The sequence below is a fragment of the Pristiophorus japonicus genome, chromosome X, assembly GCF_044704955.1.
Source record: "Pristiophorus japonicus isolate sPriJap1 chromosome X, sPriJap1.hap1, whole genome shotgun sequence".
Taxonomy (NCBI): Eukaryota; Metazoa; Chordata; class Chondrichthyes; family Pristiophoridae; genus Pristiophorus; species Pristiophorus japonicus.
The window spans coordinates 31,429,081-31,573,259 of NC_092010.1; the positions used below are offsets into that span (position 1 = coordinate 31,429,081).

Here is a 144,179-nt window from a genome sequence, read left to right on the forward strand (position 1 = left end):
CAACAAGAGCAGTCAGAAGCTGGGTATTCTGTGGCGAGTGTCTCACCTCCTGACTCCCCAAAGCCTTTCCACCATCTACAAGGCACAAGTCAGGAGTGTGATGGAACACTCTCCACTTGCCTGGATGAGTGCAGCTCCAAAAACACTCAAGAAGCTCGACACCATCCAGGACACAGCAGCCCACTTGATCGGCACCCCATCCACCACCTTCAACATTCACTCCCTCCACCACCGGCGTACCGTGGCTGCAGTGTGCACCATCTACAAGATGCACTGCAGCAACTCGCCAAGGCTTCTTCGGCAACACCTCCCAAACCCACGACCTCTACCGCCTAGAAGGACAAGGGCAGCAGGCGCATGGGAACACCACCACCTCCACGTTCCCCTCCCAGTCACACACCATCCTGACTTGGAAATATATCGGCCGTTCCTTCATCGTCGCTGGGTCACAATCCTGGAACTCCCTCCCTAACAGCACTGTGGGAGCACCTTCACCACACGGACTGCAGCGGTTCAAGAAGGCGGCTCACCACCACCTTCTCAAGGGCAATTAGGGATGGGCAATAAATGCCGGCCTTGTCAGCGATGTCCACATTCCAGGAACGAATAAAAATGAAAGTCTATTTTCAAAATAGAAATTCCATTATTTTCCCAAGGGTTGCCAACTTTCCAACAATATCCTGGATTCTCCTGGAATTAGAAATTAATCTCCTGGAAACTGCTGCAAATAACTTGGGAGCCAAATGACAGGAGCATTAAAACAAATTGTGCGGTTCTCCTTTTCTTTCTTTGAACGTTTATGTTTATTCGTTATTTAAAAAGTTGGAGGTCATGTGAGGAAAGCTCCTGGAATGCGTCCATTCATTCTGTGTCCCATGACCTGCAGGCACCAATTATTAAAGTCGTCAATGAACGTTCTCATTCGCAGCAATTGAAACAACCGTGAACTTGAGCTCTACCCTGCCTCAAGTCTGCTGTCCCACCCTCCCCACTCCCCCAGCTCGTTTCAGAAGTTCCTTAAACCCAGCCTAATTGGTTCAGATTCTCTGGCAAGCCACAAATATAACGCACGTAGACTCTTTTTCATGTAAAAAAAAAAAAAATCTTTATAAGTCACAAAGAAACATTACAGGAAGAATCTCCACACTCAATAAATGGAACGGTCATTCAGACAAAGGATACAAACAAAATTAACTGCTATGACTAGAGCGGAAGGAGTAATAGTTCGTTATCAGCTTCATCACTGGTACAATATTAAAATGGAACCACAGACAGCAAGGAGTTGTTCATGATATTCAACGTCTGATAGGCAGACAGGCAGGTGCGGTTTGCTCATGGCTCACTGCAGTACTGATCCACACAGAGACGGAGGCTCCCTGGAGGAGCGCTCTGATTCGCCTCAATGTCTCTGCACCAGGGAGGGGAGAGCAAAGATCAACGAGGGTGGCTGCTCCCCAACACAGCCCAGTGTCCCCTGCGTGGGTGTGTGTACATCAGGCGAGGACAGGACTGGGCTCAGATGAGACACGCCCACAGTTTGCTCGTCGTGGGGGCCTCTCGGGCAAGGCACCAGAGGGCAGCCAGCGCCCATCGAACCGTCCTCCAACAAGAGTTAGCACCTTCGGGAGAAAGCCCCCGGCTGGACAGGAGGAGGGGAATGCACATCAATCAACAGTGGACAATTTAAAGCTGGGCCTCTCACTAGGTTTGACGGCACCAGATACTGAATCAGCCTTGCCTATTAAATCCTGGTGTAAAATTACAACGCTACAACAGCTGACCAACCGACTTGAAGCAACCTTTGAGGGTGAAGATCTGGCCAAGTGCCAAGTAACCCTATTCACCTACGTTCGGAGGCTTCGTTCGGTCCCCAGATGCTTGTTCGAAATTTTAAAAAGCTCAAATGCTTTTAAATTCTGCCCCTTCTTGTGGAAGTTGACAGATTCAAAGCCTGAGGAATGTTTCGCCCTCCCGGACAGGGCTGGTTACATGGGCTGAACACGCACGATCTTCAGGGGCAGCGATTGGTGATTGACACTGAAGACTTGAACCCCACCATCACAAGAAGTCGTCAGAGGGCTCTGCAATATGCTCTGCACTGAGTTCCTACACTTCCTTGTTGCCAGCAAGTTATGGTGATACTCAAGAGCTACCCGGAGGCAGAAACAGGGCACAATATTGCACTGCACAGTACTTTCCACCAACGCAGCACCATTTCATGCTGCTCTTTCAATAGCTTTAACCAAGATGGACCTAAGGAATCATTGAACGTTCCCCCACAGAAGCCCCCTGAGGCCAGGGCAGGAGTATTTCTGCACATGGGCCACCAAGTCTGATCCCACTCTCCTGCCCAACCCTCTTGCACAGACCTCTTTTCTTTCGAGCAACTACTGAATTGTTTCCGGAGGCTTTGCTAACCGTACCTTTCATTTAACATATCTTTATTGCATTGAATTTTAAAAAGAACAAAAACAGAACATGCTGGAAACACTCAGCGGGTCAGGCAGCATCTGGGGAGAGAGGAGCAGAGTTAACGTTTCAGGTCGATGACCCTTCATCAGAATGAAAGGTCCAACGAAAGGTCACTGACCTCAAACGCTAACCCTGTTTCTCTCTTCACAGATGCTGCCTGACCTGCTGAGTGTTTTCAGCATTCTCTGTTTCTATTTCAGATTTCCAGCATCCGCGGTATTTTGCTTTAAAAAGAACATCGTAATTCATGTTCCTGTACTTGCAGTCTACGGATGGAGACCCACTATAGTGTACATCATGGACAGTGTACACGCAGCCTACGGATAGAGCTGTGCTATAATGTACATCATGGACAGGGTACATGGAGTCTACGGGTGGAGTCCCGCTATAGCGTACATCATGGACAGTGTACATGGAGTCTACGGATGGAGTCCCGCTATAGTGTACATCATGGACAGTGTACATGGAGTCTACGGATGGAGTCCCGCTATAGTGTACATCATGGACAGGGTACATGGAGTCTACGGATGGAGTCCCGCTATAGTGTACATCATGGACAGTGTACATGGAGTCTACGGATGGAGTCCCGCTATAGTGTACATCATGGACAGTGTACACGCAGTCTACGGATAGAGCTGTGCTATAGTGTACATCATGGACAGGGTACATGCAATCTACGGATGGAGTCCCGCTATAGTGTACATCATGGACAGTGTACATGCAGTCTACAGATGGAGTCCCGCTATAGTGTACATCATGGACAGTGTACACGCAGTCTACGGATAGAGCTGTGCTATAGTGTACATCATGGACAGGGTACATGCAATCTACGGATGGAGTCCTGCTATAGTGTACATCATGGACAGTGTACATGGAGTCTACGGATGGAGTCCCACTATAGTGTACACCATAGACAGTGTACATGGAGTCTACAGATAGAGCTGTGCTATAGTGTACATCATGGACAGTGTACATGGAGTCTACGGATGGAGTCCCGCTATAGTGTACATCATGGACAGGGTACATGCAATCTACGGATGGAGTCCCGCTATAGTGTACATCATGGAAGGGGTACATGCAGTCTACGGATGGAGCTGTGCTACAGTGTACATCATGGACGGGGTACATGCAGTCTAAGGATGCAGATCCGCTATAGCGTACATCATGGACAGTGTACATGGAGTCTACGGATGGAGTCCCGCTATAGTGTACATCATGGACAGTGTACATGGAGTCTACGGATGGAGTCCCGCTATAGTGTACACCATGGATAGTGTACATGGAGTCTATGGATGGAGCTGTGCTATAGCATACATCATGGACAGTATACACGTAGTCTACGGATGGAGTCCCGCTATAGTGTACATCATGGACAGTGTACATGCAGTCTATGGATGGAGCTGTGTTATAGTGTACATCATGGACAGGAATAAACGGGTCATTTTCGGGTTGGCAGGCTGTAACTAGTGGGATACCGCAAGGATCTGTGCTTGGAACTCAGCTATTCACAATCTATATCAATGATTTGGATGAGGGGACCAAATGTAATATATCTAAGATTGCTGATGCTACAAAGCTAGGTGGGAATGTAAGTTGTGAGGAGGATGCAAAGAGACTTCAAGAGGATGGGAGGAGGACACAAACAATCTGCAAAGAGATATAGACAGGCTAAGTGAGTGGGCAAACATTTGGCAGATGGAGTATAATGTGGGAAAATGTGAGGTTATCCACTTTGGCAGAAATAATAGAAAAGCAAAGTATAATTTAAATGGAGAAAAATTGCAAAGTGTTGCAGTACAGAGGGACCTGGGGGTCCTTGTGCATGAAACACAAAAAGTTAGTATGCAGGTACAGCAAGTGATCAGGAAGGCAAATGGAATGTTGGCCTTTATTGCAAGGGGGATAGAGTATAAAAGCAGAGAAGTCCTGCTACAACTGTACAGGGTATTGGTGAGGCCACACCTGGAGTACTGGGTACAGTTTGGTCTCTGTATTTAAGGAAGGATATACTTGCATTGGAGGCTGTTCAGAGAAGATTCACTAGGTTGATTCCGGAGATGAGGGGGTTGACTTAGGTTGTGTAGGTTGGGCTTATACACATTGGAGTTCTGAAGAATGCTTATTGAAACATATAAGATAATGAGGGGGCTCGATAAGGTAGATGCAGAGAGGATATTTCCACTCATGGGGGAAACTAAAACTAGGGGACATAGTCTGAGAATAAGGGGCCGCCCATTTAAAAACTGAGATGAGGAGGAATTTCTTCTCTCAGAGGGTTGTAAATCTGTGGAATTCTCCGCCCCAGAGAGCTGTGGAGGCTGGGACACTGAATATATTTAAGGCGGAGGTAGACAGATTTTTGAGCGATAAGGGAGTAAAGGGTTATGGGGAGCAGGCGGGGAAGTGGAGCTGAGTCCATGATCAGATCAGCCATGATCTCATTGAATAGCGGAGCAGGCTCGAGGGGCCAAATGGCCTACTCCTGCTCCTATTTCTTATGTTCTTATATAGTCAGGCTAAGTGAGTGAGCAAAAATATGGCAAATGGAATACAATGTGAAGTTATCCACTTTGGTAGGAAAAATAGAAAAGCAGAGTATTTTTTTTAAATGGTGAGAGATTGGGAAATGTTGGTGTTCAGAGAGACCTGGGTGTCCTTGTACATGAATCACTGAAAGTTAACATGCAGGTATAGCAAGCAATTAAGAAAGCAAATGGTATGTTGGTCTTTATTACAAGAGGATTTAAGTACAAGAGTAAAGATGTCTTACTGAAATTATATAGGGCCCAGGTGAGACCACACCTGGAGTATTGTGTGCAGTTTTGGTCTCCTTACCGAAGGAAGGATATACTTGCCATAGGGGAGTGCAACAAAGGTTCACCAGACTGATTCCTGGGATGGGGGGATTGTCCTATGAGAGATTGAGCAGACTAGGCCGATATTCTCTAGTGTTTAGAAGAATGAGAGGTGATCTCATTGAAACATACAAAATTCTTACAGGGCTTGACAGGGTAGATGCAGGGAGGATGTTTCCCCAGGCTGGGGAGTCTAGAACCAGGGGTCACAGTCTCAGAATCAGGGGTCAGCCATTTAGGCCTGAGATGAGAAGAAACTTCTTCACTCAGTGGGTGGTGAATCTTTGTAATTCTCTACCCCAGAGGGATGTGGAGGCTCAGTCGTTGGGTATATTCAAGACAGAGAGCAATAGATTTTTTAGAGTCTAGGGGAATCAAGGGATATGGGGACAGTGCGGGAAAGTGGAGTTGAGGTTGAAGATCAGCCATGATCTTATTGAATGGCGGAGCAGGCTCAATGGCCTACTCCTGCTCCTAATTCTTATGTTCTTATGATACATGCAGTCAAAGGATGGAGCCCCATCAATGTGTACAGAACATGGACAGTGTACATGCAGTCTACGGATGGAGACCCACTATAGTGTACATCATGGAGAGTGTACATGCAGTCTACGGATGGAGCTGTGCTATAGTGTACATCATGGACAGTGTACATGCAGTCTACGGATGGAGCTGTGCTCTAGTATACATCATGGACAGGGTACATGCAGTCTAAGGATGGAGACCCACTATAGTGTACATCATGGACAGTGTACTTGCAGTCTACGGATGGAGCTGTGCTATAGTATACATCATGGACAGTGTACTTGCAGTCTACGGATGGAGCTGTGCTATAGTGTACATCATGGACAGTGTACATGCAGTCTACGGATGGAGCTGTGCTCTAGTATACATCATGGACAGGGTACATGCAGTCTAAGGATGGAGACCCACTATAGTGTACATCATGGACAGTGTACATGCAGTCTACGGATGGAGCTGTGCTATAGTATACATCTTGGACAGTGTACATGCAGTCTAAGGATGGAGACCCACTATAGTGTACATCATGGACAGTGTACATGCAGTCTAAGGATGGAGACCCACTATAGTGTATATCATGGACAGTGTACATGCAGTCTAAGGATGGAGACCCACTATAGTGTACATCATGGACAGTGTACATGCAGTCTACGGATAGAGCACTGCTGTGATCTCTATAGTGTACAGAACATGGACAGGTCTTCAGTTACTCTGGACGACCAATGTCTCTCAGCCAGCTCCAAGGTGACTTAAAACTGATCCACTTGTGAATTGTTTCACGACGTCATAAAAAGGTGGGTGGACTCGAACATACTTTTCTGTATATGTATGTGTGCCTCGGTATCTAGTCCTTCCCCGTGAGACTTTTATGTAAAACGTTGAAAATCATTGACAACCTCTAAAAGAGGTGGATTCAAACAACCTTACATTTAACCCTCTGAAGAGTTCACTGATATTTCTTCATGGTCAAAGATATTTCCTCCACTTTCCTGACTATAACCATCTCCTGTGCACTCTCCAAAGTAGATCCCAAAGTTGACAGTGTGCCTTTAAGAATCAGACGACTGACAGATTGTCTCCCTGATCCCGCCCCCGACCCCCATTAAAACCTCCATGTTCCCTAAATGAAAGGCTTCATTCGTTTTGCCAAATTATTATTGCTATCCTTTTGTCAAATGAGTGGTTGTACTAAACAAAGTCACTGGGAGATCATGGCTGCCTGTCTATCGGAGGACAGTGTGCAGAGAGCAAGGAACATGGTGAAATTTGGCAATAAAAGTTAGACAGTAGGATTTGTAAACACTCAATCTGTCAAAAAAAAGGTTGGCAGTTGGGTTTGGTGTTTTTTCCATCTGGGCAGTGGGCCATACCTGGGCACCGGACAAACTGAACCCTTCTCCTTACCCCATGATACATACAGGTCCCATTTGCACATCATAGACAGGAGAGGTGTATTCATGTGCTGGAACACACTGTCCCCTCACTCTCTGAGCAGGTTAGCTGCCGTTCAAAGGTCAACTTAAACTACCCACTTAATTTTCTCACCTACATTGTGCTGTCAAATAGAAATGAGAGCTTATTTCCTAAAATACCGGTTATCTTTTCACTATGGAGACCTACATTTTCCGCCTTCATCTACATTATGTCTGGCACATCTTTTGTGTATTGATTTGCGTACGCATAAACAACATCAGTCCATCACCGACAGATTCCTGGACAGAGTTCATCCTAGTGCAGAAAGAATGCCCGTGTCCTTTGCCCTAAGCCATCACTGACTGTGAGGTGGTGGAAGCTGGGGTCCGGGGTGTGAGATCCACTGGGGGTGGGGGGGGGGACTATCTGCTGCATATATTTACACTGGTCAAAGAATCGAGGGTAGGACCTGCCCCTTCCACTGATACTTGAATCCCATGATTACTGATTCTCACAGATCTGGAATTCGTGCAGCTTTTGAAAAAATGAGGAAGGGGGAAATGGAAAATACTCATCACAAACAACAAGAGGTCCGCCACCACTCCGATCGCCATTAGGAGGAGCACAGGTAAAGAAAGCCACAGTACAGAATCAAAGGAGCAATTATGGAAACGGTAGCATAGTGGTAATGTTACAGGATTAGTAATCCAGAGACCTGGACTAATGATCCAGAGACACGAGTTCAAATCCCACCACGGCAGCTGGGGAATTTAAATTCAGTTAATTAAATAAATCTGGAATAAAAAGCTAGTGTCAGTAATGGTGACCATGAAACTACCGGATTGTCATAAAAACCCGTCTGGTTCACTAATGTCCTTTAGGGAAGGAAATCTGCCGTCCTTACCCGGTCTGGCCTACATGTGACTCCAGACCCACAGCAATGTGGTTGACTCTTAATTGCCTTCTGAAATGGCCCAGCAAGCCACTCAGTTGTACCTTCACCACACGGACTGCAGCGGTTCAAGAAGGGGGTTCACCACCACCTTCTCGAGGGCAATTAGGGATGGGCAATAAATGTGGGCAATAAGGCCTTGCCAGCGACGCCCACATCCCAGGAATAAAAAAAATTGTGTTTGATGTTTAACATTTTGCCATTTACTCTGTTGGATTATATTTAAAGGGACACATTTCGTTGAACAGTATTAAAGTGAGACAAAAGACCTGTTGGACTGAACAACGACACATTAAACTACTAAAGGCTTCAAAGAGAATTAAGTCATTCTGGCTTTAAAAGCAAACAGTTGAATACGTTATACAGGAAATGGCACATTCAAAAGAAATAGTTAAAGATGAGTTTCGGCTGCGTAAAAAGCCACGCTGGTGGCCCAAAGACAACAACTATAGGTCCTGCTGTGAACGTGGCAAGCTAATTGGAGAACACGCTGCTAACACGCACCCTGAAGCAGGGACAGAATCCAAGAGGTGAAGTCCATCATTTCATGAACGAGCTGTACACATGTCCTGATTATTCTTCCTGTACATGGGGCACATGGCTTTATCTGCTGGATCACCATGGCACACATTTCCCTGGCTGGCAATGTGCCATGTTGGTCCACCTCCCATGACAGGCCCCTTCCATTACCGGAGGATGAAGTGGAGCGGTTTGCATTGTGTTCGATGCCTGTTCACGGAGCAGAGACGTCATTTCTTCTGGCCAGCAAGCCCCTTCAGTCAGGCTGCTGAAGAACTATTCAAGCAGGTAACAAACCAGGAGACTCGAGAGATTTATTCATAGTTGCATTGCAGGAACTGTGATTCCGAGAGAGAGACACAAACAGACCATGGTGTGCAGAGACTTCAGACGAGAGCGCAACATGTTATCTACTAGTCACCTGCTAGGATCTATATAAACTGATTGTTCACTAATACCCTTGACCAGTACTCGCTGTGCGATGGTGACTAGCTCACGCTGTGACAACTGGGGTTGTGGCTGTGAGTGGGACGGTGGAACCGCAGTCATAATCCAGATCCACGATGGTGTGAATGTTTGTGTTCAGACTACTCATGGATGTTCCTGTCTGCCGATCTCGGATACTCTGGATGTAGCTCTGGAGGGAAAAAGAAGAAAAATTCATTATTATAGAATGATACAGCACAGAAGGAGGCCATTTGGCCCATCGTGCCTGTGCCGGCTCTTTGAAAGAACGATCCCATTAGTCCCACTCCCCCGCTCTTTCCCCACAGCCATACAAATCATCGCTTCTGGAGTTCCTCAGGTAAGTGTCCTAGGCCCATTCATATTTAGCTGCTTCATCAATGACCTTCCCTCCATCATAAGTTCAGAAGTGGGGATGTTCGCTGATGACTGCACAGTGTTCAGTTCCATTCGCAACTCCTTAGATAATGGAGCAGTCCGTGCCCGCATGCAGCAAGACCTGGACAACATTCAGGCTGATAAGTGGCAAGTAACATTCGCGCCACACAAGTGCCAGGCAATGACCATCTCCAACAAGCGAGAGTCGAACCACCGACCCTTAACATTCAATGGCATTACCATCGCCGAATCCTCCATCATCAACATCCTGGGGGTCACCATTGCCCAGAAACGTAACTGGACCAGCCACATAAATACTGTGGCTGTAAGAGTAGGTCAGAGGCTGGGTATTCTGCGGTAAGTGTCTCACGTCCTGAACTCCCCAAAGCCTTTCCAAGGCACAAGTCAGGAGTGTGATGGAATACTCTCCACTTGCCTGGATGAGTGCAGCTCTAACAACACTCGAAGCTCGGACACTCCAGGACAAAGCAGGCCGCTTGATTGGCACCCCATCCACCACCTTCAACATTCACTCCCTCCACCACCGGCGCACTGTGGCTGCAGTGTGCACCATCTACAAGATGCACTGCAGCAACTCGCCAAGGCTTCTTCTGCAGCACCTCCCAAACCCGTGACCTCTACCGCCTAGAAGGACAAGGGCAGCAGGCGCATGGGAACACCACCACCTCCACGTCTCCCTCCAAGTCACACACCACCCCGACTTGGAAATATATCAGCCGTTCCTTCATCGTTGCTGGGTCACAATCCTGGAACTCCCTCCCGAACAGCACTGTGGGAGCACCTTCACCACACGGACTGCAGCGGTTCAAGAAGGCGGCTCACCACCACCTTCTCAAGGGGCAATTAGGGATGGGCAATAAATACCAGCCTTGCCAGCGACGCCCACATCCCAGGAACGAATAAAAAAAATAACTCGCTGTGTAACATTTTTGTTTCGCAGGTCGCCTCTGGTTCTTTCGTGTGGAAATTGGGACAGTAACAACTTCGCAGAATAAACCTGAAAGATTTCTTTCTTTGCTGGGATTTTCAACTGTGAAGTTACTGTGGCTTCCCAGCTTAACGCAAGCAGATGTGGGTGGGAAATTGGGTAAGGAACCATTCCCTCCCCCCTCATCCATCCTCCAGACCCATCCTCCCTCATATCCCATCCCCTACACCATTTCTGGGATTTTCCATTGGGAATGATGGGAAATCCAGGGCTGCCATGGTGGAAGTGGAGTGAGATTTAAAGTTTAACGGGCTGCCTCAGCCTATGCAAACCAATCACATAGTGAGGCCTGCAGCAGACATTTCAACCCCCCCTCCCCCCGACCCACCTCCTCCCCTCCAGCCCAAATAGGCTTACTGATAGAGGTGACAATGCCATCGGGAAATTATCCCCAATTGCAGAAAATCAGTTGGGGTCAGAGCGGGCCAGAACTCCCGCCCCACTGACGCTGCCACTGGGATTCCACCAAAGTGGGAAATCCCAGCCTCATTGCCTAGGCTCACACAGGGCAGAGGACAGTCAGTGTCCATTAGAATTAGGAGCAGGAGTAGACCATTTGGCCCCTCGAGCCTGCTCCGCTATTCAGTAAGATCATGGCCGATCTGATCATGGACTCAGCTCCACTTCCCCGCCCGTTCTCCATATCCCTTGATTCCCCCAAAAAGTCCAAAAATCTATCGATCTCAGCCTTGAATATATTCAGAGATTCAGCATCCACAGCCCTTTGGGGTCTAGAATTCCAAAGATTCACTACCCTCGGAGAAGAAATTCCTGCTCATCTCAACCCTAAATGGCCGACCCCTTATCCTGAGACTGTGAACCCTAGTTCTAAACTCCCCAGCCCGGGGGAAACATCCTCTCAGCATCTACCCTGTCAATCCCTCTCAGAATCTTACATGTTTCAATGAGATCACTTCTCATTCTTCTAAACTCCAGAGAGTATCGGCTCAATCTCTCCTCATAGGACAACCCTCTCTTCCCAGGAATCAATCCAGTGAACCTTTGTTGCACCGCCTGCCTCTAAGGCAAGTATTTCCATGGAACCGCACCCCAGCAAGCTGCCAGCACCTTCCGAAGAGCAGAGGAGCAAACACTGGGTAAGAGAGGGCAGATGAGTAGCAGGCATTCTGGTGGTCTATTGTGTCACTCGATCAAATTCCTTTCCTATAACTCACTCCTATGTACTCACAGCACCTCCATTTTTAATCATATAACTGCCGCTTTTTTGGATTAGTTATCTGACACTATTCCGGTATTGATATTGGTTATATATAACCACAGGGAGTGGTTGAGGTGAATAGCATAGATGCCTTTAAGGGTAAGCTAGATAAGTACATGATGGATAAGGGAATATTAGGATATGTTGATAGTGTTAGATGAAGAGGGATGGGAGGAGACTCAAGTGGAGCATAAACATCGACATGGATCAGTCAGGCTGAATGGCCTGTTTCTGTGCTGTAAATACTCAGTAATTCTATGTAACCATGTACCTTCATGGCAAATGAGTCAAAGGTGGGCAGCGGAAACGTTATAAGGACACCCTCAAAGCCTCCCGGGTAAAGTGCGACATCACCACTGACACCTGGGAGACCCTGGCCACAGACCGCCCAAGGTGGAGAAAGTGCATCCGGGAGGGTGCTGAGCTCTTCGAGTCTCAACGCAAAGAGTGTGAAGAGGTCAAGCGCAGGCAGCGGAAGGAGCACGCGGCAAACCAGCCCCACCCACCCCTTCCCTCGACGAATGTCTGTCCCAACTGCAACAGGGTCTGTGGCTCTCGTATCGGACTGTTCAGCCACCTAAGGACTCACTTTTAGAGTGAAAGCAAGTCTTCCTCGATTCCGAGGGACTGCCTATGATGATGATGATGGGTAACCATGTAGCATAACATGGTGCAAAAGAATGGAAAGGTAGTTATAGAGATCAGAGGTTCTCAGCTCTCGCTGTTCCTCGTTCCCTGCAGGGGAGGAGAGTTTGGCTACAACAACAACAACAACTTGTATTTATATGGCACCTTTAATATAGTAAAATGTCCCAAGGTGCTTATAAAACAAAATTTGACACCGAGCCACATAAGGAGATAAATAGGCAAATGACCAAAAGCTTGGTTAAAGAGGTAGGTTTTAAGGAAATGTCTTAAAGGAGGAGAGAAAGGCGGAGAGGTTTAGGGAGGGAATTCCAGAGCTTGGGGCCTTGCCAGGTGAAGGCACGGCCACCGATGGTGCAGCGATTAAAATCAGAGATGCTCAAGAAGCTGAAACTGGAGTCGTCTAGATATCTCAGCCGGGGGGGGGGTGGTTGTAGGGTTGGGGGAGATTACAGAGATAGGGAGGGGAGAGGCCATGGACAGATTTGAAAACGGATTAAAAAAATGTAAACAGGGAGCCAATGTAGGTCAGCAAGCACAGGGGTGGGCCGTAGTAATACCCGCCCTCCTGTATGACTCAGAGACATGGACCATGTACAGTAGACACCACAAGTCGCTGGAGAAATACCACCAACGATGTCTCTGCAAGATCCTACAAATCCCCTGGGAGGACAGACGCACCAACATTAGCGTCCCCGACCAGGCCAACATCCCCAGCATTGAAGCACTGACCACACTTGATCAGCTCCGCTGGGCAGGCCACATTGTTCGCATGCCAGACACACGACTCCCAAAGCAAACGCTCTACTCGGAACTCCTACACGACAAACGAGTCCCAGGTGGGCAGAGGAAACATTACAAGGACACCCTCAAAGCCTCCCTGATAAAGTGCGACATCCCCAATGACACCTGGGAGTCCCTGGCCAAAGACCACCCTAAGTGGAGAAAGTGCATCCGGGAGGGCGCTGAGCACTTCGAGTCTCATCGCCGAGAGCATGCAGAAATCAAGCGCAGGCAGCGGAAGGAGCGTGCGGCAAACCTGTCCCACCCTCCCCTTCCCTCAACCACTGTCTGTCCCACCTGTGACAGAAACCTGTGGTTCTCGTATTGGACTGTTCAGTCAGCTAAGAACTCATGGTAAGAGTGGAAGCAAGTCTTCCTCGATTCTGAGGGACTGCCTATGATGATGATGATGGGTGATCGGGATTGCTGCAAGTTAGGACTCTGGGGCAGCCGAGTTTTGGATCATCTCTAATTTACGTAGAGTAGAATGTGGAAGGCCAGCCAGGAATGCTTTGGAATAGTCAAGTCTAGAGGTAACAAAGGAATGGATGAGGGTTTCAGCAGCGGATGAACCAAGGCAAACATAGAAAATAGGTGCAGGAGTAGGCCATTCGGCCCTTCGAGCCTGCACCGCCATTCAATAAGATCATGGCTGATCATTCCCTCAGTACCCCTTTCCTGCTTTCTCTCCATACCCCTTCATCCCCTTAACCGTAAGGGCCATATCTAACTCCCTCTTGACTATATCCAAAGAACTGACATCAACAACTCTCTGCGGCAGGGAATTCCACAGGTTAACAACTCTCTGAGTGAAGAAGTTTCTCCTCATCTCAGTCCTAAATGGCCTACCCCTTATCCTAAGACTATGTCCCCTGGTTCTGGACTTCCCCAACATCAGGAACATTCTTCCCGCATCTAACCTGTCCCGTCCCATCAGAATCTTATATGTTTCTATGAGATCCCCTCTCGTCCTTCTAAACTCCAATGTATAAAGGCCCAGTCGATCCAGTCTCTCCTCATATGTCAGTCTAGCCATCCCTGGAATCAGTCTGGAGAACCTTCGCTGCACTCCCTCAAAAGCAAGAACGTCCTTCCTCAGACTAGGAGACCAAAACTGAACACAATATTCCAGGTAAGGCCTCACTAAGGCCCTGTACAACTGCAGTAAGACCTCCCTGCTCCTATACTCAAATCCCCTAGCTATGAAGGCCAACATACCATTTGCCTTCTTCACCGCCTGCTGTACCTGCATGACAACTTTCAATGACTAATGAACCATGATACCTGGGTCTCGTTGCACCTCCCGTTTTCCTAATCTGCCGCCATTCAGATAATATTCTGCCTTCGTGTTTTTGCCCCCAAAATGGATAACCTCACATTTATCCACATTATACTGCATCTGCCATGCATTTGCCCACTCACCTAACCTGTCCAAGTCACCCTGCAGCCTCTTCGCATCCTCCTCACAGCTCACACCACCACCCAGTTTAGTGTCATCTGCAAACTTGGAGATATTACACTCAATTCCTTCATCTAAATCATTGATGTATTTTGTAAAGAGCTGGGGTCCCAGCACTGAGCCCTGCGGCACTCCACTAGTCACTGCCTGCCATTCTGAAAAGGACCCGTTTATCCCGACTCTCTGCTTCCTGCCTGCCAACCAGTTCTCTATCCACGTCAGTACATTACCCCCAATACCATGCGCTTTGATTTTGCACACCAATCTCTTGTGCGGGACCTTGTCAAAAGCCTTTTGAAAGTCCAAATACACCACATCCACTGGTTCGCCCTTGTCCACTTTACTAGTTACATTCTCAAAAAATTCCAGGTTTGTCAAGCATGATTTCCCTTTCATAAATCCATGCTGACTTGGACCGATCCTGTCACTGCTTTCCAAATGCGCTGCTATTTCATCCTTAATGATTGATTCCAACATTTTCCTCACTCCTGATGTCAGGCTAAGCGGTCTGTAATTACCCGTTTTCTCTCTCCCTCCCTTTTTAAAAAGTGGTGTTACATTAGCTACCCTCCAGTCCATCGAAACTGATCCAGAGTCGATAGACTGTTGGAAAATGATCACCAATGCATCCACTATTTCTAGGGCCTCTTCCTTAAGTACTCTGGGATGCAGACGATCAGCCCCCGGGGATTTATCCGCCTTCAATCCCATCAATTTCCCTAACACAATTTCCCGCCTAATAAGGATATCTTCAGTTCCTCCTTCTTACTAGACCTACTGTCCCCTAGTACATTTTGAAGGTTATTTGTGTCTTCCTTCGTGAAGGCAGAACCGAAGTAATTGTTCAATTAGTGAAGACTGCCGATGTTACGGAGGTGGAAATAGGCGGTTTTAGTGATGGCGCGGATATGCGGTCGAAAACTCACCTTGGGGTCAAATATAACACCAAGGTTACGAACAGTCTGATTCATCCTCAGACAGTTGCCAGGGAAGGGGTTGGAGTCGGTGGCTAGGGAATGGAGTTTGTGATGGGGACCGAAAACAATGGCTTCTGTCTTCCCAATCTTTAGTTGGAGGAAATTTCTGCTCATCCAGAACTGGATGTCGGACAAGCAGTTTGACAATTTAGAGACTGGAGGGGTCGAGAGAAGTGGTGGTGAGGTAGAGCTGGGTGTCGTCAGCGTACATGTGGAAACTGACGCTGTGTTTTTGGATGAAGTCGCCAAGGGGCAACATGTAGATGAGAAATAGGAGGGGGCCAAGGATAGATCCTTGGGGGACACCAGAGGTAACGATGCGGGGGCGGGAAGAGAAGCTGTTGCAGGTGATTCTCTGGCTATGATTAGATAGATAAGAATGGAACCAGGCGAGTGCAGTCCTTGTATCGCTCTCCATCCACATCCCCTTCCCCGCCACCCCCACCCCCCCCTCCCAACTCTACCTCCTTCTGTGTCCACCTCTGAAAAAAACTCCCAATTCACTTACAAAATCCCAACTGTCCATCCTTTGGACCTCCATTCACCAGGATATTTCTGCAGCTACCGATCTGCTCAATCACACCCTCACCACCACCTTTGATGCACTAGTCCCTCTTAAAACCATGACGGTCTCTCACCTTGGCCGTTCCCCCTGATACAGCCCTGATCTTCGCTCCCTTAAGTCCAAGAGACGCAGACTTGAAGGGTCATAGCGGACAACTGGTTGAGCCATTCACCGCCAGATCTGGCTGGACCATGTAAAGAACTATCAGGTCCTGCTCTCATCTGCCAAAACCGCTCACTATTTCTGGATAACCCCGTCTTCTTAAACCCCTCTCCCCAGTCACCTCCCTCACCTCTGATAACAAGTGTGAGGAGCTCAGGGACTTCTTTGTCTCTAAGATTGAGACCATCCGTTCGGCTGCCTCTGTCTCGTCCCTTCCTTCCTGTAGCCCACTGAGCCAAACTTCCTCTAAGGACCCCCTCTGCCCTAGCCCTGACCTCACATCTTTCTCCAGTTTCTCTCCGATCTCCCCTCATGACCTTTCCGAGCACATTCTGTCCATGAGACCCACTTCCTGCTCCCTTGACCCTATTCCCAGCAAACTGCTGACCACACAACTTCCTTTTCTGGCCCCCATGTTGACCAACATTGTTAACGGTTCTCTCTCCTCAGGTACTGTCCCCCCTCCCTCAAATCTGCCGTCATCACCCCTCTTCTCAAAAAAACAACCCTTGACCCCTCTGTCCTTGCAAACTACCGCCCCATCTCCAACCTCCCTTTCCTCTCTAAAGCCCTTGAACATGTTGTCACCTCTGAAATCCGTGCCCATCTTTCCCGGAATTCCATGTTTGAATCCCTCCAATCCGGTTTCCGCCTCTGCCACAGCACAGAAACGGTTTTCATCAAAGTCACAAATGACATCCTTTGTGACTGTGACAAAGGTAAACTATCCCTCCTCATCCTTCTAGATCTGTCTGCAGCCTTTGACACAGTTGACCACTCCATCCAATGACTGATACTTTACCGGTGAAAGAATGTCTCCCGCGTATCGCTTGACTGGGTACGGCTTCCTGCGGTATGTGCCCTCTGCCTGTGACGCCCGCTGTCGCTTCTTTGCTTCCTTCTGTCGTATCCTCATCAACTGCACTCGTTTTTGTCGTTTACTGATAATAACTACAGGAAGAAGGAAGTATTAGTGACGTTGGAATGTTTTTAATAGCAGGAATTCCTTCTCCTTACCCTCCACACCACCACCACCCCCCCCCCCCCCCCCCCCCGCCTTCGCCCTCACTTGCCACCTCCTCTTTACAGGTTATCTACATCATTACTCAAGAGTATAACAATTGGGCCAAAACATGCTTCTGTTATTCTCATTTCCTTATCCCACTGGAGTCAGTAGCAAACAATTGTGGCAACAAGAAGTTTGGACCTAGCGATGTTCCTAGGCGAGAAACTGGTCATCAAACAAACAGCGGAACAAATGAATCCAGGGCAGCACATCTCGGCTCTCTCTACCTGCTCCCAAAGTGATTCCCACCCGGATGATTACAGGAGATCAGCATCCATGCAGCAACTGGGCAGGACAATATAGTGAGTCCACCAAATCCTCAGATCGATCTACTCCACAGCACCGATTGTACAGTGCGAGAATCTTATCATTCAAATGGCTTATTGGGTCAAGCCATCATCCAGTGTGTTCCGAGCCACACAAAGTAGCAGTGTGTCAAGTTTGATGCTGGTCTGTGCTGAGTTAAGTGGGGGAGTGCTGGGGACACTAGAATTGGTCTCAGGCTAAAGGAAGCGGGGTGGGGGAAAATAACCATCAATGTTCCTCCTCCTGAGCACAATCCCAGTGACCTCTGCTGAAAAGTGCATGCATGCGGGCACTGGATGGTGGCAAGATCAGCCTCCGCTGGGTGGCAACCGTCCATGGACACTCATTGCCTGGGCTTATAAATGAAGAAAGGCAAGTCGAGTAAAGTTGTCAGCATCCCTGGAACAGTACCCCAGTGCAAGTCTGTTTGATTAGGTAAAGAGAAGGAGGAAATCCTTTCAACAACAGCAACAACCTGTATTCATATAGCATCTTTAACATAATAAAACATCCCAAGGTGCTTCACAGCAGTGTTAAAAGAACATAAGAAATAGGAGCAGGAGTCGGCCATACGACCCCTCGAGCCTGCTCTGCCATGTAATAAGATCATGGCTGATCTGATCATGGACTCAGCTCCACTTCCCTGCCCGCTCCCCATAACCCCTTATCGTTTAAGAAACTGTCTATTTCTGTCTTAAATTTATTCAATGTCCCAGCTTCCACAGCTCTCTGAGGCAGCGAATTCCACAGATTTACAACCATCATAGAAGAAATTTCTCCTCATCTCAGTTTTAAATGGGCGGCCCCTTATACTAAGATAATGCCCCCTAGTTCTAGTCTCCCCCATCAGTGGAAACATCCTCTCTGCATCCACCTTGTCAAGCCCCCTCATAATCTTATATGTTTCGATATGATCACCTGAATTCCAATGAGTAGAGGCCCAACCTACTCAACCTTTCCTCATAAGTCAACCCCCTCATCTCCGGAATCAACCTAGTGAACCTTCTCTGAACTGCCTCCAAAGCAAGTATATCCTTTCATAAATATGGAAACCAAAACTATGCGCAGTATTCCAGGTGTGGCCTCACCAATACACTGTATAACTGAAGCATGACTTCGCTGCTTTTATACTCCATCCCCTTTGCAATAAAGGCCAAAATACCATTGGCCTTCCTGATCACTTGCTGTACCTGCATACTAACCTTTTGTGTTTCATGTACAAGTACCCCCAGGTCCCGCTGTACTGCAGCACTTTGCAATCTTTCTCCATTTAAATAATAACTTGTTCTTTGATTTTTTTTCTGCCAAAGTGCATAACCTCACACTTTTCAACATTATACTCCATCTGCCAAATTTTTGCCCACTTACTTAGCCTGTCTATGTCCTTTTGCAGATTTTTGTGTGTCCTCCTCAATCATTGCTTTTCCTCCCATCTTTGTATCGTCAGCAAACTTGGCTACGTTACACTCGGTCCCTTCTTCCAAGTCGTTAATATAGATTGTAAATAGTTAGGGTCCCAGCACTGATCCCTGTGGCACCCCACTAGTTACTGATTGCCAACCCGAGAATGAACCATTTGTCCCGACTCTCTGTTTTCTGTTAGTTAGCCAATCCTCTATCCATGCTAATATATTACCCCAATCCTGTGAACTTTTAGCTTGTGCAATAATCTTTTATGTGGGGTACTGAGGTTGCATGATCAGCCATGATCATATTGAATGGTGGTGCAGGCTTGAAGGGCCGAATGGCCTGCTCCTGCACCTATTTTCTATGTGGCACCTTGTCAAATGCCTTCTGGAAATCCAAATACACCACATCCACTGGTTCCCCTTTATCCACCCTGTTCGTTACATCCTCAAAGAATTCCAGCAAATTTGTCAAACATGACTTCCCCTTCATAAATCCATGCTGACTCTGCCTGACTGAATTTTGCTTTTCCAAATGTCCTGTTACTGCTTCTTTAATAATGGACTCCAACATTTTCCCAACCACAGATGTTAGGCTAACTGGTCTATAGTTTCTTTTTGTCTGCCTCCTTTTTTAAATAGGGGCGTTACATTTGCAGTTTTCCAATCTGCTGGGACCTCCCCAGAATCCAGGGAATTTTGGTAAATTACAACCAATGCATCCACAATCCCTGCCGCTACTTCTCTTAAGACCCGAGGATGCAAACCATCAGGTCCAGGGAATTTATCTGCCTTTAGTCCCATTATCTTACTGAGTACCACCTCCTTAGTGATTGTGATTGTGTTAAGTTCCTCCCCGCCTATAGCCCCTAGACTATCCACTGTTGGAATATTGTTAGTGTCCTCTACCGTAAAGACTGATACAAAATATTTGTTCAGAGTTTCTGCCGTCTCTATGTTCCCCATTACTAATTCCCCGGTCTCGTCCTCTAAGAGACCAACATTTACTTTAACCACTCTTTTCCTTTTTATATACCTATAGAAACTCTTGCTTTCTGTTTTTATATTTTGCACTAGTTTACTTTCATAGTCTATCTTCCCTTTCTTAATCACTTTTTTTAGTCATTCTTTGCTGGCTTTTAAAAGCTTCCCAATCTTCTGTCCTCCCACTAGTTTTGGCCACTTTGTATGCCCTTGTTTTTAATTGGATACCGTCCTTTATTTCTTCACTTAGCCACGATGGCTATCTTTTCCCTTGCACCCTTTCCTCCTCACTGGAATATATTTTTCTTGAGAGTTATGAGAAACAAAATTTGACACCGAGCCACATAAGGAGATATTAGGACAGCTGACCAAAAGCTTGGTCAAAGAGACAGATTTTGAGGAGTATCTTAAAGGAGGAAAGAGAGGTTTAGGGAGGGAGTTCCAGAGCTTAGGGCTGAGGCAGCTGAAGGTACGGCCACCGATGGTGGAGCGATTATAATCAGGGATGGTCAAAAGGCCAAAATCGGCAGAGCACAGAGGTTGAGGGATTATGGATCTGGAGGATATTACAGAGATAAAGATTACAAAGAAAACTTTCATAGAAGTTTTCCAAATGTTATTAATGTCAAAAAAACCTCCCCATGCTCCCCCCACCCCCTTCACAGAGTTGATGCTCTCGGGACGAACACACAAACGTGGGTTTGAGGTGGCCTCACCTTCAGTGTGTGAGTAGCCTTCCGCTGTCAATTTCCATTGGACCAGGATTCCCAGAATGCTCAGCACCGGCCAGATGCCAAGGATCACCCAACTGTACCAACACACAGGCAGCGAGGGAGCGATCTTGAGCCTCTCGTAGACATACTGCGCCAACAGAAACAGCTCAATGAAGTAGTCCACAGTTAGTGTAATGATGGCGCCACCAAAGACCGCGGTGGAGATAATGGTGAAGAGTTTTTGCCACTGTAAAGTTAGGACAGCAAACAGCATCCCGATGCCAATAAGAAGCCCCACTGGAACCCAGATGGTGTGTGGGTGGTAGAACTGCTCCATCACGATGAGGGTGACGGTTGCTACCAGCAGGCCAAGCACCAGGCCAATCATGAAGAGGCCTACACTGCGGACAAGCATGGTAACCAGTCCGCACAGGATTCCAATGCCGAGACCAATGCCTGCACTGGCCTCCACGCTCAGCTGAATGTCCAGAACTCGTTCCTTGTAACACAGCAGGAAAATGATGATGGAGCCAAACATTAGCCCACAGAGGAACATGACAGCCTTGAAACAGCGATAACCTGCAACAAAGATTTGAAAAACTTACATTAATAACATTTATATTACAAACCAGGGACAGAAACGATAAAAGTCACGCGTCCCGATGCTTAATTATGGGTTAACACCTCCATTACAGTCGCAGACAGAGGAACGACTGCAACAAATTAAGTTGTTCATTTCTTAATTTTACCAACAGTAATTTTTATCCTTACACACACTAGCCGCAAATCAGTTTTCTTGTTTTAAAGCACAGGGTGCCAAAATTGGCCCTTTTTAAAGGCCCGTTACCAGCTCTTAAGTAAGGCCTTACCGACCGGGGGCAGGGGGCTGTGTGAAACGAGTTTCCGCCGCGCCCGACTTCCCACCCCACCCGGCGCTCTGACCCCTTACCGCCCAGCAGTGACCCCTTTGCTGGTGGCCCAGTGGGTGCCACGGAGGCCTCGCAGCGTCTCGCCCCTTTAACTGAAGGGGAGGGCAGTTGCTACGTGCCGACGTCATCACCGTAGACCCCGCTCCCGACCCAAACCCACCCCTGCACCGCATCAAACAGCACCCCAAAGCACTGGGAGGTGTCAGTTAAAGAGTTGTATTTCCTGCCTTCGCCTCCCTCCAGGCGGTAATAATTAAAATAATTCGAGTTATCCGCCCGAAACGGTGCGGAGGGCAATTCCCCCCCTCCCCCAGCTCTTTGATTTGCACAATGGTGGAGATTGGGTTCATTATTCTTTAATCATCACGTTGAGGTAAGTTTTTCAACAAATTCAAAAAGCTAGATGATAAACTGGTGACTTAAAGCTGCTACTCATGTCCAATCGTGATTCCGTCTGGGGCAGCCATTCCTCTCTGGTCTCGGCAAACCAGAATGTGCCAATATTCCAAGAGCCGTCAAAAACTTCTCAGCGTTCTTTCAACAGTTTGGAATCTTGTCAGATTTAAGGAGAACTAATCTACAGCAACCTCTAGAGGGCTTTTAACACAAAAAGCAACCTGAGGCACTTCAAATAGGAGTATGGAAATCAGACAGGAATGGAGAATTAGGAAGGATAACCTAAGCTTTGCCAGTGAGAGATGGGTTTTGAGGAGGTTTTTAAAGAAAGAACATGCATTTATATAGCGCCCTTCACAGTCTCGGAACTTCGCAAAGCGCTTCACAGTCAATGAGATACTTTTGAAGTGCAGTCACTGTTGTAATGTAGGAAAACGCAGCAGCCAATTTGTGCACAGCAAGCTCCCATAAACAGCAAAGAGATAAATGAGCAGATTATCGGGTTTTTTTTGGTGGTGTTGGTCGAGGGATAAATATTGGCCAGTAAATCAGGAGAACTCCCCTTGCTCTTTGAATAGTGCCACAGGATCTTTTACGTCCACCTGAGAGAGCAAATGGGGCTTCAGTTAACATCTCATCCAAAAGACAGCACCTCTGACAGTGCAGCACTCCCTCAGCACTGCACTGGAGTGTCAGCCTAGATTTAATGCACTCAAGTCCCTGGAATGGGACTTGAACCCACAACCTTCTGACTCAGAGGCGAGAATGCTTCTGAGCACTAAGTCACTGGCTGACACTAAAAACAGCAAAAAAAAACCATTAACTTCACACCAGTAAGATTGCTAAACAAAAATCAGTTCCAGGTTTTTTAAGTTGTCAGTTCAACAAAGCGTATTGGCAACTTTGGGGCCTAGTTAAAAAAGGACGACGAGTGTGAGTGTGGATCAATTCAGTGAAGGCCACAACATGCACGATGCAAATACAGACACAGATACAATGTGGGCTTGTCTGCCCAACATCCAGCTCCACGCTTCCCAAATTAAAACCACCTTCTGCCGGGTCTAAATGAACTTTGAAGCAGGAGATGTTCTAAGCCCAATCAGAATCTCAGTAACAATTTTAGCCTCTGGCCCCAGTTTCTGGCCATGATAGCAGATGCAATTTGAAGCCACACAAATCGTCCTAGCGTGGCTATTGCTGACTTTCTTCAAGTTTCAATGCCTGTTCTGGATAATAAATGAAAGCCAGACAATATGAACACAGGTAGCCATTCAACCTCCCACAGCGAAAGCACAGACACTTAAAGCATTTTTATAAAGTCATTCAGGCCATCCAGCTCCATTTTGACTCATTTCAATTTTGCCCCAACTTTAGTTTCCTAGTTTCTAGCAGCTGTTGGGTGTTTAATAGTTTGCCTGTGACTGTTATTTGCTTTCATTTTAGGAATATAAAATTGTAGCCTTGGAAACCAAATGTGAACAGGCTAATCTTTCAACACGTCAGCTAACCTACTGAGCTGTGTTTAAGAGAAAGAATAATATTTTATTGAAGGCATATTTGCAAAGCATTCTCAAATTTCACAATCACAGCATTCTTCTTTAAGAATAAAACTTTTGCCACAGGGGTGCGTAATAAATGGTCTGATGCAAATCGACTGTGGTACCAAGTTCTATCACCAGAGGGAGCCAGTGTACCCTGGCCAAAGCCAACTGACCCGCTCGACCACTAGATATCAGTGGCTGTCCGAAAAGAGGCATTAGAAAGATCGCACAACACAAAGAAAAACAATATTCTTGCAACTTGTAAATCATTTTATCTTTTTCTCTAAAGTGGCCACTCGCCTCCACTTGGTGGTGGGGGTATGATATTTGAAGCAGGAACACGATATTGGGTTGACAGCAATGGCGTCCTTATTGACTGCACTGCTATTGAATGCCTTTCGTGAAAAACCTCACCAAATAGCTTGGGTAGCAACCTTAAAAACTCGTGCTTGGCATCTTCACATCTGCACTGTTCAACCGTGGGGGATGTCACATAGTAGGCCCCGGCCTTTCACCGAGTTTTCCCAATTAAAAATTGACACAGTGCCATGAAATTCTCCAGTGAATGCTGTGTATTCACGTATCGCTGGCACTCCTAAACTAATCATTGGGGTTTCTAACGCCACGGCAGCCTGCAACACACAGTAACCACTCCGTGCAATAAGAGCGAGGCGCATTTAGGGAGAAGCGGTGTAAAGAGCCAAGAGCAGGATGAAGTGTACAACATCTGCTTTGAAAAAAAAACGTGTCCAATTTCTGCTTCCAGATAATTCTGGCACATCAGATTGCTCTGCAACTGTGAATGTTAGAGCAGTCCAACATTATCCACATTCATCCTCCACACTTTTTCTCTTCCCTTCTACTGCGCTGGTATTAATTGGCAGCAATGGCACCTGTTACTATCCCCAGTAGACTTGATCCAGATCTATATGCATCGGACACTGGGCACATAGGCCTTAAGCTTAGTTAGGAATCTGAGAAGATCATATGAATTGCCTCTATTTAGATGGGAAGGGTCAAATCAAGCTGGCTCACACTGGCTCATTTCTTGCTGGCTTCTTATTTCCATTAAGTAATTGGAACATTTAATCCTTCGCAGTCTCGGCCATTTCAATAAATTAGGGCATCAAACTTCTTGCAACAGGTTTAACTCGCATCCACCATTTTGTAAAGCTCTCACTGTCAAAATGGAGGCTGTGAACAGAGCCAATGATTTATTATCCATACCTATGTGTTGAAAGTTCCTAAAAAAAAATGGATCCGAAAACTCCCTCCGGGATGTTTAAATGCTTACTAGTCGGTGGTTAGCCCTCAGTTACAGGCACAAGGTGAGTACAGCCGATGATAAACCCTCACACACTCGTAAATGGCAACAACCCGCCCATCGCTATTGGAGCTGGTTTGGTGCGCCAGATGTCATGGTCAGATTGAGAAGGAGACCCATACTGGCATCATTCTGCCCTCTTGAGCATCCCTGATTATAATCGTTCCACCATCGGTGGCCGTGCCTTCTGTTGCCTGGGCCCCAAGCTCTGGAACTCCCTCCCTAAACCTCCGCCTCTCTTTCCTCCTTTAAGACGCTCCTTAAAACCTGCGTCTTCAACCAAGTTTTTGGTCATCTGCCCTAATACCTCCTTATGTGGCCCGGTGTCAAGCTTTGTCTGAAAGCGCTCCTGTGAAGCGCCTTGGGACTTTTCACTCCGTTGAAGGCGCTATATAAATACTAGTTGTTCCAGAGAGCATTTTTTATAATCTCCAGATTTTAGCGTTCGTAACCTTTTCTGCCAATGCCCAGCGCTTTTATAATCTGCTGCCACAGACTGTATATGTGTTATTCCAGCAGTTGCATATAACAGGCGATTTGCGTTCAAATGAACGCGCTCACTATAAGTGGTGGGGCTGGAGTGTCAGCTTGGATTCAGTGCTCAAGTCTCCGAAATAATAGAATGTGAAGCCCCTGAACTGGGAAAAGATCCAAAGCTAGTAACTGGATTGAATAAAAAGAGCAAAGGAGAAAACAGGTCTGCAATACTTAGTAATACTTTTTTGGCTCCATGGTGCTGCAAGTTAAATAGAAAGGCAAGGATTATAATGACCGGATAAAATTTTCAACATTCATTTTTTTTTGAAGTGACAAATGAGTGCAATATAATCCAATAAAACCCTCACATCGACTCCCTTTATATAGAGGAAGAGAGTTCCACATACTGGAACTGGGTGATGGCAGTGATGTATAGAGCTAGGGCAGAGTGCAGAGTTCAGATAATGTAAACGGGGAGTTTTGGAAAATCACCTCGAAGTTGACAGGCTGTGGATTATTGGTGGCTGAGTCTTGTGGGCACTGACAGTGATGGAAAGGTCACTGTGAGCTATGGCAATGATTTACATTGATCACAGGAAGAGGCTTTAAACTTCCTCCTACCCCAGTGTCACATGAAAGAAAGCAGCCAGTGAACTGGTTTTACAAGTACAGGAAGTAACACTCACGATTAGAGCACAATTTGATATTTGTGTGTGTGTGTGTGCCTCCCCGCCCCCCGCCCCCCCCCACTGCCTCAGTCCATCTGGCACTAAAACCCAAGTCTCACTCACCAATCACCCTTGTGCTTGCTGACTGCTCCACCAAATGCCTCAAATTTAAAATTCTTATCTTTGTGTCTAAATCACTTCATGGCCTCGCCCCACCCCCCACACCCCCAGCTCTCTAACCTCCTCCAGCTCTGCACCACCAGCCCACCCCCTGACTCCGGATTCTTGAGCTTATCCCCTCCCCTCTCTTTGTCCCACAACCTTGCCTTCAACTACCTAGGCTTCACTCTGAAATTTCCTCCCTGAGCCCTTCCTACTCTCTACCCCTCTCTCCTTTCAGACCCTCCTTAAAACCACCTCTTTGACCAAGCTTTTGGTCACCCATCCTAATATCTCCTTCAGTTCAGTGCCTAGTTCTTTCCTTCCACCCGTGTGAAGCGCCTTGGGACATTCATACGGAGCACAATGGTAGCCCGCAGTATTTATGTTTGCTCGGGAAAAATCACCGGTGAGTCATTTATATTACGACATGGTAGCCCACAGCTCCAGTGATATCAATTCAGCATCAGATTAGAGTCTTTAGGATCGAAATTCTGTATTGCCCTGTTTGGGGGTGGTAATCGAGGCGAGGTGGGACTTCCTGCGCCCAGCGCGGATGTCTATTCATGTAGCGCTGATGTGAGCACAGGGCCCTCCCCTTCTGTTAAAGGGGAGGGCACGCTGCGAGCTCGGCAGTGGGGCGAGGGGCCTCCACTAGGCCACTGGGGTGCCGTGGCCACAGCCCGATACAGAAGCGGAGTGCCGGGCTGCACCAACACGGACCCGGCGAAATATACAATGGAAGGCCGGGGGAGGGGGGGGGGGGGGGGAATGGAGGCACGCACCTCCCCTTTAGTTTCCGCCCCGCGAGCAGAGTGTGGCCCAGGTCGCAACCCGCGGGGCTGGCGCTGACATCGCCCGCGGCAGCCTCACGGGACGCTGCTCAATTTGCGCTACGGGGCGCTGCGCACGGCGATGGCGTCATCATCGCAGGGGCATGGCCGGTGTGCGCCTCCGCTAACTCCCGCGCAATTTCACGGGAGGTGGTAGTACCCCCCACCCCGGGAATGGGAGGCACAAACGATGCGAATTTCTCCCCTTTTACATTCTGGCTATTAAGTGAGTCTGCAAATTCAACTGGCTGCTGACTGTCACAGAACTCGAGGCCACTGCTTCTCCAAATGGAAACATGATCCGCGAGAACAATTGACCAGTTGCTGATAGAATGACACATCACGGCAAACAACCAGAAAAGGATTACACTGTACAGTATGTGCGGAATCCAGTTCACATCTGCTGGAGACAACATCTCAGTCTTAAAAACAAATAACTTCAGCCACTGAGATTAGACAAAATCTCACACAACTGACATGGAAAATAAGCATAATGGGCAAAATAAGTGCAGTTAAAAATGAGGGTGGGTCAGTGGGAGATGGCGGTGTCTTAGGACACTGTCTTTCCACCTCTGGGGATTGAATCCAGCCCTGGCTGATGGGACTACCTTTAGAATTACACTATGTGAGGTTTGTGTCTCCGTCTAAAACATGGTGCTATGTCTTACTGTTTATCCATTTACTGTTTAACTGCACTTTCCCCACAGGCATTGCCTCAATCCCTGTCTATCAAACCACGGCCTCCAAGCACAAAGGAAGATGGTTGTGGTTGTTGGAGGTCAATCATCACAGCCCCAGTTCCTCAGGGCAGTGTCTTCAGCTGCTTCATCAATGACCTTCCCTCCATCATAAGGTCAGAAGTGGGGATGTTCGCTGATGACTGCACAGTGTTCAGTGCCATTCACAACTCCTCAGATAATGAAGAAGCCCATGCCCAAATGCAGCAAGACCTGGACGACATTCAGGCTTGGGCTGATAAGTGGCAAGTAATATTCGTGCCACACAAGTGCCAGGCAATGACTATCTCCAACAAGCGAGAGTCTAACCACCTCCCCTTGACATTCAACCTGATTACTATCGCCGAATCCCCCACCAGCAACATCCTGGGGATCACCATTGACCAGACACTTAACTGGACCAACCACATAAATACTGTGTCAACAAGAGCAGGTCAGAGGCTGGGTATTGTGCGGCGAGTGTCTCACCTCCTGACTCCCCAAAGCCTTTCCACCACCTACAAGGCACAAGTCAGGAGTGTGATGGAACACTCCCCGCTTGCCTGGATGAGTGCAGTTCCCACAGCACTCAAGAAGCTCGACACCATCCAGGACAAAGCAGGCCGCTTGATCGGCACCCCATCCACCACCTTCAACATTCACTCCCTCCACCACCGGCGCCCCCTGGCTGCAGTGTGCACCATCTACAAGATGCACTGCAGCAACTCGCCAAGGCTTCTTCGGCAGCACCTCCCAAACCCGTGACCTAGAAGGACAAGGGCAGCAGGCGCATGGGAACACCACCACCTCCACGTTCCCCTCCAAGTCACACACCATCCTGACTTGGAAATATATCGGCCGTTCCTTCATTGTCGCTGGGTCACAATCCTGGAACTCCCTCCCTAACAGCACTGTGGGAGCACCTTCACCACACGGACTGCAGCGGTTCAAGAAGGCAGCTCACCACCACCTTCTCGAGGGGCAATTAAGGATGGGCAATAAATGCTGGCCTTGCCAACGACGCCCACATCTTATTAACAAATGTTTTTAAATCCACTGTAATCCCTAGGCCGCTCTACATTTCCCCACAAGGATGCAATTTCTATGATTTCCTTTCCCCTCCTTCAGGCCAAACACACATGATGCCCAAGCCAATTTACATCAGTTCAAACAATGCTCCCAACCTCTTCCTCTGTTTTCCCAGGAGGAAGGATGGTTCAGCCTAAAAAGATTTTTAATTCTAAAAAAAAAATTGTTCCTAAGAAACATTTACTTCAACCCAATGAGCTATAACAACAGGCAGGAGGGGCTTCAACATTTAAACAAACTTGTGGTGTTGAGTGGACCTGACAACACGCTTGGGACTTCCCTCATTATGCTCTGCCTGGACAAATCTACGTTAAAATGTGCTATTCCTCACAGTGCAGCATCCTCCATGTGTCTCGCACACATTTGTCAATACTTCACTCACCAAAGAAGCAGTAGATGACCCCAAAAAGGCAACACATGGCACAAATAATGGATGGAATGAGTTGATATTTCCTTTCCACCTCCAGGTCACAGCGGTTCACATCAACGTCCTCCTGGCCTGTGTCCATGAGGTCAAAGTCCAAGAGTGTAGAGGTCATGGTTGTGCAAAGTCCACAGGGAGTAGGAACAAGAAGGTTAGGTGGGTCTGTCCATCCAATCAGAGCACTGCAAATCCTGCAAGAGTAAGCCACAAAACAAACAGAATTAGATCAAGGGCAAAATACTGCGGATGCTGGAAAGCTGAAATGAAACAGTATCAAATGTTCAGTGGCTATTCCGTTTCACCCATGGAAAGTTAAGACGGAATCAAGTGAATTTCCCTCAGTGCATTTGTGATGATGCAGGTATAGGTATGGGGATCTGCAGCTTCTGGAGCGTATGAGGTGTGCCTAACCGCAGGGCAAATCCAAAGAGTCCCCAACTGAATGAGTTCAGGCTGATTACACACATTTGGTCCAGTTCGGGATTGGATCCATTGGCTCTTTATAAATGCACCAATATGGCACCAAAGTGTCCATCTACAAATGGATGGGCTGCGGCAAAAGTTTTCCCTCGTGTGTCTAAAGCCACACTTGCAATAATGTCCAAGCAAACCAGGAAATAAAAAGCACGGATTGTCTGCACTTTTGAAAAACTTACAGGGAGTGAAATAAAGATTGGGACACACGACTAATTTTTAATGTGGAAGCAAGTCATCCTCGACCCCGAGGGACTGCCTCTAATGACGATGATGGGACATACACATGGGGTTGAGGTAGAAGCTAAAATGCCATGAACAAGCTTTAAAATATAAACATATATATGTATATATTTTAAAAATAGTAATTTTTATCATAATGGAGAAATTTGACATTCCACAAATATAACAATTAGTTTTTCAGGGCCAGAACATTTGTTCAGCAGTCAATATGCTGTTAATACCTCAGTTGCACCTCTTTCAACAAGGCTTGACATTTAATGGAGTATTTAACGCGATATTACTGCAGAGAAGCACAAGTTTCCATCAGTTTCATTGATTTCAAGGATTGCTGGCTATTGTGGGGGTTGGAGGAGGGGAGGTCCACAGCGCAGCCAGTGTCGGAGCAGGGAATGACCGACCAACTTCAGGATTTCCGTCTTTAGCTGCGCACGTGCTAAATCCTCAAGTCACGGTCCGTTTCAGAGGGGTAATAATGGCAAACGCTGGCAGTTCGTTGTCATTAGGCACCGCGAAATTAGCCGTTAATCAAACTGAAATGTCTACCAAGTCGTACAAGGCTCATAGGCACAAATGTCTGCGCAAAACAGAAATGAATGTGCATAGGCAAATGTTTGGGACAATGGCCGCACCAGAGGCGGATGCTGTTGCTGCTGTAACCTCCCAGCCCACACACTGACACAATTTACTGTAGCAGGTCCAGAAACAGAAGGAGAATTTACGCATTGGAGGCAAAGTATGGGTCGTGGTACAATAAATAAATCTAACTAATTCTATGACGAACCGCCCAAGTTCAAAGCCTTTATTCCCGATACTGTAGATGGGATTAGGCGTTTTATTCGCTTGTTGAACAACACGCATATTGTTAGGGGTCAGATTCACCAGCTAAGTCTCAGAAACTGGCCAGCGTAGTGACCAACTAATATCTGTGCTACATAAATGAATCTTAGCCCTAGATACACTCACGCAATTAGTAGCTTTCCCTGCTCTGCTGCTAAACAATCATCTCATTCATCTGACTGATCTGCTTAGTACACTGCGTGCCATCTTTTAATCGCCAGAACTGTTACACTACACCTTACTGCTCATGGTCAAGTCAACAAGCGTGTTCCTCAATGGTCCAAATCGACTCTTTGATCCCTGCACCCAGTCTTCTACCAATGCTGAAGTGTCAGCCGTGGCTCAGTCACTAGCCCACTCGCCTCCGAGTCAGAAGTTTTTCAGTTCAAGCCCCACTCCAGAGAATTGCACACATAAGCTAGATCGCCACTAGAGTGCAGTACTGAGCGAGTGCTGCACTGTTGGAGGTGCCATCTTATGATGAGTTCATTTTAAAATGAAGCCTCATCTGGGAGTTAAAGATCCCAGGGCAATTTTTGAGGAAGAGCAGGGGAGTTCTCCCCCTGTGTCCTGGCCAACATGTCCTCCTCAACCAACATCAGTGCAAGAGTGGTCCCTCCTGTCTGGAATGATCTTATCCCCTCTCATTGTCCCACTTTGAGCTGGCAATACCTACAGACGTCAAATAAGTGTAGATTTTGTTCAGTGTTGGTACACCGGGATTTTGGCTTTTGTTCCGACGGGAGATTTGTGCTGGACAGGGATGGCACAGTTTTGACACAAAATTGAATAGACATTTATAATGCCAAAGCATCTCGCATTTTCATTCAGAATGCTGATAAATGCCCCAAACCATTTGTAATGTATTTGCTTCTTGGGTTCTTTGCTTAAGAATTCATAGCAACACATTGTTAGTAAACCAACTAGTTCTTAATAGCAAAGATTTAAAATCACACGACACATTACCAGTTCATCCACCAGGCTCACAACCACCTGCCTCATCGTGGATCCCCCGAACCCAACTGGCTGGGGTTTTATTGGGTCTTGTGAACATCACGTGACTGGCTAAGCCACTCACAACTCAACAAACCTGTGAGCGTACTCACCGGTGCATACATTACACCATTAATAATACACGAAAGACTATCGGCACAGCAGAAACAAGCAGTTTGACAACGTGGACTCCTCAAGAAAACAAATTGTGCTGGGAATGTTTTGACCTGAAGCAAAGATGATCCAAACATGCGGGTGGGTGGGTGGAGAGACACACGTGACAATGGGTAGCACTTCCCCAATGAATCCTTCAGGCTCTAGTAACCATGAACTCAATCTCGAGTAAAATCATTATTGAATGATCAATGGAGCACCCAAAAAATGTTACAATAGAATTACTGCAAGCGACTTCCCCCTCAGCTCAGTGAATTTGTCCAATGAGTACTCGAGACTAGGAAGGTTCCATTTCTGATCCCCAGTCCATGCTCAGTTCGCTGCCATCAGACAAGGCGGCAGTTGGGGGTGCTACAACTGGCCTCAGCACCCATGGGTGCTTTGAACATCTCTCCAGTGTGAGGCAGCACACACAATCCGAATGCTACGTTTGGCCACTGGGGGGCATCAGAGACATACCTAATCCTGTCTTCACCTGATGTGCACACATGCACTTTAATAGATGTGCAAGCTAGTTTTTACTGCCATCAAGCTACTATCTAAATGATCCAAGTTCAAAGGACAATTTGAAATGGGTCCAAATAGTTTTGGGTTGGACTGCTTAAGACTGTCAAATGTAGATAGAGGCATTGTTGATGTTGGATCGATAGTTAGGTGTGGGCAAATGTTACATAACACAAGAAATAGGAACAGGATTCGGCCCCTCGAGCCTGCTCCGCCATTTAATAAGATCATGGCTGAACTTCAACCTCAACTCAACTTTTCACACCCGATCCTCATATCCCTTGATTCCCCTAGAGTCTAAAAATCTAGCGATCTCAACCTTGCACATATTCAACAACTGAGCATCCACAGCCCTCTGGGGTAGAGAATTCCAAAGATTGTGTTTAAGCATTTGGGAGGCCACATTTAGTCAGGTTGTCCGTATGATGCTGGCCTTGTGAAGACTGCATACTCCACAATGACATGTCCATCTTAAAGTGGTGACACATATTTTAAAATACATAAACATTGAGACGAGTACCGAGGAGTACATTTAAGAAAATGTGTCTGTTCAAAAGGAATGAAACTCACAGGAACACAGAGAGTTTGGAGGTTGTGGTGCTGGAGGAGGTTACAGAGATAGGGAGGGGTGAGGCCATGGAGGGATTTGAAAACAAGGATGAGAATCTTAAAACCAGTCTGTTACAGATGGTTATCACAGTGGACAGTCCTTTCAACTCAGGGCTTAAGGAAAAAACAAATTTAAACTATATAAAGTGGCTCAGTGGGTAGCACTCTCACCTCGGAGTCAGAAGATTGTGGGTTCAAACACCACTCCAGAGACTTAAGCACATAAATCCAGGCTGACACTCCCAGTACAGTGCTGAGGGAGTGCTGCACTGTCGGAGGTGCCCTCTTTCAGATGAGACATTAAACCGAGGCCCCGTCTGCTCTCTCAAGTGGACGTAAAAGATCCCATGACACTATTTCAAAGAAGAGCAGGGGGAGTTATTACTGGTCTCCTGGGCCAATATTTATCCCTCAATCAACATCACTAAAACAGATTATTTGGTCATTATCACATTGCTGTTTGTGGGAGCTTGCTGTGCGCAAATTGGCTGCTGCGTTTCCCACAGTACAACAATGACTACACTCCAAAAGTACTTCATTGGCTGTAAAGCGCTTTGAGACGTCTGGTGGTTGTGAAAGGTGCTATATAAATCTTTAAACTGGAGGAGCTCTCTGTGCCAAACCTCTCCGTAAATATCAAGTGCAGATGGAGGGGTAAATATACATGTCGCACAATCCCACCCTCGCTCTGAATAGGGCAAAGCTGTTCAACCCCCATCGGTGAGAAGCCCCAGGGGATGTACTGAAACAGGCCGTCGTGTGTCAGGAGGGAGTGCCCTGTGTAGAGTGGATAATGAATTTAGTGCATCCAGTCCCTTGAACCCTACCCTGACCTTTATTACTTTGCCATATGTTGGGGTCAGTTTGTATCTCTTTCAGTGACAAGTGCCGTTACAAGACGTTTCTCCTAAACTCACAGACCACATCTTGGTCGGTTCACAGCAGGTTAAACAACGAACCTTGCCAATGGATTTTTTTTAATGTAACTTAAAAACAGCTCAGTAAATGGTGAGTGTGTGTGAAATGGCACATGAGTGACTGCATCCAAAATGTAAGCACTTCCTCCAGTTACTTTATGCGTAGTTTTACTATGTTAAAGGCGCTATATAAATAAAAGTTGTTGTTGTAGTAGTTACATATTCCGTTTACCTCAATCTGCAATGAAATGTATATTTTCAGTCAGCTCATTAGTGTCCATGTTGTTTGGTATTAAGGGACCAGTCTTTAGTTAACCAAATGCACATGCTTACTTTAGTGGGGCCCCAATTTTACCAGATTGACAGTTTTAAGGACTTTGGCAAGTTTAACATATTGTGACCCCCACTTGATTTCAGTCCCCTTCCACCTCCTGTCTCTGCTGCCCCTTCAGCCCCACACACACACAGTTTCCTTTCACTTGACGGCACTATGGGGGCAGGGGGGGGAAACCTTCAGTGCCCCCACTCCTGGAGCAGGGCGTGGGGGTTGGGGTCAGGGGAGTATCGCGAAACTTCCAGCCTGTCATTTTCCGTTCATTTACTTTTATGGATGCAAAATCACAGACAGGGAGTACGCAAACAGCCTCAAAGTAGAACTGCGTTGTTTTTTTAACCGTGTTTGGCTCGTTGTGCTATTTTCCGGATCCTGATTTCTATCCAGTGCCCCCTGCTGGAAGGTACAAGCATGTGCACACGGATGGTGGAAGATGCCAAGATCAGACTGCTATCGAGCCCATTGATATCCTGACTCGGCTCACAAATGAGGAATGATACGAAAGGACACCTGGCACCCATTCAACAGAACCCCAACACCAGACAAATGCCTTCAGGGGACACGATTTATCGTCAATCATCATACAATTTTCAGGGCACGACTGCTAGAAATTCAAAGCTTCAAACAGAGAGTGCTTAGAATCATAGAATAGAATCATAGAAGTTTACAGCACGGAAGGAGGCCATTCGGCCCATCGTGTCCGTGCCGGCCGACAAAGAGCTATCCAGCCTAATCCCGCTTTCCAGCTCTTGGTCCGTAGCCCTGCAGGTTACGGCACTTCAGGTGCAAATCCAAGTACTTTTTAAATGTGGTGAGTGTTTCTGCCTCTACCACCCTTTCAGGTAGTGAGTTCCAGACCCCCACCACCCTCTGAGTGAAGAAATTTCTCCTCAAATCCTCTCTAAACCTCCCCCCCAATTACTTTCAATCTTAGTGGAGTTTGAATTTATAAAAGGGACACATCAGTCAATTTAAAAGCAACACTAAACATTAACACCGCAAATAGGAACTCTCCTCCTTTACAGTTTGCCATGAAGACTTTGCCCCTTTAAATTGTCAGGTAACTTTTTAAATTGCTGTTTGAGACGGACAATCCAGAGACATCACAATGATCTGAGGTACAAGTGATGCAAAGGTGCGTTCTGACAGTACAGCATGCTGGACTGCGCCATATATTCATAAGTGATAAACCTCCAAACTCGTGGCCTCTGCCCCTTTAAGTAGACTGCTTTCAATGAGATGAATCTGGCAAAAATTGAGTCCCTATCCAAGGTGATGTCAATAATCATTGCTCAATTCAGAAACAATGTTGGCCTATTCCATCATCGTCCTGCGAGGGTTAAGGAGGGCTTTCCTGCCTCTCTGATAGGTCTGACGCCCCTCAAATTTCACAGCACATTCTCTATCGAGACAAACGCATCCATCTCTTTCTGCCAAGAAATAAAAGGAGGATTCCTTTGGTGGCTGGGCTGCCTTACCTCGGAGAGTCGGTGTGTGACCTTTCACATGACCTGCGAAATCCTCACAGCCGGCCGAGTGAGTCAGTGCAGAAAAATTCCCCCCTTTCACATCTGGTGAGTAGTCTCCAAACTGTGGCTGCAACAGACTGGGGATGAGGCTGGAAAGTCTGGCAGAGGTCCATGCACCATGTGAAAGACACGGAGTTTCCACAACTGCTTTCATGCAGACCTCACCATAAACAAAAGTCTGTTTTCCATTTCCCATTTGAGAGTCTGTCATGTCATGGAGGGAGTAGGGAAGAGGCAACCTACAGAATTGCTGAACTCTTGCCCAACATAATAGTGCCTACACAATGGCATCATCCCATAGAGTGCAGCTGACTGTCTTTTTCCTAATCCTTCGGCCAAAACACCGAGGTGACAATGCTGTTTCTCGGAAATCTCACCACAGTTTAACAGAGCAAGATACTTGTAGCCCTTTCAATGTTTTTTTTTTAAAGAACTTGCTGGCTTAAGAATTGACCACAACAAACAAATAGGACCAATGCCAATTCTACTCGATGAAACACAGGGAACGATCGTCAATGAGTCATGTCTCAATTGTATTTCCATTTGGTCCAATTCATGAGATAGCCAAATGAACACAGGGGACCGTGAATTTGCAACAATTCCTCAATATTTTTAAATGATAAAATAATGTTTCTTCTTCTGGAGAATGAAGAATTGCTCTGGTTACTGTGCTTCTCGTCTTAGGTGGCCCCTAGAATCGATGACGACTTGCTTCCACGCCAAAAAGGGATGAGTTCGACGAGTTCACAGATGTTTCAATGAAGGACCTAATATTCCAGATCCCGAACTACATAGTGAAGGGTGGAAGATGCCTGTGGGTGGATTTTTTTAATGTGGGGTGACCGTTGTACACCAGTCACCACACGGGCTTGACAAAGCTGGGTCTTGGTCCAGTGGCAAGGGTTACCCAAGACGACTGGAGACCTGCTCTGCTGCACGGACCTAGTGCGCCCACATATCGCACAGTGTGGGCTGGGCCCGTGCTGCTCCTGGGCCCTCGCCTCTTCTGGGTCCCAAACTCACGCCTCTCCCGGGCCCCAATCACGTCCCTCCACGATCACGCGCCGCTCCTTCGCCCCGACCTCACCGCTCCTGCTGTGCCTGCCCACAATCCAATCACCGACCTGGACCTTGGTGACGTCCAATCCAGTCGCCCTCTTCGCTGCGGTCGCTCTCCTGCACCAGTTGGCGCTGTACCTTGCCGTGGTATGGCCGCCACACTGCTCCCGGGGGCCGCTGGAGCAGTGTGGGGGCCCCTGGTTACTGTGCAGTGACACAGTGGCTGTGTTCAAAAAGGATATGTTTACAACAGTGACTGCACTTCAAAAAGTCCTTCATTGGTTGTAAAGCGCTTTGAGACGCCCGGTGGTCATGAAAGGTGCTATAGAAATGCAAATCTTTTCAGCGAATAGCTTGGAAGCTGAGAAGTGCCCATTTTATAGCAGCATACAACAAGGACTTGCATTAATATAGGTTAACGGGTAAGGAGCCAAGAACACAGACAGTCCTGACGAAGGGTCATTGCCCCGAAACGTTAACTCTGTTTCTCTCGCCACAGATGCTGCCCGACCCGCTGAATATTTCCAGCTTTCTCTGTTCTCATTTCACCTCAATGTGCATGAGCACCAGGGATACAATGGGGCCTGTGCACACACTCTCAGCAGGGCCTCGGAACAATTTTTAATATTTAGTGACTGCAGAATTGGGAGTGTGGCGTTGCTGGTAGCTGGGGGCATTTATTTCTTTTTTTTTTTAAAAGCCGAACCAATTCCCTGACGTGCACTTTACCCCTCGAAAGGCTTTCAGAATACACCCGCTGAGTTCCCCTTCTGTTTCGCAGCCGCCATTTTCTGTCACAACGTTTGGTAGAATCTCGTGAGGAGTGAATGAGCGGAAGGCATTTTCCCCAATTACCTTCAGGTCTATTTACTCAGTACAGTCTATGCCATTGTCATTGCCTCAACAATAGGGAGCTCGACACGGCTCAGTGCAGTAGACTGGATGAATTCAGCCAGCACAAAAGGAGACACTGTCTGACCAGACCTGCGAGAATGACCCATTTCGTGCGGCCAAGAATTCCTCTCGTGTCAAGCCAGGGCAATGCTCAGTATTAATTAGACACAATCGAAGAATGCTGACATTCTTGCAGGGCATGGCATTCTTCCACAACAAAACCTGGCATTACCATCAAGGCAGACATTCAAGCCCACGTATTTCACACAGGGCCATTAGGACATGTCAGAGCATCACCGGGTCCCATTAAGTCGTAGATTATACCCTCCGCATTGGGCTATGAATAAATTCAAACTTGCCTGCTGTTCATTCATGAGTCAGAAGGTTGTGGGTTTAAGTCCCACTCCAGGGGCTCGAGCACATAAATCTAGGCTGACATTCCCAGTGCTGTGCTGAGGGAGTGCTGCACTGTTGGATGAGACGTTAAACCGAGGCCCTGTCTGCTCTCTCAGGTGGATGTAAAAGATCCCATGGCACTATTTTAAAGAAGAGCAGGGGAGTTCTCCCCAGTGTCCTGGGACCAATATTTTTCCCTCAATCAACATCACTGAAACAGATGATCTGGTCATTATCACATTGCTGTTTGTGGGAGCTTGCTGTGTGCAAATTGGCTGCCGCCTTTCCCACATTACAACAGTGACTACACTCCAAAAGTACGTCAATGGCTGTAAAGCGCTTTGGGATGTCCCGTGGTCATGAAAGGTGCTATATAAATGCAAGTATTTTCTTTTAACCCCATTGCCATCATTGGATTAAACAATTTAGATTCATCAACTGACCATGGGCAATTTCCGAGTTTACGTTAAATGAAACAGTTTCAGGAACAGCCCCATGAAAATGGGCACTCCATAATGTTCAGACCTATTCTGCTGCAAATTCCAGACAACTAGAATGAAACACTAAGGATTAATATGAATTGGGCTCAGTCTATAATTAGTATGCCAGTTGCTACAGAACTATATATTGCATCAGCGATCTATAATAAACTCAATATCCATCATCATCATCGGCAGTCCCTCGAACGAGGATGACTTGCTTCCACTAGTTTACAGATGTTTCAATGAAGGACCCGATGTTCCAGTCCTGAACTCCAGTTGAAGGGTGGAAGATGCCTGTGCGTGGATTTTTTTAACGCACACCAGCCACCACACAGGCTTGACAGAGCTAGGTCTTGGTCCAGTGGCAAGGGTTAACCAAGACAACTGGAGACCTGCTCTGCTGCACGGACCTAGTGCGCACACATATCGCACAGTGTGGGGCTGGGCCCGTGCTGTCCCTGGGCCCTCGGCTCTTCCGGGCCCCGTACCTTCATCTGTCGCACCTCCGCCACAATCTCTCGCCACTCACCCGCCCCAACCTTCCCACTCCTCTGCACCTGGGTCCTGCCGATGTTCCTGCCCACGCTCCAAAACGGCGACCAGGGTGTTGATAACATCACCCAGTTGCCCATCTCAAAATCGGTGCATACTTGGAGCAACTCGCGCTGGAGGTTGAAGTGGTCCCGCTGCTCCAGCTCTTTTATAGCCCGACCTGCGGAGCTGTTCTCTCGCAGGTCGGGGGGGGGGCCACGATTGTGAGACCAGGAGCAGTGTATGTGTCTGCAGAACTGATGAGTTTTGTGTTCTACACTTGAATTAACTGTGCCATTGGAACTCCTGTATCTAAATCTAACTTCAGTGCTCATGAGCTATTTGCTAAGTGCCACCATAGCAGAGACAGGGCTGTTCAAAAAGGAACCATTAACAAATAGCTCACGAGCACTGAAGTTAGATTTCGGTACAGGAGTTCCATTAGCACAGTTAATTCAAGTGTAGACGACAAAACTCATCAGTTGTGCAGACACATACACTACTCCTGGTCTCACAATGGTCTGGCACTAGTCCATTCCAGCCAAAGGTTACAGGATTGGTGTATGAGTCTTGGAGTCAGAAGGTTGTGGGTTCAAGTCCCACTCCAGGGACTGGAGCACATAAATCTAGGCTGACACTCGCAGTGCAGTGCTGAGGGAGCACTGCACTGTCAGAGGTGCCATCTTTCGGATGAGACATTAAACCGAGGCCCCGTCTGCTCTCTCAGGTGGATGTAAAAGATCCCATAGCACTATTTTGAAGAAGAGCAGGGGAGTTCTCCCCGGTGTCCTGGAGCCAATATTTATCCCTCAATCAACATCACTAAAACAGATGATCTGGTCATTATCACATTGCTGTTTGTGGGAGCTTGCTGTGTGCAAATTGGCTGCTGCATTTCCCACATTACAGCAGTGACTACACTCCAAAAGTACTTAGTTGGCTGTAAAGCACTTTGGGACGTCCGGTGGTTGTGAAAGGCGCTATAGAAATGTAAGTCTTCTGCGCTGTAGATTTCTATGTTTCCATGTTCTACCTCCATTGTTTTAAGTATATTAAAACAGGACTAGTATTTTCTGAGGTAAATTCAGACATAGATTATCTCGACCATTACCACATGCAAGGTCCCTGTAAGGTGGATAGCAAGGCACTGCCCCATAAACATCTGGGATCAACCGAATAACAAGGCCATGGAGGAATAAAGTGGGACGGCCACCTTTTGACTGGTCTGAAATGCAGTGGGGGGTGGGACAGTATTAAAAAAGACTGTGCAGACGTGGGAGAAGAGTCCAATTGTGTCTGTACAATGTACGTGTGGGTATGTGAGCTCAGCGCCCTCACTCACACATCGCTCGACGGGGCCAGGGCATTTTTTAAAGAGAATGCAGCTGTCAGAAAATAGTTGGCCATTTACCGTACCCTTGAAAAGGAGACGGTCAGTTTCAAAACTGGAATAAATTCAGCATTTATTGTAACGGCTTTTTAAAAAAAATCGTTCCTGGCTTCGTTTTTTTTTAAAAACACATTTATGTTCTGATAGTTCACAATGTGGTGTGGTACTGAGCCAGTCGGAGAAGGTCCCAAGTTTGATCCTTGGTTTGTGCGGAGTTAACTCATACAGCACTGGGCAGTGATGAGGAATCGCCAATTGGCCTTTGCGTCCCCAAGCTAGGGAAGGGAAAGGTCAGCCAGGGTCACATCTCTCAGGATGCCCCAAAGCACATTTTATACAAATGAATTACTTGCAGCTGTGGCTCAGTGGGCAGCATCCTCGCCTCGGAGTCAGAAGGTTGTGGGTTCAAGTCCCACTCCAGGGACTGGGGCACATAAATCTCGGCTGACACTCCCAGTGCAGTGCTGAGGGAGTGCCGCACTGTCGGAGGTGCTGTCTTTCGGATCAGACGTTAAACCGAGGCCCCGTCTGCCCTCAGGTGGATGTAAAAAATCCCATGGCACTATTTCGAAGAAGAGCAGGGGAGTTCTCCCCGGTGTCCTGGGGCCAATATTTATCCCTCAATCAACATCACTAAAACAGATGATCTGGGTAATTATCACATTGCTGTTTGTGGGAGCTTGCTGTGTGCAAATCGGCTGCCACATTACAACAGTGACTACACTCCAAAAGTACTTCATTGGCTGTAAAGCGCTTTGAGACATCCGGTGGTTGTGAAAGGCGCTATAGAAATGCAAGTCTTTCTTTATGCCAGCTGGCTGGTCATGGCCGCAGGGGTCAGGTGGGTAAGCATCAAGTTGTGCTCCTGGTGCAATTGAGCAGTCCCTGGGACCGTAACCATAGCAACCCTCTGGAAAGTCCTTGCTCCAAGTAGGGAAGTGTGTGAAAAAGGATTGGATAAGGTTGGTGGTGCAGCTGGGGCAGAGAGAAACTGTTGCCACTAACTGAGGAAGGGCACAGAGTCAGAGAACACCACGTGCATGTGAAGCTGCACTTGCAACAAACTTGGACTCTACACGCTGTACAAGGAGGTCACATCCAGGACACGGACTGAATGAGTTTTGTCCTTCATTCTAGAATGAACTGTGGGATTGGAACTCTTGTACCTATATCTAGCTTCAGTCTGCATCGAAGACCAAGGGGGCCGAAATTGGTGAACTTACCGCCCACTGCTGCCGACATTTCTCTGCTCGAACCGCCCAGTGCCACTTTCGACGTGGCATGGAGCGGGCGGGAGGGGAGAACTGGCGGGAAGCGCCCGGCGACGTCAGCGGACAGCCAATGTGCGTAAGTAGATTCCTGCCCGCCGAGATGCGTGTAGGCTGCTCGGTCTCCGACGGCAAGTGTGAAGATCAGGGGGAAACAGGTTCGTGACATTTTTTTCATGTATTTTTTCCACAGCGACTTACCTGGTATGGGGGCCCCTGAAGGTCATCAAATGTTTTTTTTTTTATGTTTTTTATTTTTAGGTCTTCGACCCTCCGTGGGCCCGACTCCATCCTCGGTGGCACTTGGGCGGCAAGGCCCTCAGCCGCTGAGAATGAGAGCTCCCGCCCGCTGCCCGCCCAGATTGGCGGCGTATGTCGTGTTTTGCCGCTCGCCGATTTTCGAGGTACCTCGGTGATGAAAACCCCGCTCAAAGAACCGTTAGGGACCTCGGCCGGCCATCGGCGGTCCTTTGGGCAGCACTTGGGCAGGCGGGGGCCTTCATCAAATTCGGGCCCCAGGACCCCAAACCCAGCACCAAGCTCATGGTCTACAGAGCAGTGGTGACACCCGCCCTCCTGTATGCTTCAGAGACGTGGACTATGTACAGCAGGCAGCTCAAAGCACTGGAGAAGTACCACCAATGCTGCCTCCACAAGATCCTGCAAATCCATTGGCAGGACAGACGCACCAACGTCAGTGTTCTCGCTCAGGCCAACATCCCCAGCATCGAAGCACTGACCACACTCGATCAGCTCCGCTGGGCAGGCCACATTGTCCACATGCCTGACACGAGACTCCCAAAACAAGCGCTCTACTCAGAGCTCCGACGCGGCCAGCGAGCCCCAGGTGGCCAGAGAAAACGTTTCAAGGACGCCCTCAAAGCCTTCCCGGTAAAGTGCAACATCCCCACCGACTCTTGGGAGTTCCTGGCCCAAGACCGTCCTAAGTGGAGGAGAAGTATCCGGGAAGGCGGCGAACACCTCGAGTCTCTTCGCCGGGAGCACGAGGAAGCCAAGTACAAACAGCGGAAGGAGCGCACGGCAAACCAAGCTCCCCACCCACCCGTCCCTCCAACCACCGTCTGCCCCACCTGTGACAGAGACTGTAGGTACCGCATTGGTCTCATCAGTCACCTGAGAACTCAGTGTGGAAGCAAGTCATCCTCGACTCCGAGGCCCAAGAAGAAACATCGTAGATCAGAACAAGTACAAAATGCTCAGCAGAAGTCAAGGTTAGATGCCTAGGAGAACAAAAATGCAATGGATTGACCTTACAAGCATCAACATAGTCTTTAAAAAAAATGATGAGATGTTGAAAGAAAAGAAGAAAAAAAGGTCCACGTTTCATGAGTCTCTCAACATTAAATTCGAGCCATGGTCACTCCATTCCAATGCCCATTATCCTCAAAAATACCTTACAGTCCTGAGAAACATGCAGGCCGCAGTATCATCAGCCTCTCGCCTTGCACAGACCATCCACGATCGACCCAGTAATTGGTCTCCACCCACCGAGTGAATCTCCTGACGACAAGACCTGTGTAAATATTCCCTGATCCACAAAAGGTAAGCAAGACTCAACAATATACACCCCCTATTCCCCATTATTAATTCCTTGCCCCCAGGCTCGGCGATAATCTGGGCCACAATCGGGCGCTAGTTTCCATTACAAACAGTATTCTCGGCCTTGCACGAGGATGACGTCATATATATATATTTTTTTTTTTAAATAGGCCGGGCGATGCAGCTCATTCAGCAGCGCCGAAAGTTCTGCCGGCGATAAATGGGCGATAATCGGGCGCTAGTTTCCAATTTTCAGCAAATATGGGCGATAGCCTGAATCTCAGCCCTTATATGGGCACTAAATGGGCGATAATTTGCTGAAAGTCTAGCCCATAGTGTTTGACCCCAGCAGCCCATTGTGGCCCATTAACAACTGGAGGCAATATCTCATGCTAATGCCATGGCTTTGCTGCAGTTCTCCCCCACACCACCCCCCCTCAAAATGGAGACAACTTGGAACCATAAGTTTGTTAAAAAAAATAAGTAAAACTGAATCCTATCAGGAATTGGCAGGGACACAAGAAAGTCAGGAAAAAGTTTGACTCATTGCAACTCATCCTTCTCGAGCCTCTCTCTCCCCCAGCAGGACAGCCGGTTGTATCATCCCCAATGTTCTTGGCTCGAGTACCGAGCCTGACAGGTCCATCTCAACACCGGAAGAGCTGGCGAACTGTTGATGGTGTGAAGTGCCCGACCCAACACTGTGTAGGTCACTGCATTCGACCCAACAAAGTGTCAGGACTGCGGTGGCCCCAGCACTGCGAGAGGGTCGCGGTTTCACAAGTTGTGGTGGGGCTGTCGTGAGATGTTGGAGTCCATAAAAAGGGCTCAACAACCCACTGTTAAGAACATAAGAAATTAGGAGCGGCAGTAGGCCATTCGGCCCCTCGAGCCTCCTCCACCATTCAGTAAGATCACGGCTGATAGAAATATAGAAACATAGAAATTTACAGCGCAGAAGGAGCCACATGGCCCTCGGTCAGCAGCCCTGAAGGTTACATATAAACCTATGAACAATGGCGGACAGGTAAAGAGCACCCAGCCCAACCAGTCCGCCCCCCCACACAACTGCGACACCCCTTATACCTCAACTCCACTTTCCTGAACTATATTTTGTCGACATGCCACAGATAAGAGCTCATGACATATCAGTTCCTGAATCCCTGGAAAACCGTCTATTCACATAAACAATTGTAGTTGTTGACTCCAAAGTTACTTCCCTCAAACAAGACTTCTGGACTTAAATGTTTTCAAATCCTTTGACTAGTACGTTTATTAACCGTTATCTTTCTATACTATAGTTAAGACCATAAGAATTAGGAGCAGGAGTCGGCCATTTGGCCCCTCGGGCCTGCTCCGCCATTCAATAAGATCATGGCTGATCTTCGACCTCAACTCCACTTTCCTGCCCGCTCCCCATATCCCTGGATTCTCTGTCCATCTGTTGAAACCAGATGTCCCAAACGCTGCTTTGTAGTGGAGACACTACAGCCATGGTCACTGTTTCCAGGGACCGCAGTATTACTCAGATTAATTATGTCCACAAAGTCACTTTCCAAACTGACTTCAACAAAAGCTGGGTGGTTCTGGATTTCTGATTGATTGTATCCCGTGCTGAGAAATGATCTTCATTTACTGAGGCTCCCGGTATACCTCAAGTCTCTAAAGATACTCCTAGATCTTACATCGACACCTCAATCTCTTAGCGAACTCACTGAAGCAAGACAAGAAAGACTTGCATTTCTATAGCGCCTTTCACGACCACAGGATGTCCCAAAGCGCTTTTACAGCCAATGAAGAATTTTTTGGAGTGCAGTAACTGTTGTAATGTGGGAAACGCGGCAGCCAACTTGCGCACAGCAAGCTCCCATAAACAGCACTGTGATAACGACCAGATCATCTGGGGAAATCCAGGCTATTTGCTTACAGAGGGGAAGATGAGGAGAAATGTTTTTTTACGCAGTGAGTTGTGATCTGGAACGCGCTGCCTGAAAGGACGGTGGAAGTAGATTCAATCGTAACTTTCAAAAGGGAATTCAAAAAATTGCAGGGCTGTGAGGAAAGAGCGGGGGGAGTGGGACTAATCGGATCACTCTTTCACAGAGCCGGCACAGGCACGATGGACCGAATGGCCCCCTTCTGTGCTGCGTGAGAGCTTCCGACCACATATCCGCAGCATAACCAAGACCGCCTATTTCCACCTCCATAACATCGCCTGTCTCCGCCCTTGGCTCAGCTCATCCGTTGCTGAAACCCTCATCCGTGCCTTTGTTACCTCTAGACTTGACTATTCCAACACACTCCTGGCTGGCCTCCCACATTCTGCTCTACGTAAACTCGAGGTGATCCAAAACTCGGCTGCCGGTGTCCTAACTCACACCAAGTCCCACTCACCCATCACCCCTGTGCTCGCTGACCTACATTGGCTTCCGGTTAAGCAACACCTCAATTTCAAAATTCTCATCCTTGTTTACAAATCCCTCCATGGCCCTCGCCCCTCCCTATCTCTGTAATCGCCTCCAGCCCCACAACTCCCCGAGATGTCTGCGCTCCTCTAATTCTGCCTCCTTGAGCATCCCTGATTATAATCGCTCAACCATTGGTGGCCGTGCCTTCTGTTGCCTGGGCCCCAAGCTCTGGAACTCCCTCCCTAAACCTCTCTAACTCTCTTTCCTCCTTCAAGACGCTCCTTAAAACCTACCTCTTTGACCAAGCTTTTGGTCACCTGCCTTAATTTCTCCTTATGTGGCTCGGTGTCAAATTTTTATTGCATAATACTCCTGTGAAGCACCTTGGGACGGGAAAGGCGCTATATAAATACAAGATGTTGCTGTATCATTCCACGATTCGAAGGGTTACTTTCCGTCTTCAGCGTTTGTCTTGCACTCACACTATTCTGACCTCCATGTCTTACTAACCGGTGACATCATCTGATTTCGGAGTTGGAGAAGGAGGCTGTTGTTGGCTTCCCTACACGGGGCTGTCATCCCGACCTCTCACACTTCTGACTTCGGACACTGTAAGTGAAGCCTTTTGTTAAAAGGAACTGTATCCTTTTTGTGCGCGAATGCTGGCTCCGATCTAAAGCGATTGAGCTAACCACTCAGTTCTGAAGATCTTTACAAATTTCATTTTATTAATAGTCTTTGAAAGGGCTCCCTTCAATGAAGCAGTGTTTACTGAAAAGTCTCGCTGCAGCTTGTCACATTCTGTCTGAAATAAGGTTGCATTTGAAGTTTACCCATGAATATTTATTGAAAAATTAATATTTAAAAGCACATTCTTTCCTGAATGGGCTCGCAGATATTAAGATGATATTGTGTGAAATTTAGTATTCCCACAATAACATATTATCCTCGACAGTAAGCAAAAATGCTGCACTCCCTCGACACCCCCAGGCCTCTTGTTCCGAGCACCGCCTGACATCAAGGCCCGCTCGGTATTCAAGGATCCCACTTTAACAATGGTCACTTGCTGCTCGTGGCAGTGGCAGGACCTGGATATAAAATGAGGGGGTTTGAAGGCTGCACCATATTAAGTGGGCTTACATAACTTTCAAAAAATTCCCAAAGCAGGTTTTCATATAGGGCCCTTTTACCAAGCCTTGGGAATTGGGGAATCGATTACAGTGCGTTGGAGCGCTTTCACAGAGTAATCAGAAGAGGGTGGCTGGGGGCGAACTCGCTCAGTCTCCAGTGTCTACCATCAGCATCACGCGGAATCGAGGGCTCGGACACCTCAGCAACTCCTGAACATACCGAGACTGGCCCACACAAAAAGCTCGCAACGCCCTTGTCTGCTGTGATGCGGGATCATTAACTTTGCTTCCCGGTGACCTCAAAGCCTTCTCATTTGCATATACACAAGGGAACACTGTGAGAGAAACAAAAAATGCTGTAAATCAGGGATGAATTGATTGGGCCAGAAATCAGAGCCAATTCAAAGTGGGTCACTTGTATTGTGCCAAAGCAAAGCTTCACTTGGGGCTCGTTCTTCACTCTTTCAATTCTTTTTTTTCCCTTTTCTTTCCAATTTTCTTCTCCCCTCTCCTAAAAGGCATTGATTCCATGCTGAGCAGTGGTCCTAAAGTCACTGTTCACCCTCCAGCCCCTCTCCCTCATCAGAATCATAGAATAGTCTGGCACCGGAGGAGGCCATTCGCCTGAGTGTCTGTCCCGGCTCTTTCCACGAGCAATCCAGTTAGTCCCACTCCCCCGCTCTTTACCCAATTCCCTGCGTCTTTTCTCCTTTAAGTGTTTATCCGAAGGGAAGTGGAGTTGAGTCCATGATCGGATCAGCCACGATCTTATTGAATGGCGGAGCAGGCTCGAGGGACCATATGGACCACTCCTGCTCCTATTTCTTATGTTCGTATCCAATTCCCTTTGGAAGATTACTATTGAATCTGTATCCACCACCCTATCAGGCAGTGCATCCATGTCCACCGGGGCTCAGTGGGCAGCACACTCGCCTCGGAGTCAGAAGGTTGTGGGTTCAAGTCCCACTCCAGGGACTTGAGCACATAAATCTAGGCTGACACTCCCAGTGCAATGCTGAGGGAGCGCTGCACTGTCGGAGGTGCCGTCTTTCGGATGAGACGTTAAACCGAGGCCCCGTCTGCTCTCAGGAGGATGTAAAAGATCCTGCAGCACTATTTCGAAGAAGAGCAGAGGGAGTTCTCCCCAGTCCCCAGTGTCCTGGGGCCAATATTTATCCCTCAATCAACATAACAAAAACAGATTATCAGGTCATTATCACATTGCTGTTTGTGGGAGCTTGCTGTGCGCAAATTGGCTGCTGCGTTTCCCACATTACAACAGTGACTGCACTCCAAAACAAGTACTTCATTGGCTGTAAAGCACTTTACGACATACTGAAGTGGTGAAGGTGCTCTAGAAATGCAAGTATTACTGAGCCATTGGAGAGTGCACATAAATCATGCATCAGCTTACATTTTAACTCAAAAGGAGGTTGTCCTTCATGCTGATCATGAGTGAACAGTATTGGGAAGAAATCGAAACCGTAGTCCCGCCCCCAAGTCATTATTCTCAACTCGTGGAATTATCCATTGTACAAAAATACAGATCAGGAATTTACGATGGCTTCGAGGGAGTAAACGGAGCAAAGTCGACCCACCATCTTACTTCTGCCCAGTGTAAAACAAATTGCACCCCGCTAGCTGTGTGTCTTCATTCACAGAATTACAGAAGGTTCGGACTATGCCAAAACAGCCACCTGGAATCAAAATTAGATTCGCATTTGATTGTGGATAATCAGCGTCTCGCTGAGCAGAGCTGCCGATGTTAGCAACCTCCTCCAACTGCTTTTATTTGACATGTGGAAGCCATTTTGCCTCTCTGGTATCCTGGGGAAGAAGGGGGGGGGGTTATTTCACCAGTTCCTGCACCAAACTCCAGTTGCACCTTTTTCTTCCAGTTTTTTTTTCCCCCCAAAATAAATTCATAAAATGCTATTTGCTTAGTTAATGCTGAAGCCAGAAGTGACGTAATAGCCACTGTTGGGCACAGTCTGACAGACAGTCAAAATGGCTTCTCTGCAAACAGTCCCTGGAATGAGCACTTCAACATAGCATGATGCAGCATTGCAGAAGGAGGCCATTCGGCCCATCGTGCCTGTAGCCGGCTCTTTGACAGAGTGATCCCATTAGTCCCACTCCCCCCGCTCTTTCCCCATAGCCCTGCAATTTTTCCTTTTCAAGTATATATCCAATTCTCGTTTTGAAAGTCACGATTGATTCTGCTCCCGCCGCCCTTTCAGGCAGTGCGTTCCCGATCACAACTCGCTGCGTAAATACATTCTCCTCGTCTCCCCCTCTGGTTCTTTTGCCAATTATCTTTAGAAAAATCCTGAAACATTAAAGTTTTATTCGGTTCAATCCAGAAAAATATAACCTTCTCCCCCCCCCCCACCAACCATCCCCAACCTCTCCACTCCGAATGCAATTGAACAGGCAGCTCTTCCAATGCTGTCCTAAGACTTCTTGTTAAAACTGAACGCTATATAGGTGCATTGTATAACAATATAGTTCAAAGTGTTGGTGTCAAATGTTGTTTGATAATCACTCTGTTGTTATTTACCATGCCGATATTACAACACTGACTGCATTTCAAAAAGTTCTTAATAGGCTGTGCAGCGCTTTGGGAAGTCCTGCGTTCGTGAAAAGCGCGATCAAAATACAAGTTTTTTCTTTCTTGCTACCTGCTGCCCTGGATGCTGTGAGCGTAACTCCAGCCTCGCTGGGTCCTTCCAAGGGTTAACAATCCCTCACTGTTGTCACAGTAATCTCTAGTTCCCCACTGCAGTATTCATGCAGAAAGAGCAAGGTCAGCAGTTGGCATCCAGCTAAAGGCACCATCGAGTGTGGCTCTCAAATCAGCGCTCAACTTTGACCCCTAGCCTGCCCCGGGTTGACTGATCTTAGCCAGGGTCGCAGTTTGGAGGGCTCCAACTCGCTCTGCCAAGCACTTGCTTGGGAGACTGGGCAGCAGAACCGTACCCAAGCAAGAACCAGCGGCAAGAGAGAAGGGAACTTGTTAACTGAAGAATAATACTGGGGTAAATAACTTGTCAGCTGTGGCTCAGTGGGCAACCTTCTGACTCGCCTCTGAGTCAGAAGGTTGTGGGTTCAAGTCCCACTCCAGAGACTTGAGCACATGAATCTAGGCTGATCCACCAGTGCAGTACTGAGGGAGTGCTGCACTGTGGCAGAGGTGCTGTCTTTCGGGTGAGACGTTAAACCGAGGCCCCGTCTGCTCTCTCAGGTGGACGTAAAAGATCCCGTGGCACTATTTCGAAGAAGAGCAGGGGAGTTATCCCCGGTGTCCTGGGGCCAATATTTATCCCTCAATCAACATAACAAAAACAGATGATCTGGTCATTACGACATTGCTGTTTGTGGGAGCTTGCTGTGCACAAAATAGTTGCTGCGTTGCAACAGTGACTACACTTCAAAAGTATTTAATTGGCTGTAAAGCGCTTCGAGATGTCCAGGGGTCGTGAAAGATGCTTTAAAATGCAAGTCTTTCTTTCAGTGATTAAGTCGCAGGGAACATTCGATCAACTTGTTAAATGTGTGGTTGTGGCCTAATTAGGGATTTATAGGCCACATAGATCGTGCGAGAAGGGTTTCAAACAATGTAAAAATTAAATTAAAACCATGCACTATAAAAAAAACCTTCCAATTTTGTATTGCTGTGCTGAACTCTCGTCAAAAATTTGTCCAATTAATTGAACACAATAATTAAGACTGAGTCATAACATTTATAATATACGTCAAGTTGATCGTCAAGCCTGTTTCAATATATATACATTAGTCGATCTCCCGCAGTGACGCAGGGTTAGCGGGTGGGGTATAATGACCAGGGTGTGCAGATCGAACTATAAATTCTTACATTTGGTCCTTATTTTTATATATATTTAGGGACAGGAGGGGACCATTCTGCCCCATGGGCCTGCTCCACCATTCAGTGAGCTCACGGCTGATCTGTACTTCAACCCCATTTGTTGGCCTTTGCTCCGTATCCCTTGATACCCTTACCGAACAATAAACCTATCCATCGCAGCCTTGAAAGCTCTAATTATCCCCCCAGCATCCACAGCCTTTTGGGAGAGAGTGTTCCAGATTGCAACAACAACTTGTATTTATATAGCGCCTTTAACATCCCAAGGCGCTTCACAGGAGCATGAGGAGATGATAAAAATTTGACACCGAGCCGCACAAGTAGAAATTAGCGCAGGTGACCAAAAGCTTGGGCAAAGAGGTAGGTCTTAAGGAGCGTCTTAAAGGAGGAAAGAGAGGTAGAGAGGCGGAGAGGTTTAGGGAGAGAGTTCCAGAGCTTGGGGCCCAGGCAGCTGAAGGCACGGCCACCAATGGTTGAGCGATTATAATCAGGGATGCTCAGGAGGGCAGAATTAGAGGCGCGCAGACATCTCGGGGGGGTTATGGGGCTGGAGGGGATTCATCATCATCATAGGCAGTCCCTCGGAATCGAGGAAGATTTCTTTGGTGGCTGAACAGTCCAATATGAGAACCACAGACTCTGTCACAGGTGGGACAGATAGTCATTGAGGGAAGGGGTGGGTGGGACTGGTTTGCCGCACGCTCTTTCCGCTGCCTGCGCTTGATTTCTGCATGCTCTCGGCGATGAGACTCGAGGTGCTCAGTGCCCTCCCGGATGCACTTCCTCCACTTAGGGCGGTCTTTGGCCAGAGACTCCCAGGTGTCAGTGAGGATGTTGCACTTTATCAGGGAGGCTTTGAGGGTGTCCTTGTAACGTTTCCTCTGCCCACCTTTGGCTCGTTTGTCGTGCGAGGCCACAGAGGGATTGGAACAGGAGGATGAGAATTTTGAAATCGAGGCGTTGCTTAACCGGGAGCCAATGTAGGTCAATGACCAACAGGGGTGTTGGGTGAGCAGGACTTGGTGAGAGCTAGGACGTGGGCAGCCGAGTTTTGGATCACCTCCAGTTTGCGTATTTCCACTACTCTGTGCGTGAAAAAGCACTTCCTGGTTTCATCCCTGAAGGGCCCAGCTCTAATTTTAAGGGTATACTCCCTTGTTCTTGATCCCCGCTGCCCACCAGAAGGAGATAGTTTCTCCGTATCTACCCCATCAAATCCTTTAAACCCCTCGCTCAGATCGCCACTATAAATTCCTGTGTCCACGTGTAGAATGGGAACTGCATGCACTCAGGTGAAGGTGCTAAATCGCAAAGCCTATTGGGCCTCCAAAGCGAACTGGCGTCAGTAATAAAAGAAAGCTAGGCTACAGACCGAGAGGCTCCACTTCAGGGTTAATGTCTTGGCATCCCAGCATCAATGTAACCGCTCCGTGGGCTCAAATCTTAATTTGCTGTTAAATCTCAATTTTAGTTGATTTAGCATTGGTACCGCAAGTTTTTTTAAAAAATTTGTTCATGGGATGTGGGCATTTATCGCCCGTCCCTAATTGCCCCTCGAGAAGGTGGTGGTGAGCCGCCTTCTTGAACCGCTGCAGTCCGTGTGGTGAAGGTGCTCCCACAGTGCTGACCTTGTAGTAGCGATTCGGTACAACTGAGTGTCTCGCTGGGCCATTTCAGAGGGCAGTTTAAGAGTCAACCACATTGCTGTGGGTCTGGAGTCACATATAGGCCAGACCGGGTAAGGACGGCAGATTTCCTTCCCTAAAGGACATTAGTGAACCAGATGGGTTTTTATGACCATCAGTTCGTGGTCACCATTACTGATATAGCTTTTTAAAAACTGAATTCCAGATTTATTTAATCAACTGAATTGCATTGCCGTGGTGGCATTTGATCTCACACTTTGTCCAGGCCTCCGGATTCAACATTCCCTCCCTCCACCACCGGCGCACCGTGGCTGCAGTGTGCACCATCTACAAGATGCACTGCAGCAACTCGCCAAGGCTTCTTCAGCAGCACTTCCCAAACCCGCGACCTCTACTGCCTAGAAGGACAAGGGCAGCAGGCGCATGGGAACACCACCACCTCCACGTTCCCCTCCGAGCCACACACCATCCCGACTTGGAAATATATCGGCCGTTCCTTCATCGTCGCTGGGTCACAATCCTGGAACTCCCTCCCTAACAGCACTGTGGGAGCACCTTCACCACACGGACTGCAGCGGTTCAAGAAGGCGGCTCACCACCACCTTCTCAAGGGGCGATTAGGGATGGGCAATAAATGCCGGCCTTGCCAGCGATGCCCACATCCCAGGAACGAATACAAAAATAAATGACTCGTTCAGTAACATAACCACTACGCTCCCGGGCCCAGCAACTCAAACCTCATCAGCGAACTTTGAAACACGAGCATGTGACTTATCCAAATTGGATTCAACCCCACTTATTCCAGGCTATCGCACTGACGCGACGCACATCCTTTACGTGGCCCAGAAGACCTGTAGCAGCAATTGGGGTCGGCAGGCAACGCTGGGACTTGGAATCGCTCCAAGTGACCAGAATGAGGAGAAGGGAGATTTACCTCCTGTTCATTCTTTTATGACAGGATTTGTCAACAAGTCGTGCCAAAGTTCCAGGAGTTTACAACCACCGCTGCCTAGAGTGGCCCAGACCATACCCCTTGCGCCTCTTTATAAAATGGACGCCCCCCAATGGGAAAAGTCTGCTCCAGCTCATTTATTTTCTGCGATGTTAAAAAAAAACATATTTTTGGAGCCGTGTTTATTTTTTCCACGGGCCCCCTCGTTAAATAGTCACATCGAAGTTGCAGTAGCTCATTTCCTGAGTGGAGCAAAGTCCAAACGATCATTTATTGATCCCCTGCTCAGAGGCGCTGACAATAGGTCTTGCGGCCTTGCCCAAGGTACCCACAAAAAAAAAATCCTCATTTAAAACATAACCAATTACCAAGGCCCCTGGAGTTTTACGGCAGCAACGATTTCCCTGCCAAAGAGTTTAGAATTCTGTGGTGCAGATTTCGTGTGTATCTGTATGTACACCAATGGCATGTTTTTTTTCTCTACCTCAAGCGTTTACATTTGCTTCCGATACTTCAAGCTGTACTTCTCAGTGTCAGCCGGGGCTCAGTGGGCAGCACACTCGCCTCTGAGTCAGAAGGTTGCGGGTTCAAGTCCCGCTCCAGAGACTTGAGCACAAAAATGCAAGCTGACATTCCAGTGCAGTGCTGAGGGAGCGCCGCACTGTCGGAGGTGCTGCCTTTCAGATGAGGCGTTGAACTGAGGCCCCGTCTGCTCTCTCGGGTGGGCGTAAAAGATCCCACGGCACTATTTCGCAGGGGAGTTCTCCCCTGTGTCCTGGGGCCAATATTTATCCCTCAATCAACCTCACTAAAACAGATTACCTGGTCATTATCACATTGCTGTTTGTGGGAGCTTACCGAGTGCAATTTGGCTGCCATGTTTCCCACATTACAACAGTGACTACATTCCATAATTGTCTGTAAAGCGCTTTGAGGTGGTCGTGAAAGGTGCTATATAAATCCAAGTCTTTCTTTCTAAAAGTTATTCTGCAGACCTCTCTCACGGGGTAAATACGGCCGTCAGTAGCAGCGGAGCCACCCCACACCACGCATGTTCCAAAGTCAGGCTCTATTCTGTGCTGAGGTAACAGTAAAGGGTGTTATCGTTGGCCTCAGGACCTCTCGGCTAACTAGGTCGCGGTGGGGTGGGATAAATCAGCTCCCATTCCCGATCGTGACCCCGTACTGGAAGCATGTGCCTGTATGGACATCCGGGTGAGGACAGGATTTACAGGATTGGGCTCTGGTGCACCCCGTGGTCGAATAGCCTGCCAATGCTCACTGTCCAGTTGTGCGCGTGTAGAAAGGCCACGTGGCTGAGGTATCAGGCTGTCGCCAGTGCCTGTACTATAGTGCGAGAGCAAGAGTAAACTACATTCGGGACACGATAACCAAAAGGGGTGGAAAGGCCATTTGGAACAGAGGAGGCTAAGCAGAGACCATATTGAGGTGTATACAATTATGAGGGGCCTGGATACAGTGGATAGGAAGGACCTGGTTCCCTTAGCAGAGGGGTCAATAACCAGGGGGCAGAGATTTAAAGTAATTGGTGAGGGGATCTGAGGGGAAATATCTTCACCCAGAGGGTGGTGGGGGTCTGGAACTCGCTGCCTGAAAGGGTGGTAGAGGCAGAAACCCTCACCACTTTTAAAAAGTACTTGGATGTGCAGGGTTACGGACCAAGAGCTGGAAAGTGGGATTAGGCTGGGTAGCTCTTGGTCAGCTGGTGCGGACACGATGGGCCGAATGGCCTCCTTCCGTGCTGTAAATTTCTGTGATTCTAGGACAGCATGAGGCGGGAAACGAGTTTGGAATACACTTACAATGTCATTATACATAAAAACCAAAGCAATTCCTCAACACCCCAAGGTGGTGGTGTAAATGACAAAACCTACGCACCTTTCTAGTTTTGGACCACCAGTGATGGTTGTACACTCAATTTCTCCCATTCCCCCACCCCCAAAAATGCAGATCCTTTTCTCCCCAGTCAATCAAGCGACCTCCTCCTTGGCCAGCACTGATCCGCTGGTATGTCGCCTGGGGTTGATCTGCCTGCTCACTTTCCCCTCCTCCTCCTTGTGGCAACCTGTACCCTCCCACTCCATGGCACAGTGTGTTGGTGTGCCAACACGCATCCCTCTCCCATTCGTCCCGCCATTGGCCTGTCCCTAATCGGCCCCTTAAGGTGGTGGTGAGCCACCTTCTTGAACCGCTGCAGTCCGTGTGGTGAAGGTACTCCCACAGTGCTGGCTTTGTCACAGCGGTTTGGTACAACTGAATGCTGGGCCATTTCAGAGGGCAGTTAAGGGTCAGCCACACTGCTGTGGGTCTGGAGTCACATATAGGCCCAGACCGGGTAAGGACGGCAGATTTCCTTCCCTAAAGGACATTAGTGAACCAGATGGGTTTTTACAACAATCCGGTAGTTTCATGGTCACCATTACTGACACTAGCTTTCTTATTCCAGATTTATTTAATTAACTGAATTTCAATTCCCCAGCTGCCCTGGTGGGATTTGAACTTGTGTCTCCAGATCATTAGTCCAGGCCTGTGGATTGCTGGTCCAGTAATGTAACCACTGCGATACCGCACCCTCTCTCCCTAAACCCCTCCGCCTCTCCACCTCCTTTAAGGTTCTCCTTAAAACCCACCTCCCTGACCAAGGTTTTGGTCGCCGCTCCAAATATCTTCTTTAGCTTAACACCCAATGTTTTTTCATTGTGCCTTGGGCCTACTTTAAAAGTGCTATACAAATGCAAGTGGTTATTGTAGAAAATAATACCCCAAACCACAACACAAGAGGAGATTCGGCAATCACCTACATTACATTTTGTACCAAAATAGCCCTTTCTGGTTGGCCGGTAAACTGCTCAGTAAGTGTCACTTTGATTAACATTCTTGCTGTTCAACGTCATCTGGTCAATCCATTTTCTCAATTTCAGGACGAATAAAACAAATATCCAGTTGCGTGCCCCTCTGCTCGAGGTTGCCAGAGCTCCAACGTGGGAGACCAAACGCAAACCTGCAGGGGCCCACCATTCAATAACCCTTCCAAACAACGGCCAAAGCCAACATCACTAAAACAGACGATCTGCTCATCATCACATTGCTGTTTGTGGGAGCTTGCTGTGCTCAAATTAGCTGCCGCGTTTCCCACATCACAACAGTGACTGCACTTTTAAAAGTACTTCATTGGCTGTAAAGCGCTTTGGGATGGCCTGAGGCCATGACAGGCGCTATCGAAATGCAAGTTCTTTCTTTCTTCAAGACTTCATCCGTCGTCTCCAGCATCGCAACCTCACAGAGAATATTTCTTTCATTTGACGAGCGGAGGGAAACAGACCCCAATATTACTTTGACCTGTCCTCGCTAACATTCCTCCCTCAATCAACACTGATCAAAAACAGATTCATTAGTCATTTATCGCATTGCTGTTTGTGGCATCTTGCTGTGCACCAAACGGCTGCCACAACTGCTAGCATAACAACAACTTGCTCCCTTAACGTAGTAAAATGTCCCAAAGCGCTTCACAGGAGCAATCATCAAACAAGATTTGACACCAAGCCACATAAGGAGATATTAGGACAGGTCAAAGCTTGGTCAAAGAGGTAGGTTTTGAGGAGGATAGAGAGGCGGAGAGGTTTAGGGAGGGAGTTCCAGAGCTTGGGGCCCAGGCAACAGAAGGCACGGCCACCGATGGTGGAGCGATTATAATTCGGGATTGCGTAAGAGGCCAGAATTGGAGGAGCGCAGATATCTCGGGAGGGTTGTAGGGCTGGAGGAGGTTACAGAGATAGTGAGGGGGGAAGGATTTGATAACAAAGATGAGAATTTTTAAATTGAGATGTTGCTGGACCAGGAGCCAATGTAGGTCAGCGAGCACAGGGGGTGATGGGTGAGTGGGACTCGGTGCGAGTTGGGACACGGGTCAGTGAGCAGAGGGGGTGATGGGTGAGCGGGACTTGGTGCGAGTTAGGACACGGGGCAGCGAGCACAGGGGGTGATGGGTGAGCAGGACTTGGTGTGAGTTAGGACACGGGACTTGGTGTGAATTAGGACACGGGACAGCGAGCACAGGGGGTGATGGGTGAGCGGGACTCGGTACAGCGAGCACAGGGGGTGATGGGTGAGCGGGACTCAGTGCGAGTTAGGACACGGGGCAGCGAGCACAGGGGGTGATGGGTGAGCGGGACTCGGTGCGAGTTAGGACACGGGGCAGTGAGCACAGGGGGTGATGGGTATGCGGGACTCGGTGCGAGGTAGGACACGGGGCAGCGAGCACAGGGGGTGATGGGTGAGCGGGACTCAGTGCGAGTTAGGACACGGGGCAGCGAGCACAGGGGGTGATGGGTGAGCGGGACTTGGTGCGAGTTAGGACACGGGGCAGCGAGCACAGGGGGTGATGGGTGAGCAGGACTTGGTGTGAGTTAGGACACGGGGCAGCGAGCACAGGGGGTGATGGGTGAGCGGGACTCGGTACAGCGAGCACAGAGGGTGATGGGTGAGCGGGACTCGGTACAGCGAGCACAGGGGGTGATGGGTGAGCGGGACTCAGTGCGAGTTAGGACACGGGGCAGCGAGCACAGGGGGTGATGGGTGAGCGGGACTCGGTGCGAGTTAGGACACGGGGCAGCGAGCACAGGGGGTGATGGGTGAGCGGGACTCAGTGCGAGTTAGGACACGGGGCAGCGTGCACAGGGGGTGATGGGTGAACGGGACTCGGTGCGAGTTGGGACACAGGTCAGTGAGCACAGGGGGTGATGGGTGAGCGGGACTTGGTGCGAGTTAGGACACGGGGCAGCGAGCACAGGGGGTGATGGGTGAGCAGGACTTGGTGCGAGTTAGGACACGGGGCAGCGAGCACAGGGGGTGATGGGTGAGCGGGACTCGGTACAGCGAGCACAGAGGGTGATGGGTGAGCGGGACTCGGTACAGCGAGCACAGAGGGTGATGGGTGAGCGGGACTCGGTACAGCGAGCACAGAGGGTGATGGGTGAGCGGGACTCGGTACAGCGAGCACAGGGGGTGATGGGTGAGCGGGACTCGGTACAGCGAGCACAGAGGGTGATGGGTGAGCGGGACTCGGTGCGAGTTAGGACACGGGGCAGTGAGCACAGGGGGTGATGGGTGAGCGGGACTCGGTGCGAGTTAGGACACGGGGCAGCGAGCACAGGGGGTGATGGGTGAGCAGGACTCGGCGCGAGTTAGGACACGGGGCAGCGAGCACAGGGGGTGATGGGTGAGCAGGACTCGGCGCGAGTTAGGACACGGGGCAGCGAGCACAGGGGGTGATGGGTGAGCGGGACTCGGTGCGAGTTAGGACACGGGGCAGCGAGCACAGGGGGTGATGGGTGAGCGGGACTCGGTGCGAGTTAGGACACGGGGCAGCGAGCACAGGGGGTGATGGGTGAGCGGGACTCGGTGCGAGTTAGGACACGGGGCAGCGAGCACAGGGGGTGATGGGTGAGCGGGACTCGGTGCGAGTTAGGACACGGGGCAGTGAGCACAGGGGGTGATGGGTGAGCAGGACTCGGCGCGAGTTAGGACACGGGGCAGCGTGCACAGGGGGTGATGGGTGAACGGGACTCGGTGCGAGTTGGGACACAGGTCAGTGAGCACAGGGGGTGATGGGTGAGCGGGACTTGGTGCGAGTTAGGACACGGGGCAGCGAGCACAGGGGGTGATGGGTGAGCGGGACTCGGTACAGCGAGCACAGAGGGTGATGGGTGAGCGGGACTCGGTACAGCGAGCACAGAGGGTGATGGGTGAGCGGGACTCGGTACAGCGAGCACAGAGGGTGATGGGTGAGCGGGACTCGGTACAGCGAGCACAGGGGGTGATGGGTGAGCGGGACTCGGTACAGCGAGCACAGAGGGTGATGGGTGAGCGGGACTCGGTGCGAGTTAGGACACGGGGCAGCGAGCACAGGGGGTGATGGGTGAGCAGGACTCGGCGCGAGTTAGGACACGGGGCAGCGAGCACAGGGGGTGATGGGTGAGCAGGACTCGGCGCGAGTTAGGACACGGGGCAGCGAGCACAGGGGGTGATGGGTGAGCGGGACTCGGTGCGAGTTAGGACACGGGGCAGTGAGCACAGGGGGTGATGGGTGAGCGGGACTCGGTGCGAGTTAGGACACGGGGCAGTGAGCACAGGGGGTGATGGGTGAGTGGGACTTGGTGCGAGTTAGGACACGGGGCAGTGAGCACAGGGGGTGATGGGTGAGCGGGACTCGGTGCGAGTTAGGACACGGGGCAGCCGTGTAATTCACTGTATGCAAAGGACGCAAGGGATGTTTTTGAGTGGTGTGAAAGGCGTTGTACAAGTGCGAGTCTTTCTAACTTTCTCGGACACTAAGTAAACCCTGACGGCCTACATTTGCAAACCGCAGTCCGTCAGCTTTTAGAAGCAACAGTAACCCTTTGTAAACGTGCGTTTGTACTATGGCGATGTCCAGTTATGGGGCAGCATGTGTACACGGTACGGTACCTACAACTCCAGAAACCTTGAGCAACTCTCGCTGTTGAGTGAAGCAGAGGCCGGAATAAGTCGGAAACACAGCGATGCCCTGCTGTAGAGGTCCCGCACCGAGCGTGCGGTCAATAACAAGTCGCCCCCAAAAGAAATCCCTCGTGTCCTGCTGATGGAACAACTGGTCCACCTGCAAGTAAGCAGCTTCCGGTTTCATTGAGAGCTGCAGCTGGATTAGAGGGCCACCTGCGAACCACGGTCAGGCTCGCTGCAGGACTGGGCAGCGGACAATGGCCCGAACTCTGTAATGTGAGCCACTCTTCCACACACAGCGTGCTTTAGAATTACTCGTTGCCTTTTGTACCTGAGCCAACAGCCACCTGCCCAGCAGTAGCCCAGCAGTACATTGCCCTGCAGGTTGTTGAGCTCTCCCCCAGGTGCATGCTATACAACCTCTCCATTTCGTGATTCGAAAGGATTCTCATTCCCCTGAGCCTTCATTGTTTTACAGTGTGTCAGCAATAGAGCACTGAGCAGCTGTTATCCACAGTAACTTAAAGCTACTGGGCACCGATTTCAGAATACTCTGTAAATCTACAAGCCGAGAAAGTGGAATCCTGATGCTGGTCTTACATTCTTTCTCTGCCACGTCCTGGATGTATCGGGTTTAACGCTCCGATTCTTGCGTTTAAATCCCGCCGTGGCCTGCCCGGCCCCCATCTCCGTAACCTCCTCCAGCCCGGCAACGACCCCTCGCTCCCCCAACCTCCGCACTCCTCCCCCTTCTACACCACCCCTCGCTTCGCCCCCGGCATTGACGGCCGTGCCTTCAGCCGCCTCGGCCCCACACTCCGCCCCCCCCCCCCCATCCTCTGCGCCTCCTCCTCCTCCTTCAGCACCCTCCTTGAAAGCCACCTCGTGGACCAGGCTTTTGGTCACCCCGCCCGATAGCTCCCGCTTTGTCTCAGTGTCCATTTTCCTCACGCCTTTGCAAAGCGCCGTCAGGCGGTCATTGAAACGTCGAAGACGCGATATCGGAAGTGTAAGTTCTGGTGTCCCCGAATAAACAAGGAAATGTGATCGGAGAAAAAAAGGTTACAGGTGGGATTACAGCGGCAACAGACCTTTCCCCCCCTCACCTTTCTGCCCTATTTTCTGTCCACTGGTTGCCATTTCTCAATCACGACTGAAACCAGATGAACTGGACAGTCACCTCATGGTCACCGGTGGCAAAGGCCTCCTGATTACCATTTGGCCATTCAGTCTATAAAAACATAAGCACGAGGCCAGACTGGCCCTCGAGCCTGCTCCGCCATCCAGTATGGCTGATCTTTGACCACTTTCCCGCCCGATCCCCACATCCCTCGATTCCCCCGAGTGCCCAATATACTCAACAGGGCGGAAATTCTGCTCCCCGAGAAGGCCCGTTAGCGGCGGCCCTGTGGCAGAGTCCAGCGGCCCGCCACTGCTGATCGACCGTGCGTGCGTCATCAGATTTCTCTGTCGGTGCACCCTGTATGCTCTCTCTCTCTCTCTCTCTCTCTCTGCCCTGGCTGTGTGGCGGCTATTAAAAGGGGAGGGCCCACTGCCACGGCCGCCATTTTATTTTTTTTGTCGGCCAACTTCCATGCCGGCCAGACTATTGTGCACTCGGGTTCGCCCGGACCGCCAACAGGCAGCTCGACACCCCCGCTTGGGTGCCAGGCCGCTGGGCCCAGCCGAAACCCTCCCCCCCCCCCCCCCGGCGGTCCGGTGTCCGATTCCCTCCCCTCCAACGGACATCACCACCGCTCCGCCGCTGAGTGACGAGGGCGGAGACGGCCACTTCCGCCCCTCACCAGCACTAACCGCCGCACTTCCGCCCCCATTATGACCGACTTCCTGGCTGATTGGGGGGGAAAAAAAGACAAAGAGCTGAATTTCGCAAAAGAGGGGACCTCTTGGGAAACGGCGGTAAAAACCCTTCAAAAAAAGTAGGAGCATCAGCTTTCTGGCGGGCTACCTTTCAGCCCCAACGACTGAGCCTCCACAGCCCTCTGGGGCAGAGAATTCCAAAGGTTCACCACCCTCTGAGTGAAGAAATTTCTCCTCACCTCAGTCCTAAATGGCCGACCCCTTATCCTGAGACTGTGACCCCTGGTTCTAGACTCCCCAGCCCGGGGGGAAACATCCTCCCTGCATCTACCCTGTCAAGCCCTGTAAGAATTTTGTATGTTTCAATGAGATCACCTCTCATTCTTCTAAACTCGAGAGAATATAGGCCTAGTCTACTCAATCTTTCCTCATAGGACAATCCCCCCCATCCCAGGAATCAGTCTGGTGAACCTTTGTTGCACTCCCTCTATAGCAAGTATATCCTTCCTTAGGTAAGGAGACCCAAACTGTACACAGTGCTCCAGGTGTGGTCTTACCAGGGCCCTGTAGAGGGAGCAGCTTGCGGCGGCCCAGCCCGGAAATCAGCGCAGTCCTGGCCTGCAAGACCATCAGCAGGCCGGGACCATCGGAGGGAGCAGCTTGCGGTGGCATACCACTGCAGGAGGGCGACGGCTGTGAAGTCAGGTCGCTGATTGCAGAGCGAGCAGGCTCAGCAGGAGGGGGCGAAGGAGCGGCAAGAGCTTGTAGAAGGAAGTGACCGGGGCCCAGGAGAGGCGTGAGTTCAGGGCCCAGAAGAGACGAGGGCCCGGGGGCAGCACGGGCCCAGCCCACACTGCGATGTGTGTGCGCACTGGGTCCGTGCAGCAGAGCAGGTCTCCAGTCGTCTTGGTTAACCCTTGCCACTGGACCAAGACCTCGCTCTGTCAGGCCCGTGTGGTGGCTGGTGTGCAACGGTCACCCCACGTTAAAAAAATCCACCCACAGGCATCTTCCACCCTTCAGCATGTAGTTTGAGATCTGGAATATCAGGTCCTTCATTGTAACACCTGTGAACTCATCCCTTTTTGGCGTGGAAGCAAGTCCTCCTCGATACGAGGGACCGCCTATGATGTACAATTGTAGCAAGACTTCCTTACTCATACTCCAACCCCCTTGCAATAAAGGCCCACATACCATTTGCCTTCCTTATTGCTTGCTGACCCCTGTGAGGTCATGCACGAGGCCAGGCAGAGCATTGACGTGCTATGCAATGGTGAGGAGCCCAATCCCATCCACACGCACATCTTCCAGCAGAGGTCAACACACAATGATCAGGGTTGGGAACCCTGGGTGAATTTCCCCTTTCCGTCGCTCGCTAAGACGGCCTGTAGCATCCCACAGCCACCATGTCCAAGATCTACTCCACACAGCACAGGCTGGAAATTGACCCTTGCCATTTTGTGTGGCTCAGCCCTTTCTCTCCAGGGGTGAGACAATATTACATCGAGTCTACAGCACAGAAACAGGCCATTCGACCCAACTGATCCGTGGCGGTGTTTATGCTCCACACGGGCCCCTTCTCACCCCATCAACATATCCTTCTATTCCTTTCTCCCTCATGTGTTTATCCAGCTTCCCCTTAAATGCCCCCATACTATTCACCTCAACCCCTCCCTGTGGCAGCGAGTTCCACATTCTCACCCCTCTCCGAGTAAAGTGATCATCTTTTTATTTTTTATTTCATCCAAAACTCGGCTGCTGGTGTCCGAACTCGCACCAAGTCCCGCTCACCCATCACTCCCTGTGCTCGCTGACCTACATTGGCTCCCAGTTAAACAACGCCTCGATTTCAAAACCCTCATCCTTCTTTACAAATCCCTCCAGGGCCCTCGCCCCCTCCCTTTCTCTGTAATCTCCTCCAGCCCCACAACCGCCCCCCCGAGATGTCTGCGCTCCTCTAATTCTGCCCTCTTGACCATCCCGGATTATAATCGTTCAACCATCGGTGGCCGTGCCTTCTGTTGCCTGGGCCCCAAGCTCTGGAACTCCCTCCCTAAACCTCTCCGCCTCTCTACCTCGCCCTCCTCCTTCAAGACGCTCCTCAACACCTACCTCTTTGACCAAGCTTCTGGTCACCTGCGCTAATTTCTACTGCAGCTCGGTTTCAGCTTTATTTGTTTTGTCTTAAAACACTCCTGTGAAGCAGCTTGGGATGTTTTACTACATTAAAGGCGAGATATAAATACAAGCTATTATTATTAAAAAAGAAGCTGCTCCTGAATTCTTTATTGGATTTATTAGTGACCATCTTATATTTATTTATATATATCTATATACTTGGACTCCCCACAAGTGGAAATATATTCTCTATGTCTACCCTTTCGAACCCCTTCATAATTATAAAGACCTCAACCAGGTCTTCCCTCAGACTTGTCTTTTCTAGAGGAACGAGCCCCGGCCTGTTCAGTCTTTTCTGATCGTTGTACCCTTGCAATTCTGGTATCATCCGTGCAGAAGCTTTTTTCACATTCTCCACTGCTTCTATATGCTTTTTTTATAATATGGAGAGCAGCTGAACCCTGAGGGAGATGGGGAAATCCAGCAAATCTGTGTTGATCCACAGCCCACGATCCTCACCCCTCACACACAATCCGTGTTCCTCACAGCCTACCCTCCGCACCTGAGGAAGAAAGTGTTTGAAGACCAGACCCTCAAATCTGGTCTACAGAGCTGTAGTAATACCCTCCTGTATGGCTCAGAGACATGGACCATGTACAGTAGACACCTCAAGTCGCTGGAGAAATACCACCAACGATGTCTCCGCAAGATCCTACAAATCCCCTGGGAGCACAGACGCACCAACGTTAGCGTCCTCGACCAGGCCAACATCCCCAGCATCGAAGCACTGACCACACTCGATCAGCTCCGCTGGGCAGGCCACATTGTCCGCATGTCCCCGCCACCAGACTCCCAAAGCAAGCGCTCTACTCGGAACTCCTTCACGGCAAACGAGCCAAAGATGGGCAGAGAAAAGGTTACAAGGGCACCCTCAAAGCCTCCCTGATAAAGTGCGACATCCCCACCGACACCTGGGAGTCCCTGGCCAAAGACAGGTCCGCCCTAAGTGGAGGAAGTGCATCCGGGAGGGCGCTGAGCACCTCGAGTCTCGTCGCCGCGAGCGTGCAGAAATCAAGCGCAGACAGCGGAAAGAGCGTGCGGCAAACCTGTCCCACCCTCCCCCCTTCCCTCAACAACTATCTGTCCCACCTGTGACAGGGACTGTGGCTCTTGTATTGGACTGTTCAGCCACCTAAGGACTCACTTTAAGAGTGGAAGCAAGTCTTCCTCGACTCCGAGGGACTGCCTCTGATGATGATGATGACACCCCACACCCATCACACACACACACACACACACACAAGCTGTTGGGGAGTCTTTGTCCAACGCATATGAAAAACGGAATCTGTATGAAATCAGGGACCGCAGGGGAGCGAATAGAAACAGACCTCCCTCAAACACGCGCTGGTAAAACACCTACCTCCTCACACCGCCGCGATACCCATCGATGCCAATCTCAGCCCGTGGGCAACACCTCAGCCAGCTCCTTTGCAAAATGAGGCGGAAAGAAAGACAGCACTTGGCTGCTTCGCTATGGATACAGGACTGTGGAGAATCAGCCTGCAGATGCAGCTTTCCGCAACGTGCAAAACAAGGCCGTCGACATATGGTTCCCATTTTTTTTGTTTTACAAAGAGAGACAAGGGTTTAATTTAAAAAAGACCATGTATTCTTCCGTGAAAGATGCTGCAGTCTCTCAGACCAGACTTTGCACAGTGAAACAGTCTCGAGAATCGAATGGTGCCCCCCGCAATGCCCCAGCCTCACCCAGGCTTTAGCTGACAAATGCCCTGCCTGGCCTGGCACCACGAGGGTCGATTGCGATGGGGCCAACCAGTGTACCAGCTGAAAGCCCTGCTTTGGCCCGATCATCCCCGGGCTGGGGGTCGCGGGGGGGTGGGGAACATGGAAAAAGGAGCCAAGGTACCCCCCTCCTGATCACTAGCCAGCAACTCCTTCATGGCAAGTGTGTACACGGGGGCCTCAGGGAGGAACAGGATTGGCTCCCAGCTCTTGGCCAGCCTGCGAACACGCAACATCTCGGTATACACAACAACTTGTATTTATACCGGGCCTTTAAACGTAGGGAGCGTAAACCAACAGAACCTGCCACTGAGCCACATAGAAAACAGGTGCAGGAGCAGGCCATTCGGCCCTTCGAGCCTGCACCACCATTCAATAAGATCATGGCTGATCATTCCCTCAGTACCCCTTTCCTGCTTTCTCTCCATACCCCTTGATCCCTTTAGCCGCAAGGGCCACATCTAACTCCCTCTTGAATATATCTAAAACTGGCCTCAACAACTGTGTGGTAGAGAATTTGTGGTAGAAAGACTTGCATTTATATAGCGCCTTTCACGACCACCAGACGTCCCAAAGCACTTTACAGCCAATGAAGTACTTTTGGAGTGTAGTCACTGTTGTAATGTGGGAAACGTGGCAGCCAATTTGCACACAGCAAGCTCCCACACACATCAATGTTATAATGAGCAGATAATCTGTTTTAGTGATGTTGATTGAGGGATAAATATTAGCCCCAGGACACCGGGGAGAACTCTCCTGCTCTTCTTCGAAATAGTGCCGTGGGATCTTTTACGTCCACCTGAGAGAGCAGACGGGGCCTCGGTTTAATGTCTCAGCACTGCACTAGAGTGTCAGCCTAGATTTTTGTGCTCTCGTATCTGCCGTGGGACTTGAACACACAACCTTCTGCCTCAGAGGGCGCGCCAGCACTCTCGGTGAAGGACTCGCACAATGGCCGGCTGCCTGCTGCCTGTGCTGTGTGCACGTGTCGGTTCAGTCTGATTCACGTCGTCAGAGGTTCTCTGGCAAGGGCCCATCACCAAAACAGATTTTCTGGTCATTATCGCAGTGCTGTTTGTAGGAGCTTGCTGTGCACAAATTGACTGCCGTGTTTCCTGCATTACAAAAAGTACTGGATTGGTTGTAAAGCGCTTTGGGACATCCGATAATCGTGGAAGGCGCTATAGAAATGCAAATCTTTCTTTTACTATTTGACCACGAGAGCATCACAGTCAAGCCCAATCTTTCCCTCAGCCCCACACATGCAGGGTAGGGGGAGGCGAGGGTTCACTGGACAGCGATTGGGTGCAAGAGCCACCTTGGAGTTTGTGCCTCCCCTCCTTGGTTGCTTCTGACAGTTGCCACTGAAATGTTAAGAGTCCAAAGGGTTAAAGAACGTTGTGGGCAGGATGTTGACTGCAGATATTGTTATCTGCGACCTTCACACATCCTGTTCATCCCTCTCCACCAGCAGCAGAGCTGGTGCTGCAGTGATTTATGAACCGCACCGAGAATCAGTTGTAAGTATGAACTCTGACCCTTGACCCCCCCCCCCCCACTTCAATCAAAAAAAGCTACTTTGTGTAGAGATACAATGCGAACCCTGCAGAAAACAGGACGTTTCACCAGATTTCCTTTCTCCATTTTCCTTTCACCGTTTCAGGCAGGGACATTTTTTTTTTTAAAAAGATTCAAAAATTAAAAAAAAAAAAGAGTGGCTTGAGAAGTCTGAGAGAAATGCGTGCTTTGGCCTCCTCTTGTTTAAACGCCGGGGCAGATTCGAGTTGGGGAGGGGGGAGAATTTGCTTCAACCACAGCCAGCGTTTCACTTTATGCCGACTGGCTTTTATTCTCTTTCCAGCACATCTGAGCTTCATTTCAGGAATTCCGACAAAAAATGTAAACTTCTGAGATTACGTTTCCCAACCATCAGGCTACTTCGAAAGCAGCGATTCAGAGAGGTTTTAATTACACTCAGGATGTGCTTGATTAATAAAAGAAACATTTATATCGGAATGTTTTATTTATCCTCTCCCCCCCCCCCCCCTCTTCCTCTCCTCTCCTCCCCCCTCCCCCTTCCCCCTCCCTTCCCCTCTCCCTTCCCTTCCCTCTCTCGCCCCCTTCCCCATCTCTCTCCCTTTCCCCACAACTCCCTCTCCCTCCCTCCCTTTCCCCACAACTCCCTCCCTCCCTCCCCCCTTCCCTTCCCCTCCTTCCCCCTCTCGCCCCCTTCCCCATCTCTCTCCCTCCCTCCCTTTCCCCACAACTCCCTCTCCCTCCCTCCCCTTCCCCCTCTCGCCCCCTTCCCCATCTCTCTCCCTCCCTCCCTGTCCCTCTCTTTCCCCACAACTCCCTCTCCCTCCCTCCCCCTTTCCCTTCCCCTCCTTCCCCCTCTCGCCCCCTTCCCCATCTCTCTCCCTCCCTCCCTGTCCCTCTCTTTCCCCACAACTCCCTCTCCCTCCCTCCCTCCCCCTGCTCTGGAACACAGCCCGATAGGTGGCGAGATGTCGGGCAGCAGCTGGGGGGGGCGGGGGCTCCTTACCCCGTGCTGATCCCGCCGATTGTAACCTTAAGCTGCCTTTCTGAGCAGGCGAGGGGGACGACACCTTGTGGATTAACACCTTGTCCTGCCCGCTGGCAGGCAAACGGACTCCTCGTTACCCCATTGGAGGTCTCCTGACTGCATCAAATTGCCTGGTTTTTGAATCGCCAACATTTTTACAACTAATAAATGAAAAAAAGTGTTGAAAGAAAATTTGTTTCTAAAAGCCCCAACGATTTTACCCCTGGCTTACTCCGGATTGCAGTCCTGGGCTGCTCGCGGCGGGTTTTCTGGAGACGAATGTTTAATTCTTGGAGACTCCAGGGCAAATGCTGGCGGGTTGGGAACCCTATCTAGGTCGGGTACTGAAGACAAACCGTTGAAGTCATTCAGGAGGCAGTTCGACGTTCTGTCAAACAGAGGCCTCCCCTCTTCTCTACTTATCTTTGTGGTCACATTCCCTGTCCCACATGACAGCATCCTCATTACAGTACCATTTGTCAACATGGCCAGTGCAGCTGAAAACCACCATTTGCTGCGGTTCAGAAACATAGAAAATAGGAGCATTAGTCGGCCATTCTGCCCTTCGAGTCTGCACCGCCATTCAATATGATCATGGCCAATCCTCTATCTCAACACCATATTCCCGCTTTCTCTCCATACCCCTTGATGCCTTTTGTGTCTAGAAATCTATCTATCTCCTTCTTAAATATATTCAGTGACTTGGTCTCCACAGCCTTCAGTGGTAGAGAATTCCACAGGTTCACCACCCTCTGAGTGAAGACATTTCTCCTCATCTCGGTCCTAAATTTCCTCTCCCGTATCCTGAGACTGTGACCCCTTGTTCTAGACTTCCCAGCCAGGGCTCATTCTTCAGTATCCTTGCCAGGACCACGCACTGCACTTCAGAAAATGGACTGCTGGGGTTCACCCTGCAAACTCGTAACACCTTGTGACAGACAACAAACAAACATAGATCGACCGAGCTCACAGATCAGCCTTTTCTCTGCCAAACAAGAGTCCATCTCAGGTTGGCCTAAAGGAAACATAGAAAATAGGTGCAGGAGTAGGCCATTCGGCCCTTCGAGCCTGCACCACCATTCAATAAGATCATGGCTGATCATTCAACCTCAGTAACACTTTCCTGCTTTCTCTCCATACCCCTTGATCCCTTTAGCCGTAAGGGCCATATCTAACTCCCTCTTGAATATATCCAACGAACTGGCATCAGCAACTCTCTGCGGTAGGGAATTCCACAGGTTCACAACTCTGTGTGAAGAAGTTTCTCCTCATCTCGGTCCTAAATGGCTTACCCCTTATCCTTAGACTGTGTCCCCTGATTCTGGACTTCCCCAACATCGGGAACATTCTTCCTGCATCTAACCTGTCCAGTCCCGTCAGAATTTGATGTTTCTATGAGATCCCCTCTCATCCTTCTAAACTCCAGTGAATACAGGCCCAGTCGATCCAGTCTCTCCTCATATGTCAGTCCTGCCATCCCTGGAATCAGTCTGGTGAACCTTCGCTGCACTCCCTCAATAGCAAGATCGTCCTTCCTCAGATTAGGAGGCCAAAACTGAACACAATATTCCAGGTGAGGCCTCACCAAGGCCCTGTACAACTGCAGTAAGACCTCCCTGCTCCTATACTCAAATCCCCTAGCTGTGAAGGCCAACATGCCATTTGCCTTCTTCACCGCCTGCTGTACCTGCATGCCCACTTTCAATGACTGATGTACCATGATACCCAGGTCTCGTTGCACCTCCCCTTTTCCTAATCTGCCACCATTCAGATAACATTCTGCCTTCGTGTTTTTGCCACCAAAGTGGATAACCTCACATTTATCCACATTATACTGCATCTGCCATGCATTTGCCCACTCACCTAACCTGTCCAAGTCACCCTGCAGCCTCTTAGTGTCCCCCTCACAGCTCAGACCGCCGCCCAGTTTAGTGTCATCTGCAAACTTGGAGATATTACACACAATTCCTTCATCTAAATCATTAATGTATATTGTAAATAGCTGGGGTCCCAGCACTGAGCCCTGCGGCACCCCACTAGTCACTGCCTGCCATTCTGAAAAGGACCTGTTTATCCCGACTCTCTGCTTCCTGTCTGCCAACCAGTTCTCTATCCACGTCAGTTTGTTACCCCCAATACCATGTGCTTTGGAAGCTAAAGTTAGCTCAGCAATGCGCACCCTTCGTGTTTTAATGCAGACGGCTTCAACTTTCACTTCCAAAGGAGCCGACCTCCTCGCCACCTTGTGCGTGAGCGCCAGTAGACTATTCGGCCAAAGCAGGTATCACGCCTCAACATCCCCCCATGCACCTCCTCACGATCAGCAGTATGGGGGTGACTGATAATCCGGGGGGGGCGGGCGGAGGGTTTGAACACTATGCCGGCTGGGAACTTTCCAAAACTTTTAATTTGAAAACTAGGGATCCATCCTGCTTCCCACCCCCGGCCCCGCCCCTTTTGGCCGAGTCCCGTGATATGTTGATATTCATTACGGCTCAGGGGACCAAGGGGTATGGAGAGAAAGCAGGAAAGGGGTACTGAGGGAATGATCAGCCATGAACTCATTGAATGGCGGTACAGGCTCGACGGGCCGAATGGCCTGCTCCTGCACCCATTTTCTATGTTTCTATTAATATTTTCGAATTCAATTTAAATCGACAGCAAAAACACCACCAGAAGTCAAGGGGGGAGAAATTCGCGCGGGTGGGAACAGGGGCAGGAAAGGGTTCGGAGCTGGGCGACGGTCTTCGCGCCGCTTGGCAGATTCAGTGTGCCGGTACCGGCGGTGCCGAGGAGTATCGCCGGTGTACAACACCCCCGGTATCAACAGGGAAGCAAACGGTGTTTTGCGCTGAACCCGTCACGCCTCCTAGTAACCCCGCCAGAGGCCGCTGGCATGCAGAGCTGTGCTGACAGGGGGGGGGGGGGGGGGGGGGGTGGGGGAGGAATGGCTGTACGAGGTAACTGGGAGTGATATTTTATTTTGCAATTTACCTTTATTTGGGGTGAGTAATGTCTCGGGAATGTTGTTTGTTCCAATTCTTTTTTTTTTTTTGCAGGGAGGCCTCTCAGAGTACTACGGTTCTTTAGCCAGGGACTTTCAGTTGCTCACCCGGCCTAGCGCCCCGAGAGGGGTGTGGAACACCTCCCTTGGCGTTCCGCCCCACACTCGGGGCCCAGCCACCGAATTCGGCTGTTCCCGTCGCTAAAAAACTTCCGCCACTACATTTAGCGGCTGCCCGGCATGAGCACCTTCGGAACCCTCCAACCAAGTTACTAGCCCAAGGCCCTCTGTTCCGTCTCCGGTATTCCCAAAACATGGACACTAACCCTGGCTGATGTTTTGCCCCTCACACCATAGTCCAGGGGTGCTGAGGACAATTATAACAACCCTTGTGCCCCCTGTGTTTGGGATCAACGAACTCTGTGTAGGTCGGGGATTGAACCGGGGACCTCTGTGGCCTGTGTAGCCCCAAGAAACACATTCAGCATTTACCCAATGGATCTCGACTTAAAAAAGGGTCACAAAAAAAAAAAATATATATATATATATATATATATATATAATCGCAGGCCTATGGGGAAAAGAGCAGGGGGCGTAAGCTCACAGGTTGGTAGAGCTGTTGAGTTGTGAGTGGCTCGGCCAGTCACGTGATGTTCACAAGACTTAATAAAACCCCAGCCAGTTGGGTTCAGGGGATCCACGATGGGGCAGGTGGTTGTGAGCTGGGTGGATGAACTGGTAATGTGTTGTGATTGTTAAACCTTTGTTAATAAACCAACTAGTTCTTAATAGCAATGTGTTGCTATGGATTCTTAAGCAAAGAACCCATAATGCAAATACATTACAGGGGGGAATTGGGACTAATTGGACAGCTCTTTCAAAGAGCCAGCACAGGCACGATGGGCCGAATGGCCTCCTTCTGTGGTGCATCATTCTATGAGGCATTGGAGGCAACCAGTGTAATGTTTTCCCGCCCCCCACCCCCGTTCTACAGCAAGTAAAGACACGCTGGGACAGACAGTTTGGAGCCGGGATTCCAAAATGACAGCCTGGTCACGTCAGAGAGAAATTAAGCCATGGAAACTTAAAAGAGCTACTGTAAGTTTAAAAATAACTCGAAAAGGGTGTTCAAGGCAGAGTCCAGACATTAAGTCCTGAGGTTTAATGATGTTGGTGATTGATGAGTTGGGCTATTCCTCCCTCAAGACGTATTGGGGGAGCGATCGTCTAGCAGCAAGTACCAATCGGACTGGTTTTGAAGATGCCGCACTGAACTAATGCCTCTTCTTAAAAGAAAAAAATTCAAAAAGTTAAAACCCAGGCTTTGCAACTCGTGCCTGTAATAGCCACGTGTGAACGCAGAGTCTGGAGCTGGTCAGATGGGAACGCAACCCCAGTGCACAGAGACGGTTCATGCCTGAAAACCCTTGCACCCTGCCCCAGCCTCCGAATGCTACCATTCTGTCCTCAAGCCCACAACCGTGCACTTTAAAGCAGGGACCACCGAGTGGCCACCAGGAGCACGAACCCTGGCTGATGGTCCCCTCCCTCGGCCAGGGGTCCAGAGTCCCTACTGCTGGCCCAGGTGAAACCAGCTGATTCAGCACAACAAAAGACTTGCATTTATATAGCACCTTCCACCTCCAGATGTCCCAAAGCGCTTTACAGCCAATGAAGTACTTTTGGAGTGTAGTCACTGTTGTAATGTGGAAAACGCAGCAGCCAGTTTGCGCACAGCAAGCTCCCACAAACAGCAATGTGATAACGACCGGATAATCTGTTTTAGTGATGTTGGTTGAGGGATAAATATTGGCTCCAGGACACCGGGGAGAACTCCCCTGCTCTTCTTCGAAATAATGCCATGGGATCTTTTACATCCACCTGAGAGCGCAGACGGGGCCTCAGTTGAACGTCTTATCCGAAAGACAGCACCTCCGACAGTGTGGCGCTCCCTCAGTACTGCACTGGGAGTGCCAGCCTGGATTTTTGTGCTCATGTTCTTATAAGTCTCTGGAGTGGGACTCAAAGCCACAACTCTCTGACTCAGAGGCAAGAGAGCTGCCCACTGAGTCACTGGCTGACACACACCGAATTGCTGACGTGACCAGAATTAGAGGCCATCAATATAAGACAGTCACTGATAAAAACCAATAAGGAATTCAGGAGAAACCTCTTCACCCGGAGAGCGTGAGAATGTAGAACTCGCCATCACGGAGTGGTTGAGGCGAACAGCAATAGATGCATTTAAGGGGAGGCTGGTCAAGTACATGAGGGGAAAAGGAATAGAAGGATTAGTTGATTTGGGGGGGGGGGGGGGGGCGGGTGTAATGAAGCAGGGGCAGGAGGCCCGTGTGGAGCACAGACCAGTTGGGCCGAATGGCCTGTTTCTGTGCTGTAAATCACACGCCGATCTCCCTGGTCTGTGTGTCTCAGTAATAAAGCACACGGTGCATTTACTCGCCAGTGTTGCTGGAACTGCCATTATCCCAGGATTTCTCACCCCGAGCCTTCCGAATGCAGCTCTGACTTGAATGCCCGAAATGGCCACACACTCCATCCCCTGGGAGTCACATCGCTCAGCTCTGCGAGCGCAAATTCACCAACAAAAGTGCGTTTCCACTTGGCGCTTCCCTATTGGCGGGTATGTTTCCCACGTTACAACAGTGACTGCACTTCAAAAGTAATTCGTTGGCTGCAAAGCACTTTGGGACGTGAAAGGGGCTGTATAAATGCCAGTTCTCTCCGAGGGAAGCAAAAAGGCATTGGATTCACGCACGCACGATGCTGGAAATATTTGCCGAGCCTGAAGGACGACCAAAGCTGATTGAACAATATCCTGTGGCAGACAGCAGGTGAAGATCAGCCCGAGATTTCCATTAGGAAATGCCGGCCGCCTGCTTTGCAATGCAGTGGAATTCCTGCAGGATCAGTCTGGGATTGACTCCAGAAACAGCCGTGTCTCACTCGAATGAAATGCTGGCACAGAGAGTAGCCACACAATCCATCGAAATGTTACATTGCATCGGGTTGACGGCACGAGACCATTTGGCCCGACTGCTCTAGGCCAGCGTTGATGCTCCACACAAACCTCCTCCCACCTCTCCACGGTGCCAGCCGTGGCTCAGTGGGCAGCACCCTCGCCTCGGAGTCAGAAGGTCGTGGGTTCAAGTCCCGCTCCAGGAACTGGAGCACAAAAATCCAGGCTGACGCTCCAGCGCAGCGCTGAGGGAGTGCTGCACTGTCGGAGGTGCTGTCCTTCGGATGAGACGTTAAACAGAGGCCCCGTCTACTCTCGCGGATGGATGGAAAAGATCGCATGGCACTATTTCGAAGACGAGCAGGGGAGTTCTCCCCCGTGTCCTGGGGCCAATATTTATCCCTCAACCAACATCACAAACAGATGATCTGGTCATTATCACATTGCTGGTTGTGGGAGCTTGCTGTGCGCAAATTGGCTGCTGCGTTTCCCACATTACAACAGTGACCACACTCCAAAAAGTACTTGATCTGCTGTAAAGCATGTCCGGTGGTCATGAAAGGCGCTATATAAACACAAGTCAGTCTTTCTTTCTCCATCTCACCCACGGATTCGCTGGCAGTGACCCGGCGGGCATACAAAGCGACGAGGGCACAAATGGAGCAGCCACCCTCTTACACTTCGACCCATGCAAGGTTAACTTGGCATCATTGCTGCACAGAGACAGGCAATGCTGAAGGGTGGCTTGCTACCCGCTGGTCCCTGCGGGCGCAGAGTCTTGCTGGGGTTATGGTGCCACAGTCGGTCGGGTCGTCCACCAAAGTGCCCGTTCTTTTGTTGCAGGCGCTGTTTGACCATGGGGGCATCGCCGCCGTGCCCAACCCTGAACCTGGCCACACAGGCACTTCCTAGAACAGGCCATTGGATAGCGACCAGGAGGGGGAAGGAAACTCGGGGGCCGGGGGGGGAGGGTTATCTTTCTCCTCCAAAGTCCAGAGGCATTGATGCCAGTTGTGGTGGCCTCATCTATTGCCGAATTCAGCTGATTTAGCAGCAACCTCAGGCCTGCTGGCAAGCTTCAGTCCGATGGATTTGCCCACTGCGCTATTAAAGAATCAGCATGTTCAAGACATTCCTTTCCAATTTTGAAACTTTTTCCTGGAGTGTAGCCATTATTAGAAAATTGTTAGAAACATCGCGACAGGAGGCGGCCTTTCAGCCCCTCGAGCCTGTCACGCCATTCAATGAGGTCATGGCTGATCTGTATCTTACCTCTATCGGCCCACGTTCGTTTGGTATCCCTCAATACCCTTACCTCACAAAAATCCATCTCCGTTTTGGATTTTTCAATTGGCCCTCAGCCTCCAACAGCTTTTTGGGGGAGGGAGTTCCAGATTCCCACTGCCCTTTGTGTGACATCACCCCCGAACGACCTGGCTCTGATTTTAAGGTGACGCCCCTTGTTCTGGACTCCCCTCACCAGAGGAAAAAGTTTCTCTTGATCGAACGACTAAAGTCCAATGTTACTTCCCAGCATACAACAGAGAGCTGCCAGAACCACATGGACAATCGATCCTGGGGCAGGCGTGGATCGGAGTAGTTGAACGTGTGCTTAGAATTCAAAGAGATCACTGTAATATCCTCCTTCAACTCGCAGCTGAAAAGGTCTCAGGATTAAGAGAATGGGGATTCAATCATTCCCTTTTGCTGAAGATATGAGAAAGCAGGAGGTTAAAAAATATATCCTTCACTTATCCCGGGAATGCCAGACGCTTGGAAAGGGAAACTAAAATGGCGCAATATTAGTGGAAGGTGAGCTATAATCCCCAGTCAGTGCTGGGCCACAGGAGGGGAGACTACAACAGGCACACGGGCCAATGTCAGGGTCAGGCTGAGCTGCGATTCCCCATGTAGTCGAATTGCCTGTCAACATGCTTCAATACATAGACAGCAGCCGCTTGGCCCAATGACTGAAGCCCGTGAGTATACCTGAATGAGGAATCACCCACCACCTGTGGGAGGGGAGCAATTGGTGAGCCGAAAAGGTAATAGTTATACACGACTGGCGACAGCATTATTGCAAATGCAGATAAAGGCCATTGCATTTTTCGGGCGGTTTCAAACGTCAGCGTGGGTGAACAAAACACCAAAGCAGGTCAATATTTACCTATAAAGATATCAAGGAACCAATTTCAAACGTGTCACCAGACTGATTCCCAGGATGGCAGGACTGACATATGAGGAGAGACTGGATCGACTAGGCCTGTATCCACTGGAATTTAGATGAATGAGAGGGGATCTTATAGAAACATAAAATTCTGACGAGACTGGACAGGTTAGATGCAGGAAGAATGTTCCCGATGTTGGGGAAGTCCAGAACCAGGGGACACAGTCTAAGGATAGGGGGTAAGCCATTTAGGACCGAGATGAGGAGAAACTGCTTCACCCAGAGTGCTGAACCTGTGGAATTCCCTACCACAGAAAGTTGTTGATGCCAGTTCGTTAGACATATTCAAAAGGGAGTTAGATGTGGCCCTTACGGCTAAAGTGATCAAGGGGTATGGAGAGAAAGCAGGAATGGGGTACTGAGGTGAATGATCAGCCATGATCATATTGAATGGCGGTGCAGGCTCGAAGGGCCGAATGGCCTACTCCTGCATCTATTTTCTATGTCATTTAAAGGGGCACTTCCTTCACGATTAAGTGCTTGGCCAACATGTTATTTGGGGCAGGAGAACAGCCAGGAGAGCAGAGTGTCACATTAGCAATGTCATCACTTGCAAGAGACGCCATCTTGATTGAGCAGATACTGGGGGAACAGTACCAGATTTCCCCCCGGCCCCCATTTCAAAAGTGCCCCGAGACGTCTCGCTGTGTTTAAAGGGGCCCACTTTGGTGCTTTGTCGCCTTCATCGGCACTTGCGATAGTGCTGTAGCCAGCCATGTTAAACCATTATCGTTTTGCTCACCAGTTCCTCCCCTCCCTCAGGCGGGGATTACTTACCGAGGTATGCTCACGGGCTTCAGTCACCCATTCAGTACAGTATCAGCAGTCTTGCTTCAAGACGAATTCAGGCCTAGAGATGGAAATGTGATCCGGCCAAGCCCATCGGCGGGCTATTCGACGACAGGGGGAATCGCGGCGGTGTTGGCGGCGATGCACGCCACGGTAGAATAGCCCGCCACTGCTCGCCGGTCGAGGTTCAGGCGTGAAAAGCGGTCACTTGGGTGGCATACCAGAAGGCCATTGGCCCGCCAGTGGAAACATACCCAAATCAGCATCAAGTGGGGGGGGGGGGGGGGGGTCAGGGAGAAAACGCAAAAGCGTGCGATTGCTGCCGCAAACCGTCAGTATCCAGGAGTGATGGCCGGCCGCAGGGGCGTCTGGTCAGCACCGAGGGTCCTCCGCTCTGCTGCAAACCAAGCCATTCTGCGGTTGGGGCAAGACAGTGTTACTCGGGGCTAAAAAGGAGCACGGCTTTTATCACTACTGCCGGATACACTCAGCAGGCAGCTCACACCTGAAACATATCTGTCCGCTCTCTCCGCAAATTCTGATCCGTAATCTTTCCAGCAACCCCCTCTTTTGTCAGCTGTGGCTCAGTGGGTAGCACCCTTGCCTGAGTCAGAAGGTTGTGGGTTCAAGTCCCACTCCAGGGACTCGAGCACATAAATCTAGGCTGACACTCCAGTGCAGTGCTGAGGGAGCGCTGCACTGTTGGAGGTGCCATCTTTCGCATGAGACGTTAAACAGAGGCCCGGTCTGCTCTCTCAGGTGGATGTAAAAGATCCCGTGGCACTATTTTGAAGAAGAGCAGGGGAGTTCTCCCCGGTGTCCTGGGGCCAATATTTATCCCTCAATCAACATCACTAAAACAGATGATCGGGTCATTATCACATTGCTGTTTGTGGGAGCTTGCTGTGCGCAAATTGGCTGCCGCATTTCCCACATTACAGCAGTGACTACACTCCAAAAGTACTTCATTGGCTGTAAAGTGCTTTGGGACATCCTGAGGTTGTGAAAGGCGCTATATAAATGCAAGACTTTCTTTCAATTTTTTAATGTTACAGTATCTGCAGTTGCTTGCTGTGTATTACATTAAAAAGACTGATTTTAGTTAAATGATAAAAGGGTTGAGGTTTTTGGGCGGCGAAGAAAATACTGTACAAAAAAAAACTAACATTCTGAGACAGTCATATCTCTGCAGGCTATTTATTCTGAAGTACTGTGTCTCCCTCACTATTGCGTTGCTTCTGCTAGGCTCCAGACAAGCAGGGACATCGTTACCTTCGTCTGGCTCAATCTCCCAACAGAGTCTTTCCACAGTCAGTCAACCAAATCTCTCTTCACTGCTCGTGTATCCAGAGTTACTCGTGGGTCCCACTGTTTGGCACAGAACTCACGGGAGGTGGCTGAGGAGCATTAACAGCGGAGCATAATTTAGCTGGTGGGGACGGTAGCTGAGTGGTTATGGGACTGGGCGAGCGACCAGGGGTCCCAAGTTCCAGGCGTGTCAATAAATCTCGTAATTTGTTGGCAATTGTTGTGAATGCAGTGTCAACTGTGGCTCAGTGGGCAGCACCCTCGCCTCTGAGTCAGAAGGTTGTGGGATCAAGTCCCACTCCAGGAACTTGAGCACATAAATCCAGGCTGACACTCCAGTGCAGTGCTGAGGGAGCGCTGCACTGTCGAAGGGGCTGTCTTTCGGGTGAAACGTTAAACCGAGGCCCCGTCTGCTCTCAGGTCCCATGGCACTATTTCGAAGAAGAGCAGGGGAGTTCTCCCCGGTGTCCTGGGGCCAATATTTATCCCTCAATCAACATAGCAAAAACAGATTACCCGATCATTATCACATTGCTGTTTGTGGGAGCTTGCTGTGCACAAATTGGCTGCCGCGTTTCCCGCATTACAACAGTGACTACACTGCAAAAGTACCAAGGGTTATGGGGAGCGGGCGGGGAAGTGGAGCTGAGTCCATGATCGGATCAGCCATGACCTTACTGAATGGCGGAGCAGGCTCGAGGGGCCGAATGGCCTACTCCTGCTCCCATTTCATATGTTCAGGTGTACTGCATTGGCTGTAAAGCACTTTGGGATGGCCGATGGTTGTGAAAGGCGCTATGGAAATGCAAGTCTTTTTTTCCCCAATAACCTAAATGCTCGCTCAGTAGCATCCTTGAAGGAAGAGAGTCCGTCTCCCCAAACTGGTCTGGGCCTATATGCGAGGCCAATCCAACACTATGTGATTGACGATTAACCAGGGCAACTTGGGCTAGACAGTAAAATACTGGCTCACCGACATCCCAAGGACAGTTTTCTTTTTTTTAAAAAGCAGATCTCTGAGTAATGTGCACTCAGGGAGGCTGTCGAGGAGGACTGAGCAGTGGGAGAGAATTTATTGCTCTCTCTCTCTTTCCCCCCCCACCCCGCCCGATGGGCTTGGCATGATGAATGCTTTGCAGCTGCTGAGCACGGGGTAAACTCCTCCCTGTTTCGGCACGATCCTCCACCATAATTACACCAGATTTGCTCGAGTGCGATTCCAACAGCTCTTTCCATTCAAACCCGGCCGAGCTGGGACAACTTGCCCTCGTTTCGAATTGCTGCGTCAGAGAGCAATGCGATTGCCAGAAGGGGGGGGGGGGGGGGGGAAGAGAAAGGAGAGAGAGAAAAAAAAAGAGAGAGAGAGAGAGAAAGAGAAAAAGGAGAGAGAGAGAGAGAGAGAGAGAAAAAGAGAGAGAGAAAAAGGAGAGAGAGAGAAGAAAGTGAAAAGGAGAGAGAGAAAAGAAGGAGCGAGAGAGAGGAGAAAAGAAGGAGCGAGAGAGAGGAGAAAAGAAGGAGCGAGAAAAGAAGGAGCGAGAGAGAAAAGAAGGAGAGAGAGAAAGAAAAGAAGGAGAGAGAGAGAAAGAAAAGAAGGAGAGAGAGAGAAAGAAAAGAAGGAGAGAGAGAGGAGAGAGAGAGAAAGAAAAAGAGAAAGGAGAGGAGAGCGGAGAGAAAAGAGAGCGAGAGAGAAGAGCGCGAAAAGAGAGAGAAAAGAGAGAAAAAAAAGAAAGAAAGAAAAGAAAGAAAGAAAGAGAGAGAGAAAAGAAAGGAGAGAGAAAAGAAAGGAGAGAGAAAAGAAAGGAGAGAGAGAGAGAGAGAAAAGAAAGAGAGAGAGAGAAGAAAGAGAGAGAAAAGAAAGAGAGAGAGAAAAGAAAGAAAGAAAGAAAGAGAGAGAGAGAGAGAGAGCCGCCCCCAGCAACGGGCACCACAGGGCAGGCAGACTCCGAGGTGCTGCCAAGGCTGCACGCCTGGAGGTTTAGTCACATCTCCTGCCTTCCAACGGCCCTGCCCGATCCAACACCATTTCATTATCGCCCCCTCCCCACCTCCAATATTTCTGCAACTCCAGAAACAGAATTGTTTAAAGAAGGTTTGAAAAACGCACAGGGGGGGAGGGGGGGGACTCCGTTGTACCCCCCTCCACCTCCCCGTTTGGGGGCGGTAAATCCGGGAGGCGGGACATTCTGCGCCGGGCACCGAAGTCCCGCCCCCGCTCGCTAACTTCAGAAGGAGGAGGTGGAGCGCAAAATAACGCACTCCCCTTTCCTTTTCTGGGCAGTAGCGGGCGGACGGGTCGGGAGCGGGGCCCAGCGCTCGGCATTGGGCTGCGTACGAGGGGCTCGGCCCATCATTAAAGGGAATGGGGCCAAGCTGCAAACGCTGCAGTCCAAAACCTGGCCTCGCTGGGCCACCGGGGTTGCCGTGCCAACAGCCCGGCCGCGGCACGGAACGCGCGTTCAAAGCGCCGACGGGGCGCGCGGCAAATTTCTCAGTGGCCACCACCTCCCTTTTAAGCGTCGCCCCGGCTTCAGGGGGCTATACCCAAGTTAGGGTCCGGGCCGATCACGGGGCGCTACGCACGGCGCCAACGCCAGCGGAGCAGGGCGCTACGGATTACCACCGGCGCTAAACTCCCGCCGAATTTAGCGGGCGCCGTTCGTGGCGCCGCGCCCAGGAGGCGCAAACGACCCGAATTTCTGGGCCACAATTGTGTTATGGCCCCGATGCATTTTCCTCCTGGGTTTTTGCTCACTGCAAGTGCCCCTGCCGTCGATCTTTAATCCCCGGAGAGGGCCCACCCCACCCGCAATGCCGGCACCGATCGCACTCGAGCCAGGTCATCACGGGCCAATGCCCCCATTGAACTGTGCCACCCAGCCAAGGCTAGACCCAACTTTGGTGCCAGTGCAGGCGGTGCCACCGCCTCCAGCAATGCCAAGGCCTGCCCGGAGAGATGGGTCTCACCGGCACCAAATTGGAAGCGTTTTTCTTTTTGGAGTCTCCAGGAATTAAAGATTGATCTCCTAGTCACTGCTTGCAGCAACTCTGGAGGAAAATCAAAGAGGTGTCAAAAATAATGCGGGTCTTATTTCAATTAACTTTGAACACTTTTGTTGATTGGTTATCAAAATATTTTAGATGGGGGGGGGGGGGGGGGTTGTTGGGCAGGGGAAAGCCGTTTGATTGGTTGATTCTTGACTGCCAATCGGTTAACAAAGAATACGTTCACTTTCCGCTCGGCGTTGCGATAATGTACGTGTCGGGCGACCAATGGTGGGGAGGGTGGCGGGACGGTTCGCAGGCAGCAGCGTCATGTGACGATAGCTCCAGGAATATGGCCAATCGGAGTTGGCGACCCAGTTTGGTGGGATCGCCGTTCCTGGCAGCGATTGGACGTTGCCGGCGGCGACGGCTGCCCAGCCTGCCCGTAGAAAACCATCTGGTTCCCGAGTGCTGGCTCGAACACACTCTCCCTAAACCACCGGGGCAGGTAGAGAGTCCAGAAACTAATCTCACAAGCCACAACTTTAAACCAACCGCCCCTGCTTTCTTTCCTTGCTCCCTCAACAACGTGCATTTATATAGCGCCTTTAATGGAGCAAAACGTCGCAAGGCGCTTCACAGGAGGATAATCAAACAAAATTTGACACCGAGCCACATAAGGAGAAATTAGGGCAGGTGACTTGGTCAAAGAGGTAGGTGTTAAGGAGCGTATTGAAGGAGGAAAGAGAGGTAGAGAGGCGGAGAGGTTTAGGGAGGGAGTTCCAGAGCTTGGGGCCCAGGCAACAGAAGGCACGGTCACCGATGGTTGATCGATTATAATCAGGGATGGTCAAGAGAGTAGAATTGGAAGGTTGTAGAGCTGGAGGAGGTTACAGAGATAGGGAGGGGTGTAGGAGGTTACAGAGATAGGGAGGGGTGTAGGGGCTGGAGGAGGTTACAGAGATAGGGAGGGGTGTATGTTGTGTATCTGCAAAGCATGCACTCATCTGTGTTAGGAACACAATACCTGGCGACGAGAATATGAATCCAACGCAAAGATGCAGCAAACTGTGGGCATCCTGGAGACGTTCTCGGAGGGTGAGGACTGGGAAGCCTATGTCGAACGGCTAGACCAGTACTTTGTAGCCAACGAGCTGGATGGAGAAGGAAGCGCTGCAAAAAGGAGAGCGGTCCTCCTCATGGTCTGCGGGGCACCGACCTACAGCCTCATGAAGAATCTTCTGGCTCCGGTGAAACCCACAGATAAGTCGTATGAGGAACTGTGTACACTGGTTCGGGAGCATCTTAACCAGAGGGAGAGCATGCTGATGGCGAGGTATCGGTTCTACACGTGCCAGTGATCTGAAGGTCAGGAAGTGGCGAGCTACGTCGCCAAGTTAAGGCGACTTGCAGGACAATGTGAGTTTGATGGCTACCTGGAGCAAATGCTCAGAGACCTTTTTGTACTGGGCATTGGCCACGAGACCATCCTACGAAAACTTTGACTGTAGAGACACCGACCCACAATAAGGCCATTGCGATAGCACAGGCGTTTATGTCCACCAGTGATAACACCAAACAAATCTCTCAGCACACAAGTGCTAGCAATGTTCATAAATTAACTGGAACTGTGTTTGCGAGCAGAAATGTATAGGGCAGAACCCACGAGTCTGCAACTGCCAGCAGGCCTCGGGTGACCTAGATGACTCAGAATCCCCAACAAAGGATGAATGCAAGACAATTCACACCTTGTTGGCGTTGTGGAGGCTTCCATTCAGCCTATTCATGCCGCTTCAAAGGGTATGTTTGCAACAGCAGTGGAACAATGGGGCACCTCCAACGAGCTTGTAGACGAGCTGCAAGCTCTGCAAAACCTGCTAACCACCACATGGCAGAGAAAGATCGGTCCATGGTGGATCAAAGCAATTTCGAGCCCGAGAGAGAGAGGAGGCAGATGCTGAAGTACACGGGGTGCACACATTCGACGAAATGTCCACCTATAATGCTAAATGTAAAATTGAATAGCTTACCCATAGCCATGGACCTGGACACTGGCGCTAGCCAATCCATCATGAGTAAAAAGATGTTTGAGAGACTGTGGTGGAACAAGACATTCAGACCAGCCCTGAGCCCCATCCACATGAAACTGAGAATGTACACCAAAGAGCTTATCACTGTCCTGGGCAGCGCCATGGTCAAGGTCACCTACGAGGGCACGGTGCATGAACTGCCACTCTGGATTGTCCTGGGCGATGGCCCCACACTGCTTGGAAGGAGCTGGCTGGGCAAAATCCACTGGAACTGGGATGACATCCAAGCGCCATCACATGTTGATGAGGCCTCATGTACCCAGGTTCTTAACAAATTTCCTTCCCTTTTTGAGCCAGGCATTGGAAACTTTTCCGGGGCGAAGGTGCGGATCCACTTGGTCCCAGAGGCACCACCCATTCACCACAAGGCACGAGCGGTACCTCACATGATGAGGGAGAGAGTGGAAATCGAGCTGGACAGGCTGCAACGCGAGGGCATCATCTCCCCAGTGGAATTCAGCGAGTGGGCCAGCCCGATTGTTCCAGTATTCAAAAGTGATAGCACGGTCAGGATTTGCGACGATTATAAAGTGATTAATCGTTTCTCGCTACAGCAGGGCCAATACCCGCTACCGAAGGCAGACGACCTATTTGCGACACTGGCAGGAGGCAAGACGTTCACCAAGCTCGACCTGACTTCGGCCTACATGACGCAGGAGCTGGAGGAGTCTTTGAAGGGCCTCACCTGCATCAACACGCACAAGGGACTGTTCATCTACAACAGATGCCCGTTTGGAATTCGGTCGGCTGCAGCGATCTTCCAGAGAAACATGGAGAGCCTACTCAAGTCGGTACCACTCACGGTGGTCTTTCAGGACGACATATTGGTCACGGGTCAGGACACCGCCAAGCACCTACAAAACGTGGAGGAGGTCCTCCAGCGACTGGACCGCGTTGGGCTGCGACTGAAGAGGTCGAAATGCGTCTTCATGGCAACAAAAGTGGAGTTTTTCGGGAGAAAGATCGCAGCGGACGGCATTCGGCCCACAGACGCCAAGACAGAGGCTATCAGGAACGTGCCCAGGCCACAGAACATCACAGAGCTGCTGTCATTCCTGGGACTCAACTATTTTGGTAACTTCCTACCGGGGTTAAGCACCCTTTTAGAGCCCCTCCATGTGTTATTGCGCAAAGGTGAGAACTGGGTATGGGGAAAAAAAAAACAAGTAATTGCTTTTGAGAAAGCCAGAAACATTTTATGCTCCAACAAGCTGCTTGTATTGTATAACCCGTGTAAAAGATTTGTGCTAGCATGTGACGCGTCGTCGTACGGAGTTGGGTATGTATTACAGCAAGCTAACGTTGTGGGGAAGTTGCAACCTGTTGCCTATGCTTCCAGGAGCTTGTCTAAGGCCGAGAGGGCCTACAGCATGATTGAGAAAGGGGCATTAGAGTGTGTGTTCGGGGTAAAGAAAATGCATCAGTACCTGTTTTGGCCTCAAATTTGAGCTGGAAACCGATCACAAGCCCCTCACATCCCTGTTCGCTGAAAGCAAGGGGATAAATACTAATGCCTCATACAAAGGTGGGCACTCGCACTACCAGCGTATAACTATACCATCCGCCACAGGCCAGGCACCGAGAACTGTGCGGTTGCTCTGTCGGCTACCATTGCCCACCACGGGGGTGGAAATGGCGCAGCCTGCAAACTTGTTGATGGTGGCACAGCCCGCAGACTTGATGGTCATGGAAGCGTTTGAAAATGATAAATCACCCGTCACGGCCCGCCAGATTAGGACTTGGACCAGCCAAGATCCTCTGCTGTCCCTAGTAAAAAACTGTGTACTGCATGGGAGCTGGGCGAGCATCCCCGTTGAATTGCAAGAGCTAATCAAGCCGTTCCAGCGGCGAAAGGACGAGCTGTCCATTCAGGCAGACTGCCTGTTGTGGAGTAACCACGTAGTGCTACCCAAAAAGGGCAGGGAGACGTTCATCTCGGATCTCCACAGCACACACCCGGGTATAGTAATGATGAAAGCGATAGCCAGATCCCACGTGTGGTGGCCCGGTATCGACTCTGACTTAGAGTTCTGTGTACGGCAATGCAGTGTGTGTGCTCAGTTGAGCAACGCGCCCAGAGAGGCACCACTAAGTTTGTGGTCCTGGCCCTCCAGACCATGGTCGAGGATCCATGTCGACTATGCGGGCCTGTTTCTCGGTAAAATGTTCCTGGTGGTGGTGGATGCTTTTTCAAAATGGATTGAATGTGAAATAATGTCGGGAAACACTGCCACCGTCACCATTGAAAGCCTGAGGCCCATGTTTGCCACCCACGGCCTGCCTGACATACTGGTCAGTGACAACGGGCCATGTTTCACCAGTGCCGAATTTAAAGAATTTGTAACCCGCAATGGGATCAAACATGACACCTCGGACCCGTTTAAACCACCCTCCAATGGGCAGGCAGAGCGGGCAGTACAAACCATCAAACAGAGCCTTAAACAAGTCACAGAAGGCTCACTCCAAACCCGCCTGTCCAGAGTACTGCTCAGCTACCGCACGAGACCCCACTCGCTCACAGGGGTGCCCCCGGCTGAGCTACTCATGAAAAGGACACTTAAAACCAGACTCTCGCTGTTTCACCCCAACCTGCATGATCAGGTAGAGAGCAGGCAGCAGCAACAAAATGTAAACGATGGTCGCGCCACTGTGTCACGGGAAATTGATCTGAATGACCCTGTGTATGTGCTAAACTATGGACATGGTCCCAAGTGGATCGCGGGCACGGTGATAGCTAAAGAAGGGAATAGGGTGTTTGTAGTCAAACTAGACAATGGACAAATTTGCAGAAAGCACCTGGACCAAACGAGTCTGCGGTTCACAGACTGCCCTGAACAACCCACAGCAGACACCACCTTTTGAGAGCCCACAAAGGCCAGGCTCACCCAGCAGCCCTGCAGGGCCAACAACACGCCAGCCCAGCGAGGGCACAGCCAACACACCAGAACAGACATTTGTACCGAGGCGGTCCACCAGGGAAAGAAAGGCTCCCGGCTGCCTCACCTTGTAAATAGTTTTCACTTTGACTTTGGGAGGGGGGGTGGGGGAGTGATGTTGTGTATCTGTAAAGCATGCACTCCCATGTTCCGCCACCAGGGAGCGCATCCCCTGAAGTCCCAACATCCCTTGGGAGCACTGTATACAAGCCAGCCCCCAAGGCATGTTACTCACTCTAGAGTGTCTTATTAAAAACTGAGGTCACTCTTACTTTAACCTCCCTGTGTGCAGTCTCATCTGTGTTAGGAACACAATAGTGTCGGGCTGGAGGAGGTTACAGAGGTAGGGAGGGGTGTAGGGGCTGGAGGAGGTTACAGAGATAGGGAGGGGTGTAGAGGCTGGAGGAGGTTACAGAGGTAGGGAGGGGTGTAGAGGCTGGAGGAGGTTACAGAGGTAGGGAGGGGTGTAGAGGCTGGAGGAGGTTACAGAGGTAGGGAGGGGCGAGGTCATGGAGGGATTTGTCAACAAGGGGTGGGGACCCTTACAATTGAAACGGGGCATGTTCTACACTACAGAAGCCTTCAGCAACGCCGTGGATCTGCCCCTCTCCTCAGTGCCACTTGTATTGGCCGGCTGCAGTTTTGGAGCCTTCTCGTTGACTTGTGGGAAATGCAAAAATAAAGCCGCAGCCCTCCGAGAAACACTCCACATGACAATGTCGGAACGTGTGAAGCTCCCTGGAGATGCTTGCCATATTAGGGAGGAAACAGATGGTTGTGGAGGCACCAGATCCCAGAACAGATGTCCGACATATTTGACACTGGTAGTTGCTCGGAGTACAGAACAATGGGGAGAGACTGGGTGTTCACAGTCAACGAAGAGAGTTCTCGAGCCTGATACCATAGGAACAGGAGTAGACCTTTCAGCCCCTCGAGCCTGTTCCACCATTAAATCAGATCATGGTTGATCTGTATCTTAACACCATTTCTCACCTTGGTTTGATATCCCTCAATACCCCAACCCAACAAAAAAATCAATCTCAGCTTTGAAATTTTCAATTGACCCCCCGGCCTCAACAGCTTTTTGGGGGAAGAGTTCCAGATTCTCACTGCCCTTTGTGTGAAGAAGTGCTTCCTGACATCACCCCTGAACGGTCTGGCTCCAATTGTAAGGTTACGCCCCTTGTTCTGGGCTCCCCCACCAGAGGAAATAGTTTCTCTCGATCTACCCTACTAACTCCTTTAATCATCATAAACATCTCAATTAGATCATCCCTTAATCTTCTATACTCGAGGGAATACAACTGGCATTTATATAGCGCCTTTAACGTAGTAAAACACCTCAATGCGCTTCAAACACCGAGCGACACATGATATTAGGACAGGTGACTTAAAGCTGGGTCAAAGAGGACAGTTTTAAGGAGCGTCTTAAAAAGGAGGAGAGGGGGGCGAGAGGTTTCGGGAGAGAATTCCAGAGCTTAGGGTCCAGGCAGCTGAAGACACGGCCGCCAATGGTGGAGTGATTATAAATCGGGGATACACAAACTTGCAGGGCCCATGATTTGCCTACAACCTATAAGATACCCATGATGCAAATCTATTATCTGAAGGCATTTTCTCTAGGCTAACAGCGTGCAACATTGAGGAAGAAGGCACTCCGTTTTTGTGAACGCTCTATAGATGATACACTCCCTCTGTAACTGTTGTCAAGGAGGTAAATTGCCTCTCGTTTCAAATCACTAGAGTTTGTTAACATTCAGGTGCAAGGCCTCAAATTTGGAGCAAACAGGAATGGAAAAAAATCCTGAGGGAAAAATAAACCTTTTCCGTGCTTGCAATAATACTTTCCTGCATGTTTACTGCCCTGGAATTTTATTTGTCACAGTCTATAAATTTTCCTGACATCTGTTAGAATCGGAGATCGGAGGCGGGGGAGGGGGGGGAATTCAGTATTTCTTCATGCAGTAATACTTCTGATAGTTTTTTGGATTGCACCCATATTTAACTTTCAATCAGGTGCCCCCTTGGTTTTTTTTTTTGTTTCTTTTTGAGGGCACCAAAAACACAAATTATACAAATGCCCCCGGCTTAAAGTGGGGGGTCACTAAAACAGACAAATTTAAACAAATTAAACTTTAGACATTAAGGATCAAATTAAAATTTGGTTGCCGGGGGCGATGATGCTCTCCAGTCCCTCCGGCGCCCACCTCTCGTGGAAGGCCGCGAGCGTACCGGTGGACACCGCGTGCTCCATTTCCAGGGACACCCTGGCCCGGATGTAACCGCGGAAGAGAGGCAGGCAGTCGGGCTGAACGACCCCCTCGACCGCCCGCTGCTTGGACCGGCTGATGGCCCCCTTGGCCAGGCCCAGGAACAGTCCTACGAGGAGGCCCTCGGACCTACCCGCTCCCCTCCGCACAGGGTGCCCAAAGATCAGGAGTGTGGGACTGAAGTGCAGCCAGAAATCGAGGAGCAGTCCCACGCTCAGATTTTTGCGGCATGAAAATTGTCACTTTTCAACTCCAATAGAGCTTAGTCCTAAGTCGTGTTACCACAGGCGCGAAGTCAGGATGCATTCTTTTCCACACAAAAAGGTAGAAGTAGTCTGGAACTCTCTCCTCTCATGGCACTGGATGCTGGGCGTCAATTGGCGCTTTCAAGACAGAGAGATGGATATTTGTTGGTCGAGGGTATCATAAGAACATATGAAATAGGAACAGGAGTAGGCCATACGGCCCCTCGAGCCTGCTCCGCCATTTAATACGATCATGGCTGATCCAATCATGGACTCAGCTCCACTTCCCTGCCCACTCCCCATAATCCCTTACCCCCTTATCAGTTAAGAAATTGTCCATCTCTGTCTTAAATTTATTCAATGTACCAGCTTCCACAGCTCTCTGAGGCAGTGAATGCCACAGATTTACAACCCTCAGAAGAAATTTCTCCTCATCTCAGTTTTAAATGGGCGGCCCCTTATACTAAGATCATGCCCTCTAGTTCTAGTCTCCCCCATCAGTGGAAACATCCTCTCTGCATCCACCTTGTCAAGCCCCCTCATAATCTTATACGTTTCGATAAGATCACCTCTCATTCTTCTGAATTCCAATGAGTAGAGGCCCAACCTACTCGACCTTTCCTCATAAGTCAACCCCCTCATCCCTGGAATCAACCTTCTCTGAACTGCCTCCAAAGCAAGTATATCCTTTTGTAAATATGGAACCCAAAACTGCACACAGTATTCCAGGTGTGGCCTCACCAATACCCTGTATAACTGTAGCAAGACTTCCCTGCTTTTATACTCCATCCTGGGAGCCAAGACAGGAAAATGGGGTTGAGATACAGATTAGCCACAAGCTCAATGAATGGCGGAACAGGCCCGAGGGGCTGAATGGCCTCCTCCTGTTCCTAAAGACTCCCCTTTAGTTCTTCATTTCTAATGTGGGCTCTTCCGATGGGCGAATGGGTAAAGGGGCCCCCCTGTGTAATACTAAACCATTCGCCGGGGCATTTGGGGAGAAAATCGGAGGGGGAAAGACCACTGGCAGGGGGGGGGGGGGGGTGCGGTAAAGCAAAAGCTGCAGTTCAACATGATTCCTGGAGGCGGAGCTGCAACAGCTGCAGGGCGGGATTTCCAGCGGCAGTTGCGGAGATCCCGCCCCGGCAGATAAACTGGGCTTACCACCCGCGAGAGGAAGTGGGACGCAAAGTCCAGAAGGGGAGTGCTGGGCTGCAACATCACGGCACGGACCCTTGCGATTGGACGGTCAGAAGGCCGCGACTGGCAAGTCGGCCATTTAAAAAAAAAATGCCAGCGCCGCACCTGCCCTTTAATTCGCGCCCCGCGAGCAGCCGACAGCCCGGTGCATGCCCCGCGAAGCTGGCGGGGGGGGGCAATCGCTCACGGCAGCCTCACGGGGGCGCCAACGGAATTTCGCCCTGGGGTGAAAACGGGTCACTGTGCGCGGCGATGCGGAATTGCGCAGGAACCGGTCACGACACGCGGAATTTCGCCCCCTAAATGTTCCTCCAATTTGGCACTCAGTGAAGCCGCAGGGGTCACAAGATAAATACAGACGAGGCTGATCTTAGCTTCATCAATAGAATAAAAGATGTTCTCGTTCCCCTCCCCCCATCAAAATGCCAATATTTATCCCTCAATCAACATTAAAAAAAAACAGATTATCTGGTCATTATCATATTGCTGTTTGTGGGAGCTTGCTGTGCGCAAATTGGCTGCCACGTTTCCTACATAACAGTGACTGCACTCCCAAAGTACTTCATTGGCTGTGAAGCACTGAGAGACGTCCGGTGGTCGTGAAAGGCGCTATATAAATCCAAATCTTTCTCATGAATTCCTGGAAGGCCGTTGCCAGCATTGAGCACCGTGTGTGAAGACGTTCCTCCCACTAGTTTTAAACCTTGGTTCTAATACCTTGTCATACCCTGAAGTACAATCTACTCCGGAACACTGGGAGGTGAATATGGACTTCGCTGAACGGGGGCCCTTGCCCAATGTCCTGCCTTGGGGTTCAGAGTTCAACCCGGCCTGCATGGTTAGATTTTGTTTCAGGTCTCCCAGGGGCACCAGACCTCAACCTGACCCTGGTTGGGTCTTCAATTCTTCACGGGCTCTTGTTGCACACAGAATCCATTAACCTCGCTCATTTCAGATTCATTTTGTGTCTTGTTTCTCCCCCTTTCATGGAAACATAGAAAATAGGTGCAGGAGCAGGCCATTCGGCCCTTCGAGCCTGCACCACCATTCAATATGATCATGGCTGATCATGCAACTTCAGTACCTCATTCCTGCTTTCTCTCCATACCCCCTGATCCCTTTAGCCATGAGGGCCACATCCAATTCCCTCTTGAATATATCCAACGAACTGGCCTCAACAACTTCCTGTGGTAGAAAGTTTTTAATCTCAGGCAGGTGTTGCCAGTGGCAGCCATTTTAGAATTGCAGCTGTCACCACATCTGGGAGCTGTTCCGATTCGCCTGGTGGCAACTTTATTTTAACAGTTATGAACTGAAATAAATACGTTTAAAAAAGAGAGAGATGATACTACACAGGAAATGTCATCCCGTTGCTGTATACAAACCAAAATAGCAACTTAGCCCGGTCACCTAATACGCAAAAATGTGACAGCGAAAAAAAGTTTAAAATGGGCTGGGTGACGCAATCATTTTGGCCATCCTGTTGCTGGGCTATGTTAAGCCTGGAGAGCGAGAGTGTGTTGGTAGGCCATTCAACCAGGGGGTGCATCATTGCAAATCCTGGTCCTGTCCTCACCTTGGACATTGAGGGAATCGAGGGATATGGGGATTGGGCCGGAGAGTGGAGTTAAGGTCGAACATCAGCCATGATCTTATTGAATGGCGGAGCAGGCTCAAGGGGGGCCCCGAATGGCCGACTCCCGCTCCGAATTATTTGTTTTTAAAATGGGATCCACGCGTGTACTACCCAGCAGGAATGGGAACCTTGACTGATTTCTACCCTCCCCTAGCCCAGGGGTGCTGAGGCCAACTGTAGAGTTCCTAGCTGCCCTGCACTGCGCCCCGAGATCGGAGACTGTACTGGTAATCTGGTCTCTACGGCACAGTTACATGGTACTTTTACTAAATGAGATGTCAAGGGCTCTGTCCTTTCATCTGTGGAACTTGGGTGTGAATCCAACGCAGATTGAGGAGGTCAAAGTTGTCGATAGATACTTTATCACAGTGCAGGAAACGTCATTTCAGTGTTTAACTGTTGCAAAGTCCACAGTCCATTGGAAATGTTACTGTCTCTACGCAGATAAGACATTAAGTATTAATGCTTGGGGGTCACCAGACACCAGAGGGCGCTGCAGTCGGAGGTCATCAGGCTGTACGCATGTGGCATGTGTGCTTGGTCACCTGTATATAAGCTGGGTGTCTTTGTCACACTGGCACTCTCAGGTTGGAATAAAGATGGATCAGGTTGCACCCGAGTGAGTTTACAGTAACCAGACTCTTGAGTCATTACAATTGGCGACGAGGTAATTTAAGAACCTTCGTTTGCACAATGGGCACAGTTGGAATCCTGGAGAGATTTGCGGAGGGCGAGGATTGGTCAGATTTTGTCGACCGCCTGGATCAATATTTTGTGACCAATGGCATGGAGGCAGAGGCCCACGCAGTTAAGCACAGGGCAGTTCTCCTCACCGTTTGTGGTCCGAAAATTTACAGTCTCATGAAGAACCTTCTCTCGCCTGTACGTCCGGCGGTAAAAGGGTACGAGGAATTGTGTACGTTGGTGGGTAACCATCTGAAACCACAAGAGGGGATCATCATATCACACTACCGTTTCTACACGCATGTTCGTGCTGAGGGCCAGGACGTGTCGGGATTTGTCGCCGACCTGCGACGTCTTGCTGAGCCGTGTAAGTTCGGGAACATGCTGGAAGACATGTTGCGTGATGTCTTCGTGATAGGCATCAGCCATGGTGCAATCCTCAGGAAGCTGTTAGCTGCAGAGACGCTGGATTTGAAAAAGACCATCGCGACTGCCCAGGCATGCATGATGACGGATGGTAATTTGAGGCAGATATCATCGACGAGTCGGGAGTTCCACGGCAAGTACTGTAAACAAGATGGCGTCGTTTTCGGGCAGAGCTTACTCGAAACCTGCCGCTGCTCAGAGCCCGCCAACTGGTTCGATCCAGATTTCACCCTGTTGGCATTGTGGGGGCAATCATCAGCCTCATCAGTATCGGTTTAGACAATACTCATGCAATGGATGTTCGAAAGTAGGGCATCTTCACAGGATGTGTCCACAATGGAGCAAGCCTGGTGCGGCTCACCACGTGGCTGATGAGGACCAGTTCAGTGATGGCCCGGATATACGCAACCTGAGGAGAAAGTGAATGGACTGTATTCATTCCTGCACAAGAGCCAGCCGATAGTCGTTAATGGGAAGCTGAATGGCGTGCCTGTATCAATGGACCTGGCCACGGGTGCGAGCCAGTCAATAATGAACCAAAGGACATTCGACAAGTTGTGGGACACTAAGGCTGCGAAACCGAAGCTGAGTCCAGTCAATGCCAGGTTGCGTACTTACACTAAGGAACTCATACCGGTGCTCGGCAGTGCGGCAATCAAGGTGTCCTATGACGGTGTGGTTCACGAGCTACCATTATGGATCATCCCAGGTAATGGTCCAATGCTGTTCGGCAGGAATTGGCTCGAGAAAATCAAGCTGAACTGGAATGATGTCAAGATGTTGTCCTCAGTGGATGACACTTCATGTGCTCAAGTATTGAAAAAGTTTCCTTCTTTGTTTGAACCAGGCACTGGCAATTTTACGGGAGCCAAGGTGCAGATTCACCTGGACTCCAAAGCAAGGCCTGTCTATCACAAAGCTCGGTCTGTTCCGTACATGAGGGAGAAGGTTAAAATTGAGCTTGACAGACTCCAGCGTGAAGGGATCATATCACTGGTCAAGTTTAATGAGTGGGCTAGTCCCATTGTTTCTGTGAAGAGTGATGGCACTGTCAGGATTTGTGGAGACTACAATGTTTATGATTAACCGATTTTCGAAATAGGATCAGTATCTGTTACCAAGGACTGATGACCTGTTCGCCATGCTAGCTGGTGGAAATTCGTTCACGAAACTAGATCGGACATTAGAAACATAGAAAATAGGTGCAGGAGTTGGCCATTCGGCCCTTCTAGCCTGCACTGCCATTCAATGAGTTCATGGCTGAACATGCAACTTCAGTACCCCATTCCTGCTTTCTCACCATACCCCTTAATTCCCCTAGTAGTAAGGACTTCATCTAACTCCTTTTTGAATATATTTAGTGAATTGGCCTCAACAACTTTCTGTGGTAGAGAATTCCACAGGTTCACCACTCTCTGGGTGAAGAAGTTCCTCCGCATCTCGGTCCTAAATGGCTTCCCCCTTATCCTTAGACTGTGTCCCCTGGTTCTGGACTTCCAACATTGGGAACATTCTTCCTGCATCTAACCTGTCTAACCCCGTCAGAATTTTAAACGTTTCTATGAGGTCCCCTCTCATTCTTCTGAACTCCAGTGAATACAAGCCCAGTTGATCCAGTCTTTCTTGATAGGTCAGTCCCGCCATCCCGGGAATCAGTCTGGTGAACCTTCGCTGCACTCCCTCAATAGCAAGAATGTCCTTCCTCAGGTTAGGAGACCAAAACTGTACACAATACTCCAGGTGTGGCCTCACCATTGGCCTATATGACCCAGGAGCTTGTCGACACTTCAAAGAAACTCACCTGCATCAACACCCATAAAGGACTGTTCACCTACAACATGTGTCTTTTTGGGATTCATTTGGCTGCAGCCATATTTCAGAGGTATATGGAGAGTTTACTGAAGTCCGTTCCTAGAACTGTCGTGTTTCAAGATGACATTCTGGTCACAGGTCACGACACTACTGAACATCTGAACAACCTTGAAGTCCTACAGCATCATGATAAAGTGGGACTCAGGCTGAACCGCTTGGTGTGTATTCATGGCACCTGAAGTCGAATTCCTCGGGACGAAGATTGCTGCTGATGGCATCAGGCACACTGATTCGAAAACCAAGGCCATCAAAAATGCACCCAGGCCTCAGAATGTGACGGAGCTGCGTTCGTTCCTCGGGTTACTCAACTACTTTGGTAATTTCTTACCCAGATTGAGCACTTTACTAGAGCCACTGCATGTGTTACTAAGAAAAGGCGACAACTGGGTCTGAGGTGCGTCTCAAGATAGAGCCTTTGAGAAAGCCAAGAATCTGCCATGTTCAAACAAGTTGTTTGTTCATTATGATCCGTGTAAGCATCTTGTATTGGCCTGTGATGCTTCATCATATGGGATTGGCTGCGTACTCCAACAAGCAAATGAATCGGGCAAGCTACAATCTGTTGTGTGTATGCTTCGAGAAGTCTGTCTAAAGTGGAAAGAGCTTACAGTATGGTAGAGAAAGAAGCTTTGGCCTGTGTGTATGGGGTAAAAATAATGCACCAGTCCCTGTTTGGTCTTCGTTTTGAACTAGAAACGGATCACAAGCCACTCGTTTCATTGTTTGTGGAAAACAAAAAGGTATTAATACCAATGCATTATCCCGCATTCAAAAGGTGGGCACTGACATTGTCTGCCTATGATTACCTGATCAGTCATGGATCTGGTACTGAATTGTGCCGATGTACCAAGTCGTCTGCCCTTACCCACAACTGAGATGGAGATGCCTCAACCTGCAGATCTACTGTTAGTAATGGATGCTTTTGAGAGTGAAGGAACCCCTGTCACTGCTCAACAAGTTAGGATCTGGACCAGCCATGACCCTATTTTATCGGTTATGAAACGGTGTGTACTCAGTGGTGATTGGTCTGCCATACCCATGGAGATGCGTGAGGAGACCAAACCTTACAACCGTCGCAAGGATGAGCTGTCCATTCAGTCAGACTGTTTACTGTGAGGTAATCGTGTAATCATGCCGAAGAAAGGTCGAGAAAAGTTTGTACGTGAGCTTTATAGCACTCATCCTGATATTGTCATGATGAAGTCCATTGCTAGGTCTCATGTATGGTGGCCTGGAATTGAATCGGATCTGGAATCATGCGTGAATCAGTGCAGTACATGCAGCTAAGTAAAGTACCAGCAGAATCTCCGCTAGTCTTTGGTCGTGGCCATCCAAACCCTGGTCGAGGATCCACATTGATTTTGTGGGCCCGTTCCTAGAAAAGATGTTTTTTGTCGTAGTAGATGCATGTTCTAAGTGGATAGAGTGTGTTATTATGGTCATCCAGCACGTCTACAGCTACCATTGAGAGTGTTGCTACTCATGGTTTGCCTGACATTGTTGTGAGCGACAACGGATCTTGCTTCACAAGTCTTGAGTTCCAGGAGTTCATGAAACTCAATGGCATCAGACATGAGATCAGCTCCATTCAAGCCTGCTTCTAATGGTCAAGCAGAGCGTGCTGTTCAAACGATCAAGCAAAGTATGAAACGTGTAACTCAGGGCTCACTGCAGAGATGGTTGCCATGTATATTGCTCAGTTACAGGTCAAGACCTCATACACTTACTGGGGTTCCTCCTGCTGAACGACTGATGGAGAAATCTCAAGACCAGGCTTTCTCTTGTTCATCCCGATTTGAATGATCATGTTGAAAACAGACGTCAGTCAGCAATGGTATCATGATCGTGTTGCCGTGTCACGTGACATCTCGGTCAACGATCTGGTTTATGGACTGAACTGTGGTCAAGGTCCAAAGTGGATCACCGGCACTGTTACAGCAAGGAGGGTAACAGAGTGTTTATTGTCGTGCTCAAGAATGGGCAAACATGCAGGAAACACCTTGACCAGGTTTATCTGCGGGACACGGATGAACTGGAACCGAGTGAGGAAGATGCAGTCAGTGACCAACCAACCATTGTTCACTCATCAGACGACGCTGCTGACATTACTGACTCTGAACCTTCAGTCTCTGATGTGGTCATGACCACTCCCATCAGAGCGGCTACTCAGCCCTCAGTCTCAACGGACTCAGAACACTCGCCCAGAGCCAAAGTTGAACTGAGACGATCAACTCGTGAGAGGAAAGCCCCAAACCGTCTTAATTTGTAAAAAGACCGTTGTTAAGATTTTAAAAGGGGGATGTTGTTATGTAGTAATGCTTGACACCAGACACCAGAGGGCGCCGCGGTCGGAGGTCATCAGGCTGTACGCATGTGGCATGTGTGCTTGGTCACCTGTAGATAAGCTGGGTGTCTTTGTCACGGTGGCACTCTTGGGCTGGAATAAAGATGGATCAGGTTGCACCTGAGTGAGTTTACAGGTTACACCGGAGTTGAGTCATTACAAGACGTGATCCGGGACTTAAACAGAATTTTAAAAGTGTACGAGAAACTAGCATTTAAGCTCCACAGAGTGGGAGAGAGTTATTGTTCTGCTCTAAGATGACCACTAGAACTGATGTATACATGGAACCCATTTTGAATCCACATCGAAGATATGGTGCTCCTCCCTCTATAAAAGGGAAGCTCACATTACGAAAGGAACACATTTTTCACGGGGGTTGGGGTGAGGGATCAAAATATATCCAGATGCCAGCCCAAAATAAAAAAAGGTTTCTAAAGCATACGTCTTAGGAAGCTCTATATCCGAGACGGGAAAGATAAAAACGCAAGTCCTATATCACACCGAGTTTGGGGATCGGTCATCAAACATTATGGTAGAAAGGTCACGTACACCTCATGTGAACAGAATATGCCAACATAACTCTCAACAATCAGTGGCCCAACGACAGATAACTGCAGGGCTTCAATAAAGCCAATGAAAAATGCAGGAATTACTTAGGGTTGATTTGGGGCCTAGTAAAGACTAAAGCAGTGTAAAGCCTGACTGGAAGTTCTCAATAGGTCACAGATCACATGGCTCGGGTTGGGGTGGAGTGTAGAACGTTTCGGTGTAAGGGGTGTCGCAGTTGTGTGGGGCGGACTGGTTGGGCTGGGTGCTCTTTACCTGTCCGCCATTGTTCATAGGTTTATATGTAACCTTCAGGGCTGCTGACCGAGGGCCGTGTGGCTCTTTGTCGGCCGGCGCGGACACGATGGTCCGAAATGGCCTCTTCCTGCGCTGTAGATTTCTATGTTTCCATGTTCTACCTCCATTGTTTTAAGTATATTAAAACAGGACTAGTATTTTCTGAGGTAAATTCAGACATAGATTATCTCGACCGTTACCACATGCAAGGTCCCTGTAAGGTGGATAGCAAGGCACATAAACATCTGGGATCAACCGAATAACAAGGCCATGGAGGAATAAAGTGGGACGGCCACCTTTTGACTGGTCTGAAATGCAGTGGGGGGTGGGACAGTATTAAAAAAGACTGTGCAGACGTGGGAGAAGAGTCCAATTGTGTCTGTACAATGTACGTGTGGGTATGTGAGCTCAGCGCCCTCACTCACATCGCTCGACGGGGCCAAGGCATTTTTTTTTTTTTTTTTTTTTAAAAAAAAGAGAATGCAGCTGTCAGAAAATAGTTGGCCATTTACCGTACCCTTGAAAAGGAGACGGTCAGTTTCAAAACTGGAATAAATTCAGCATTTATTGTAACGGCTTTTTAAAAAAAATCGTTCCTGGCTTCGTTTTTTTTTTTAAAAACACATTTATGTTCTGATAGTTCACAATGTGGTGTGGTACTGAGCCAGTCGGAGAAGGTCCCAAGTTTGATCCTTGGTTTGTGCAGAGTTAACTCATACAGCACTGGGCAGTGATGAGGAATTGCCAATTGGCTTTTGCGTCCCCAAGCTAGGGAAGGGAAAGGTCAGCCAGGGTCACATCTCTCAGGATGCCCCAAAGCACATTTTATACAAATGAATTACTTTCAGCTGTGGCTCAGTGGGCAGCATCCTCGCCTCGGAGTCAGAAGGTTGTGGGTTCAAGTCCCACTCCCCTGGAGCACATAAATCTCGGCTGACACTCCCAGTGCAGTGCTGAGGGAGTGCCGCACTGTCGGAGGTGCTGTATTTCGGATGAGACATTAAACCGAGGCCCCGTCTGCTCTCTCAGGTGGATGTAAAAAATCCCATGGCACTATTTCAAAGAAGAGCAGGGGAGTTATCCCCAGTGTCCTGACCAATATTTATCCCTCAATCAACATCACTAAAACAGATGATCTGGGTAATTATCACATTGCTGTTTGTGGGAGCTTGCTGTGTGCAAATTGGCTGCCGTGTTTCCCACGTTATAAGAGTGATTACACTACAAAAGTACTTCATTGGCTGTAAAGCGCTTTGAGACGTCCGATGGTCGTGAAATGCGCTATAGAAATGCAAGTCTTTCTTTCCATTTGACCATAGGGACATCACAGTCACACCCAAAGCCATCCTCACCTGATATCTACATGTCCAACATGTCTCCAGGCCTGGTCCAAGACCACCCCAACCTCTGTCGTCGAGCTACAGTACGCGGACAACACCTGCGTCTGTGCACACACAGACTGAACTCCAGGACATAGTCGACGTATTTACTGAGGTGTACGAAAACATGGGCCTTATGCTAAACATCAGTAAAGCAAAGGTCCTGTCCTCGTCACACAGCACTGCCCCCCCAGTCATCAAGATCCATGGCGCGACACTGGACCATTTCCCATACCTCGGGAACCTCCTATCAACAAGCACAGACATTGACAACGAGATCCAACACCACCTCGTGTGCCAGTGCAGCCTTCGGCCACCTAAGGAAAAGAGTGTTCGAAGACCAGGCCCTCAAATCTACCACCAAGCTCATGGTCTACAGGGTTGTAGTGATACCCGCCCTCCTGTATGGCTCAGAAACATGGACCATGTACAGTAGACACCTCAAGTCGCTGGAGAAATACCAACGATGCCTCCGCAAGATCCTGCAAATCCCCTGGCAGGACAGACGCACCAACGTTAGTGTCCTCGACCAGGCCAACATCCCCAGCATTGAAGCACTGACCACACTTGATCAGCTTCGCTGGGCAGGCCACATTGTTCACATGCCAGACACGAGACTCCCAAAGCAAGCGCTCTACTCGGAACTCCTTCACGGCAAACGAGCCAAAGGTGGGCAGCGGAAATGTTACAAGGACACCCTCAAAGCCTCCCTGATAAAGTACAACACCCCCACCGACACCCGGGAGTCCCTGGCCAAAGACCGCCCTAAGTGGAGGAAGTGCATTTGGGAGGGCGCTGAGCACCTCGAGTCTCGTCGCTGAGAGCATGCAGAAATCAAGTGCAGGCAGCGGAAGGAGCGTGCGGCAAACCTGTCCCACCCACCCCTTCCCTCAACTACTGTCTGTCCCACCTGTGACAGAGACTGTGGCTCTCGTATTGGACTGTTCAGTCACCTAAGGACTCATTTTAAAAATGGATGCAAGTCTTCCTCGATTCCGAGGGACTGCCTATGATGATGACGTGCTTTCAACAGAGGCCCTTGGATAAAAATCTTGGCTGATTTTCACCTTCAAGCATGATGAGGCCTCCTGCTTCCCAGGCTTCGGCGAGCCCAGAATAGGGACTAAATTTGTGGCCTTCCTTGCATTTATATAGCACCTTTTACGACCACCAGACGTCTCAAAGCGCTTTACAGCCAATGAAGTACTTTTGAAGTGTAGTCACTGTTGGAATGTAGGAAACAGCAGGCAATTTGCACACAGCAAGCTCCCACAAACAGCAATGTGATAATGACCAGATAATCTGTTTTTGTTACGTTGATTGAGGGATAAATATTGGCCTTGGAGACCTGCTCTTCTTCGAAATAGGGCAGTGGGATCTTTTACATCCATGAGAGCAGATGGGGTCTCGGTTTAACGTCTCATCTGAAAGACGGCACCTCAGATAGTGAGGCGTTCCCTCAGCACTGGACTAGAGTATCAGCCTGGATTTGTGTGCTCCAGTCTCTGGAGTGGGACTCGAACCCACAACCTTCTGACTCCAAGGCTTGCTGCCCACTGAGCCACAGCGACACTGTGGGTCGATGGGTCAATAGCATATCACACGGTGTATTAACCATCGAGCTATCCTCGGCGCACCCCTCTATTAATCAACGTTCATACTATTGTAGTCTCCAGCTTCAGGAAATGAGATGGAAGCGTGCGTTTCCAGCGATTACCGAGCCAGCACCATTCACCAAACTGCTCCAGTGTGGACACACATCTCAGCTCATATACAGCTCCGCAGCATGAAATGAGTTATTAAAGGCTTATTCCAAGACAAGTTACTGAATATTCTTTGTACTTACTCAAACCAAGGCATTAAACATTTACTAACGCTCGCCCTTAATGAGCTTTGCAAACAGGGCTAGCACCATAGTACACCCCTCACCCCAGCACAGGGCAGTGACTGCTGTATGGGCACTGCAAAGCGGTCACGGTACTCAACCGAGCACCTGTATCAACAACAACCCGCATTCATACAGCGCCTTTAACATCGTAAAACATCCCAAGGAGCGTCATCGAACAACACTCTGCACTTGGACAGAAAGGGACAACATCGGACACTATCGGGCTTCACCGAAAGCAAAATACTGCAAATGCTGGAAGTCAGAAATAAAAGCAGAAAATACCAGAAACACTCAGCAGGTCAGAGAGCCTCTGCGGAGGGAGGGAAGTAGGATCATTGTTTGAGCGATTCCAAATCATGAGGAATCCGGACAGGGTCAACAGAGAGAACCAGAGGACACAGATGACGACGGGTCATCGACCTGAAACGTTAACTGTGTTTCTCTCTCCACAGATGCTGCCTGACCCGCTGAGTGTTTCCAGCATTTTCTGTTTTGATTTCACCTTCCAGCATCCGCAGCGTTTTGCTTTTGGACACAGATTGAAGGTGATTGGCAGAAGAACCAAAGGAGAGATGAGGAAAAGCCTTTTTACAGCGAGTGGTTATGATCTGGGATGCACTGCCTGAGAGGATGCAGGAGACAGACTCAACCACAGCTTTCAAACGGGACCAGACCCACATCCCCAGCATCGAAGCACTGACCACACTCGACCAGCTCCGCTGGGCAGGCCACATTGTCCGCATGCCTGACACCGAACTCCCAAAGCAAGCGCTCTACTCGGAACTCCTTCACGGCAAACGAGCCAAAGGTGGGCAGAGGAAACGTTTCAAGGACACCCTCAAAGCCTCCCTGATAAAGTGCAACACTCCCACTGACACCTGGGAGTCCCTGGCCATAGACCAGTCCGCCCTAAGTGGAGGAAGTGCATCCGGGAGGGCGCTGAGCACCTCGAGTCTCATCGCCGAGAGCATGCAGAAATCAAGCACAGGCAGCGGAAAGTGCGTGCGGCAAACCTGTCCCACCCTCCCTTTCCCTCAACCACTGTCTGTCCCACCTGTGACAGGGACTGTGGTTCTCGTATTGGACTGTACAGCCATCTAAGGACTCATTCTAAGAGTGGAAGCAAGTCTTCCTCGATTCCGAGGGACTGCCTATGATGATGATGATGATGGGATAAGTATCTGAAGGAACAAAATTTTGCTGGGCTATGGGGACAGGGCAGAGGGGGTGGGACTTGCTGAGAGCCGGCACGGGCTCGACGGGCCGAATGGCCATCTTCCGTGCTGTAACCGTTCTATGATTCCATGACCTTTCGTCAGAAGATGTTGCAGATGAACAGCTCATACAAGTATTATAAAGCTTATACAAGGAGGAACGAGGGGGAAAGAGGGAGGCAGGGAAAGAATTTGTTTCTAAACGGAGAGGCCTGTGATTAGGTGGAGGACGGGAAGATGATTAAATAATAAAAGTGCTGATGGTGCAAGACAAAAGGGAGGTGAGAATGGGAGAAATCAGATAAACAATAGCTATCTCCGAGACCCAGAGGAGGTGTGAATGGTTACAGCACAATAGCGTCATTTTCATAGAAACATAGAAAGTAGGTGCAGGAGCAGGCCATTCGGCCCTTCGAGCTGCACCACCATTCAATATGATCATAGCTGATCATTCCCTCAGTACCCCATTCCTGCTTTCTCTCCATACTCCCTGATCCCTTTAGCCGTAAGAGCCACATCTAACTCCCTTTTACATCTTTAATAATTGATTCCAACATTTTCCGACTACCGATGTCAGGCTAACCGGTCTATAATTCCCTGTTTTCTTCTGAAAAGATCCAACGAACTGGCCTCAACAACTTTCTGTGGTGGAGAATTCCACAGGTTCACAATTCTCCGAGTAAAAATGTTTCTCCTCATCTCGGTCCTATATGGCTTACCCCTTATCCTTAGACTGTGGCCCCTAGTTCTGGACTTCCCCATCGGGAACATTCTTCCTGCATCTAACCTGTCCAATCCTGTCAGAATGTTATATGTTTCTATGAGATCCCCTCTCATTCTTCTTAATTCCAGTGAATATAAGCCTAGTTGATCTAGTCTTTCTTCATATGTCATCCCGGGAATCAGTCTGGTGAACCTTCGCTGCACTCCCTCAATAGTAAGAATGTCCTTCCTCAGATTAGGAGACCAAAACTGCACACAATACTCCAGGCCCTGTACAACTGCAGTAAGACCTCCCTGCTCCTATACTCAATTCCTTTCGCTATGAAGGCCAACATGTCACTTGCCTTCTTCACCGCCTGCTGTACCTGCATGCCAACTTTCAATGACTGATATACCATGACACCCAGGTCTCGTTGCACCTCCCCTTTTCCTAATCTGTCACCATTCAGATAAATATTCTGCCTTCCTGTTTTTGCAACCAAAGTGGATAACATCACAGTTATCTACATTATACTGCATCTGCCATGCATTTGCCCACTCACCTAACTTGTCCAAGTCACCCTGCAGCCTTTTAGCATCCTCCTCACAGCTCACACTGCCACCCAGCTTAGTGTCATCTGCAAACTTGGAGATATTACATTCAATCCCTTTGTCTAAATCATTAATGTATATTATAAATAGCTGGGGTCCCAGCACTGAACCTTGCGGTACCCCACTAGTCACTGAAAAGGACCAGTTTATTCCTACTCTTTGCTTCCTGTCTGCCAACCAGTTCTCTATCCACGTCAGTACATTCCCCCCCAATACCAGTGCTTTAATATTGCACACTAATCTCTTGTGTGGGACCTTGTCAAAAGCCTTTTGAAAGTCCAAATACACCACATCCACTGGTTCTCCCTAGCCTACTCTACCAGTTACATCGTCAAAAAATTCCAGAAGATTCGTCAAGCATAATTTCCCTTTCATAAATCCATGCTGACTTGGACTGATCCTGTCACTGCTTTCCAAATGTGCTGCTATTACATCTTTAATAATTGATTCCAACATTTTCCCCCACCACCGATGTCAGGCTAACCGGTCTATAATTACCTGTTTTCTCTCTCCTTCCTTTTTTAAAAAACGGGGTTACATTAGCTACCCTCCAATCCATAGGAACTGATCCAGAGTCAATAGATTGTTGGAAAATAACCACCAATGCATCCACTATTTCTAGGGCCACTTCCTTAAGTACTCTGGGATGCAGACTATCAGGCCCTGGGGATTTATCGGCCTTCAATCCCATCAATTTCCCCAACACAATTTCCTGCCTAATAAGGATTTCCTTCAGTTCCTCCTTTTCGCTAGACCCTCGGTCCCCTAGTATTTCCGGAAAATTATTTGTGCCTTCCTTCGTGAAGACAGAACCTTAATTTCCCTTGTTAGCCACGGTTGAGCCACCTTCCCAGTTTTATTTTTACTCCAGACAGGGATGTACAATTGTTGAAGTTCATCCAGGTGATCTTTAAATGTTTGCCATTGCCGATCCACCGTCAACCCTTTAGGTATCATTCGCCAGTCTATCCTAGCCAATTCACGTCTCATACCATCGAAGTTACCTTTCCTCAAGTTTAGGCAGTCCCTCGGAATCGAGGAAGACTCCAAGAATGAGTTCAGGTGACTGAACAGTCCAATACGGGAATTACAGCACAGTAGAGGAGGGAAAACCTGGCAAAGTGGAGTTGGCTCCAGTGGCCTGGGAGTGCGGTGGAAGAAAAAGGCAGGTAGATCCGGAGGGTGCAGACTACCCTGCTGGATCCCTGTCTCAAGCACCTACCCACTACCTCCCTCATCCCCAGAAGCACTGCTGCACCCAACCACACTCACCATCTCAGCTCACACAAGCAGCCACAAGAGTGTCAGCTGTGGCTCAGTGGGCAGCACACTCACCTCTGGGTGAGAAGGTTGTGGTTTCAAGTCCCACTCCAGGGACTTGAGCACATAAATCCAGCCTGACACTCCCAGTGGAGTGCTGAGCGAGTGCTGCACTGTCGGAGGTGCTGTCGATCAGATGAGCCATTAAACCAAGGCCCCGTCCGCTCTCAGGCGGACGTAAAAGATCCCACTATTTCGAAGAAGAACAGGGACGTTATCCCCCGACGTCCTGGCCAATATTTATCCCTCAAATCAACATCACTAAAACAGATGATCTGATCATTACATTGCTGTTTGTGGGAGCTTGCTGCGCGCAAATTAGCGAACATGTTTCCTACTTTGCAACAGTGACGACACTCCAAAAGTATTTTATTCGCTGTAACGTGCTTTAGGACATTTGGTTTTCTTTCTACTGGGGGAAATCGACAGATTTTGGACTCAAGGGGAAAATCGAGGGATATGGGATCGGGCGGGAAAGCGGAGCGGAAGTCGAAGATCAGCCATGGTCTTATTGAATGGCGGAGCGGGCTCGAGGGGCCGAATGGCCGACTCCTGCTCCTATTTCTGATGTTCTTATGACACTCACTTGATCCCAGCCTGGCGACTGTGATCACCCGGAGGAGGGGAGAAATCGGCAGAGTGGGAAAAGAATGGCAAAAAAAAAAAATAAAATAATAGGATTCTTTTCCGAAACATTGTAGCTTCCTTCGGTCAGAGGCTCAGGAATTAGGACTTTTTCGTCGCAGCTTTGAAAATATGCACGAAATTCACTGAACAGAAAGCGTTGTGTGTGTCTGTGTTGCTGATTACAGAGCAGAAGTTAAGAAGTTAAGAACGACAAAACCACAGACCATTTTGTCTCTCGAAGTTTCTCGGTAGAAAGCTTCATGCCAGATTTTTGTTTTAATGTCCTGGCACGTAATTGTTTCCATAGTGGTTGGAAGGGTCTCTCCTGGTGCTCAGAAATCACACAGAACACAACTGTGTAACCTGAAGGGACTTGGGTTAGAGAGGGAACAATCCACTGTCTGAAATCAATTAAAAAGCACGAGCATATACTTAACTTCCTCCCCACCCCCCATCCCCGACCCAGTCTTAGACATTCACACATGTTCAAATTGAAATACTTGGTCCAGTAAAACTGGGTCATTGCTGAAAATAAGGCAATGAAGCAATGTCGCAGCACAAATAAATTAGTCGTTGACAGAAAAGCAACTCCCAAACACGACAACTACAACTTGCATTAATATAGCGCCTTTGACGTAGTAAAACATGCCAAGGCGCCTCGCAGGAACATTGACAAAATTTGACACTGAGCCACATAAGGAGATACTCGGGCAGTTGATCAAAAGCTCGGTCAAAGAGGTAGGTTTATAAAAACGACAGACTTGCATTTATATAGCGCCTTTCACGACCACCGGACGTCTCAAAGCGCTTTGCAGCCAATGAAGTACTTTTGGAGTGTCGTCACTGTTGTAATGTGGGAAACGCAGCAGTCAATTTGTGCACAGCAAGCTCCCACACACAGCAATGTGATAATGACACAGATAATCTGTTTTAAATGATGTTGATTGAGGGATAAATATTGGCCCCAGGACACCGGGGAGAACTCCCCTGCTCTTCTTCGAAATAATGCCATGGGATCTTTTACATCCAACTTAGAGAGCAGACGGAGCCTGGGTTTAACATCTCACCAAAAGACAGCACCTCTGACAGTGCAGTACTCCCTCAGTACTGCACTGGAGTGTCAGCCTAGATTGATGTGCTCAAGTCTCTGGAGTGGCACTATGAACCCACAACCTTTTGACTCAAGAGGCGAAAGCGCATCTTAAAAGGAGGAGAGAGAGGTAGAGAGGCGGAGAGGTTTAGGAAGGGAGCTCCAGAGCTTGGGGCCCAGGCAACAGAAGGCACGGCCACCGATGGTGGAGCGATTATAATCAGGGGTGCTCAAGAGGGCAGAATTGGAGGAGCGCAGAGATCTCGGAAGGACTGTGGGGCTGGAGGAGATTACAGAGATAGGGAGGGGCGAGGCCATGGAGGGATTTGAAAATAAGGATGAGAACTTTAAAATCGAGGCGTTGCTTTACTGGGAGCCAATGTAGGTCAGCGAGCACAGGGGGTGATGGATGAGCGGGACATGGGCAGCCGAGTTTTGGATGAGTTGAAGTTTACGTAGGGTAGAATGTGGGAGGCCAGCCAGGAGTGCGTTGGAATAGTCAAGTCTCGAGGTCTCGAGGTAACAAAGGCATGGATGAGGGTTTCCGCAGCGGATGAGCTGAAGCAGGGGTGGAGACGGGCGATGTTACGGAGGTGGAAATAGGCGGCCTTAGTGATGGAGCGGATACGTGGTCGGAAGCTCATCTCGGGGGCAAATACGACACTAAGGTTGCGAAGGGTGTGGGTCAGCCTCAGACAGTTACCGGGGAGGGGGGGGGAGGGGAGAGATGAGTCGGTGGCTGGGGAACGGAGTTCGTGGTGGGAATGGCTTCGGTCTTCCCAATATTTAATTGGAAGATTCTGGTCTGGGCTGACTTCGCTCGATCAGCCACAGTTTCCTGCTCCCAATTGCTGGCCAGCGACTCGCAGTTGGGACGTGCAAATCTGTTGCAGTCGAGTGAACTGTGACATTCCCCCAAAGCCCAACACTGGCTGCCTGGGCTCACCCATGAAGAATGCACCCCCCCGGGAGGAGATACTGCAGGGGTGGCCGCTGCCTACAGAACTGGAGCCCAGTGTCAGTCAGTGCCTTCAGGAGAATCAGAGAATCACAGAAGTTTACAGCACGGAAGGAGGCCATTTCGGCCCATCGTGTCCACACCGGCCGACACAGAGCTATCCGGCCTAATCCCACTTTCCAGCTTTTGGTCCATAGCCCTGCAGGTTACAGCACTTTAAGTGCACAGCCAAGTACTTTTTAAATGTGGTGAGGGTTTCTGCCTCTACCACCCTTTCAGGTAGTGAGTTCCAGACCCCCCCACAACTCTCTGGGTGAAAACATTTCCCCTCAAATCCCCTCTAAACCTCCTACCAGTTACTTTAAATCTATGCCCCCTGGTTGTTGACCCCTCTGCTAAGGGAAATAGGCCCTTTCTGGACACTATCTCGGCCCCTCATCATTTTATACACCTCAATCAGGTCTTCCCTCAGCCTCTTCTGTTCGAAAGAAAACAAACCCAATCTTTCCTCAGAGCTAATTCTCCAACCCCGGCAACATCCTCATAAATCTCCTCTGTACCCCCTCCAGTGCAATCACGTCCTTCCTGTAATGTGGTGACCAGAACTGCACGCAGTACTCCAGCTGTGGCCTAACTAGTGTTTTATGCAGTTCAAGCATAACCCACCCTGCTCTTGTATTCTATGCCTCGGCTAATAAAGACAAATATTCCTTCGGAAGATGGGCACAAACAGAAAGGGGGCAGGCTGCGCATGTTAAACTTGCTCACACAAGTGCCGGGTAACGAGCTACAGACCGTTTGAACACATTTGCAGTATTTTAAGAATCATTGCTCCCACCCCTCCTTAGTGTAAATATCACAAAATCAATGACACGGAAATCAGAGCCAGCTACAACTGGTGAACAACAAAGTGACCGCAAGGCAGTAATGGAATCCCGATGTACAGGGGACTGTTGTACAGGCCTCAGCTCCTATCTCGCACTTTGCTTTCATTAAAACCTCTCCAGCAGATTAGAGATGTGCTTTTCCTACGCTTGTTCGTTCTGTTTTTAAAAAAAAAACAAGAACTTTTATTTCAATGCCAAGTGCTTTTAATGTGACCTTTTAATGCTAATGGTCAAAATATATGAAGATTGCTTTTGATGTTTCAAAGGCTGACACATTTTGAACCCACCACCTGGCATTCTGTGCCAAAACACACCCGTTTTACCTTCAGACACATTTATTGTCCCAGTTCTGGTGCGCTCCCTGGTCCTTGCTGCGTTAACTGCTCTCAGCAGTAGGGGGCGCTGCTCTTGGCCTCAGTGCCGCTCCGCTCAGCAAAAGAATAATAGAGAAGATTAGCCAGGGTTCCTGCTCCCAATTGTAATCTATGCACCTGTGAGGATGCTCATAGGTTTGTTAGCTGTTGACGAGGTGGACGGGACTGGCTCTGCAAGGGCCGGGCATGGAGTTCATCCTCTCGGCTTACGCCGATGACGTGCTCCTCACGGTAGAGGATCCCGCTGACCTGCGGAGGATGCGCGAGTGCCAGGAGATTTACTCGGCCGCATCCTCCGCCAGGATCAACTGGGAGAAATGTTCCGGACTCCTGGTGGGTCAGTGGCAGGTGGACTCCCCGCCAGGAGGAGCTCAGGCCTTTTGCCTGGAGCATGACCCATCTCCTCTATCTGGGCGTCTACCTTAGCCCCGACGAGGAAGCCTGGCCGGCGAACTGGCAAGAGCTGGAGACCAAGGTCGCCGCTCGCCTAGGGCGCTGGACAGGACTGCTGAGTGCTGTCCTACAGGGGTCGAGCGCTAGTCATAAACCAGCTGGTGGCCGCCATGTTGTGGTACCGGCTGGTCACTTTGACCCCTCCTCCTGCATTTGTTGCCAGGATACAGAAGAAGCTGGTGGACTTCTTCTGGAACAACAGGAAGCACTGGGTCTCTGCCGCGGTCTTGAGTCTACCGCTTAGGGAGGGCGGTCAGTCGTTGGTGTGCATCAGCGCCCAGCTAGCGACTTTCCGTCTTCAGACCCTGCAGAGATACCTTTACGTCGAGCCCCCTCCTAGGTGGCGTGCGCTGGCGACGTATTTCTTCCGCCAGCAGCACGGCCTCAACTACGACACGCAACTCCTGTTTGTGAGCCTGGGGGGGGCGTCAGGACCGCCGTCCAGGGGCTGCCTGTCTTTTACAAGGAACTCACCAGGGTCTGGAACAAAGTCTCCACCAAGCGCAGCTCTCCACCGGCTGGAGTGGCGGCTGTCCTGCAGGAGCCGCTGCTCGGGAATCCGTGCCTCCACGACTGAGGTTTTAGGTGGCAGGCGGACGAGAGGGCTGTGGCTGGTGAGGTGACCAGGGTCAGGGACCTGCTCGATGGTGGAGGAGCGGGCTGGATGGCGCCAGACACGCTGGCGCGGTGCCTAAATTCGGCCGACGTCCGCCTCGCGGCCGATGCCATCGAGTCGCTAAAAACAGCTCTGGGCCCTGGCTCCGTAAGATGTATCGAGGAGACTCAAGCACGTGGGGCGATCCCGTCCGAACTGACCCCCGTCCGGACGGAATTCCTCATCGGCGCCAAACCCCGGAACCTCCCCCGGGAGCCGGCGCCTCACAACTTGAGCCGCCTCGGGGAAATCCCCTCCGTGCCTTTCAGTTCCGCGCGGAGGGGTCTCCTGTACGAGCTGCTCCTGCACACTCTCCACTTTGCCATCCTCGCCTGCCGTCCGGACACGCCATGGCGCACCATCTTGCCGTCCGGAGGAGGCGGGGGTTCCCGATGGAGGGCACTCTACGCGGGAGTCCTCCCACTATTCATCGGGGACTTGGCCTGGAGGGTGGTGCACGGAGCAGTCCCGTGCAATAAATTTTTAAGTCGGTTCACGGGCTCCCAGGCCGCCTGCAATTTCTACGGTCTGGAAGAGTCCGTGTTCCACGTTTTTAATGGAGTGTGCGAGGTTGCAGCCCCAGTTTCATTATTTAAAGGGGCTGCTCCTCAATTTCTGGCTGCACTTCAGTCCCACACTCCTGATCTTTGGGCACCCTGTGCGGAGGGGAGCGGGTAGGTCTGAGGGCCTCCTCGTAGGACTGCTCCTGGGCCTGGCCAAGGGTGCCATCAGCCGGTCCAGGCAGCGGGCGGTCGTTCAGCCCAACTGCCTGCCTCTCTTCCGCGGTTACATCCGAGCCAGGGTGTCCCTGGAGATGGAGCATGCGGTGTCCACCGGTACGCTCGCGACCTTCCGCGAGAGGTGGGCGCCGGAGTGACTGGAGTGCATCATCACCCCCGGCAACCAAATTTTAATTTGATTTTATATGTTTTAAAGTTTAATTTGTTTTAATTGCCGGATTTTAGTGTCCCCCTCCCCTTTTATAGGGGGCACTTGTAAAATATATGATTTTAAAGCCCAAAAAAAACACAAAAAAAACCCCCCCAAAAAAAAGGGCATTTGAAAAGTGTCTGGAGTGTCCCCCAGATCAGGGGTCACTTAATCTAATGTTTATTTGTCTCATCTAAAAAGGAGTTGTTAGCTGTCGACGAGGTTGACGGGACTGGCTCTGCAAAGGCCGGGCGTGGAGGTCGTCCTCTCGGCTTACGCCAATGACGTGCTCCTCACGGTAGAGGATCCCGCTGACCTGCGGAGGATGCGCGAGTGCCAGGAGATTTACTCGGCCACATCCTCTGCCAGGATCAACTGGGAGAAATGTTCCGGACTCCTGGTGGGTCAGTGGCGGGTGGACTCCCTGCCGGAGGAGCTCAGGCCTTTTGCCTGGAGCACGACCCATCTCCTCTATCTGGGAGTCTACCTTAGCCCCGACGAGGAAGCCTGGCCGGCGAACTGGCAAGAGCTGGAGGCCAAGGTCGTCGCTCGCCTAGGGCGCTGGACAGGACTGCTCCGAGTCGAGCGCTAGTCATAAACCAGCTGGTGGCCGGTATGCTGTAGTACCGGCTGATCACTTTGACCCCTCCCCCTGCGTTTGTCGCCAAGATACAGAAGAAGCTGGTGGACTTCTTCTGGAACAGGAAGCACTGGGTCTCTGCCGCGGTCTTGAGTCTCCCGCTTAGGGAGTCAGCGCCCAGCTCGCGACTTTCCGTCTTCAGACCCTGCAGAGATACTTCTACGTCGAGCCTCCTCCTAGGTGGCGTGCGCTGGCGACGTATTTCTTCCGCCAGCAGCACAGCCTCAACTACGACACGCAGCTCCTGTTTGTGAGCTCGGGGGGTGTCAGGACCACCGTCCAGGAGCTGCCGGTCTTTTACAAGGAACTCACCAGGGTCTGGAACAAAGTTTCCACCAAGCGCAGCTCTCCACCGGCTGGAGTGGCGGCTGTCCTGCAGAAGCCGCTGCTCGGGAATCCGTACCTCCACAACCGAGGTTTTAGGTGGCAGTCGGACGAGAGGGCTGTGGCTGGTGAGGTGACCAGGGTCAGGGACCTGCTCGATGGCAGAGGAGCGGGCTGGATGGTGCCAGACACGCTGGCGCGGCGCCTAAATTCGGCCGACGTCCGCCGCGCGGCCGATGCCATCGAGTCGCTAAAAACAGCTCTGGGCCCCGACTCCGTTAGGTGTGTCGAGGAGGCTCAAGCACGTGGGGAGATCCCGTCCAAACTGACCCCCGTCCGGACGGAATTCCTCATTGGCGCCAAGCCCCGAAACCTCCCTCGGGAGCCAGCGCCTCAACTTGAGCCGCCTCGGGGAAATCCCCTCCGTGCCTTTCAGTTCTACGCGGAGGGGTTTCCTGTATGGGCTGCTCCTGCACACTTCTCAACCTTGCCATCCTCGTCTGCCGTCAGGACACACCATGGCGCACCATCTTGCCGTCCGGAGGAGGCGGGGGTCCCCGATGGAGTGCACTCTACGCGGGAGTCCTCCCACTATTTATCGGGGACTTTTTAAAGTCGGTTCACGGGCTCCCAGGCCGCCTGCAATTGCTGTGGTCTGGAAGAGTCCGTGTTCCATGTTTATGTTCAGTGTGTGAGGTTGCAGCCCCTGTTCCATTATTTAAAGAGGCTGCTCCTCAAATTCTGGTTGCACTTCAGTCCCACACTCCTGATCTTTGGGCACCTTGTGCGGAGGGGAGCGGGTAGGTCCAGGGGGTCGTTCAGCCCAACTGTCTGCCTCTCTTCCGCGGTTACATCCGGGCCAGGGTGTCCCTGGAGATGGAGCACGCGGTGTCCACCGGTACGCTCGCAGCCTTCCGCGAGAGGTGGGCACCGGAGGAACTGGAGTGCATCATCACCCCCGGCAACCAAATTTTAATTTGAATTTATATGTTTTAAAGTTTAGTTTGTTTTATTGCCGGTTTTAGTGTCCCCCTCCCCTTTTATAGGGGGCACTTGTACATATTTATTATTTTAGAGCCAAAAAAACCCCACAAAAAAAGGAAAAAAAAAAAAAAGGGCTTTGATAAGTGTTGGAGTGTCCCTCAGATTGGGGGGGCACTTGATTTAACTGTTTATTTTGTCTTCCAATCAAAATAGTTGTAGAGCTGTTGAGTTTGGAGTGGCTCAGCCAGTCACTTGATGTTCACAACACTCAATAAAACCCCAGCCAGTTGGGTTCAGGGGATCCACGATGAGGCAGGTGGTCATGAGCCTGGTGGATGAACTGGTAATGTGATTGTTAAACCTTTGCTATGAAGAACAATAGTTGGTTTATTAGCAGTGTGTTGCTGTGAATTCTTAAGCAAAGAACCCATGCAGCAAATACATTACACTGAATTATCACAGAATCATAGAAATTTACAGCACAGAAGGAGGCCATTCAGCCCATCGTGTCCACGCCGGCCGACAAAGAGCTATCCAGCCTAATCCCACTTTCCAGCTCTTGGTCCGTAGCCCTGTAGGTTACAGCACTTCAAGTACTTTTTAAATGTCGTGAGGGTTTCTGCCTCTACTACCCTTTCAGGCAGTGAGTTCCAGACCCCCACCACCCTCTGGGTGAAAAAAAGTTCTCAACGACCTCTAATCCTGCTACCAATTACTTTAAATCTATGCCTCCTGGTTATTGACCTGTGATGGAAAGCACATTGGCTCAGGTCAGGGGTCAGGATCGGTTGTGATCTCCTCCTTGCTGAATAGCCTCCATGAAGGACGGCTACTTGGGTGAGATACCGAGGAGTCCCTGGTACACTCGGATCTGTAACCTCCCCCCAGCCACTAGTCAGCACCTTCGGGGAAGAAGGGGAGACAAGGGTAGGACACAGGGGAAAAATTCAAAATGCTTCAACTTGAGCATCTAGAACCAAAAAAATAGTAGGTGGCTACTTAAAGTCAGACTACAGTCAACAACAGCTTGCATTTATATAGCATCTTTAACGTCAGAAACCATCCCAAGGTGCTTCACAGCACCGTCATTAGACTAAATGTGTGCAAAATTGTGTCAGCTGTGGCTCAGTGGGTAGCACCCTTGCCTAGGAGTCAGAAGGTTGTGGGTTCAAGTCCCACTCCAGGGACTTGAGCACAAAAATCTAGGCTGACACTCCCAGTGCAGTGCTGAGGGAGTGCTGCACTGTCGGAGGTGCTGTCTTTTGGAGGAGACGTTAAACTGAGGTCCCCGTCTGCTCTCAGGTGGATGTAAAAGATCCCATGGCACTATTTCGAAGAGCAGGGGAGTTCTCCCCAGTGTCCTGGCCAAAATTAATCCCTCAACCAACATCACTGAAACAGATTACCCAGTCATTATCACATTGCTGTTTGTGAGAGCTTGCTGTGTGCAAATTGGCTGCTGTGTTTTCCACATTACAACAGTGACTACATTTCAAAAAGTACTTCATTGGCTGTGAAGCGCTTTGAGACATCCGGTGGTCGTGAAAGGCGCTATAGAAATGCAAGTATTTTTTTTTTTTAAATTTGACACCGAGCCACATAAGGAGATATTAGGGCAAATGACCAAAAGCTTGGTCAAAGAGGTAGGTTTTATGGAGCGTCTTAAAAAGGAGAGAGAGAGAGAGAGAGAGAGTAGAAGGGTTGTAGAGTCCACAACAAGCTTGTTCACAGCACAGTGATCGAAAATGCTCACTAACTGCATGGACTGCTTCTAAACTGGCCAGCTTGTATAATTGCAGTGAAAACGTCCCACGGATCTGGTTCCCTGTTAAACTAATCAGCAGCTACATGATCACAATACACTTAGCGGCTTGCCAGACTAACTGAGCATCATGCCCAAGCCTGGGTGTGCACCTTTGTCTAATAACAGTATCTGACCTACCAGTAGCTTTAAAATAAAAAAGTTCCAGTTAACGTCTTTTTGTCTTCAACCTATTGAGCTTTTCAAAACCTGGTTTGAGCAACAAGTGCAGATATCAGAGCAAGAGATACTGTGCCCAACAGTGCGGGGGGAGCAGAGTGAACAAGCTCGGTAATGCTGAATAATCACAGGCTCCATGACTGTACGTCTGTTAATGTTGGTTCAGTTCCCCAACAGTGCCCACGAACCGCTGACTGACTGAACAAAAATCTCCTCAGAAAACGGACACAAGTGGACAAGACTAATTGGAACTCGGGACATTCTGCAAGTTTTACTTTTCAATGGAGTCCTTGACAGCGAGACGTTTTAACGTAGACACGTTTTGTTTTGTTGCCTGGAATCAGTTGTTGAATTTTCCTGAACGCACCACCAACATCGCCAACACCATCACCGCTGCCAACACCAACATCACCATCTCCAACAGCACCACCACCATCACCGCTAACAGCACCATCATTGTCATCACCACCAACACCAACACTGCCGCCATGGCAATTACTGTGCTGCAATTTCGGGTGGCGATGGTGGAGGGCATAAAAGATCCCACGGCCACTATTTCGAAGAAGAGCAGGGGACTTCTCCCCGGTGTCCTGGGGCCAATATTTATTTCTCAATCAACATCACTAAACCAGATTATCTGGGTCATTATCACATCGCTGGTTGTGGGAGCTTGCTGTGTATAAATCGGCTGCCGCATTTCCTACATTACAACAGTGACTGCACTCCAAAAGGTACTTGATTGGCTGTAAAGGGCTTTGGGGCATCCGGTGGTCGTGAAAGGCGCTATAGAAATGCAAGTCTTTCTTCCTAAAAAAAAACGATTGCGAGGAGGCAGTTAGATGCTCGGATATTGGCTTTTACAGAAGGATGACCTCGATGGGGTGAATGGACCCCATCAGTCGGAATTAACCCTGTCGCTAATCTACTGAAGCGACAGCAACAGGAGATGTGAGAACCCCCTGCGTTGCCTAGAACACGGACAGTGAAACACATGAATGCAATTCAACAGTTAGAGCTATCTTATTTTAAAAAGATTACCAAAATATCCCTCTTCAAAACAACCCGCGCGCACATTCCCTTGTGTCGGCCGAGGCTAAATGCCAGATACGGTGATACTTCATGGGGCAGGGGATCCCGAATCACTTTCTGTTCCCACGGGTAAGAATGACCCAGTCTCTCACAAGTAACAAAGTCACTGCACTAGAACACAAATGTGAAACACCTTTTGCTGTGGCTTTCCTACCAGCCGCATCGACTTATTGTGCAGTAGGATCCATAATAGAAACTACCCTTCCAGAGCCTCCTCCCTACTCCCTCCCAATAACAGGGCTTGCCTCCTTCCTGGGTGCCCTGGGCAATGTACTAAGTAAACAGAGGAAAGCCCAGAACTCCAGGATTTCAGGGCTGTCCAGGAAACAGCAAGCCCTTGCTGGAGAGACTCAAGGTTTCACCTGTCACCCCTGCCCCTCTGCAAAACTGCCAAACAAAAGCCAAGTCTTCAAGCAAATGGACAACACATGGTACTCACCCTCTTAACACTCGTGAGCTGAAGCCATTCCCTCTGGAGTGGTGCACAAATATATCTCAAAGTGCCAGCGTCTGCAGAGAAAGAACAAAAACAAGCCCCAAACTCTTCTTCGGCTTCTTGTGAGCCAGGCACCAGAATCTGTGGGCTTCTGCAAAACTAGTCCACACACACACACACACAGGGAACAGGCTTTGAGACAGACAGACAGACAGACAGACACACACAGGGACAGGCTTTCAGAGACACACACACACAGGGACAGGCTTTCAGAGAGAGAGAGACAGACACACACACAGTTAAGTAAACCGCTCACTGTCTTGTCTGGGAATCCCTTACTTTGGGTCTGGCAATCAACCCAATTAACTATTTCCTCTCTCACTAAATGTCAGTCCCTCTCTAACTAGCCCGTCTCTCTCAGCTGCAACGTCTACACTCACCAACTATTCTTTGCCAGACTTGAGTTTCACTGTCTCCCACTAACTAAGTTTGAATGTCTTTGTTCTTCATTAAGTGGCCTCGCTCTCTGTTCGAATCTGGAGTCCACTAACTGCCCTGTCTCTGGTCCACTTACTGCCCTCTCTCACACAGTTTCTCCGCCCGCCTGTCCCGCACTAACTGTTCTCCCTGGCAGATTGAATTTACATTTTTCTCTTCAAACTCAACTAGCAATGACCTCACTTCCAGACTCTACCAATTAAGCTCACCAGTGAAGGGAGAGAAAGAAGCGTTCAATTTATGTTCAGCCCTGATACAAATGCTACTGGGTCAAGAGTCACTTGAAAGTGGGAAGTTCCTGTCATGCAATCTCTCACGTTTGAAATTTTTTTGAAATCAGGTGAGATTGCTTTGCATGAACTTGATCCACTTTTCCCTTTACCATTTGACAGGGATGAACTACCCTACGTTCTAATTGCAGACCATTGCAGTACTAATGTGTAGCCGTTTGTGTCCTTGAAGGAGTTCTCTGTGTGTCTGGCATGTTTAGGCACTTCAGAACAAAGTGGTCTCATAGGGGGTGATTCCCTGTTTTACAGAGGTGGTCTGATTCACCACAGCCAGTCGGTTCCATGGCGAGGAATGGGTTAATGGTTCTCTAATAATAGTTAGGTTCACTCCTCAAACATTATCGCCTTATGGAAGCTGAGCTTCAATGAATATTGTGTTTCAATCCCAAATTTAAAAACACACACACACAACCTGAACTCCTGTCTCAGGTACAGCAGCGACTCCTGTGGTGTTACACAGTGCCACCAGCCCCCTGGTCCAACTACCAGTGTCAGCCTATGGCTCAATGGGCAGCACACTCGCTTCTGAGTCAGAAGGTTGTGGGTTCAAGTCCCACTCTAGGGACTGGAGTACATAAATCCAGGCTGACACTCCAGTGCAGTGCTGAGAGAGCGCTGCACTGTCGGAGATGCCGTCATTCGGATGAGATGTTAAACTGAGGTCCTGTCTGCCTTCTTAGGTGGATGTAAAAGATCCCAGTATTTATCCCTCAAATCAGCATCACAGAAACAGATTATCTGGTCATCACATCACATTGCTGTTTGTGGGAGCTTGCTGTGTGCAAATTGGCTGCTGTGTTTCCCACATTACAACAGTGACTCCCCTTCAAAGCCTCCCTGATAAAGTGCAACATCCCCACTGACACCTGGGAGTCCCTGGCCAAAGACCACCCTAAGTGGAGGAAGTGCATCTGGGAGGGCGCTGAGCACCTCGAGTCTCATACAGAAATCAAGCACGGGCAGCTGAAGGAGTGTGTGGCAAACCAGTCCCCCACCCACCCCTTCCCTCAGCGACTGTCTGTCCCACCTGTGACTTGGACTGTACAGCCACCTAAGGACTCATTTTAAGAGTGGAAACAAGTCTTCCTCGATTATGAGGCACTGTCTATGATATGATATAACACTCCAAAAGTACTTCATTGGCTGGAAAGCGCTTCGGGATGTCCAGTAGTCGTGAAAGGTGCTAAAGAAATGCAAGTCTTTCTTTCTTTATCTCTTTGACCAAGCTTCTGGTCAGTCACCTGTCCTGATGTGTGTTGTCGGTGTCAAATGTCTGATCAAGCGCCGTGGGACGTTTTACCACGTCAAAGGCGCTACATAAATGCACGTTGTTGCGGGTGAAGTGTGCGGGATAGCGTGGCCCCATTGTGAACAATCTACTCTCACACTGCTGAGTTAAGCACCAGAGATAGTACAGCATGTTGTCCCGCACTCAATTCCATCCCAACCTGCGTGTTTTCGAAAAAAAACTGCTGGCTGTTCCTTACCCCTGTGCTCGCTGACCTACATTGGGTCCCGGTTAAGCAACGCCTCGATTTCAGAATTCTCATTCTTGTTTACAAATCCCTCCATGGCCTCGCCCCTCCCTATCTCTGTAACCTCCTCCAGCCTCACAACCCCCCCCCGAGATGTCTGCGCTCCTCTAATTCTGCCCTCTTGAGCATCCCTGATTATAAACGCTCCACCATCGGTGGCCGTGCCTTCTGTTGCCTGGGCCCCAAGCTCTGGAACTCCCTCCCTAAACCTCTCCGCCTCTCTACCTCTCTTTCCTTCTTTAAGACGCTCCTTAAAACCGACCTCCTTTGACCTAGCTTTTGGTCACCTGCGCTAACTTCGCCTTATGCAGCTCGGTGTCAAAATGCTTATTGCATAACACTCCTGTGAAGCGCCTTGGGACGTTAAAGGCGCTATATAAATACGAGTTGTTGTTGTCTCATCGGATTTGATTTTTTTTTTCTTCATTTTGATTGACAGTCGATGCTGATCGCAGCGGCACTCCGTCAACAGATGGAGATACTGAATCTTTCGTCTCGGTGACAGGGTGCCTCTCTGCTCCCGCACGCCTGCCCGCCGGCGACAGGGGACTCAGTGTCAGGTCACCGTGCACCGTGTCTCTCGGGCCACGGCTTGGCTATCACAGTCTTGTTATTCTGTTGGTTAGTGGGGTGCAGCAGCTGCTCGCAGCAACATGAAGAGGCCTGCAGTTCTGTAATTGGATTTAAGCACGCTGCTCCCCCTCCCCCGCCAGCATGGCTGGGACATTCACTCCGCCTGTTCCAACACAGATAAACGTGAGCTACTGCATTTTGGTAAGAAAAATACGGAGCCCACACATTACTTGGAAAATAAGACTCTGAATGGGGTATTGGGACAAAGGGATCTCGGAGTACAGACACACAAATCATTAAAAGTATCGATACAGGTTAACAAGGCCATAAAAAAAGCAAACCAAGCACTAGAGTTTATATCTAGAGGGATAGAATTGAAACGTTCCTGTATCGAACCTTGGTTAGACCACACTTGGAGTACTGTGTACAGTTCTGGTCGCCATATTATAAAAAGGATATAGAGGCACTGGAGAGGGTGCAGAGAAGATTTACAAGGATGATACCAGAAATGCGAGGGTATACATATCAGGAAAGGATGAACAGGCTGGGTCTCTTTTCACTTGGAAAGAAAAGACTGAGGGGTGACCTGATAGAGGTCTTGAGAATTAATCAAAGGTTTTGATAGAGTGGATACAGAGAGAATGTTCCCACTTGTGGGGAAGAGCAGAACTAGAGGCCATCAATATAAGGTAGTCACCAAGAAATCCAATAGGGAATTCAGGGATGACAGGACTGACATACGAGGAGAGACTGGATCGACTAGGCTTATATTCACTGGAATTTTGAAGAATGAGAGGCGATCTCATAGAAACATATAAAATTCTGACGGGATTGGACAGGTTAGATGCAGGAAGAATTTTCCCGATGTTGGGGAAGTCCAGAACCAGGGGTCACAGTCTAAGGATGAGGGGTAAGCCATTTAGGACGGAGATGAGGAGAAACTCTGTCACTCAGAGAGTTGTTAACCTGTGGAATTCTCTACCACAGAGAGTTGTTGATGCCAGTTCATTAGATATATTCAAAAGGGGGTTAGATGTGACCCTTATGGCTAAAGGGATCAAGGGGTATGGAGAGAAGGCAGGAATGGGGTACTGAAGTTGTATGATCAGCCATGATCTTATTGAATGATGGTGCAGGCTTGAAGGGCCGAATGGCCTACTCCTGCACCTATTTTCTATGTTTCTATGTTGCAATGTTTACCCAGAAAGGAGTGAGAATATGGAACTCACTACCACAGGGAGTGGTTGAAGCGAACAGTATCGATGCATTTAAGGGGAGGCTAGACAAACATATGAGGGAGAAGAGAATGGAGGGTTATGCTGATAGATTTAGATGAGGAAAGACGGGAGGAGGCTCGAGTGGAGCATAAACGCCGGCATAGACTGGTTGGGCCAAATGGCCTGTTTCTGTGCAGTATATCCAATGTAATCCTGTGTTTAATAGACAATTCCAGTTGGTTTGTTGACTGTTGAGGAACAAGGGGCCGCTGATTCAGCTTATGCTTCATGTCGATGACCATTTCCAGCACTGCCTGCTCCTCAAGTTCAGCCTCCTACTCGGTGAGTGACAGTAAACATATACCTGCACTGCTGCAGCACTTTTCCTGCAGGAACAGCTCAATGCATTTGCACAATGAGTCACCTTTTTTCAACTGCAGTGACTACATAGTGCATGCATTCAGCCACTGGCTGGGATAGTGGCTTGTCAGCTCACTGCTATATAATTAAGGGCCCCAAGTTATCGTGTGGGTTGTTTATATCACTCCAAGAACAACGGAGTGTCCTTTGATCCAATACAACATGAGGATGACTGTACAGTAGGTGATATCGTATCAGTCCCACAATGGCATGATCTTATCGCTCAGCTCCCATCAGCACCATTCCCCAACCTCCGAAATCTGCCACGCATTTTTTAAAAGATGCTTTTCTCTCACTTTGTTCCTGTCATGTATGTACATGCTGTTTGTAGCCACCAGATGGTGTAATTGTTGGAGGCCACTGAGCAGCACGCACATGGTACTGCTCTGGTATAAAAGGCCAGCCATTTTGTGAGTCAGGCACTTTGGGCCTAAATGAAGCAGAGCAAGGTTGTACCTTGCTTAGTTAAACAGTGCTCAGTTTGAAACTTTATTGCATACGTAGCAGTTCCCTCCCTTGCTTGCTTTCTCCCGAGGCAGTCATTCCTGCCCTGGTACCTCACCAAGTGCCTGTTGGCCACACGTGAGTGTCATGGGGACATCGCAGCCACCCCTCACCTTGATCGATGTGCCAACACATGCACTTGCCAATAATGGCGGGTGAGCACTTGACACATTCGGATGGCTGCTGCTTCAATGGAGGAGCGAAGCCATTTGAAAAGGGGCTTCGTGCTTCTGTTAAAATGGGCAGAGGAAACGTTACAAGGACACCCTCAAAGCCTCCCTGATAAAGTGCCCTAACTGGAGGAAGTGCATCTGGAAGGGCACTGAGCACCTCGAGTCTCGTCGCCGAGAGCATGCAGAGACCAAGCGCAGGCAGCGGAAGGAGCGTGCGGCAAACCAGTCCCACCCTCCCTTTCCCTCAACGATTATCTGTCCCACCTGTGACAGGCACTGTCGTTCTTGTATTGGACTGTTCAGCCACCTCGTGCATGCATTCAGCAAAATTGGAGTTCAGAAGAACAAGAGGTGATCTTATCGAAACGTATAAGATTATGAGGGGGCTTGACAAGGTGGATGCAGAGAGGATGTTTCCACTGATGGGGGAGACTAGAACTAGAGGGCACGATCTTAGACTAAGAGGCCGCCCATTTAAAACAGAGATTTCTTCTCTCGGAGGGTTTAAATCTGTGGAATTTGCTGCCTCAGATTGCTGTGGAAGCTGGGTCATTGAATAAATTTAAGTCAGAAGTAGACAGTTTCTTAAACGGTAAGGGAATAAAGGGTTATGGGGAGCGGACAGGGAAGTGGAGCTGAGTCCATGATCGGATCAGCCATGATCGTATTGAATGGCGGAGCAGGCTCGAGGGGCCGTATGGTCTACTCCTGCTCCTATTTCTTATGTTCTTATGTTCTAAGAACTCATTTTTAGAGTGGAAGCAAGTCTTCTTCTGTCATGTATTCAACCAGCATTGTAACCCATGTATAATCTGACCTAAGTTGTACACTGTGACCATAGAAGAAGCAGAGGAAGAACACGATGTAGAGTTTACTCCACCACAGATGACCGAACACCGGAACCAAAGAGAGGAGAGCCCAGTCACTGTGGGCAGTCCAGACAGGCCTGAGGCACCGCAAACAGCAGACACTCAGGCCAGCGCCCAACAACCGGAGCCCCAACTCAGGTGCTCTGCAAGGGAGCGTAAACCACCAGAGAGACTTAACCTGTGATCCCAATAAGACTTTGGGGGGGGGGAAGTGATGTCATGTATTCAACCAGCATTGTAACCCATGTATAATCTGACCTAAGTTGTACACCGTGAGAACACTGACCACTAGGTGGTGAACTTGTGGGAGACCTAACCTGGACCTTCAGATATAAAAGGGCAAGCTCCACCCACTTCCATGACTTGAGTGCTATGGAATAAAGGACAGGTCACAGGTCACAGGTCACAGACTGACCTTCTCTCAAGCATGGGCCTCGTGTGCATTTATACTGTATAGTAAGGACGTATCATCCTCGATTCCGAGGAACTGCCTGTGATTGATTGATTGAAAATAGCAGAGGAATGTCCCAGTGAATGAATCAAGCATTTGCCCGCTACGTTCATTTCTAGCCTTATATTTCTGATATACCTCACCGTGGTGGAGGCTCAGGAGGAGACTTTCCCCTTCATTTTTGGCAGTTTTCTCAGCGGTATGGCTGTTTTTGTGAGAGAAACTGCCGGTGAAAGTTTCCCCCTTACTTTTGAAATGGAACCACCCAAATCCCGGAACGACCGCCGACGTGAGAGAATCGCCAGGGCGTAAGTTTGGCCTCAACGGAAGCCCGTTCAGATCGCCGAGGGAACCGCCCTGTGAAAGCTGCTTAAACAGGGCGGTAGGTGAGTACTCTTCAAAAAAGAAAGGTACGTTAAAGGTTCTTTATTTCTTTATTTTTAATTGTAAAATGGCGATTAACTTTTTTAACCTTCTATTTTTTTTTTACTGACATTTTCTTTTACATTTTCCTCCCTCCCTAGGCCCAACCGCAGCCTCGGAGTAAATTTTTAATAAAATTTTAAGAACCGCCCGTTTCACCTAGTTTCGCCTTTAACTGCCGAGAAACCGCCGAGAATACTGGTGCAAGATCCATTTTCTCGGCGAGTGATATCTTTTACCTTAATTATGGAAATTCAGTCGCTGGGGGAGAAATTCGGCTGTTTAGCGCCACCATTAGCGCCAGAGAGGGGCGCTAAGCATCTGCCGCCCAAGCTGTCAAGGGGCCGCTAAGCACATTACAACAGTGACCGCACTTCAAAAGTACTTCATTGGCTGTAAAGCGCTTTGGACATCCTGAGGTGGTGAAAGGCGCTATAGAAATGCAAGTTCTTCCTTCTTTTCTTTCCAATACGGGCGCGTTCTTTGGTATACACAAGCGGCCAGTGTGACACTAGTATCCCACCAGATCTGCGCTCCTAGTTTTGTGAATAGCAACGTAAATGAAAATGATAGGATTTGCCCCAATCGGTGCTTGCCCAAGCTCTCACTCACAGACAGCCCCACGTGAATATGTCAGGCAGATGGTCCATTTTTCATCCCGTTACAACAATGATTTCCCACCCCTCCCGTCTCACAACTGCCCGCAAAATGTTTTAAGATCTCCCCTTTCCTGCTCCATCGACTGTCCCTTGGCTCTTTTGATCCTCTCCCCACAAGTGCCATCAGATTCGGTGAACTGCGGTGCGCCCAACCAGCGGGAGATGTCATGAGGAACAAGGCTCGGGCAAATTTATCAGAGGTTCAGGGACTGCTTTAACCCTCTGGAAGCTTTAGGTTCCCACAAAATCTTTGGGGCTCATTTCTCTAGAAAAGAGAGGGTTGAGGGGTGACCTGATAGAGTTCTTTCAAATTCTGAGGGGGTTCGATAGGGGAGACGTAGAGAAGCTGTTTCCACTTGTGGGGGAGACCGATAGTAGGGACCATCAATATAAGATCATCACTAATAAATCCAATGGGGAATTCAAGAGAAACTTCTTCACCCAGAGAGTATTGAGAATGTGGAACTCGCTGCCACAGGGAGGGGTTGAGATGAATAGTATCGATGCATTTAATGGGATGTTAGATAAGTATCTCGGGAGCCTCTTATCAACAAAGGCAGACATTGATGCAGAGATTCAGCATCGCCTCCAGTGCGCCAGTGCAGCCTTCGGCCGTCTGAGGAAAAGAGTGTTTGAAGACCAGGCCCTCAAATCTACCACCAAGCTCAGGGTCTACAGGGCTGTAGTAATACCCGCCCTCCTGTATGAGTCTGAGGCATGGACGATATGCAGAAGGCACCTCAAGTCACTGGAGATATGTCACCAACGATGTCTCCGCAAGATCCTGCAAATCCCCTGGGAGGACAGACGCACCAACATCAGTGTTCTCGCCCAGGCCAACATCCCCAGCATTGAAGCACTGACCACACTCGATCAGCTTCGCTGGGCAGGCCACATAGTAAGCATGCAGATACGAGACTCCCTAGGCAAATGCTTTATGCGGAGCTCCTTCATGGTAAACGAGCCAAAGGAGGACACCAGAAACGTTATAAGGACACCCTCAAATCCTCCCTGGTAAAGTGTGACATCACCACTGACACCTGGGAGACCCTGGCCGAAGACCGCCCGAGGTGGAGAAAGTGCATCCGGGAGGGCGTTGAGCTCTTCGAGTCTCAACGCAAAGAGCGTGAAGAGGTCACGCGCAGGCAGCGGAAGGAGCGCGCGGCAAACCAGCCCCACCCACCCCTTCCCTCGACGAATGTCTGTCCCACCTGCAACAGGGTCTGTGGCTCTCGTATCGGACTGTTCAGCCGTCAAAGAACTCACTTTGGGAGTGGAAGCAAGTCTTCCTCGATTCCGAGGGACTGCCTATGATGATGATGAGATAAGCACATGAGGGAGAAAGGAATAGAAGGATATGTTGATGGGGTGAGATGAAGAGGGGTGGGAGGAGGCTTGTGTGGAGCATAAACACCGGCACGGAGCAGCTGGGCCGAATGGCCTGTTTCTGTGCTGTAGAATCGAGGCTGGATTTTCCCGTGATGTCCACCTCTATTTTCGCCCCGGAGCAGCGCCAATGGCAGCGGTGAGGTCTTCTGGGTGCGCGGTCAACCTCCAGCGCCCCGCGGGGGTTTTCGGGGCCGGCTTTGCGGGGGCGCGGAGCAGTACCGCCCGGAAGAGTTGAGCCAGTGTGCAACGCCCCCTGGTTGCGACATTGGCTCGCTTTTTGACCGCCGCCCGACTCTTACGCCCCGCGGCGCCCCCTACTGGGACCGCCTGTGAATACGGGCGGTCCGACCGACATCGGCTGCAGTGAGCGAAGTAATGTCCACCTCAGGTAAGTGTGTTTGTTTTTTATTTGACTTTAGTTTGCGATTTATGTTGTGGTGGTGCGGGCTGTGGATTGGGAATGTTTTTGGTGGGTTTTTTTCAAGTTTGTTTTTCTCCTCAGGCCTCTCCTAGAGCGCTCCCGGGCCGGCTGTTTAGCTCGGGATCTTCCCATGCTTAGCTGGCCTAGCGCCTTAAGAGAGGTGTGTAACGCCTCCCTTCGCGCTCCGCCCCACACTCAGGGCCCAGTTGCCCAATTTTGCTGACTGTTCCCGGGCACAAACGTTACTGCCCCGCCGACATTACTGGCCCGAGAAGCTTCATTTATTCAGTTTAATATAAGAGATACGAGTACGTATTGAGGGTTTGTATTTTACAAACTGTAGGTGGTAGATCAGAATGGTTCCGCAGGTAAATCCAACGGAGCTTAAAGAAACAAGTTACACTTGACTGAAAAACTCAAACTCAGTCCTTCCCTCTCCCAAGGGAAGCTAAACGCCTGTTTCTGTTCATCAGGATTGGTGGTCCTGCCATATGGAGTTCAATTTGATGGAAAACCTCACACATTGGTGTTGAAAGTAATTTGATGCTCTCCCCAGCCATTTGTTTTCGAACCATTTGTTTTGAAAACCAGACCTTTTCTGCTCAAAACGTGGCAAATCCATGGTGTTCAGTCGCTGCTTAACCTGATCCACAAGATAGTTTCAAGATTTTCTTCTTGAAGTCACTAGTTCTCACTAAAATAAATACTCTAAGTGAAATCGGGACAAAAATCCATTTGTTTTGCGGAGCTAGAAGCTTGCCAGAATGAATTTAAAGGAATACTGCAGCATAAACCCACACTGTTTTATTGTGGAGTACCTTGATGTCTAACACAGTCCTATAATGCGTTTATTTGAAAAAATCTTCACGTTTTTAAGACGTACTTTTTTAAAAGGCCGATCAGTGCTTCATTTTGCCAATTGTAGTACTTTGATGTGGAATTATATGTGCATAGGAACAGGAGGAGGCCATTCAGCCCCTCGAGCCTGTTCCGCCATTGAATTAGGTCAGGGCTGATCTGTATCTTAACTCCATCTTACCCGCCTTGGTTCCGGACCCCTCAATACCCTTACCCAGCAAACGTCCATCATCTCAGTTTTGAAATTTTTCAACTGACCCCCCCACCCCCCACCTAGCCTCACCGTTTTTTTCGGGGGGGGAGGGGAGAGAGTTCCAGATTCCCACGACCCTTTGTGTGAAGAAGTTCTGCCTGACATTACCTAATTGTAAGGTTATGCCCCTTGTTCTGGGCTCACCCCATCAGAGGATACAGTTTCTCTCGCTCTACCCTATCAGCTCCTTTAACCATCTTAAACACCTCAATTAGATCACCCCTTAATCTTCTATACTCGAGGGAATACCAGCCAAGTCTATGGCACCTGCCCTCAGAATTGAACCCTTTCATGTAAAGAGGTCTCGAATACGTCTGTTATAGCACCTTATCTCAGTGCATTCCTGTCAAAGAATTTTCTTTTTCTTTCTGTCCTCCTCACACTCCACCGTCAGCGATGTTAATCACCAAATGCCAATGGATCAGAACCTCGACTTAATGTTTTTATTGACACTGAGTTACACACGCAATCTCATACACACACACCACATGCACAGACGCACAGACACACGCGCTCTCACACAAACACAGGCACATGCAATCTATCACACATACACAGACAGACACACACAGGCACACAAACAGACACACACAAACACACTCACACAGACACTCACGTTCTCACATCATCATCATCGGCAGTCCCTCGGAGTCGAGGAAGACTTGCTTCCACTCTAAAAGTGAGTTCTCAGGTGACTGAACAGTCCAATACGAGAACCACAGTCCCTGTCACAGGTGGGACAGACAGCGGTTGAGGGAAAGGGAGGGTGGGGAGTCTGGTTTGCCGCACGCTCCTTCCGCTGCCTGCGCTTGGTTTCTGCATGCTCTCGGCGACGAGACTCGAGGTGCTCAGCGCCCTCCCGGATGCTCTTCCTCCACTTAGGGCGGACTGGTCTTTGGCCAGGGGACTCCCAGGTGCCGGTGGGGATGTTGCACTTTATCGGGGAGGCTTTGAAGGTGTCCTTGAAATGTTTCCTCTGCCCACCTGGGGCTCGCTTGCCGTGTAGGAGTTCCGAGTAGAGCGCTTGCTTTGAGAATCTTGTGTCGGGCATGCGGACAATGTGGCCCGCCCAGCGGAGCTGGTCGAGTGTTGTCAGTGCTTCGATGCACAGGCACACACACACACCACAAACACACGCAATCTCTCTCTCACACACACACAAACAGACACACACACTCACACAACAACAACAACAACTTGTATTTATATGGCGCCTTTAACGTAGTGAAACATCCCAAGGCGCTTCACAGGAGTATTATAAGAACATAAGAGTCCCTGGCCAAAGACCGCCCTAAGTGGAGGAAGTGCATCCGGGAGGGCGCTGAGCACCTCGAGTCTCGTCGCCGAGAGCATGCAGAAAACAAGCGCAGGCAGCGGAAGGAGCGTGCGGCAAACCTGTTGACTCCTCAAGTCTGCTCCATCATTTAATAAGATCATGGCTGATCCGATCTTGTGCTCAACTCCACTTCCCTGCCCGCTCCCCATAACCCTTTAATCCCTTATCGCTCAAAAATCTGTCTATCTCCGCCTTAAATATATTCAATGACCCAGCCTCCACAGCTCTCTGGGGCAGAGAATTCCACAGATTTACAACCCTCAGAGAGAAGAAATTCCTCCTCATCTCAGTTTTAAATGGGTGGGCCCTTATTCTGAGACTATGCCTCCTAGTTTTAGACTCCCCCATGAGGGGAAACATCCTCTCTGCATCTGTGGAGCCCCCTCAGAATCTTATATTTCAATAAATTCACCTCTCATTCTTCTAAACTCAAATGAGTATAGGCCCAATCTACTTAACCTATCTTCATAAGTCAACCCCCTCTGCTCAGGAATCAACCTAGTGAACCTTCTCAGAACAGCCGCCAATGCAAGTATATCCTTCCTTAAATAAGGAGACCAAATCTGTATCCAGGTGTGGCCTCACTAATGCCCTGTACAGTTGTAGCAGGACTTCTCTGCTTTTATACTCTATCCCCCTTACAATAAAGGCCAACATTCCATTTGCCTTCCTGATTACTTGCTGTAGCTGCATACTAACTTTTTGTGTTTCATGCACAAGGACCCCCAGGTCCCTCTGTACTGCAGCATTTTATGATCTCTCCATTTAAATAATAATTTGCTTCATTATTTTTCCTGCAAAAGTGGATAACCTCACATTTTCCCACATCTGCCAAATTCTTGCCCACTCACTTTGCCTGTCTATATCCCTTTGCAGATTTCTTGTGTCCTCTTCACAACTTGCTTTCCCACCCATCTTTGTATCATCAGCAAACTTGGCTACATTACGCTCGGTCCCTTCATCCAAGTCATTAATGTAGATTGTAAATAGTTGAGGCCCCAGGACCGATCTCTGTGGCACCCCACTAGTTACTGTTTGCCAACCGGAAAATGACCCATTTATCCCGACTCTCTGTTCTCTGTTAGTTAGCCAATCCTCTATCCATGCTAATATATTACCCCAACCCCGTGAACTTTTATCTTGTGCAGTAACCTTTTATGTGGCACCTTATCGAATGCCTTCTGGAAATCCAAATACACCACATCCACTGGTTCCCCCTTATCCACCCTGCTTGTTACATCCTCAAAGAACTCTAACAAATTTGTCAAACATGATTTCCCTTTCATAAAACCATGCTGACTCTGCTTGATTGAATTTTGCTTTTCCAAATGTCCTGCTACTGCTTCCTTAATAATAGAATCCAGCATTTTCCCAACGACAGATGTTAGGATAACTGGTCTATCGTTTCCAGCTTTTTGTCTGCCTCCTTTTTTAAATTGGGGCGTTACATTTGCGTTTTTCCAATCCGCTGGGACTTCTCCAGAATCCAGGAAATTTTGGTAGATTACAACCAATGCCCCCACTATCTCTGCAGACACTTCTTTTAAGACCCTAGGATGTAAGCTATCAGATCCAGGGGACTTGTCCACCTTTAGTCCCATTATTTTCCAAGTACTTTTTCTTCATTGATAGTGATTGTATTAAGTTCCTCCCTCCCTATAGCCCCGTGATTATCCACGATTGGGATATTTTTAGTGTCTTCTACCGTGAAGACCGATACAAAATATTTGTTGAATGTCTCTGCCATTTCCCTGTTCCCCATTATTAATTCCCCAGTCTCATCCTCTAAGGGACCAACATTTACTTTAGCAACTTTTTTCCTTTTTATATACCTGTAAAAGCTCTTACTATCTGTTTTTATATCATGCGATAGAAATTTGACACCGAGCCGGATAAGTAGAAATTAGGGCAGGAGCTTGGTCAAAGAGGTAGGTGTTAAGGAGCGTCTTGAAGAAGGAAAGAGAGGTAGAGAGGTGGAAAGGTTTAGGGAGGGAGTTCCAGAGCTTGGGGCCCAGGCAACAGAAGGCACGGCCACCAATGGTGGAGTGATTATAATCAGGGATGCTCAAGAGGGCAGAATTAGAGGAGCGCAGATATCTCGGGGGGTTGTGGGACTGGAGGAGATTACAGAGATAGGGAGGGGGCGAGGCCATGGAGGGATTTGTAAACAAGGATGAGAATGTTGAAATCGAGACGTTGCTTAACCGGAAGCCAATATAGGTCAGCGAGCAACAGGGGTGATGGGTGAGCAGGGACTTGGTGCGAGTTAGGACACGGGGCAGCTGAGTTTTGGATCACCTCAAGTTTACGTAGTGTAGAATGTGGGAGGCCAGCCAGGAGTGCGTTGGAATAATCAAGTCTCGAGGTAACAAAGGCGTGGATGAGGGCTTCAGCAGCGGATGAGCTGAGGCAAGTGTGCCAATGTTGCAAATGAGGGGCGGTGGGGGGTGGGGGGGTGAGGGAATGATACATTGAACATCCACGCCACAAAACACACAGCATTCGTGCAACACGCGGATCACGCCCTTGGTGTCTTCACTCTGACCAGTTTCTAGGGCCTCCCAGGAAAAAAAAATGGGAAGCCTTGGCGGGATGGGGTGAGGGGGAGGAGAGCAGGTTTCTGCCTAAATGGGGGTGAGTGGGGGATGGGGGAACGATGCTCCTTTTCTTCCATGGTCCGCGGAACTGCAGCAATCAGACAGGAGGAAACGCGCTTGAAAAACGTCTGCCATTTTTTCTGTGACATGTTTGCGTCTGTACAGAACCACAACATAGAAACATAGAAACATAGAAAATAGGTGCAGGAGTAGGCCATTCAGCCCTTCTAGCCTGCACCGCCATTCAATGAGTTCATGGCTGAACATGAAACTTCAGTACCCCCTTCCTGCTTTCTCGCCATAACCCTTGATCCCCCGAGTAGTAAGGACTTCATCTAACTCCCTTTTGAATATATTTAGTGAATTGGCCTCAACTACTTTCTGTGGTAGAGAATTCCACAGGTTCACCACTCTCTGGGTGAAGAAGTTTCTCCTCATCTCGGTCCTAAATGGCTTACCCCTTATCCTCAGACTGTGACCCCTGGTTCTGGACTTCCCCAACATTGGGAACATTCTTTCTGCATCTAACCTGTCTAAACCCGTCAGAATTTTAAATGTTTCTATGAGGTCCCCTCTCATTCTTCTGAACTCCAGTGAATACAAGCCCAGTTGATCCAATCTTTCTTGATAGGTCAGTCCCGCCATCCCGGGAATCAGTCTGGTGAACCTTTGCTGCACTCCCTCAATAGCAAGAATGTCCTTCCTCAAGTTAGGAGACCAAAACTGTACACAATACTCCAGGTGTGGCCTCACCAAGGCCCTGTACAACTGTAGCAACACCTCCCTGCCCCTGTATTCAAATCCCCTTGCTATGAAGGCCAACATGCCATTTGCTTTCTTAACCGCCTGCTGTACCTGCATGCCAACCTTCAATGACTGATGTACCATGACACCCAGGTCTCGTTGCACCTTCCCTTTTCCTAATCTGTCACCATTCAGATAATAGTCTGTCTCTCTGTTTTTACCACCAAAGTGGATAACCTCACATTTATCCACATTATACTTCATCTGCCATGCATTTGCCCACTCACCTAACCTATCCAAGTCACTCTGCAGCCTCATAGCATCCTCCTCGCAGCTCACACTGCCACCCAACTTAGTGTCATCCGCAAATTTGGAGATACTACATTTAATCCCCTCGTCTAAATCATTAATGTACAATGTAAACAGCTGGGGCCCCAGCACAGAACCTTGCGGTACCCCACTAGTCACTGCCTGCCATTCTGAAAAGTCCCCATTTACTCCTACTCTTTGCTTCCTGTCTGACAACCAGTTCTCAATCCACGTCAGCACACTACCCCCAATCCCATGTGTATTTATATAGCGCCTTCAACGTAGTGAAACGTCCCAAGGCGCTTCACAGGAGCGTTATGCGATAAAAGTTTGCCACCGAGCCGCATAAATCGAAATTAGCGCAGGTGACCACAAGCTGGGTCAAAGAGGTATGTTTTACAGAGCGTCTTGAAGGAGGAAAGAGAGGTAGAGAGGTTTAAGGAGGGAGTTCGAGATTGGGACCCCGGCAGCTAAAGGTACGGCCACCAATGGTGGAGCGATGGAAATCAGGGATGCTTAGAGGTAGCTGCAGATTCTAACAGCATGGCCTGCCGGTTCTTCCTTATATAATGTGAATAAGCAACAATCCAACTTGCATTTGTTTTGCGCCTTTAAATGTAGCAACAATGTCCCAAGGCGCTGGTGACACAGTGGATGGGAAGTGTGCGGACGGGGAGACGGGGAACATCCAGAGCTGTTGTCACGGAGGACGAATGTCACAACACAAGTGACCTTGATCACAGGACAGAAAACCTCGTCGACTCGTGTTCTGCTAGCAATGGGTAAGGCACAGGCTTCTCCGAGTCGAATCATGGGCACTCCAACAAGCCGACGGGGTTCCTGGCTTTGACAGCAACAACTTGCATTTATATAGCACCCTTAACATAGTAAAACGTCCCAAGGCGCTTCAAAGGAGCATTATCAAACAAAATTTGACACCAAGCCATATAAGGAGATGTTAGGGGCAGGTGACCAAAAGCTTGGTCAAAGAGGTCGGTTTTAAGGAGCGTCTTAAAGGAGGAGGGAGAGACGGAGAGGTTTAGGGAGGGAGGTCCAGAGCTTGGGGCCCAGGCAGCTGAAGGCACGGCCACCGATGGTGGAGCGATTATAATCAGGGATGCTCAAGAGGGCAGAATTTGAGGAGTGCAGATATCTCGAGGGGTTGTGGGGCTGGAGGGAGGGGCGAGGCCATGGAGGGATTTGTAAACAAGGATGAGAATTTTGAAATCGAGGCGTTGCTTAACCGGGAACCAATGTAGGTCAGCGAGCACAGGGGTGTTGGGTGAGCGGGACTCGGTGCGAGTTAGGACACGGGCAGACGAGTTTTGGATGAGCTCAAGTTTATAGATGGTGCAACACTTGTCCAACCAAAGTGCTTGTAATGTATTTGCTTCATGGGTTCTTTGCTTAAGAATTCATAGCAACACATTGCTATTAAGAACTAGTTGGTTTATTAGCAAAGGTTTAACAATCACACGACACATTACCAGTTCATCCACCAGGCTCACAACCACCTGCCTCATCGTGGATCCCCCGAACCCAACTGGCTGGGGTTTTATTGAGTCTTGTGAACATCACGTGACTGGCTAAGCCACTCCCAACTCAACAGCTCTACAACTATTTTTAGTTGAAACTATAAATCAAGTGCCCCCTGATTAGCGGGGGGCAGTAAAACCGACAAATCAAACAAATTAAACTTTTAACATTAGCGGATCAAATTAAAATGTGGTTGCCGGGGGTGATGATGCACTCCAGCCCCTCCGGCGCCCACCTCTCGCGGAAGGCCGCGAGCGTACCGGTGGACACCGTGTGCTCCATCTCCAGGGACACCCTGGCTCGGATGTAACTGTGGAAGAGAGGCAGGCGGTCAACAGCTCTACAACTCTTTTAGTTCAAGAGTTCAGGTTCTTACTGAGATTTGAACTGGAATACACTGGATTCAGAGTCCAGAGTGCTCACCATTACACCATGGAACCAATGCCCAATAGCTCAACAAACCTGTGAGCATCCTCACCGGTGCATATAGAACAGCGTAAGGTACTTGTGACAGTCAGAGTTTGAAGGAGCCTCCCTTTTTAAACTCTGTTTTCCCACTCTGCTTCGACACAACAACAAATGAATAGAGGACAAGACGTCATACTCAGGCCACTGAGTTCACTGCAACGGTGCATCAAGCACAATACAGCACTTCAGAGAGCAGCTAAGTAACACTGCATTGTTATCTAACACTAACGGCAATTCCACGAACAGCATGTAAGAACACAAAGGACCAAGTCTTTCCTTTTCAGTGTTATTTTTAGTAATGGAAAGGAAGAGCTGCTCTGGGCTTTAGAAGGATTCCTTTGCCTATGGTTTTCTCCCCTCCCGCTGACTCTTGCTGAGGAACAGATCTGCAGGCGTCAGTATCTTGCCCGGATCATGCCCGAGTGTCCCTATCCACCCCCTCGCCCCCCCCCCCGCCCCCCTCCACTCGGAGTCGTGGTATCTCCTGGGACAGGCGAAAAAAAACAGATCCAATCCCAGGGCCGATTCGGGAAATGAATCTTGAAGATCCCTTGCCGACCCCCTTTGTCCAGGAGAGCACAGTGGGCTCGATTCCCGTGTCCGCTGTGGCTCAGTGGGTAGCACACTCGCCTCAGAGGTCAGAAGGTCAGAAGGTCGTGGGTTCAACTCCCACTCCAGGAACTTGAGCACAAAAATCTAGGCTGACACTCCCAGTGCAGTACTGAGGGAGTGCCGCACTGTCGGAGGTGCCGTCTTTTGGATGAGACGTTAAACCGAGGTCCCGTCTGCTCTCTCAAGTGGATGTAAAAGATCCCATGGCACTATTTTGAAGAAGAGCAGGGGAGTTCTCCCCGGTGTCCTGGGGTCAATATTTATCTCTCAATCAACATCACTAAAACAGATGATCTGGTCATTATCACATTGCTGTGTGTGGGAGCTTGCTGTGTGCAAATTGGCTGCCTGCGTTTCCCACATTACAACAGTGACTGCACTCCAAAAGTACTTCATCGGCTGTGACGTGCTTTGAGACGTCCGGTGGTCATTAAAGGCGCTATCGAAATGCAAGTCTTTCTTTCTTTGATGTTCCTCATAGTTACTGTTGTCTCCTGAAGGGCGGGGGGGGGGGGGGGGGATGAATTTCCCAGAATTCTTTGCCCTGATTTGGCCCCGGGTTATTTTTCTCCCTGTGTTATTTGCCTTTCCCGGCAGATTAAATGGCTGCCAAAAAAACAGAAAATGCTGGAAACACTCAGCGGGTCAGGCAGCATCTGTGGAGAGAGAAACAGAGTTAACGTTTCAGGTCGATGACCCTTCGTTCAGACCTTTCGTTCTGACGACGGGTCATCGACCTGAAACGTTAACTGTTTCTCTCTCCACAGATGCTGCCTGACCTGCTGAGTGTTTCCAGCATTTTAGGTTTTGATTTCAGATTTCCAGCTTCCGCCGTGTTTTGCTTTTGCCTTAAATGGCTTCTGTTGGGAGCATCAGTGGGTCTTGTGGTTAATTGTAACAGGACTGCATGGGACAGGCTTGATGGGCCAGAGCGTACTTTCCAATCCTCGGTTTCTAAAGATTGTAATGTCGGCACGGGCCACCCTCTGATTTTCTCCGCGCTCCTCGGGCAACAATACCTCTCATTTGGTTGTCATTGCATCACCTGCCTCGCTACCAACCCCGCTAACACAGGTCAAGGTCGCTAGTTCAGGCTCACGCCAGGACAGGCCAGGGCTCCAGCACTGGTCCAGAGCTGGCTGATCTCAGCGGCAGGAAGTGCCCTCGAATTGGCCTCGGCAACCTTCAGGTTAGGGACTGGGACAATCAAGTGGGGTTCCTGCTCCTAAATCACTATCCATTCCCTCCCTCCACCACCGGCGCACCGTGGCTGCAGTGTGCACCATCTACAAGATGCACTGCAGCAACTCGCCAAGGTTTCTTCGGCAGCACCTCCCAAACCCGCGACCTCTACCGCCTAGAAGGACAAGAGCAGCAGGCACACGGGAACACCACCTCCTCCACGTTCCCCTCCCAGTCACACACCACCCCGACTTGGAAATATATCGGCCGTTCCTTCATCGTCGCTGGGTCACAATCCTGGAACTCCCTCCCTAACAGCACTGCGGGAGCACCTTCACCACACGGACTGCAGCGGTTCAAGAAGGCGGCTCACCACCACCTTCTCAAGGGGCAATTGGGGATGGGCAATAAATGCCGGCCTTGCCAGCGACGCCCACATTGCAGGAACAAAAACAGTGACCTGTGCTGGAAAGAGGCTGGGCATCAGGTGGGGACGGACTCAGACTCGGCCACGATGCCTCCCACGGTCCAATAGCCGGCGGCCGCTCACTGGTTTCGCAGACCGAGTGTGGCCACTCGGGCGGAGTAGTGCCAGCTGCTGTGGAACGGTAAGCCCCCACCCCCTCCAGCACACGTCAGTGTCTATAGCAGGGGAAGGCAAAAGGAATTATTAGCGAGCAGTTGCAGTTATTTTCTTTAAATGACTTGACTTGGGATGGTATATTTGTGCTTTATGTGAGATCTGTGGAGTATTGTACCCTTTGGGCCTGGTAACAATGGCCAACTTTGGATCCTGCTCCCAACAATCTGTCATCGGCATGCAACAAAATGTACTGGTATGCAAAACATGGCGATTTGATTTAATTCAGAAATGTAACAAGGGCGACCTTGCCTCCTTTCCCATTGTACGGCAGTAATTACATTCTTGAAAGCACAAACTGCTCCAGAAGACAGCTCACAGCGCAGCACTGTTGAGGCTGCGGTAATTGGCCCTTTTTGGACTGATCCTTTCCTGTACCACCTCCTTATCCATCTCCGAATGCAACTGATTAGAGAACAGGAGGGGAGATTGCCTAATATAGTGCTGCGGAGGTTCCACTGTGAATCTACTTGCTGGAAAATATATGCCAGCCTCTTCTGTTTTTGAAGTGAATTGACTGCAGCGGTGATCTCACTCCAGTACTCCACCACAAAGGCCACAATGTAGCTTGATTGAAAAGAAAATGACTTGCATTTCTATAGCGCCTTTCACGACCACCGGACGTCCTGAAGGTCTTTGCAGCCAATGCGGTGCTGTTAGAAATGCAGTCACTGTTGTAATGTAGGAAACGCAGCAGCCAATTAGCGCACAGCAAGCTCCCACCAACAGCAATGTGATAATGACCAGGTAATCTGTTTTTGTGATGTTGATTGAGAGATAAATATTGGCCTGGACACCGGGGATAACTCCCCTGCTGGTCTTCAAAATAGTGCAGTGGGATATTTTACATCCACCTGAGAGAGCAGACAGGGCCTGGGTTTAACGTCTCCCTCAGCACTGCACTGGGAGTGTCAGCCTGGATTTATGTGCTCAAGTCTCTGGAGCGGGACTTGAACCCACAAGCTTCTGACTCAGGCGAGACAGTGCTCCCCACTGAGCCACGGCTGACACACAAGGGCAGGGAACTAACATTGGAACGGCCAGTGATTCATTCGGTGTTGCTACGAGATATTCAGGCCAGTGGTATTGTCAGTCGTGTCATCGTGCCCACCTTCATACAGTATCTTCCCGATACCAGTCGTTGCCTGGTGAGGGGGTGAGCAGAGGTCAAACATCTCTCACCGGGTTGTTTTTTATTCGTTCCTGGGATGTGGGCGTCGCTGGCAAGGCCGGCATTTATTGCCCGTCCCGAATTGCCCCTTGAGAAGGTGGTGGTGAACCCCCTTCTTGAACCACTGCAGTCCGCATGGTGAAGTGCAACTTTGATGCAAATGGGCTAGAGGGCAGTTAAGGGTCAACCACATTGCTGTGGGTCTGGAGTCACATGTAGGCCAGACCGGGTAAGGACGGCAGATTTCCTTCCCTAAAGGACATTAGTGAACCAGATGGGTTTTTATAACACTCTGGTGGTTTCGTGGTCGGTACTGATATAGCTTTTTAAAAATTCCAACTGAATTAAAATTCCCCAGCTGCCATGGTGGGATTTGAAATCACGTCTCCTGATCACTAGTGCAGGTCTCTAGACTACTAGACCAGTAGCATACCCACTAGGCTACCGTACCCCCCAGGGAGAGAGTGAGAGAAAGAGAAAGAGACTGTCGGATAAAGTCACCCTCTTGCCACCGTTGATCGCAGGAGAGACCGGAGAGCAGGTAGTCTAGGGTCTCAGCAGCTAAAAGCACGGCCGCCAATGGTGGAACGATTAAAATCGGGGGTGCGTAAGAGGCCAGAATTGGAGGAGTGCAGAGATCTCGGAGGATTGTAGGGCTGGAGAAGGTTACAGAGATAAGAACATCGAACATAAGAAATAGGAGCAGGAGTGGGCCATTCGGCCCCTCGAGCCTGCTCCGCCATTCAATAAGATCATGGCTGATCTTCGACCTCAACTCCACTTTCCCGCCCAATCCCCATATCCCTTAATTCCCTTAATATCCAAAAATCTATCGATCTCTGACTTTCGGATGAGATGTTAAACCGAGGCCCTGTCTGCTCTCTCAGGTGGATGTAAAAGATCCCATGGCACTATTTCGAAGAAGAGCAGGGGAGTTATCCCCGGTGTCCTGGGGCCAATATTTATCCCTCAATCAGCATCACTAAAACAGATTATCTGGTCATTATCACGTTGCTGTGTGTGGGAGCTTGCTGTGCGCAAATTGGCTGCCTGCGTTTCCCACATTACAACAGTGACTGCACTCCCAAAGTACTTCATTGGCTGTAAAGCGCTTTGGGACGTCCGGTGGTTGTGAAAGGCGCTATAGAAATGCAAGTCTTTCTTTATTTCTTTAAATATATTCAATGACCCAGTTTCCACAGCCCACTGGGGTAGAGAATCCCAAAGATTCACCACCCTCTGAGTGAAGAAATTTCTCCTCATCTCAGTCCTAAATGGCCGACTCCTTATCCTGAGACTGTGACCCCTGGTTCTAGACTCTCCAGCCAGGGGAAACATCCTCCCTGCATCTACCCCGTAAGAATCTTGTATGTTTGAATGAGATAGGGTAGGGGGCGAGGCCATGGAGGGATTTGAAAACAAGGATGCGAATTTTAAAACCGAGGCGTTGCTGGGCCGGGAGCACAGGGGGTGATGGGTCCGGGACGTCCCGATTTGACAGTGGGTAGCACAAGGCTGGCGTTGAGACGAGATGATGGTAATCACTGGCTGAGCGAGTGTTAATGTGGAGGGAGAGCTGTTCGCCAATGGCTTTGGAGCCCGGTACAACACGCTTCACTGTACATCACATGATGCACAGGCTTGGGGTTTTTTTTTGGTAGCGAGTCCCTAATAATGGAAACCATTGTTCTATCATCACTGGGATTCTGTTAACATCAAGGCTGTCGGAGCAATTGAACCGACAGCCTTGAAGCCTCTTAGTCGACTGTCGGCCAATCCTCGTGCTCAGTCAGATATCTGGCACTTGGGCACAGCGACAACACAGTATCGGATTGAGCACGCTGCTACCGCAACACCTCACAGCTTACTACATCAAGGCTGGGGGACTCTGCAATGCATTTGCGCTGCAGTCTGAGAGGCCATTTATGAAAGGCTGACTCGATCTGAATGGACGGAGTCGAACTGCACACTCAACACTCGACGTGTGCAACGGAACAATCAGCAAAGCCAAAAGCGTGTGGAAGGACACGGGCAGGACCAGAGAGTGCGGGGGGGGGGCGATGAGGGGATCTCATTGAAACGTATAAAATTCTGACGGGGTTTGATAGACTGGATGCGGGGAGGATGTTTCCCCGGGAAGTCTAGAACAAGGGGTCACAGTCTCAGGATACGGGGTTAGGAAATTTAGGACCAAGATGAGGAGAAATGCTTTCACTCAGAGGGTGGTGAACCTGTGGAATTCTCTACCACAGAAGGCTGTGGAGGCCAAGTCACTGAATATATTTAAGAGGGAGATAGATAGATTTCTAGACACAAAAGGCATGGGGAAAAAAGCAGGAATATGGTGTTGAGATAGAGGATCAACCATGATCATATTGAATGGTGGTGCAGACTCGAGGGGCCGAATGGCCTGCTCCTATTTTCTATGTTTCATCCTAACCCTCCAGGTCAGAAGCAGGCAGTTTTTGGATCAACCGTCTGTTTTACACACCCGCCCAGGTTTACTCTCTGGTGAAACCAAGAGGGAGTTTTTTTCCTATTCGTTCCTGGGATGTGGGCATCGCTGGCAAAGCCGACATTTATTGCCTGTCCCTAATTACCCTTGAGAAGGTGGTGGTGAGCTGCCTCCTTGAACCACAGAGGGCAGTTAAGAGTCAACCACATTGCTGTGGGTCTGGAGTCACATATAGGCCAGACCGGGTAAGGGCAACAGATTTCCTTCCCTAAAGGACATGAGTGAGCCAGATGGGTGTTTACAACAATCCGATAGTTTCATGGTCACCACTACTGATACTAGTTTTTTATTCCAGATTTATTTAATTAACTGAATTTAAATTGCCCAGCTGGGATTTGAACTCGTGTCGCTGGATCATTAGTCCAGGCCTGTGGGTTACTGGGCCAGTAACATAGCCACTATGCTACCGTTCCCACTGTACTTGTAAAGCAGAGCTGGGTGTAAAACGGGTAGCCAACCCAATCTCACCAATTTCTCACTGCGCGGGTTCGGCAAAAGGTAACCCCTCCTACAAGTCAGAGGAGAATGTGATCAAACTATCCAGTGCACTAGTCAGACCGCACCTTGTGTACTGTGTACAAAGCCTGGTTGGCGACAAGATAGCAAACACAAGGCAGTGTGGAGTATAGCCACAAGCCTGATCTCGGGTGTCAAAGTCATCAGCATTTCCTCCCTGAAAGGCGGTCCCTCCGGGCGATGTTATTGAGGTATACAAGTCAGTCAATGGTATGGAATATTATTTACATTAAACTGTGAGGGCAGGACAAGGGGAGACAGGGTTAAACGAGTAAAAGGCAAAGTTAGGACTGAGATCAGGAAGTTCCTCTTCACACAAAGAGTGATCGACATGTGGAGTTGTCTCCCAGATCGAGCAGTGGGGGTGAAAACCCTGGAACCATTGAAGAAACAATCGGGCGCTGCAATGGGAGGATGGCAGGATCTCCCTGGGTGGATGAGTAAAGATGGGCCGAATGGCCTTCTCAATCTGTAATGATCTTCTGATCGTGTGAACGAACTGATCATAGAGAGAAAAGACCAGGTCGCCCAATACATTCTATTGTGTGTGCAAGCACTCTCTAGTAATGACTCCACGAGGTAAGGTTGTAGTACTTGAACTGTAGTGACCTTAGTCCTTTATTGCAGCTCCTAGAGTGAGGACACCAAGAGGTGAGCTCCCTTTTATACTGGGTTACCTGCAGTGTACAGGTGACCCTTAGGTCTCCAGCAGCAGCGCCCTCTGGTGTACAGGTATGGTGTATACAGGCTGAAGGTACATTCAGTGGTCTAGTGTTACAGTACATATATTAACATGCATACATAACACATTCAGCAATCGCTCCAATCAGAATCAGGTTCCACCCCATCCCGTCTCTCGGGTAGGCTGGCTGGAGACGTCGACAATAGGCCGGAAAATCTGGTTTTAAGCTCCAGCGAAATCACATCGGATGTCAATGGGATGGTTGCGCAGTTTGGGAAGGGCTTTTGGTGATTCTCACTGTGCTGAAGAGTGTGATTACACTCAGCGATTCAATCATGGCTGCAGTCCACGCACTTTCAAAGTGAAAAGAGACACAGCTTACTGAACCGAATCATTTGAATCAACAGTCGCATTGTTTTCTCTATTCTTCGCTGTTTGACCTCCAGCCAACCAACAACACGAAGAGAGAAATAAAACGCTTTATGTCGAAGTGGGCAGAAGGAATGGATATTCAGCTCGGTGTGAGCCAGCCCACGACATCCACGTAATAACAACCACATCCAACACGCAGTGCAGATCATGATGGCCTCCTCTAATGCACGCAGACACTGCTGACAATCGCCTGAAATCATTATTTGGCCCAGCACTGTGGCAGTTCATTTACATGTACAGGTTGTTGTTGTTGTTGTTGTGTTGCCCATCTCCAATTCCCAAGAGGCCGAGTGGAGAAAACATCGATGCAGTAATGATGTTATGCCTCTAGATGTCACCAGCGTACTACATCAACTGACATCACCCCTGAACGGCCTGGCTCGAATTGTAAGGTTACACCCCCTTGTTCTGGGCTCACCCACCTCCCCCCCCCGCAGAGGAAGTAATTTCTCTCTCTCTCTCGACCCTATCAAATCCTTTAATCCTCTTAAACACCTCAATTAGATCACCCCTTAATCGTCTCAACTCCAAGGAATACAAACCTAGTCTATGCATCCTGTCCTCATAACTTAACCCTTGTACTCCCAGTATCGTTCAGGTGAATCATCGCTGCTCCCACTCCAAGGTCAATATATCCTTCCTTATTTGAAATATCAAAATATTAAACTCAGTGTTGATATTTGATGTCTCCAAGATAAGAGGAGACTAATTGATGTCCTGTTTCTGACTGCTCCCATTTCCTTTCGGGGCGGAGGAGCGGTGAGAGATCGGGACCCAGGAGAGGCGTGAGTTCGGGGCCCAGAAGAGGCGAGAGCCCGGGGGCAGCACGGGCCCAGCCCACACTGTGCGATGTGTGTGCGCACTAGGCCCGTGCAGCAGAGCTGGTCTCCAGTCGTCCTGGTTAACCCTTGCCACTGGATAAAGACCTAGCTCTGTCAAGCTCGTGTGGTGGCTGGTGTGCAACGGACACCCCACGTTAAAAAAATCCTCGCACAGGCACCTTCCACCCTTCAGGATGTAGTTCTGGACCTCGAATGTCAGGTCCCTCATTGAAACGCCCTGTGAACTCATCCCTTTTGGTCATCCTCAATATGAGGGACTGCCTAATACTACTATATCTTTCCTAAGGTGCAGGGCCCAGAACTGAACACAGAACTCCAGATGTGGTCTTACCAGAGCTTCATATAACTAACATCATTTACAGCCCTTGATTTCAGCCCCCTTGAGAGAAAGGCCAACATTCCATTAGTCTTTTCAATGATTTTTCTTGCACCTGTCCACTTGCTTTTAGTGACTTCCATGCATATGTCTGTAAATCTCTCCGCTCCTGCACAGTTCCTAGCTTCTCACCGTTCAGAAAGTACTCTGACCGATCGCTCTCAGGTCCAAAGTGGATGACCTCACACTTCCCCACACTGAACTCCATCTGCCGCAGCTTTGCCCACTCAGTCAGTCTGTCACTGTCCCATTTACAACGGTAGGCTCGCATCTACACCAGTTACTGTGCCACCCTTGCCTGTACCACCACTGACAGCAGATACTGAGCCATCCGTGATTTGCAATCCTATTTAACCTGGAATTCATTGTCTCACAACCTGTTGTCTTGCTACCCTTCACTATTGGCTTACTAACCAACGTGTTCCACAGCCTTTGTGCCCCGGAAGGTATTGCACTGATACTGGGAGAGCAGCCCCAAACTAGCTTGTAAAATAGAACGCTTTGCCCCTTCCGGTTTTCTTCCCTCTTTTGCGGAAGTGCGCGGACTCACACTGCGACACAGGTCCGTGGGCTCTGGTACTCCTTTGTTGCGACGTTTAAGCAGCCATTCTCTGCCTCTGAGCCGAGACAACATGGCAGGTAAAAGAGTCAAGTCCGCCACTGTCCTGAGCAGTGTCCACACACTTTCCGGTTGAGCTCACTGGCTAGTGATTGGAAACTCCCCTTGATGTTCAACGGCATTACTATCGCCGAATCCCCCACCATCAACATCCTGGGGGGTCACCATTGACCAGAAACTTAACTGGGCCAACCACATAAATACTGTGGCAACAAGAGCAGGTCAGAGGCTGAGTATTCTGTGGCGAG

General features: G+C 49.5%; 1 protein-coding gene across 1 annotated transcript; it reads right to left on the bottom strand.

The window, feature by feature from the left end:
• Positions 1-8,421: 8,421 nt before the first annotated feature.
• On the bottom strand, positions 8,422-116,880 carry LOC139240854 (transmembrane protein 198-like). The gene is made up of 5 exons (XM_070869340.1): positions 116,825-116,880; positions 29,385-29,617; positions 20,874-21,449; positions 17,198-17,346; positions 8,422-9,370 (listed from the first exon to the last, which is right to left on the bottom strand). Exons 2-5 carry the CDS (start codon positions 29,539-29,541, stop codon positions 9,227-9,229), a joined length of 1,026 nt encoding a protein of 341 aa, XP_070725441.1. The 5' UTR covers positions 29,542-29,617; positions 116,825-116,880; the 3' UTR covers positions 8,422-9,226.
• Between the last annotated feature and the right edge of the window lie 27,299 nt (positions 116,881-144,179).

What these genes read in the sequence shown, in the direction of transcription:
- LOC139240854 (XM_070869340.1), bottom strand. Translation starts at nt 29,541, where the DNA reads ATGACCTCTACACTCTTGGACTTTGACCTCATGGACACAGGCCAGGAG. An exon ending in GGTCATCTACTGCTTCTTTG is followed by an intron (nt 21,450 to 29,384) that starts GTGAGTGAAGTA and finishes TCTTTGTTGCAG; the next exon opens with GTTATCGCTGTTTCAAGGCT. An exon ending in AGGCTACTCACACACTGAAG is followed by an intron (nt 17,347 to 20,873) that starts GTGAGGCCACCT and finishes TTCTTCCTGTAG; the next exon opens with TTATTATCAGTAAACGACAA.